This window comes from Quercus robur, chromosome 7 (assembly GCF_932294415.1).
Source record: "Quercus robur chromosome 7, dhQueRobu3.1, whole genome shotgun sequence".
Classification (NCBI taxonomy): Eukaryota; Viridiplantae; Streptophyta; class Magnoliopsida; order Fagales; family Fagaceae; genus Quercus; species Quercus robur.
Genome location: NC_065540.1, coordinates 29,938,137 through 30,082,315, shown reverse-complemented (window position 1 = coordinate 30,082,315; position 144,179 = coordinate 29,938,137). Strand labels below are relative to the sequence as shown.

The following is a 144,179-nucleotide window of genomic DNA, read 5'->3' as shown; positions in this document are numbered from 1 at the left end:
CACTAGCAAAAGTAAACTGAGAAGATCCAAGGAAATGTCTTCACTTTCATCTATGACCAGATTCATAATTGTTTCTATGGCTGAAAGTACAGTAGGTGGATGGTTGGACCTAATTATCTTCAAGAAACTTTGAAACATCTCAACAACCAATGCATCACACTTAAGATCCAGCTTCACCAAGCATAACTTGACCTTTGCAATGGTATCAAGAATTGAAACCACCTTCTTATAAGAGCGAGTAGACACATGAGACATTTTCAAATGCTGCCAAAATCAATTGAAATATTTCTTTCCTTTGCTCATCCTTATATGGGGCATCTGGTGCTGTTATCCTTGTAATCTCAATAATGCAAGATAAAATTGAAACCTTCACATCCATTTCAGCATGTCGCAAAAGTTTATTAGTGATTAGTGCATTCATTGAGGGTAAAAGTGCATCTCGCATTGATTTGGATGGTTCTTGCTCCACATGCTAACAAATTTTCAACTTTATCAAAAAGAGTGAGGAGATCATCAATGAAGGAAGGAGGGTTAAGGAGTGTATTCCTAGCCTCCTTAATCTCCTTCTCAAATTCTCTATCAAAGGCAGTCATTTTCAGCTCAGACTTGGAGTCACAAAACACCGATATGGAAAATTTCTGCGAAGTTGAACACTTGATGTGCATGAGTTGGGCTTTTGGGTTTAATGGGTTAATATGACTACTTATATGTTTTTTAAATTGAGCTAGGGAGGGTTTTGCAGTTGATGGGTACAGGATTGGGCTATTTGGTTAATTGGTTTTGATTTTTTTTTTTTTTTTTTTTTTGAGGGGGGTGGGGGGGGGAGGGGGCTAGTGGCGGGCACTCACTTAAAGGCTTGGGTTTAAAAATGACTTGGGTTGGTTGGTTTTAATTGGACTAGGTCAGGGAATACTAAAAAAAAAAAAGGCTTCCTAATTGGATGTGTTGAAAGCAAGAGAGGAGAACTTGATTAACAAATGGGTTGGATTAGGAAATGGTCTGGGTTATAAAAGTGGGTTGGGCCAGCTTGATGGTTTAAAAAAAAAAAAATAAATAAAAAGAGAATGGGTTTAGACAAGGCTAGTGGGTTGCCTCTTGAGATTGGATCGATGGAGGCTGATGAGATTGCAGCAGCGTGACATTGGGAAATCATGGCGGCGTGGAACAGAGGAGATGGTGAGGACCAGTTGAAGCAGCGGCTCACGGAGGTGGTGATGGTGGCATGCGTAGCAACTATCGTGAAAGGATTCGACCAAATCTGAACGTGGTTGCTTGTTGGTGGTAGTGTGGCACGATTGCAGCACTCTTATTTCTCTTCTCTTTGTCTTTGTGGTCGCAAGGGATTTGGAGACTTGATTGTGGGTTTTTGGATTGGAGTCTTTGGTTGGCTTGAATATCTGGTCTTCTGATGGATAGCACAACTATAGGACAACTTTTTGGTACTAAGTAGGGAAATGACAAAAGATAACTTTCTAGTGGAAGAAGACACGGCAGTGATGGTTATTTTTTTTTTGGGGTGATTTTTCTAGTTCTGGATTGACCGCGGGATGCTTCAGACAAATCAATGTTTGCTCTGATACCAAATATGACGCAGGACAACCAGAACAAAACTGAAACAACAATAAAATAAAGGGATATGACCTAGGAGTCAGCACCTAGGCTAGGCTTGGAGTCAGCACCAAGCAGGAAAACCACTAGGAGTCAGCACCTAGAGTAGACTTGGAGTCAGCATCAGACCAAAAGAGACCAAATGACCACTTTTTTTATTCATCAAAATATCAATTATCTCCTCAAGGAGTACAATAGGTTGCTTATAAAGGATTGCTAAACCCTAGTTCTAATTGCCTAAGAAACCCTAATTGCCATATTACAAAAATAAGCTTGCTTCCAAATTAAAATACTAATAGCCTAACAAACTACTAGGACCTAAAACATAAAAATACAATTGACTTGCAAACATAAATAATACTAAATAATAATCTTTTTGCGTCTCCCACATCAAGTGTACTAAGGGGAAATAAAAAATCAATGAAAATGAATGGACACTTAAGGCAGCCATCCAATCACACATGGTGCGTAAAACATGAAATTTAAGCTCCCCGTCCAATCATGAAGGTATTTTCTTCATTTTTCTCTTAAACTCCCTCTGCCTCTCTCTCTCTCTCTCTCTCACACACACACACACACACACACACACACAAACACGCACACACACATGTACTAAGGGGAAATAAAAAAATCAATGAAAATGAATGGCTACTTAAGGCAGCCATCCAGTCACACATGACATGGTACATAAAACATGAAATTTGAGCTCCCTGTCCAATCACAAAGGTATTTTCTTCATTTCTCTCTTAAACTCTCTCTCTCTCTCTAACACACACACAATTTTTCAACACTCTCATATCCTAATCCCATTCTCTAAGACATCCCACAGAAATACTTGGCACACTCATCCATTCCCAACCCTAGGCTAGTTTCGTCATCAACCCTATTTCTCTAACACTCAAAAACTTAACCCTGAACACCACCTTGATCCTTTCAGTATCCACACATAGATTCTATGTGAGATTGCCAAGGTCTACTTTTGGGCCTTTGGTGTGGGCTTTAGCTTTTTCATTGAGTGGGGGGACCAAACTAAGGTATCAAAAGATGATCAATATAAATTTGGAAAAGATGAAGATGACTATCATCAACGTTCAAGAGGGTAAAAATAAAAAAGAAACTTCTGCATGCAACTTCTGTACCTCATTAAAGACCTAGGCAAAGATAGGTCTCTCATTATCTCAAAAAAGAAGTTCCAATTGTGGTTTAAGGACAGGCTTCCTTATGAGATTTCAGTATATAAACCTGAGAAATTATGCCAATGAGAACTAACTCAAATGGCACCAACTTCCCTTGTAAGAACAAGATCGAGGGTAGGGTCATAGGTTTAAACCATACCCGTGTATGTGTAACTTACCAATAAATAAAATAAATAAATGAACCCAAGAAATTATCCACATTAATGACATCTTACCATTTTTTTGGTCATACAGAAACCAACAATAACTAGGTATTATACCCTACAAAGATGAGTATTACTTTTTTAACAATGTGCATTAAATAAATATCCACTGAGTGGCTTTATACTCGTAAATTTTATGAGGTGCTTACTAAAAGAGGTCCATGGTTAAAATAATAATTACACATTATGCAATTACCTTCTAAAGACACTCTTCCATTTTATAAATCAACAACCAAGTGTGAATCTACCTGGTGCTATAGAAGAATTACATGTCCTAAGATTTAAGTTTATAAGAGGAACTACTCCATGTCAATTTGATATCTATGTGTCTCTGATGTTCATATAGGATGCAACATCTATGTTTAAACAGAAGCATTAGAAGGAAAAAGGTTTACTTAAGGTTAACACCAATCCTGAAACTAATAGTGTTGAAAGAAAAATACACTTACGCTCTTTCAGAGTAGTGTAAGCAATCTTTGCTGCATTCATCTCCGCCTTCTTTTTGGTCCTTTCTTCATGTCCTTTAAAAACCTCCCCTTCTATCTCCACAGTCGAAACAAAAATTGGTACATGAACTTCACCAAATCTATTTGTATTATAAACTGGTAGAGAAAACCCTTCTTTTTGAACCAACTCTTGTAGAAGGTTTTTGTAGAGACCAGAATTATCCTGAAAAATTGAAAAACCAAGATTAAAAAATGTGGAAAGAATAACACAGACACAACCCACAGAGAGAGCAAATAGAGATGCACTAGAATAATTAATTCCTAAGAATACAAGAAGTTATATAAATGGCCACAGGAAACAAAAGACTAGCCTCTTTAGCTCCATCTGGCACCAATGATGTCAAAGCGATTTTTGCAGCTGCATGTTCAGCATCCTTTGATGTGGTAAAGAATTCTGGGCTCTCATAGGTCTGTCCATCAACTGTGACCTTACACCTAAAGTGACTAGCATGAGGAGGGCCTTCACATTTACAAGAGTACACAGGAAGAAGGAGATTTCTCTTTTGAGCAAAGTTTTGCAGCTGGTTCTTGTAAAAATGCTGCATATCTATGACTCATGAAAAAAATTGAAAATTGTAAGTCCTGACAATAACATGCCGTGAAACCAAGAATAACATGTCCAAAACATAAGATCAATGTAAGAAAAAATCAATTTAAAAAAAGACTGAGGGTGTGTTTGAATATCACTTATTTTACTGAAAACTGAAAATTGAAAACTGAAAACACTGTAACAAAATAATTTTTAAATGTGTGAATAATGCTGTGGGACCTATTTTTAATGAAAGTTTTGCTGAAAAAAGAGGTATGTGAGTCCCGTGAACAGTGCATAGGACCCACTGGAAAAGCATAAAAGCCATAAAAATGCGCTTCTCAAAAAAAAAAAAAAAAAAAAACGCAAACGCAGATGCAGGCATTGGCCTTTTCATCAGTATCCAAACAGGTACTGACGGGGTTCCAGCCAAGTACACAAGTGTCAAGGAGTAGACAACAGAGGAACAACTTAGAAAAAGAAGAAATATAATGCCATTGAGCTACACCTCAACTGACACTTCCTGCTCCAAAAATAATGGGATGGAGAACATTTAAGACCCATTGGGTGTGTGCATAATTTACCAATAAAAAAAAAAAAAAACACAGGGAATCAGTAGAGAAGTGGAGGAACTAGCAATCTAGGCAAACAAAGGGCACAAAAAAGTTGCATTGATGTCACACAAGGATCACTCCACCCCTTCAAATATTCCATTCCATTATAAGTTCCAACATACAGGTAAAGAATCCTATAAAGCATGTGAATCCATCAGGTATTACGCAATCTGCCACTTAACTGCACGCATTGAAACTTAGTATCTAGAAAAACCCAAGCCAGCCCAAATAATGAGAGAACAAGATTGAGCAACACAAAAATAAATAATATAGTGGCTCCGTATAAGCTCTGCACATGATACACAAGGAACTGGTTTCTGTAACCATGGTATCTCTGGTTGGATCTGAAGCACTGAAATATTTCGCCTTACCTCTAAAATCATTGTTCACATGTAAGGTGGTTCCAATGACCTGAGGAGTTTGATATATTTCTTGCGTCTTTGGTTGCATTGCCTGCCTGGTGGCAGATACAATATCCAAATCAGTACTTCCATTAGTAGAACCTGCAGCAATAATGAGAACCTGATATGAAAGCAACGTGAATTATTCAAGTATGTGCATTGTAAGTTTGGATCTTGGAGGTAGACATAGCATAACAAATTATTTCCATTAAATAAATAGATAAACGAGGTCTAACACAGGTAAGAATGAAATTCTAGTCCAATGACTTTTAGATCAATTAAAGAGTTGGATGCAAAGAAATTGTATGAAAACGGTCAAATAAGCAGATGCATATTGGTATACATAATTTGTTATCAGAACTCTAGGACTTGGAAAAAAATGAAATCAACGTATTCCAGATGATACTATGAAGAACTTGCACAAAAAAGATAAATGGGTAATAAATTAAAGATGCTATTAACGGAAAAACTAACTTTGATCTTTCCGTAAGAATGTCCCACCTAACCAAGGTCTTAAATATAGCCAAATTTACAATATCTTAGTCAATAATGAATATTAGAAGACTCCAATAGTCCAACGAACCGTGTCACTAGTTTCTTATTTTCAAAAACTATCAGTAAAAAATATTGGAATGTAATCAACATCATAATTCTTTTGTCTCATTGAAGTATTAGTACAAAAAATTTCAACATTTACTCAGGAAACTTCCAGCATTCTAATACAGTAATATTTATACCTAAGAAATATTTAATTGTCATTTTTTTTTGGATATTTTTGCTCTCTCATATTAGCCTCAATATGGGATGTGACGGTTCACATTAGGTGATGAAGTTCTCATTCATGTGAGCCAGTAATGTTTCTACAAATTTCAAAACTAAGCTAACTCACTAACAGATAATCATAAGATCGAAAGTAGAAGGAAAAAAAAATTGAGCCACTATTACTTATATATAGCCTTTATCAACAAATTTAGAGTCATTAACAATAAGGGTTTGCAGTCCTCCATGGATAACTCTCTCCCTCGAGCATAGAGATTGCCTTCCAAATTTCAGTACCATGACCACTGTTCTCGGCATTGACCATCGAACCCATAAACAAACAAACAAACAAACAAACCAGGTTTGCAGGCAATAGCACAATATAAGTTGTATCAACATCAACATGACATGAATGGTTACATTAATTGATGTTTTGTACTTAAACTAAACTAACAGGATTAATTTTGAGCAAAATACTGAGCTTATGAACATTCATAAAAGTATTAAATAAATGTCATGGCAAGCTTCATATGTTATACCCATATGCTTAGGAATTGATGAGATATATAATATTGATATGTTCATCAATATATATTTGAGAGTAGAAATCTCCAAATTTGTCCAGAATAAAGCACTAGTTCTCTATATGGGTTTTTTTTTTTAATTATAAATTTTTAATGGGTGGGTTCTTAAAAGCAGTAAATTTAAATGGGGTTTTGTGATTTTTGCTTAAAAATGAAAGATTTAAGTTTTATTTCAAAGAAGTTAATGTTGAAATTAATGTTTAATAATAAATATAGTTACCTGAGAATGAGGAAGAGGAGGGAAGTGAAGGCTGTGGAAAAGAAGCAAAAGAAGAATTGGAGCGAATAGTAATGGAAGGAGGTGGTGGTGGTGGAGGTTGAGTAAAGTGGAGGAAAGCGACTCTAGCGGCGTCGTTTTGGGCCGCTTTGGAAGACTTACAAGGGTTAGAAGAATGAAAGGTTTGAGGAGGAGAATTAGAATTAATAATGACAGTGGCAGTGGCGGTGAAGCGGGGGTTGTGGTCTGGGCCGTCCTTTGTACTCACGTACTCCGGTAAACTCCATGATTTCTGCTGGCACAGCTCTTGCAGCTTCGACTTGTACATTTCTCTCTCTCTCTCTCCTATGCTTTTGCTTTTGCAATTACAGCCAGGGTAATTCAATTCAAAATCAAAATCAAAATCAATGAATGAATTTTATGTATGTTCACGGGTGGATGGGCTTAACTCTATCACATTATTTTTTTATTGGGCTTTAATTTCCTGAGGCCCTACCACGCCACACCACCCCATCCTATCATAATTATTCTTCCTCTTAATGAACTTGTGAGAATTTGTTGCTATTTTTTAGACACATCATTTTTCAATATATATTTATATTTTTTTAATAACTAAATCACTTTTCAAGTTATTTATTTCGTAAAATATGACAGTTATGAAATTTTGTTCACTTTGTTTAAAATGTTGTGTTTTTGTGAATATATAATATAATATGTGTAGGGTGAGTTATCTTACTTTAATTAAAAGTAAAAGACAACGAAATAATAAAAATCATTGTGCAATGTGAGTGCAATTCGAGAAATCAAAGAACGAGTAGGTTATGGCTAAAGTGCAAGCAAAATTTAGATAAAATAATCAATTTGAGTACTTTTTAAAGTTCTTTAACACTCACCTGTAGAATTTCTTACGTTGGAGGAGGTTGCAATTGTCATAGAATAAAAGGCAAAAGTCAAAAGAGTATAAAAGAGTTTTTTTTTTTGACATCTTTAAAGCTTCTATATTCTCTTATAGAAGTCCAAGAGGAGATAAAGAGTAGGTTTAGAACTTAAGTCATAAAAACACGAAAAGTACCTTGGCTTACCTTCTCTTGTGGGGAGAAATAAATGGAATACTTTCAATGGTATCAAGGAGAAGTTTGGAAAGAAGTTAGTGGGTAGGAAAGAGAAGATGCTATCTAAAGCAGGGAAGGAAGTGTTAATTAAAGTAGTTGCACAAGTTATACCTACCTACATTATGAATTGTTTTAAGATACCAAACTCTCTTTGTGAAGATTTAACAAGTATGATTTGGAATTTTTGGTGGGGTCAGAAGAAAGATGAGAAGAAAATAGCTTAGCTTAGCTGGGAGAAGCTATATGAATCGAAGTTTTGTGGAGGCATGGGGTTTAAGCAACTAAAACAATTCAACTTGGCTCTTCTTGCAAAACAAGGATGGAGGCTTCAAACATACCACAATTCTCTTGTTTACCAAGTTCTTAAGGCTAAGTATTTCCGAATGTGTGATTTCGTTCAAGCTACTATCGGCAACAACCCTTCTTATACTTGGTGAAGTATTATGGCTGCTCAACCTGTGATTAGAGATGGAATGCGATGGAGGGTGGGTAATGGTACCAATATTTGGATCTGGGGCGACAAATGGTTATCCACTGCCTCCACAAATAAAGTGATCTCTCCTCAACACTTCATGCACTTCGATACAGGGGTAAGCGAACTGATTAACCTTGAAACTACAAGTTGGAAGTCAATAGTCCTTGACATTTTGTTCCTTCCGCATGAAGCAGAGGCGATTAAGAGCATTCTGCTAAGCTCTCGACTCCCCAATGATAAGCTAATTTGGGCTGCATCACTAAATGGTCTCTTTAGTTTGCGTAGTGCCTATATGTTAGTAGTGAACAGTGGCAGAGCCAAGAATCTTGAGTTGGGGGGGGCCGAACTATATATTCTGTCAAGATAAACTCAAATAAAAAATAGATACTTCCCTAAAAAATTCACATAATATATGTGTGTGTAAATATAAAATATATAAATTGTTTACAAAACTTCATCCATGTTTGACAAATCAATATCATAATGTTATAATTGAAGTATCATATGAGTTTTTTTATTTCTTGATAAAATCTTGAGAATAGGAAATTTCAACCAAATTGCATATATTATAAATGTTGATTGATTTGAGCGTATTAATTGGAATTGAAATTGAGCTAAATTAGGGGTTCTACACTTCCACTATTTACTTACAAAACTTACTACCTAACTATTTTATTCTATTACAATTGTATATAATCTCTAAACTCTCTTTTTTTAGGAAAAATTACTAAATTATTTGATCAATGCTTTCTTTTGGGGGCCAACTCCTTATATATATATATAACCTTTGTATATTTATAAAATATACTTAAATTGTAAAAAAAAATTAAAAATTTTGGAGGGGCCAAGGCCCCCCCAAGGATACATGTGGCTCCGCCACTGGCAGTGAAGCTTTCTTATCCTACTAATTATGGAGCTAGCTCGGATAACAGTTAGGTACGACACTTCTGGAGAAAGGTTTGGAGCCTTCCTATACCACACAAGATTAGGCACTTTGTGTGGAGAATCTGTAGAGATATCATACCCACAAAAGTCAACCTAATGAGACAGAATGTGCTTTAGGATTGCATTTGTGATGAGTGCTAGGTGGAGGCTGAGATGTCAAGACACATCTTTTGGAATTGTCCTAAAGCTAGGAAGGCCCAGTCGTGTTCAAAAGTTGTGGCATCCATTAGCTTGTTTAGTTGCCAGTCACCCCAAGATTTATTATGGAATATGCTAATGCTTGACAGAGTTAAGGAAGAAAAGGTAGCTAAGGCAGTCACTATTGCACGGGCATATGGTATAATTGTAATGAGGTGAGTGTTGGGAAAACTGGTTTTGCATCTCATACAAAACCCACAGCGGAAGCAATACAAGGATCTATTTCATTCATGAGAGATAACATGTAACCTTGAATTCTAGAATAAAGAAGAGAAAGCGTACCTTGGTGCGGTAAATTTAAAAAACAAGACTTGAGAATACCTTCAACTTTCATCCCAATTTCACATGGTGCCCAAGATGAGTTGTCTCTCAATCAATTCTTAACTACATTAATTTTCCTTTGGAAAAGTGAATTCCAAAAACCTGTAGAGAAAAAATGTTTTCTCTTCTTTTAATCATACATACGTTGTAACTGCCTTAAAAGCAGTTACTTTATTTAATAACTCTTATTAAATAAAAACTGATTATCTAATTGGGTTAGCTTTTTGGGCTAGCCCAATTGGGCTTAAATGTGTGGCTTGGGATGGGACCAAAGGGACTAATAAGACTAGCTCCAATGGGCTTCAGACTTATCTTTCAACTCTTGACAAGCCCAAAGTTACCATTAATTATATAACAAGTACCACTATGGAAATGTAATTGCACTCTAGGCCTTATTAATGAATTATATCCCAAGACTCTAATATAATATCATTCGACCCCTCTATGAAATATCTATAGTGAATAGAGTCATAATAAACTGTTACTTTGTAAACAACTATTTTATTCCTTGAGTACCCAATTTAATCTTTTAGTTATTCATATTTATGAAATCTAATTTCAATAAATATAAACTTTAGTAACTCTTACTAAAGTGGCCGGCCCTCAATAACTAGTTCCCATTAAACTTATCTCAAGGGGATATTTCGCGTCTTTATAGAAAGAGATTATGGTTTCCATCTTAAGAATATGCGTTCCTTCAACACTACGTGTGGTTACCCAACATACTGAGATTTTGACCGTTAAACTAAATCTCACTCTTGATATATCAAAGTAACCTACATTTTATGATCAAGTTCATTATCCTCTCAGGATTAAGAGTCTATGACATTAGAAGTCGTGAGATTAATTATTCAGGTGACAGTTGTTAATTGAATAATTAATCTTACAGCGGTCCAGTTCAATATGTCTTATACACTTAAGACATATCAATACATCAACTAGAAGTCTCCACTTCCATGATCAAGACAAACCATCTTAGTTGATGTGTTATAGTGAAACGCCTAATTTCATCACCGACTCCGAACTATATTTTGAGTTTACAAGAAACTTATGATTTATATCTTCTGTAACTAAATCATATACAATGCATCTCAAGGACTATGATAATGTCCCATTAGTTCATTTATAAATAGTCTCATATAATTAAACAGTTTAATTATTTATAAAATGCCAATAAATTGGATTTTAGGGCACAAACCCTAATGGTGAGAAATGGAGAAATAAGGAAATCGAGGATAGTGTTGGTTCACTGGGCAACTCAATACTTGGATGAATACAATGCAGCTATTGAGGCAACATGTAGGCCAGCCCCTGTTGAACTTAGGAGCACCTGGCCATCCCCACCATCAAATTTGTTCAAACTTCAAAGTAAATGTTGATGGAGCCATCTTTTCAGCATAGAATGCAGTGGGTCTAGGCATTATTATTCGAGATGATGAAGGAAGAATGGAGGAATCTTTAAGTAAAAAGATTTATGCCCTGTTGGGAGCAATGGAGGCAGAAGCAAAAGCTTTTGAAGTGGGTCTGCTCTTTGCAAAGCACATAGGAATTCAAGAGTTCATTCTAGAGGGAGACTCCCTCATAGTCCATTGTGCTCTTTATGAAACATCCCTTCCTCCATCCTCTGCGGAGCCAGGTATCATGGGAATGCATGCTCTCAATAAGGACTTTTGCTGCGTTGACTACTCTCATATTCGTAGGCAGGGTAATAGACCAGCCCATTTGTTAGCTAAATATGTTTTAGGCATTGTTGATTTCACCATGTGGATTGAAGAGAATCCTTACTTCCTTGAGCAAGCTCTTATCCATGGTGTAATGTCTTCTTCGCATTCTTAATAAAATTTTAGTCTTCCTATAAAAAAAAAAAAAACAAAACAAAAAAAAAACCTCTCTTATAGGCCTCGAGCACTTTGTTTGAGAATTTGTAAGATGAGTCATTATTATACTTTCAGTAATATATTATAGACTTTTTTCTATTATTATAATTAACTTCCTTATTTGAATTATTTCTATAATTGATTTTTTAGAGTAAAATATAAAAGCACTTGAATTTTGGGAAAAATCAAATTGATTCTCTATTTCCATGATTATTGAGAAATATTGTAGTTGATTCTTCCATCTAATTTCTCAATCTTCTTGCATTTCATTTTTAATTAAAATTTTGGTTTTTAAGGTATTTAAATTAAAATTAATTAAATATTTTTTATACTTCTTCTCAAATGAGGAAGTTGAAATTTTAATAAAATAATAAATTTTAGTATTTTCAAAGTTCATGCTCTTTGCAGCACTTATATTTATAGTGGATACTTCCTGGGTTAAAATCTCCCTCTCCCAACTTTTGAATTATCAACAACAAAAGGGTAAATTTGTTTTTGACTCAAAGTTTGGCTGATGTTTTTGCATTTTACCCTTAAAAAATAAGTGGACAAAAAGATAGATGTACTTAGAAAAAGTAAATTTTCTAAAAGTTGTGCATAAGCTGAATATTAAGTCATTTTCCAAATAGTTAAGATTTGCATTATATTGTTATTAAAAAAAAAGAGAAAAGTTAATGGATGCTTTAGGAAACATTTTTAAAAACTTTTTATAGAAAAAGAAAAAAGTAACTGATTTTTTAAAAAGCTTTTTATATTTCTCATGAAAGTTGTATTAAAAATTTCTTAAAATGGTCCATTAACAAATACCCTAAGAGCACCCATTAACAAAAATCTTAAAAAAATATTTGCATGAGATTAACATCTCTAAACCTTAATCATTATGTCAAGAGTCTTATAAAATAGTGGCATTATTTAGTCTTGTTTATGAGGAGAACTACAATTCGAACCTTCCTCCATCGCTTGTTGTAATTATTGAATAAAAAAAATTAAATTAGGCTAACTAAAGTTAATGATATATTGATAATTTGATATCCTTAATTGGGCATGATGAAGATACCCCCAATCATGATTCATCATGCCTTGTTTTGCCTCGTGTGAGTTTTTTCGACTTTGAAAATTTGATGAGGTGAAGATAGATTTTACTTGTTCCACCCTATCTCAAATATGCATACAGCATGATAACTTTCATAATTCTTAATTCACTTTATCTCAACTTCATTGATGTTAATTCACTTTATTAAGTTGACACCATTCCTCCAACCTATGCTGACCTCAACCTATATGACTTCCACCTAATAGTGGCAATTTTTATCCATATCAATGGGAAGTCCTAACCCAACCCATTTTAATTTTTGGGTTAAATGGGTAAAGACTTATTAGGTTATTTAATTATATGGGTCTTAATGGATAAACCCACTAATACCTACTAAAACCCATCTAAAATTTAAATAAGGGGAAATTATAGTAAACTCACTTGTGGTTTGGCCTGTTTTCACTTTGCCTACTTGTGGTTTAAAACTTAACACTTTGCTCACTTGAGCTTCAATCCGTTTGCAGGTTACTCACCTCACCCTCAGACGTTAGAAAAACACCTTTTTAATACAAGTCACAGCATAACATGGATCAAAACACGAACCCTTTGAAATCTTTCCTCACGAGCTCTAGAATCACAAAAAATCCTTGTATTGAGCTTGGGTTTTGATTTTACTAACTGTATTGCATGAAACTTTCATGTTCCAGACATTCGGATTGTTTGCTGACCGTGTTGAATGTCTTGAGGCATTTTGGGTTTTCACTTTTGATGCTAGCTTTGATTCATAGGAAATTTGGCAAAAGTTGATAAGCTATGTCTTCTTCGAGTGGAAATTACTTAGGTTCAAGTGGGCATATGTGTACATATGAGACTTGTGTTTTGAGAACAATTCTAACAGTGGATAATTTTGAGAGAAGGTTTTTGGGTTGTAGTCGATATGAGGTAAGTATAGTTTTTAGTTAATCTAGTTGACTCAAGTGAGCTTGGAATGTGATATGTTCAATTCAATTTATAAACAAGTTGGTCCCAAGTGTCTTTTATTTCATTGGATTGATAATCCCACTTGTATGCATGGGAACAAAGTTGCCTATTTGGTGTAACAAAAGCTGGATTTACTGCGGAGTAAGCTGTAACTTGTAAGTGAAAGGGAAAGAACAGCTACCCAGGCAGCAACAAAAGCTACCCAAATGGCAAAAATTGCTCAAGAAAGTGTAGTAAAAGTTACTAAGAGGGAGAGAAAGTTTCGAGCTTCCTCTATTAAAGCCAAGGAGATGGTAGTGAGAGCCTTAGAGCAAGAGAGAAAGTGTAGAATTGCACTAATTTTGTCGTGGTCTTTTTTTGTTTTGGTTATGTTGTTTTCCTATTTTGGTTTAAGTGAGAACGTTGGAATGATGAGATTAAGTCTGCCCGGTGGGTTGTAATGTATAAGTAGGTCCTTAATTGGCCAATGTTGGCTTGAAGCTACTTTGTATTGTAATAGAACTATGTTAGATGTTGTTGGCTTGAAGCCACTTCATAATATAAACTTTTTTTAAGATAAAGTGTTATTTATGTTAGATGCTGTTGGTGTTTTTGTTTAAAGTAAATTGGCAACTTATGTCTTGTGGTTATGTTGGATGCTGTGAACTATGTTGAATGTTGTGACTTGTTTAAAGTGTAGAATTGTATCAATTGCTTGTGCAAAAAGTGCATTATGTAAAGATAATTGTGTTGAAAGTGAATTGTTTAAAATGCATTGTTTAAAGTGTTTGTGTTGAAAGTGCATGACAACCATCTGTTAACTTGCAAGAAAAGACAACAAATGCATACATAAACCTGCTATATTCAACACATACACTTGCTGTATCCAATAAACTTGCTATATTCAATATATACACACATAAACCTGCTATGTTCAACTGCAATAACCAACCACATGACAACAACTAGTCAAAATAATAATTTTGAACACCTGTAATTAAGTTGAGAAATTGTATTCACATTTAAAGTGGCATTGAATATTGTCTTTCATCAACCACCAGTCAATATAAGGCATTTGGTACAACAACCACAAAACAGTTGCACCTGCCCTTGTTTACAAAAGTTACAAAAATAACAGAAACCCCAACAGATGTTTTGACAGCATATATAACCAACAATTTTCTGTCCTGCCATTGTTTACAAAATATATTTAACCCTAACACCTAATCATATTACCCTAACACTAAATATACATAGCAAAAATCTTATTCACATAAGCATTATTTACTGCCCCTGCCTTTCCTCCCATAGCTGCTCTTTCCACCTTTTGTGTTACATTTTTGTGTCTTTGCTGCATTACTCATTCCTTTGAAAGCAGCTCTTTTGGTAGCAGGTGGTCTTGTAGGCTACAAAGTACAAGAATTCAGATGTTAGCTACCAGTATCATAGATTTATGAATAAAACATCAAATATAAAACTACAGTACGTGTGATGATGGTGCCCTAGTGTCCCATGTTTCTACATGGGTGTGTGGTGCTGGCTGGCTTGAAGAGAACCAATGAGCTCCTCTAACTGTGTACCTAAAGTTTGCAAAGTACCATTGAATTGGTTATTGTGACCATGAAGTTTGACCTGGTGGCTGTGACCCTGCTATCTGATTGGATGAGGCCATAGTATAAAGCTAATGAGTTGGTGGGGGCTGAGATGATGCTAAGGGCTAAGATGAGGATGGGGCTTGAGTTGAAGATTGGGCCTAGGATCCTTGTTTGCATAGGGCTTGGGATGAAGATTTGCCTTTTTGCATTCTCTTCTTTCTCTCCCATGGTGTTTCACCAGTGACATTGGCCATGCATCCCCTTATATTGTGCTCTTCCTTTTGACACCTCCCACACTTGACTAGCTTGTTTGCTTTAGACACCCTGTAAGGGTTCCTTGGCTCATCAGCAGCCCTCTTCCTTTTTATGGGTGGCCTGCCTAGTAGCTTATAGATAGTAGGTGCAATAGGAGCAGGTTGGCCACTTGAGATCCACTCAGACTGGCCAGGCATAGGAGATATGGGTGTCTTGTATGTCTTCATATAAGTATCTTTGTAGTAGCATGGATGGGTGTATTCCTCTGGTTTCTCACGATTCACAAAAATTGTTGCAACTCCATATATGTAGGGGATTCCTGTCAAGTCTCATACTGTACAATTGCATGTCTTCCTTACCAAGTCCACCACATGCCTCTCCCTCCCCCTCTCCCTCTCATTGTCAACTTCATACACAAACCTCCCAGATGGCATTGCATAGAAGCCCTTAGACTCTACTTTCATCTTCTCCAACTTATCTTGTATGCTTGGACACAACTTGCCACCATACTTTTCTATGCCAGTCCTCTTTATGTACAGTCTGCTCATAAGCCTAACCTTAATCCATTCCAACATAGATAATATTGGCTTGTCTCTAGCCTCACAATCATAGACTTAAAACTCTCACTCAAATTATTTATCAGAAATCTGTCAAAGCCCTAGGAGAAAAGTGGGACCTGGTCCACTATGCAAGATCTATATTTGCAAGATACTTCCAAGCTTCTTCATCCAAACTCTTAAGATATTGCATCACCCTCTCAAATTTCCTAACTAATGTTGTGCCAGCACACCTCCATAGTACACTCTTCAACTTCATGCCTTTATGGTTAACCTTGAAGTTGTTGTATATGTGCTTCACACGATATTTGTGCTCTACAGTTGGGAATAAAGTCTCCATTGCAGGAATAAGGCCTTGAGTATTGTAAGAAAGTAAGCAAGTAAGCAAGTTAGCAAGTAAGTAAGTAAGCATTCAATATGAAATCACAGGCAAGTAATAAACATGAGCAATATGATAATACCTTCTGCCTGTCATTGATAAATACCAGATTAAGATCATCTGGCCTGCCAATGTTATTTGCAAATTGCTCCAATAACCAGATCCATCTGTCCTTGATTTCTTGCTTAACCACAACCATTGCCACTGAGAATATATTGTCATTTCTATCCTTGGCAGTGGTAGACAGTAATTGCACACCAAACCTACCCTTCAAGTGGCATCCATCCAGCCCAACAAATGGTCTACAACCACCTAGAAACCCAAGTTTCTGAGCATTGTATCTAATGTACATCCTTTTTGTTGGGCTTTGTGGAGCCTAGTTGTGTTTGATCGGGAATTTCGGGTTAATTCCCTACACTTTTAAACTTGGGTTGTGCATTCCCATCTTCCATCTCTATTTGTAGTATCACCTTGCTTCCAACATCTGTCCTCCTTATCATTTCTGCATAATCTCTCAGTAGGCTATACTGAGACTCTTCATTCCCAGTGATCAAACCCCTAGTTGTCTTTCTTGATCTATACACTTGACTAAGACTTAAATCAACTGAAATCTGTCGCATAACTTGGTGCTTAACACCTGAGACCTCCTAATTAGAATTTTTACTAAAATCTTCCAAATACCTGTTTGCCATATATGCTGATGTAACTTGCTCATTTTGAAATGATAGGGGGTAGGTACACTCAGGATTAAGTGTCTTGATCTTAAATGTGCAAGTCACCATTGAGGCATAACACCTCCATCCATAGTTATTCTTACAATGTATAGAAATCTTCTTCTTCTCATTCAACTTCCACTTAATATCAATGTGATGCTGAATCAAATACTCCCTCAAAGCCTTCTTAAAAACCTTGGAGTTAGGAAATTTCATCCTTTTTACCAACTGAACATTTGTCATATTAGTCCTCTCATTGAATTCTGGGTTGCCAGGTCTCTACTCATCATCAGAACCATTCATACTTGCAATATCATCCTCTAGAGTTGGTTTGGCCCACTCTTCATCTAAATCTATGTTTGGAGGTGGAACAATGCTTGGCTGAGGTGTATCTGTATTTGGCTGAGGTGTATTAGTGGTTGGTTGACGTGAATTGTTGTTAGGCTCAAGTGGATCACTGGGAGGTGGAGAAGACTCACCAAAGTCTTCTCCTACCAGACCTTTATTCAACCAATCAAACTCCACTTCTACCTTCACACTAGCATCACTCCTCTAGCAACCCCTCCATCTATCCCTCCACCAAACCCTTCAGGAACTTCAACTGCAAGTGGAGCATGACCACTTTCCACATACAATATGATGGTGTCTTTTAGCCCTCCTTCATAAAGCTTACACATAGGCACCACATCTGTATCATCATGTATGAGCCTCAAGTCTTACTCAAAGTTGCCCCTAGGAGCTAAATAATGAAACCTAGACTGTTTAGCAATCTCCAATTCCTCACATATACCTTCTATTTCAAAATAACTAAGCCTAGTAGGATCCTTATACAATATTTCAACTTTCCCACCAAAGTATTCTAAACTTGGGTTTCACAGAAAAGTACCCCCATAATGAACCTCAAATTTCACTTCCTCATTAGCCATCTACAATAACATATTACCATTTTACATGTAGACAATTAAAGAATTGTAAACAACAAACACATAAAGAATAAACACTTGTATGTTTCTGTTCTGCTTTTGGGAGGCAACACACACATCAAAGGGACCGCATTTTCTGTTTTGCTTTTGTTTTTGTTTTACTAATAAGCACATGCAAACACTAAAATTAAAACCCAATAGATTCATAGGGTCCACAATGAGATACAATGACCACGATAGACAAAATGCCCATAAACAAACACAAATCCAAACCACAGGTGGTCACATTTTTCATAAATATCAACAAACACAACCAATATTCTCAGTACATTACATGTAACATTGACTGATTACTCAAAAAATTATAAAACCCAAACAAACCCAAATAAAAATAGTTCGAAAGCCCAAACAGTGATTGATTTATTACTTGGATTTGAGTCCCTTGAACAACTCGTTGCTTGTCTCGATTTATTCTTGCAGCACGATTTCAATATTAGATGCAGATGGGGATTTTCGTGATTCTAGGGCTTGTGAGGAAAGATTTCAAAGGGTTCGTGGTTTTGACTGTGTTATGTTGTGATTTTGTATTAAAAATGTGTTTTTCTAATGTCTGAGGGTGAGGTGGGCAACGAAGAGCAAACAGATTGAAGCTCAGGTGGGCAAAGTGTTAAGTTTTAAACCACAGGTAGAAAAAGTGAAAACGGGCCAAACCGCAGGTGGGTATACTATAATTTCCCCTTTAAAAAAACAACATAGAATCTAAATTTCTAAACATATGATGGAGTGGCCCTCCAAAAATTATCCTTGACTTTAATTAAAACCTCAAAAGGAAAAATGACCTCTAAGGGTCCATCGCGGGGCAAAACCACACTTCTAAATGGGTTTGTGTTCTTCAGCTTGTTCTTTTGTGTTTTTGAGCTTGTGCTTTTGTGTTCCTTGAATGCATTTAGTGTTAGATTTGGGTTGGTTTTGTTGAATGAGAGGAGATTCAAGGGTTTGTGTTCTTATATTTTGGAGCACGTTGTGTTTGTATTGTCAATATGTTGTGCTTGGTTTTGAATTTTCTGGGTGTGTTTGTATTATGAGTATGTTGTGTTTGATTTTGAATTTTTTGGTTTTGTGTTTGATTTTGAATTTTTTGGGATTATGTTTAATTTTGAATTTTTTGGGGGAAAAAAAAACCCAGAATTAAAAAAAAAAAAAAAAAACCTATAGTTGCATTTCAAAAACGCAGCTGTAGAAGGCTTTAGCCGCGTTTTAAATGCAACCCAAAGTGAGTCTATAGCTGCGTTTTTTACAAAACGCAGTTACAAGTCTCAACCTATAGGGGGTGAAAAAACGCAGCTATATGGGTACCTGTAGCCGCGTTTATAAAAACGCAACCATAGGTCCCCGCAGGGGGCTATTGTCACGCAGGATAGGCTTCGTTTGAAAACGCAGCTATAGAAACGCGGCTCATAGCCTATGGCTACATTTTTAGGGTCTATAGCTGCGTTTGGAAAACGCAGCTATAGCCTTCGTTTTTTGTAGTGAGCATTTGCGGCAACTTATTTTATTTGTAGTGACTTGGTTGCTGGCTGTGATGCAATTTGTTTATTTATGAGTATTTAGTTTATTGGAACTCTTGGTTGGAGCTTTAAACAACATGAATGTCATTATACTTCTTTGCTATTTATTATTTCATTTAAATTAATTTTATATATGTTTTCAAAGTATTTCTATTTTTATTGCTTAATTTAAAAATCTAAAATAAACATACATTATGTCAAAAAATATTTGAAATATACTTAAAAATAATATTAATTAATTAATTAATTGTAGTACCCCACACGTGTCGTATTCTAGTTTTTCAAGAAATGATGTACCTCTTGCCTATACTCATGTCTGTGTCTGTGCAACATAGTTTTCAAAAGACTATGAACACCTTGGAAAAAAAATTCTAAAGCCAACACTACACCAAATTTACTAATTCTAAAGTCATTGGAAAGATCTCGGAATCTAGTTTCTAAAGCTTCCGATCTTATGGCATTTGGATTTCGGAAGAGAGGGTTACGTGCGTTGGAAGTTGGCTAGTCCAAAATTTTCTGCACTTGAACATGATTTTTTTTTTTTTTTTTTTTTTTTTTTTTCGATTATGCATGATTGATTCCTGTCAATCAGGAGATGCTTTGGAGACATTGTTTGTTTCAAGTTCTAGAGAAACTTGTCTACTTCAAGAAAGTATCTTTTTGGCTCCATTTTTCACAGTGTGTCGCCTATTTACGCACAAAATCGGTACCATATGTTGATTTTGTGCAAAAATTTGGATTTTGCCATTTTTCTCTACCAACTTCCCGAGCTTGGATTTTGGCGCTTGGACCTTGGAATGGGCTCAGTATCATTAGAAAGGTCTCAAAACACACTTCAAGAAAGTATTGGCTTTTTTCGCTCATCAATGCTTTTAGTAATGTTTTACCAAGTGTTGGGTGTTTTGGTGATTTGGGTATATATCACTCGTTTTAACTCTAATTTTGGTCTACGAGTAGTCTTTTTAAAGAGAATTTCATTTTCTTCAATACAAGCTTAAATTTCTTCTGATCACGTGGTCGGATCTTAGTCAATTTTAGGTCGAGCTAGGGTTGACCATTGTCAAACTTGATCAAATTTTGGGAAAATATCTTAAAACATTGATTTTGATTAAAATTAGGGTTTGAGGGTATTTTTGAACTTGCTTGAGCGCAAACGGCTTGATTGAGGTTTCAGTTCCTAGAGGCATTTTGATCATTTGCCTCTTGGACTAGAAATTGGGTGGATCGACACTTGAACAATACAAATTAAATTATTTTTGATATTCCCATGATTCAAAATATGACTTTTTGAAAGTTTTGGAATTTTGCATGTAAATCAAGGGCAAACAAAATATGGTGTCGACACCCTATATTAAGCACTATTACCATAGTTTACTTTATGTAAAACTTTGCTATCTAATTTAAAATAAATTTATAATTCTACTTAAACTATAATTCTATTACCAAAAGTTTCAAGAAGTTTTAAATAAATATTTGTTTGGGTGAAACACAGTAAAGTAATTACCTTTGATGTTTGGACTAATGTCAACTAGGTTCAAGACATTTTAAAATTAATCAACTTGGTCCATAAACACAAAAAAATAGTTAAAAAATTTGTCTATATCAACTGTAATAGTTTGATTGACCTTTATATAAGTTAGCTATAATGCCATTTATTAGTTAAATAGTCAAAACAGGGAGTTAGAGTGATAAATTGCATTACATGCCATTTGTGTTTAGGGACCAAATTAATTATTTTTGAAATGTCTTGGACTTAATTGGTACTAGTGAATTGTAGTAGTACTATTGGGTTATTAAACATATAAGACATTAGTTTGACTAGGACATTTGGAAGTACTAAAATGGTTTTTCCTTGCAATTTTCATGATATTAGTTACGCCAAGTTTCTCATTACATTGCTATTACATACATAATTTTGAAAATCACTTTTGGATGCTACATATGCAATATGAATTCACAATCACCGTCCGTGAAATTCTAATAAATATAACAAAATAAAGGAATAAATTGGTCCAATAGTCTCTCTTAAATTGAATGGGGATAGGTGCATGAGACCGTTCAGCTTAATTACAATTTATAATGTTCAATATTTTTGCATAAAAAATATTTAAATAGAAACAGTATAAAAAATATGGTCATTAGTTTAGAGAAAAAATAACAGAAAAAATCTAAATAATTTAATTTGTATGGAAAGTTAATAAAAGGAAAATCCAATTTTGATTCTAATTGAATTTTCTCTATGCTTTGATTATATATATATATATATATATATATTACCTAGTTAGTAATGGACTGTACATAGTCATGGTATATTATTAGGTTTTTATGGTTTATTTATATTGGACGTTTTGTTTTCTACACTGAATTAACTCACTTAGCATAAAAATTAAAAAAAAAATTAGAATAAATGGGATATGTGGTACAAAATTAAACTCTAATTGTAATTCATTTTTTATATTGAATTAACTCACTTGGCACAAAATTTTAAAAACTTAGATTAGATGAGACATGTGATGCAAAATTAGACTCTAATTAAATTCTAATTTAAAATCTAATTAGATTTTCTCTTAACTTTTACTCTCTCTCTCTCTCTCTCTCTCTCTCTCTCTCTCTCTCTCTCTCTCTCTCTCTCTCTCTCTCTCTCTCTCTCTCTCTCTCTCTCTCTATATATATATATATATATATATATTATCCGAAACCTCAGTAGTAGTTAGTGCATTTTACCCTATTTGTATTCATTATTTTTATCATATATTATAAATTTATGTTTTAAATAATAGAATCTTATAAGTCGTTGTGCTAAGTGGTTATATTTTCCATGTAACAAGTGTCTATAGTTTTATTAATTATATAGATAGTTTACCTAATTATATATTTTTTTGATAGTTTATCTACATGTTTTCAAAACAAATTTATTAAAATTTTATTAAAAAAAGGAAAATTATGATACTAGAAAAAAAAAAAAAAAAAGCCTCTTTATCATATTGATAGTTAATGATGCAAAAAATCAATAGTTGAGCTCCTCGTCGTAGCAGATGGACGATGCTGTGAATGGGGTCATCTTTGTTGATGGAAAACCTGCAAAATGAACTAGGTGGAAGAGTAACACGCTGGTGTGGTGTCAGCCAAACTGCCTCCAATGCTTAAGTCAGTAAAGGAGGAAGATTCTTGAGAGAGAAAGAGTGAAGAGTGATTTCGTAGAATATTTTTTGTGTACCTTTAAATTCTGTTACCTTCTCTTTTATAGTTGTGTGACTCATTAATGTACAATGAATTACTATATTTATGCTCAATGGCTAGTGCGATATAGAATCTTTGTCTGAAGTTCACAGCTCATCTTGTGACCATTGCTCTGTCCGTTACGTTTCGTCATCAATGATTGTAATAAATGCACAACATCTTCTCTAGGTAAATGACGATCTTCGTGTAGTGACTACCATAAATTTCTGACTCATTAACTTCCCCCTTGTTCGAATTGTTGTCTGTTAGACGAGATAAGAACAAATTCGTCTAATGCTTCGTATTTCGTGTACTATGCATTTATGACGACTTTGATGTTCGAGCAGTTGGGTGCCATGTGTACGATCATGATGCGTCTGACGTGCAGACGTTTCTTGGTTTTCCTGCACATGTTTTGGCCACTTATTTCACATTTTTCCCTCATGTTTCCTTTCTTCTGTGTTTTTTCCTTGTTCAATTTTCATTTTAGGGTTTGTCTCTCCTTCAAGCTCCCTTTCTATGTCCTGCGTTCCCTGGTAAGTTCTTCGTGCTCTTGCTTCTTTTCATGTTCTTCCATGGTAGATTATTCTTCTGTTAGGTTAGATTGTCCTTTAATAGCTTTTCTTTTTGCTCATTTAGGTTGTTTACTTGAGTTTATGGAGGAAGGGTGTCTCGATTCGGTTAATCTCTTTATGAGGGAGGACTATCCATATAAGCCCGCTCTTTCTTCGTTATTCCCTTTAGTTTCCCACTCCGCTAAGGTAGCTAGGTCCTTAAAAATGTCTGAGGTTAGGTCTAGTGACCTGGAGAAGGGGTTATCCTCGTCTGATGATCGCGTTATTTCGAGGGCTACTTCTCCTTCAGCCGCTTATAAAGCTTGGAACATCTCGTGTTCCCTTATGGGAAAGGATGAGCGGCGGATCAAGGATAGGTTTTAGTTCCCTAATTTGGTTAAGATTAGGATCTTGAGTGATGAGGAGAGAGCCTGTCACTCCTATCCTGATGAAGTTTTTTTTTTACGAGGCTGATTTTACCAGTGGTCTTCGTTTCCTTGTTCATCCTTTTGTTAGGGAACTTTTTTCTTATTTGCATCTTGCTCTGGCACAATTAGTGCCCAACTCTTGGCGAATCATCGTCTCTTGCATGGTGGTATAGATGTCTACCAATGATGGCGATGTCATCAGGAGGGACGAATTCCTCCATTTTTATTGTCTAAGGAAATCAAAGGACCCCGACTATTATGAGTTTAAGCTGTGGGATAGGGCTTTTAGGTTAATACTCGATTACCCATCGTCTCTCTGAAATTGGAAGCCAAACTTCTTTTTTGTTTTGGGAAGTGGTTGGGAGTTTATCCTTGGTGAGGAGTTAGGCGAAGCCCCCAAGTTTTTTCGTAGTTGGGGAGTTCCCGTGTCTAGTGTGTCTTTCTCATCTTTCTGTTTTTTTCTTTTATTTTCTTTTATGAGTGACGATGGTATGTGACATACTTGTGTTTTTGTTTGCAGTTTCCCAACGTCCTTATTTGAAAAAGAGCTATCAACATCGTGCTAAAAAAGTAAAGGAATATTTGGAGTCCGTCAAGGATTTTGATTAGCTTTTGTCTCTCCCCAATCTTTATTTCTTCATTTTTTGGGTCCGAATCCATCTACTAAGGTTCGAAAGAATTTGGAAGTTGTGAAAAAGAGTAAGTGCTCTTCTCCTTTTCTTGAAATCTCGAGCTTCTGTTTTCTTCTCTTTTTCATTTTTTTTTTCTTTTTTTTAATATGTTGTCTTCTTCTTTCTAGGAATGACGACTAGGTTTAGTAACCAGAAATTAGTTAAGGCCCAAGAGAAGAAGGCCAAGGGCGGCATCGTCAGTGGTCTTCTGTTTGAGAAAAAGATGGGTGACATTTCTAAGAAAGAGCTTGTGGTAACTCCTCCTCCTGCCCATTCGCCTGCCAAGCACCCTACCTCTCCCATTTTGTCACTAGAGTTGATTGCCTCTGCTGGAGAAGAGATTAGGAAGAAGAAGAAGGCTGGTGGTAAATCTTTTCTTCCTACCTTTTGGGATGATGTTGATGCAGCAGTTTTGAAGGCTCATGAGGCGCTTTCTATGGATGACCTAAGTCCTTTGATGGCAAAGTCATCCAGTGAGGTGATGTTGTCTCACATTCAAAAGCTTGTGCAGGTATGCGCCGTAGGTTGTTTTTACTTCTTTTCCTTCATTTACTTCTGCTAAAGAAATTTTTCTGTAGGTTTTGGGGGAGTCTTTGTTCATCTCTGGAATACTTTTGGACTTGGAGAAGAAGGTGGCCACATTTGAGCCTGTGATCAAGTCTCTGTCTGCTGAGAATAAGACATTTAAGATTAAGGATGCCATTCTCACTGTTGAAGCTAAAAATGACAAGGAGTGTATGGCAGTCTTGGAGAAGAGCCTACACGTGGAGAAGGACTTTTGCAAGCTAAAGGACAAGTAGATTGGTGATCTAGAGTTGAAGTTGCAGAAGGTTGAGGCCACGGTGGTGAAGGAGTTTAAGGACTCTGACGAGTACTCTAATGAGTTGTGTGGGTACTACGTGGGGCTTTGACCTTCTTAGGAAGTGGATGGCAGAGCATCACCTTGACTTGGACCTTTCTGGACTGGTTATGGGTGAGGTTGAGAAGGAGCTCTTGGCTGATTGTCCCTTCGAGGCTACAGCAGAGAACATGATGGAGGAAGCCACAGACGTTGCTGAGATAATGGAAGAGGCCGCAATTACAACCCCTACAAACCCTGTCCCTGATAAGCTGTAATTTTTATGTTTTTTTTTTTGGTGCAAGGTAAGCAAAATATTTCTCTTTGGGTCCGTTGTTTTGGGCAATTGAACAGTTTCTTTGGGCCTGTTGTTTTGGGCAATTAAACAATCTCTTTGACAATGATAGATAGGAGTAGGGACCTTGCACTTTTAGTTGCAGTAAACAACTCTTTTTATGCTTGGTTGTGTTTAGACAACCTTTTATAACAATGTGTTTATACTTAGCTTGTGTTTGAAAAGCTCTTGATCTCTAGTTGTGTTGGAGTAATCATGTTGAATTACAATTCTGATTTGTGTTTGAACAACTTAGTATTTTAGCTGTGTTTGAATAGCTTTCTATTGAGTCATGTTTGGATGACGACCTTAGTTATGTTTGAATAACTGAATATCTTTTAGCTGTATTTAAACAATTTTCTATTGAGTTATGTTAGAATGACGACCTTAGTTGTGTTTGAACAACTTAGTATTTTTTAGCTGTGTTTGAATAGCTTTTTATTGAGTCATGTTTGAATGACGATTTTAGTTGTGTTTGAATGACCTAGTATTTTTTTAGCTATGTTTGAACAGCTTTTTATCGAGTCATGTTTGAATGACAATCTTGCGCTGTACTCGTGACTTAGAGCTGTGGTATTGGAGCGTCTTTAAGTTAACCATTTTTTGTCTATTCGTGCTCGAATGACGATTGTATTGGTTGTGTTTAAACAACTCTGATTTAGTCGACTTTGATGGCTGTGTGTGAACAACTTTTTATTTAGAATTTTAATGACAGAGGTCCTTGAAACATTTCCTAAAGATGGCTCCTAAGTATTGTACATATTTTCGTTGACAAATAACTCATGAATAATCATTGATAAATACGCATGGATCATGCTTTCATGTATTATTGATCTATGAATGATGAAAGTAATAACTGTCATACAAGCTGATATGACGATTAGGCAACTTGAAATGTAAAACATTCCTTACTGGTATTATTTCTTCAAGTGTTCTATGTTCCATGGTCGAGGCAATTCTTGGCCGTCTAGAGACTTCAGGTAGTAGGAGCCTTCTCTGGAATGACAGATTACTTCGTAGGAGCCTTCCCAGGCTGGTCCTAGTTTTCCTTGGGATGGGTCCTTTGTTGCCTGTGATACCTTTCTAAGGATGAGGTCTCCTGTAAGGTTGAATTTATTCAACCATCTTGTTGGCTTTATTCCATGCCAAATTTGCTTGTAATTTAGCAATTAGTAACCCTGTACTTAGGTGGGAATCATGTAAAGGTAGTGTGTGAGAGAGTGTGAAGAAATGCTCATGACTATGCAGTGAAGTAGGGACTTGCAGCTGGATCTCGTAGGTGGCTCGTGGCTTGCAAGCCACCAGGAGATGTACACGAGTGAAGCAGGCAGAGAAGCTAAACCGTCATGCCAGCTGTAGCACTACATGACAAAAAGTCCAGACTGGCCATTCAGTTACCTTGCGGCTTGGACTCGCGACTCAATCAAGTCGCGAGACCAAGTTGCCAATCCACTCTGTTATGGAAAAATTGACTCTTTGCATTCCTTTCTCACTCCAGTATAAATACCCTTTATATCCACAAAATATGAAGAGCTGCCAGAAAGAATTTTGAGAGAGAAACCCTAGAGAAAAACAAGATTGACTCATCCACAATCTTCACATAGTGACTCTTCAAATTCCTCAACTCTCACCCTTTCCATTGTTACATCCTTGAGAGGTTCTTTAACCAAATCCTTTTTCTCACCATACCCATATCTGTGAGAAGGCTATTTGGTGCTTTGGGAAGTAGTTCGGAAGGAACCAATTCATATTGGTTGATGCTATGGGTTATAGTGGAATCCGGTAAGTTAAAGAAGAAATAGGTTCGATGTAACCTCGTTGGAGTAGGAATAGAGGGCTTAGGTACATTGGGTAGATTAGGCTTGGAGGCTCTTCTGTTGTTCATGTATCCCAACTACATTCTTTAGTAGATTATTTACCACTTGGAGAGCGGTGGAGAGGTTTTACGCCGAGGGCTTCGGTTTCTTCCTCGTTAACACATCGTTGTATTGTCCTTGTGTTTGCATCTCTTTTTCCTTAATTTTTGCCATTTAATTTCTGCTGTGGATGTGATTTTATTTGGTTTAGATTGTTTATCAATTCTGTTATATGCTTATATTTATATTTCGCACATTAATTGTTTGATAATAAGTTTGAATTGATAATTTGAAAATTGGGGGTCTAAACGTTCATATTGATTTATACACATATTGAACATTCAATTAGTATCAGAGCGGGTACACTTATATTGGTTTTATTACCTTAGTATGATCCTTGACCCCATATTGAGATGGACCAGTCTCAATTTCTAAATGCTCCACCATATTTTGATGGTAGCAACTATGCCTTTTGAAAGGTGCGGATAAGAGCATTTTTGTGCTCTATAGATGAGGTTGTTTGGGATGCAGTTGAAATAGGTTGGACAAGGCCAGAGGCAGCCAAATCCACATGGGATAAGGCAGCCCTCGCGGCATCAAATGTTAATAGCAAAGCACTTAACGCTATTTTTTGTGGTGTGTCACCAGATGAGTTCCATCGGATTTCTCACATTACCATTGCTAAGGAGGCTTGGCAGATATTGGAGACCACTTATGAGGGAACGAAGAAAGTAAAAGACACGAAGCTACAGATGTTGATCACCCGATTTGAGGAGCTTAGAATGAGTGAGGATGAGTCCTTTGACTCTTTCTATAGTAAGCTAAATGAAGTGGTCATCGACAAGTTTAATTTGGGAGAGAAAACGGAGGATTCCAAGGTAGTAAGGAAAATTCTTCATTCATTGCCGGAGAGCTTCCGTGCAAAGGTGACTGCAATTGAAGAGAGTAAGGACCGTGATGAAATCAAAGGCCAAGAGCTGATTGGTTCTCTCCAAACATATGAGCTTTCATTGCCAAACCAAAGAAAGAGCAAATCACTGCTCTTAAGACCATAAATGAAAGGGTAGAAGCACACGACTCATCGGATGAGGTTGTAGTCGAAAAGGATGTTGCCTACGTTGTAAAAAGAATAGTGGGAAATTTGGTGATAAAGGAAAATTCATGAGTTTCGGAAAGGAGAAGAAGGACTTCAAAAGGAGAGAAGGGAAGGAGTCCCAATCTACTCAAGAAGTCACTTGTTTTGAGTGCAATGGGCATGGCCATTTCAAAAAGGAATGCCCCAACTATTTGAGATCGAAGGGCAAGGCGTATGCCACCACTTTCAGTGACTCAAATTCCTCCACCTCTGATTTAAAGGATAGCTGTGATGAAGAAGGAAATTTCTCAGCATTTATAACTATTGCTCATGTTGAGTCTTCAGAGGACTTGAATTTGTTTGTGCAAGAACTTGGGGAGCAAAGTGATGAGGAATCCATGGGAATTGTAGAAGAATCGAATGCTGAAGAAGATGAAGATACAACCGGTCTTCAAGAAAATTACAACTCACTCCTTGAGAAGTCGGGAGAGTATGCAAGGGTGGCCAAGGCAGCTATGAAGAAGATGAAGAAAGCAGAGGAGGACTATTGAAGTCTCCTAGTGAGATACAAGGAGGCCAAGTGTGAGATTGAGACGCTAAATGGTGAGCTAATTGAAGCTTAAACCAAGGTGAAATTCCTTGAGCTTGAGGTGGTTCAAGCAAATGCCAAGGTACAACGAGTATCCACAAAAAGGCTTGATGATGTCCTCTCTCATTAAAAACCCTTCTCCGACAAAACCGGATTAGGATACATTGGAGAAAGTAGTTCAGTTGTGAATATCTCCAAAGAAGTGAAGTTTTTGAAGGCCAAAGAGCCAGTTGTAGTTGCCCCTATTGTGGAGAAGGCAAAGGTTGAGAAGAAAAAGATTGTGCCTGACTAAAGGGTGTAGAATAAACCCCGTAACCAATTAGTGGTCAAGTCTGAAGCCAGAGCAAAATCACTTCCATGATCAAAAAGAGGTCCTAGAACGAACCATGTGTGTCATCACTATGGACTTCAATGACACACCTGACCTAATTGTCATAAGCTTAGAGCATTGAAGAATGCAAGTGATCAAAAGTCAAGAGGACCAAGAAATGACAAGTGGACTTGGGTTGTTGAGTCATCGAGAGGTCGAAATGATGATCTTGGTGTGATGGACGTGATGAAGATGATTGGTGCATTCACCACTTGTTTGGAAAGCTTCACAAGAAGGTTTGAAAGCCCTAACTCTTGTACCCAATCCTATAGGGATATCACCCCAAATGCACGTGACGTGTAGGTGAAGAAGGGTACTCATGCATAAGCATTACAACATGTCCATGCATTAATACTTCCTATGTTGTGTGACTATGCTTGGATGTGTGCTTTTTGCAAGTTTGAGTTGAAAAATTGTTTGTTTGTCTGCATTTGTTTTAATTGCTTTTACATTATTGTTTTTGATCAATTTTTTCTTGTTTTTGGGTCAAAAATCCAAAAACACATAAAAGTAGAAAATCAAAAAGTTTGATCAACTTTGTTGAGTTTTGTCTCATAGCATGTTTTGCCTTGTACCTTTGTACTAATGACCTTGTGCATTTACGAGCGTAGCTTGTTCCCTATGCACTTATATTATTGTGGGAAAACTCTTGACATTTATGTGACTGTTGTAAATAGATCTTCAAACTTGTCATGAATGATTAGTGAATGGTTTTGTTGATCTTTAGACATGCATATATTTATGCCTATATATCTTCCCACTCATTTACTTTATTGTTTTTGCTTAAAGAGCTCATCAAATGTAAATCTCCAAATGAAAAGAGATATTGAGCTGCAAAAACCTGTCGCACATACTAGTATTTGACTAGGAAAAAGGGAAAGCGACGTAAAATAAAATGTATGATGCCCAAAGAGCCAAAGGCTAACTCATCAAATTGAAATATAAAAATTCCAGGCATTAATCTCACAATGAGATGTATTGATTCAAAAAGATCAAATGATATGATGTATATGGAGCCAAATGAAAAGATTCACAAGTTATGTAATCAAGTTATGTGGGAGGTCATATATGCATATTTCTATAATTGAGATGGGTCACATTATCTAGTGCTAATTTTGTATGTCTTGATTGAATTGATCATTGAAGCTTCACATTGGACTAAGGACTATCTCATTTTTGATACCCACACACTTCACACAAGTCTATGTTCAATGAATGTCATATTCATTTGTGTGATTGCACTTGATTAAATGTGTTTTCACATGCTCAATCTTTGTTAATCGAACACAAAAAGATTTTTGAGTGTTTTAGCTATTTTTGGAAAGTATTTTGTTTTTGCAAAAATTTTCAAAATCTTCAAAAACAGTGTTACCCTGTTTTGGCAACTTTGTCGCGGGTTGGTCCAATTGCATGCCCCAGTTGCGAGCCCACACAGAGATTTTTCTCAACTCACTGGCGGGTTAATGTCCTAGTCGTGAAAAATATTTAGAATATTTTTCAAAATTTGGGTTTTTAATGTATCTCACGGCTCAGTTTGGCGACTTGTTCGTGGGTGGAAGGTCTAGTCACAAGGGGTACACAGAAATTTTTGCGGCTTACCTTGCGACTCTCTCACGGGTAGAACTTCCAGTCGCGAAAAACACTTAGAAAAATTTTCAAAAATTTTGGTTTCAAAGAGCCTCTCGACTTACCCTGGCGACTTGCTTGCGACTTAACACAGTCGAGAAAATCGCATGTTTGGCACTTTAAGTACAGTTTTTTTTTAAAAAAAACTTTTCAGTTTTTCCCTTGAACATTTCTAACTGTTCATTGTCTTCTTTGTTTGTCTCTCTCACACTCTCATCGTGTTTCACTCACAAATCCACCATTTTCTTCATCATTCTACTTCAATCTTCAAGAAAAAGGTATGGATTTTCTTATTCTCACTTAACATTTCATGATTATGGTTTTGTTTTCTTGTTTTGTGAGTTGTTATTGAGATTTGAGAAATATAGTACTCGAACATGGGTTTGGTTTATTTTGTTGAGTGAGTTTGATTGAGTGTTGTTGATATTGATAGTTAGATGCTTATCTCACAGGTTTTCCTGTTGGTGTTTGTGTTCTGAGTTGTGTTTCATGACTGTGTTGCTCTGTGCATATCATGTTCATGGTAGAGTGTCACAATGACAGTTATTTGTGACTGTGTGATGTTCATTGATTACTTTGTACTGAGTTGTAATTGAATAATCATCATTTTTGATCACCTATTACGTTCTTAAATATACAATGCATTAGTGTTGCTTATGCCTTCTTGGTGCTGACTTGGTTCATGTTCTGTGATTGAGTGAGATCTCTCTCTGAATTTCATTATCTTTTTAATTAACCTAAATCTAATCAAGTTGATGTTTGTGTCGTGTGGTGTTGCACTTGGTTCTTTGTTGTGTGTCTGTTCTTTTACAGATGTCTCGCCGATCCTCTAAAGGAAAAGAGATTGTAACTGATGTTCCATCATCCCCTGTTGCTAAACGGACTCGACTCTCGTCTCAGTCATCTAAAGACTCTAACAATGAGAGATTTAGGGCTCCTCTTGATTCATAGACTTACTCAAGCATTTTTGTAGATGCTCCTACTATTGTGGAACGTGTAGTACAATTTGATACCTTAGGAACAACATTTATCCCTAGGATTTTTGAAGCAAGAGATTGGGCTTATCTGTTCGGGAATTTCAAAGACTCGGTTGATGAATTAATTAAGGAATTCTACTCTAATGCCAGATACACCAAAGTAGAGTTGAAATGTTAGGTAAGAGGAACAGAATTCTCCATCAATACAGAATACATTGCAAAGGTTCTTTGCATCACTAGACCAACAAATGTGGACCTCACTCCATATGATGACAGATTACTTCAGGTACAAGACATTCTTCAAGTTCTTGGGCCTGATCATGAGATTAGAAGTAAAGGCACATCTATAGGCACTGCATAGTTTACGCCTGAACTGACGACTCTAAAATTGATCATCTTCTCTAACCTCTACCCACTATCTAACACGGCTTTCATCAATCTTGGAAGAGCACAATTTCTATGTGATCTCATTACCGAAGTTCCGATTGACATTTGTGCCCACATCTTTCAGACCATTGGGAAAACAGCGGCTCGATCAGCAGCACGGACATGTATTCCTTTTTGTAGTCTCATCATGAAGATCATGCTTCTTGAAGGTATCCGTCCACCAACAGATGGAAAAATTGTGCCACGTCCTTGACTAATATCCATGATAACTCTCCAAGCAAGCAAGAGTCACTCCTCTAAAGCACCTAAGAGTGAGCCATTTACCCATGCCACTCCATTTGGTCATGATTCAGCTACACCTATACATACCGAGACTGTTTCTCCCATTCCTTCTAAGATGCAAACAACTAGCACTCCATCTGCACCTCCTAGCTCTCAAGCTGACAGGTTTAGCACTATGATTGAGAGTGTATCTCAGCGGATTTCCGGATTAGAACGGCTTATATACTTCACCAACAATCACGTTCAAATGCGTCTAACAACCATTGAGACACAGTTAGATGCTATTCAACAAAAGCTAAAGGACAGCCTTTAGCTATTCATGCCAAAAAGGGGGGAAGCACAGTGAAAGGGGGAGTATAATGATAGGGGGAGTACTGATGCTGAAAAGGAGCTGATGTTGAGCAGGAGCTGCCTATGTTTAATGCTTTGTTTATTTGTTATCACATGACTTAGTTTATATTCAGTCATATGTACTTTGGGTTTTGTACCCTTGCTTTGTAGCGTACTACTTGTTGTTTAATGTTTTGCATTTTCTTTAAGTATATCACTCTTGTGCCCTAGTAGGATCTTGTTCCTAGATGCATATATGTTTTGTGCATTGGTTGAGTGTTGGACATGCAAATGATACTTTGCATTTAAGCTTATTAGCTTGCATGTCCGGATGTTCATTCCTTATGTGAATGAGCATTGTGGTCACTATTCTATAGTGATTGCTTGTATAGTCAAGCCATGCTTTATTCCATTTTTCTTGATCGCATTGTGCTTGCTTCATATGCATTACAAGTTTTCAGCATACAATGATCAAATTGTGTTGTTGTGTTTCAGGGGATACTTGTTCTTATGATTCAAAAGCTTCACAGATTCTAAAGTTAAGTATGAGTGAGTTTTGTTCAACTGTTCCTAACTCACATGTTAAGTCTAGAGTTTGTTTTGGGGTTTTGTCACGGAATAGCCAAAGGGGGAGATTGTAAGGTTGAATTTATTCAACCATCTTGTTGGCTTTATTCCATGCCAAATTTGCTTGTAATTTAGCAATTAATAACCTTGTACTTAGGTGGGAATCATGTAAGGGTAGTGTGTGAGAGAATGTGAAGAAATACTCAAGACTGTGCAGTGAAGTAGGGACTTACGGCTGGATCTCGTGGGTGGCTTGCGGCTTGCAAGCCGCCAAAAGATGCATACGAGTGAAGCATGTAAAGAAGCTGAACTGTCATACTAGCTGTAGCACTACAAGACAAAAAGTCCAGATTGACCATTCAGTTAGCTCGGCTTGGACTCGCGACTCAGTCAAGTTGCGAGGCCAAGTTGCCAGTCCACTCTGTTATCGAAAAACTAACTCTTCGCATTCCTTTCTCACTCCAGTATAAATACCCCTTATACCCACGAAATATGGAGAGCTTCTAGAGAGAATTTTGAGAGAGAAACCCTAGAGAAAAACAAGATTGACTCATTCACAATCTTCACATAGTGACTCTTCAAATTCCTCAATTCTCACCCTCTCCATTGTTACATCCTTGGGAGGTTCTTTAACCAAATCCTTTTTCTCACCATACCTATATCTGTGAGAAGACTATTTGGTGCTTTGGGAAACAGTTCAGAAGGAACCAATTCATATTGGTTAATGTTATGGGTTATAGCGGAATCCGGTAAGCTAAAGAAGAAATAGGTTCGGCGAAATCTCGTTGGAGTAGGAGCTTGAAGGGCTTAGGTACACTGAGTAGATTAGGCTTGGAGGGTCTTCTATTGTTCATGTATCCCAACTACATTCTTTAGTGGATTATTTACCGCTTGGAGGGTGGCAGAGAGGTTTTACGCCGATGGCTTTGGTTTCCTCTTCGATAACACATCGTTGTGCTGTCCTTGTGTTTACATCTCTCTTCTCTTAATCTTTGCCATTTAATTTCTGTTGTGGATGTGATTTTATTTGGATGCTTATGTTCATATCCGCACATTAATTGTTTGATAATAAACTTGAATTGATAATTTGGAAATTGGGGGTCTAAATGTTCATAGTGTTTTATACACATATTGAACATTCATCTCCCATGTTGAACCTTCTTACCTTAACCTTTCTGTTATAGTATTTGGCCATTGCTTCCTTGTGTTTGGCCATTCACTTCTTAACTTCTTCTCTGACTTCATCAATTAGGTCCAAATTGTTGTTAAGCTCCTGCTGGTTCTTCTGGTCTTCATAAGTTTTGACTTGGAAGCTTGTCAGTCCTACTTCTACTAGTATGATGGCCTCAGTGCCAAATGTCAGCTTGAATGGTATTTCTCCTGTTGAAACCCTTGTGGTCGTCCTATACACCCAAATGACATTTTGTAGTTCTTCAGGCCATGCCCCTTTTGCCCTCCCAAGCCTAGTTTTGATAATTTTGAGCAAGCTTCTGTTTGTCACTTTTGTCTGGCTGTTGGCCTGAAGGTGCCTTGGAGAAGAGTAGTGATTCTTGACTTCTAAGTCTTGGCAAAAATTTTGAAACTTCGGATTGTCGAACTGTTTTCCATTGTCTGATATTATGACATGTGGCACTCCAAACTTGCAGATGATGTTTTTCCACACAAAACTTGTGACTTTAGCCTCTATTATCGTCGTCACTGGTTCTGATTCTACCTATTTTGTGAAATAATCAATTGCAACGATCAGAAATCTGAGTTGCTTTTTCCCTAGAGGGAATGGATCCATAATGTCAATTCCCTATTGGGCAAAGGGCCATGGTGAGGATATTGGTGTCATCGTCTCTCCTGGTCTCGTTTGGACATTTGCGAAGCGTTGACACTTATCTCATGCTCTAACGATGTCATATGCGTCTTTCTATAGGGTTGGCCAGTAATATCCTGCTTTGAGCGCCTTTCCAGCTAAGGACCTTGCTCTAGTGTGATTTCCACAGATTCCCTTGTGTATCTCGCAGAGCACATAATCTGCTTCTTCTAAACTAGCACATCTTACATATGGGAGTGAATATCCTCGTCTGTATAGCACATGATCAATAAGGATGAAGCGAGCTGCTCTGATTTGTATCTTCCTTGCTTCCATCTTATCTTTAGAGAGCCATCCTTCTTTGAAATAATGGACGATTAGAGTCATCCACTTGTCTTGCTCTTTTATCTTCAGAACTTGCTCACCTTTTGTGCTTGGCTGCCCCCTTATCTCTATACATAGTTCGGAGGTTGCATTGTAGTTGTTTGATGAGGCCAATCTTGCTAGGAAGTCAGCTTTTGCATTTTTGGCTCTTGGGATTTGCACGAAGTCTAGGCTATTGAAGTGCTGTGAGAGTCATTGGACGATCTTTTAGTATTTCTGCATCCTTTCTTCTTTGGCTTTATAATCTCCCTTCACTTGTCCTATTATTAGCTGAGAATTAGCTTAGATGATAAGACTCTTTGCTCCTAGAGCTTTTGCGAGACTTAGCCCTGTTAGCAATGCTTCATAATGCGAAAGCTATCTTTTCCATCCTTGGATAACTTGCCCCTGCTCCTTGGAATGCCTGGCTGGTATAATAAACTGGCTTTTGGATGTTTCCTTCTTCTCTGATCAGTGTCGAACTTATTACAGTATTGGATATTGCTAAGTAGAGGAACAACTTCTCTCCCATCATCGAGGAGCTTAATAGAGGTGGCTTCGTCAAGTACTCCTTTAACTTGGCAAGGGCTTCCTCGCATTCGTCATTCCACTAAAAGACTTTTTTTAATACCTTGAAGAATGGCATGCACTTGTCTGTTGCCCTAGAGACGAATCTGTTTATGGTTGCAATTTTTCCTGTCAAGCTCTACACCTCTTTCACTGTTTTTGGTGATTTGACCTCGATTATTGCTTTTACTTTGTCTAGATTTGCCTCTATTCCTTGTTGGGACACCATGAATCCCAAGAATTTTCCTGAAGCAATAGCAAAAACACACTTTGCAGGGTTTAACTTCATAATGTACTTACGTAGTGTGCTGAAGGTTTCTTTGAGATCATCCAAGTGGTTGGCTTCATCCTTGCTTTTCACCAGCATATCGTCTATGTACACCTCCACATTCCTTCCAATTTGGTGAGAGAACATGCAATTCACCAATCTTTGATAGGTGGCTCTTGCGTTCTTCAGTCCAAATGACATAACTTTGTAGTAGTATAACCCTTGGCTGGTAATAAATGAGATCTTCTCTTGATCGTCTTCATCCATAAGAATATGGTTGTATCCAGAAAATGTGTTCATGAAACTTAAGATCTTGTGTCCAATAGTTGAGTCTACCAGCTGATCAATCTTCGGCAAGGAGAAGCTATCTTTTGGGTAGGTTTTGTTCAAGTCTGTGAAATCGATGCATATTCTCCACTTGCCATTACTCTTCTTTATCATGATCACGTTTGCTAAACAATTTGGATAGAATGAAATCGGCTTCTAATAGCTTTTCTACTTCTTCAGTTACAGTTTTGTTGGGCTCTGGTGCAAATATTCTTCGCTTTTTTGCATTCTTCCTATCAATCCTGGGCATATCCTCGTGTTTCCAGGTGAAAACATCTTGGTTTGCCCTTAAGAAAGAGATCATCTTCTCTTTCACTGAAGTTGGGAGTGCTATTCTGATCTTCAATACCTTTGTCAAATCTCCTAGGACGATCTCAACTTCTTGTGGTGTTTTTGACGGTTTGGGAATGGGTTCTAGTTCATTGATCACCCATGTGTGGTTCTCTCCAGATGCTAGGGTAGCTTGATAGCACTGTCTTGCCAGAACTTGGTCTCCTTTGATTTCTCCTACTCCATGCGCTGTTGGAAACTTTACCTTCAAGTAATATGTTGATGTTGTTGCTGCGACTTAAATAATGCTCCCAAGTGCAGGATTTTCACAAAGTAATAACTCGGTAAGCCCGAGGTCGAATCCACAACAAACCACAAGACAATAAAACTAAAATAATAGAGTTTAATTGAAGAGATTTTTGATAGTTTAGTAAATGTAATTTAAATTGAGAGAAAATAACAATATATTAAAGTGTTAAGATTTAGGGATCCACACATAACACATCTATTGGTAGTCTTAACAATATTTATTTTATAACTCAACTAAAATTCATACGAAGGATGATCTTAGTCGGATGATTTAACAATAAAAACTCAAGAATTAATTGTCTAAGGTAGTTTCATGCAATTGATTGATTTTAGGCAAAACAAACTAGTGAATTAGTTCGCAGGGAATACTAAGCATTTAACGTGCCCGGAGTCTATGATAAATCAAAGGATTATATAGAACTAAACACTTTTCTAGAAGAGTAAAACAATCAAAAACATAAAACCATAAGTATTAAAACCAATAAATAATTGTTAAGAACATACCAATAAATGGTTGGGTTTCACCCCTTGCCTTAACAAGACTTCTAGCAAGTCATAACACAAATAAAACTCTAAAAACTGTAAAGAAACTTTAAGAAAATCTAAATTATGTTCTACAGCAACTCTCTTCTGAATTTTGCCCTAAAGAGCCCTTAAATAGGTCAAGGAATCCTATTACAAGTTGAATTCCCGTTTAGAGAAAATCCCAGAGTTTTAGGCTTCACTTAACTGATGTTTTTGGCCCATTTAACTTCAGAATTCGGACTTTTGGTAAACTAAAAAGTTGTAGCCCTTTAAGTTAGCTTTCTAGCTCAACTTGAATCATCTCGATTGGACATCTGCGCTGAAAGTTATGCTCCAAATACTAACTGGTGTGCAAGCTGGAATCCTAATCCGAATTGGACTTAGATTAGGTGCAAATTTCCTTTGATTCCTTGCTCCAATTGGACTTGAATTTAATTGGGTTGGCCTTATTTGACTTCATCATGGCCCTTGTAAAATTAAAGTCCATTAGCTTTCTTCTTTGCACAAATCCACTTATTTAATTTCATTATCCTACAAAAGACGAATTCAAGCATTAAAATTCAATTAAGCACAAAATTAATTATTCAGCATTATTTCAAAATCAACTATAAAATGCATAAATTAACTCAAAATAAGTATGATAATGCTTTCTAATAATGATATAAATATGCAAAAGTAAGCTGTTATCAGTTGCTGCTCTTAATCTGTTGAGTGCAGGTCTTTCCAAGATGATGTTGTATGTTGACGGGCAATAAACTATGAGGAAATCAACTTCCTTGGTGACCTGTGCTAGGTAAGTTCCTGCAATCACAGTTAGAGTGACAATGCCTCTAGGGACGATTCTATCCCCTGTGAAGTTTACTAGAGGCGAGGTGAAAGGCCTGATCCTTTTCTTATCTAGCTTCATCTGCTAAAATGCAGGCAAGTAGATGATATCTGCTGAGCTTCCGTTGTCAATGAGCACCCGGTGGATATTGAGTTCTTCTACTCTGAGTATGATTACCAGCAGATTGTCATGGGGTTGCCTGATATTGTGACTGTCTCTTTCAGAGAAGTCAATATTAGACTCGTCATTCTTTAGCATCTTCACTGGAGGGAGCCGCGAATGGATGTTGTTTATTTATTGTCCCTGTACTTTTTTCAAGGACTTTAGAGTTCTGCCTGCTGTTAGTCCTCTCGAGATCATCTTTATTTCTCCTATAGAGGGTTTGCTATCCCCTGCCCCCGGAGTTCTGTCCTAGTCGTCCTTCCGTTGGTATCTATGGGGCTCCATCTTTCTGACGTACTTCAGTAACTTCCATTGTTGGATTAAAGTCTCCACTTGGTCTTTCAAATGCCTACACTCATCGGTGCGATGCCCGTGATCCTTGTGGAACCTACAGTACTTGTTCTTGTCTCTTCTTTCTATTGGAGTGCTAATTGGCTTCGACCATTGTAAGGAGGGATTGTCTCTTATCTGCATAAGGACCTGCTTAATTGGCATTATTAGAGGAGTGAAGTTAGTAAATTTGGGTTTCCTGTCTGGAAGTTCCTTCTTTTTCCCTGTAGTTTGCCCAACACTTCATGTCTCATTCTTCTTATCGCGATTGCTGCTTGTTCCTTCGTCTCTCTTCCTTTTTCCTTTCATTTCTTTTACGAGCACCACATCTTCTGCATTCACGTACTTTTGAGCTTTGCAAAGCAACTCCGTGACTATTTTTGGTGGGCTTTTAGTGATTAAGAAGAAGAAATCTCCTGGCAACAACCCTGCTTAGAAGGTTGTTAAGATAACTTTTTCTTCAGCTTCATCTACCTGCAGTAGCTCTTTATTGAATCGAGTGACGTACTGTCTTAGTGATTCTTCTTCTGCTTGTTGAATGTTGAGAAGATGGCCAGTTGGCTTTTTGTGTCTTTGCCCCCCAATGAAATTATGAACAAAACCCTTGTTGAGTTGTTCAAAATCTGCAATAGTTCCTAGGAGTGATTGCTGAACCATATCCTGGCTGCTCTTTTCAGTGTTGTTGGGAATGCCTCACACATCACCTCGTCTGGGGTCATTTGCAACAACATCAACGTCTTGAATGATTCGATGTGATCCAAGAGATTCTTGGAACCGTCATACGACTCCAATTGTGGGAGATGGAATTTTGGTGGGAGGGGACAGGTTAGTACTTCATTAGTGAATGGTGAGTCCGTCCTTCGAATCATCCCATCTAGATTCTCTCCGCCTTTGTCCTCTATAGCACTTTTTAGTTTGTCCATCTCCTTCCTCATGTTGCGAAGCTTATTCTCCACCCTGGTGGAATCTTCTCCTGAGGTCTTGTCCCGCCTGTTGGCTTGAGAGTTTGATTCTTCTTCATTTTGGTTTTCATTTGTTCACTGACGTTTTGTGTTCTAGGATTCCATTATCTTTCGCAGTTCTTCATTCTTGCGAGTTAGCTTTTTCACATTAGCCAAGAAAGCTTGGATTTGTTGTTGTTGCACAGCGTCTGGCTGAGGTGCGGTCTCTGCTTCCATCTCATACTTTGAGGAACTCTTTTGTTACTGGGAAAGATGGCTTGAATGATTAGCTTTTCCCACAAACAGTGCGAAACTGATTATGCAAAAAATCAACAGTTGAGCTCCTCGTCGTAGCAGATGGATGATGTTGTGAATGGGGTTGTCTTTGTTGATGGAAAACCTACAAAATGAATTGGGTGGAAGAGTAATATGTTGGTGTGGCGTCAGCCAAACTGCTTCCGATGTTTAAGTCAGTAAAGGAGGAAGATTCTTGAGAGAGAGAGTGGAGAGTGATTTTGTAGAATATTTTTTTGTGTACCTTTAACTTCTGTTACCTTCTCTTTTATAGTTGTGTGACTCATTAATGTACAATGAATTATTGTATTTATACTCAACAACTAGTACATTACAGAATCTTTGTCTGAAATTCACAGCTTATCTTGTGACTGTTGCTCCGTCCGTTACATTCAGTCATCAATGATCATAATAAATGTGCAATGTTTTCTCTAGGTAAATGATGATCTTCGCGTAGTGACGACCATAAATTTCTGACTCATCAATAGTTATGAAAATTTTTATTTTTCTAAATTATTGTAATAATGATATTATGGGTATAAAAATAAAATCTAACAACCTAAATAACAAGCAATTGACATGTGAATCTCATATAATAACAAAAAAAGAAAAAAAAAAAATAAAGCATTTATGTGAAGGTGGGAAATGGGTAAAAGCACAATGAGCAATAGGCAAGTGGATGAGTGGGACCTTTAACTAACTGCAAGGAAAGGATAGCGACAATGAAAGAGCTGTGCCGAGCCACACACTTGTCTCCAATGGAGGTCCCAACTCCCAATCCCAAAATTGGGCATTGTTGCCTCTATTACAACAATATATCAAACAAAGCAACCATGTTAAACTTGTATAAATCCCTTATCAAAAAAAAAAAAGAAAAAAAAAAAAAACTTGTATAAATCCGTCGCTCCAAACTCAGCCATAACAATTAGTGATTCCGTATGGCTGAAATAGGAGATTGGGATACTTTTTGGCCACATTAAAAATTTGATAGGTGCCTTAATATAATAATAAAAGATTATTATTATAAATAAATGTCATAAGTTAAAATTTACTTTAAAAAACAGTTTAAAATTTATTGTCCTAACGAATTTATTTACACAAAAAATTAATTAATTAATATTTTGGCACGAATAATAAAGATGAATCATATATCAAACTATTCATAAATTGAAATTCTAATTTTTTTTTAGAAGAAAAAAAAGAAAAAGAAAAAGAAAACAAAAAGCATTTCATATGTTGACCGCCTCGCCCTTGATTTATCAGTCGTCATTTATTTATTTGATTATAATAATAAGTCATAACGTTTGGTGTTTAGCAACAAAAAAAGAGAAGCGATAACTTTTAGTTTAGTTGGGGTTGAGAGCAAACGGGAGATGAGAGAAATCATAAGCATACATATAGGACAAGCAGGGGTTCAGGTGGGAAATTCATGTTGGGAGCTTTACTGTCTCGAGCATGGAATTCATCCTGACGGAACGATGCCCAGGTCCCTCTCTCTCTCTCTCTCTCTCTCTCTCTCTCTCTCTCTCTTTCGGTTCAATCTCTGCCTCCTGCGACTTGGGTGTTATTTACATGAAACCAAACAAACCTGAATCTTCTACTTTCATAATTGTTGTATTTGTATTATGTTTTAACCAACTTCTTTTCCTTTCTTCACTTTCCTACAATTCTAATATCTCTTAATATCACTTGTATTTTCCTCCTCCTTTAACTCTACTCTGTATTTGGGGATAGATTTAAATTATAACCAATAATAACTAATCACCGGTTATTTGTGTAAAAATCACTTCTCTATTTTAACACCGCTACTCCCAAAGTTTAGCTCTTTTTCTAGTCCCTAAAATTTTTTAAAAAAAAATGAGCACCGTTGTCAGTTCACTTCTGTGAGTTCTTTTTCTGTCTATGTTTTTTTTTTTTTTTTAAGAATATTTTCTCTATGTATCTATCAGAGCATTTAGATGGTTTTGTTTTGTTTTTTTTTTTTTTTTTTAATGATGTGGTAACTTAATTTATAATTAGAAAAAAAAAATGATGTATTGGCAGGCAATCTGAAATTTGGTTTCCTTTAGCGAGTAATAATTGCGTGCTAGCTGTTATTTATTCTTAAAGGAAATGGTCCAGTGCAGCAGCGCACAGCCGTTGAACCGTTTTTCATAATGACTGTCACTTAATTAATTTCCTAATCTACATTCTACACTACGTACGGCACTCATTATTTACCTTTAACAATATGTACTTTCTCACTGTCACTGTCACTGTCACATGCATAGAGAAGTCCATGGCATTGAATTAAGGAACAATGGAAATGTGTACATGTGTTTTAAATTGTTCTATCCCTTCGGCTACACCGTGTTTTAATTTAGCTTTTCCAGTGGTGTATATCCCTTAATTTGTCAATCATAATAATTAAATTATTATTAGTAAAGCATGGAGGATTTATTATTCTCATTATTGTCACTATTTTTTATTTTTGAAGGATGCTCAATTTCTACCGATCTTATTAGTACTTATTGCTTCTCTGATGGTTCAGGCAATACACTATATATAGTTGATTCAACCAATGTAGCCTGTCTTGTTTAAAACGATAGAATTAATGAACTTGGACCTTTCTCAATGAATCACATCGTACCTAATTGTAATCAACATGGTGAACAGCATGTGTAAATTAATCCATAAATTATAGTATAAATCTAGAGTCATCAGTACTACATACATTGTTATTTGTCCTCCTAAGTCCTAACTACATGACTTCCTATATATCTTGAGTCTGCAGTGCACCATTATAATGTGCAAAAATTGCAATGACCCGCCAATAAACAGACTTTGATGGTTTGTGTGGGCATTAATTGCTTTGTTAGTTTGGTGTCATTTGGACACTGACACTGCAAAATTGCTATAACACATCACTCATTTTCCAAATAACAAAAATTCTGTATGGGGGATTTTTGATATGCACTCTTCTTCCTTGACCTAATGAGCTTTATCAACATTTTGCAGTGACACCTCAGTAGGTGTTGCACACGATGCTTTTAACACCTTCTTTAGTGAGACTGGTTCGGGCAAGCATGTGCCTAGAGCTATATTTGTTGATCTGGAACCGACTGTCATTGATGAAGTTAGGACTGGAACTTACAGACAACTTTTTCATCCTGACCAACTTATTTCTGGCAAGGAAGATGCTGCTAACAATTTTGCTAGGGGACATTATACTGGTATTTATAAATTTCTATTGTAATGTCAACTACGCTGCCTATTTCATTGGCTTATAGACCATTTATTTTATGTTGTTATGCTGCAGTTGGGAGGGAAATCGTTGACCTGTGCCTTGATCGAGTGAGAAAATTGGCTGATAATTGCACTGGTTTGCAAGGGTTTCTGGTATTTAATGCTGTTGGTGGTGGCACTGGCTCTGGTTTGGGTTCGTTGCTTCTGGAACGCTTGTCTGTAGACTACGGGAAAAAGTCAAAACTTGGCTTCACCATCTTTCCTTCTCCTCAGGTGCATTCTCAAATTATTTTATTTTATTTTTTTCTTGATGAGTTCAAATGCATTTTGGATAAACATAGCAAACGTCTTTAAATAATATTCTCTCTCCATAAATTTTTATGCAGCACCTGTCTTTTTGTATGCATGAAAGAACAGTTGTGGCTACCTTCCTATTCAAAATCTAAAGGAAACATATAGTATTAAATCTTGAGAAATGGCCACCTCTACAAATCTTTGTTTAAACAGAAAATTTCAGGTTTTCAGATAGGTGCTTTCTGAATTTTTACTAGTGTTAAAACACTAAAATGACGTTGGACCAAAAACAGGACATGGGCAGGAATTTTGGGAAGAGAGCTGTTTTTAAGACTAACAAATTAGAGAGTCTTCCCCTTTAATAGATCCTATTTAAATTAAATTTCTCTTTTTGCTCTATGGTTCTCAAATCATGCATACAAAACTCTGATACAGCAATTTAATTGTGCAGGTATCTACAGCAGTAGTGGAACCTTACAACAGTGTGCTCTCTACTCATTCTCTACTTGAACACACAGATGTGGCCGTGCTTTTGGACAATGAAGCTATATATGATATCTGCAGGAGATCCTTAGACATTGAAAGGCCAGCTTACACCAACTTAAATCGATTAATATCCCAAGTCATCTCCTCTTTGACCACTTCCTTGAGGTTTGATGGTGCCATTAATGTGGACATTACAGAGTTTCAAACAAACCTGGTACCATATCCTCGTATTCATTTTATGCTTTCATCTTATGCCCCGGTTATCTCGGCTGCAAAGGCTTACCATGAGCAGCTATCTGTTCCTGAGATCACAAGTTCAGTATTTGAGCCCTCAAGTATGATGGCTAAGTGTGATCCAAGGCATGGGAAGTACATGGCATGCTGCTTGATGTATCGTGGGGATGTTGTACCCAAGGATGTGAATGCTGCTGTTGCAACTATTAAGACAAAGCGGACAGTTCAATTTGTTGACTGGTTAGTTCTTTCATCCTTTTTGTTTTCTGATTATTAAGGAAAGTTTATTCAACCAAAAAAAAAGGTAAAAAATCTCCAAACAGTTCAAACCCAATTACAAAGCTACAAGTGGCTTACAGAGAAGAAATACCTCACACATCTAAACTTACAAATTACAATTTTATGTTATCACAAACGAAGAAATAAAATTGAAATAACCTGAAGGAATAGAACAAAACTTGCCCTCAGGTTTGCAGAGATTTTTGTTAAGTATCTTCGAACTTTTCAAAATTATTCAGATTTCAGCTTACAGTCCGCATACGAGAACATTGTTATCTTTATGTGTTTCTTGTGAATTCTCATTTGTTTCCCATCAAATATAGTTGATGTGAACATCCAAGGATTGCTCGAGTAAAACCACCTAGAAGTTGCTTCATTTTAGGTAATTTTTAGCCTAGTTGAATCCAGTAAGGCATCTATACGCCAAATTCCAGATCAATTTCCAAACATGCTATGCAAAATCACGTTTAAAATATAAATGATCCCTGCACTGAGGGTAATAATGTAAAGTTCTGAACACGAGATATCCCTTTTTGGGGCATAGACAGTTACTGTATATTATTTGTCTTGGTCCATGCACTATATGTTGCAATGTATTGGTAGTAACATTATGACATAAAGCCACTCTACTAGAAACTGCACACTTTTGTCTATAATCTGTTTGGTGAAGAAGAAACTAGGTCACTATTCTAGGAGTGTGGTTTCCTGTCATTGATGATATATATATATATATATATATATAAGTAGAGGTATCATAAATATTAAGAGGTGATAATAACGTATTTTGACTCTAGGGGAAAACATTTGATTTATCTGTCATTTCTGTTTCTTGTGATCTGAGTCACTGTCATACATGTACTTGCAGGTGCCCAACTGGTTTCAAATGTGGTATCAACTACCAGCCCCCAACAGTCGTACCTGGGGGTGATCTTGCTAAGGTTCAGCGTGCGGTTTGTATGATAAGCAACAGTACAGCTGTGGCAGAGGTTTTTTCTCGGATTGACCACAAATTTGACCTCATGTATGCCAAGAGGGCTTTTGTCCACTGGTACGTTGGTGAAGGCATGGAGGAAGGTGAGTTCTCAGAAGCCCGTGAGGATCTTGCTGCTCTGGAGAAAGACTATGAGGAAGTTGGGGCAGAAGGAGCTGATGATGAGGATGAAGGAGAAGATTACTGAAAGTCGGCTGTTGTAGCATAAAAATTCTATCCTTCTGCATCCCTATTGTGTTATTCTCCAGCTGTGGATTGTCATAATTTTATCTACGTTCTCTTGTGTGGCCAATGTTCTCAACATGTGTGCTGGTTCAGTTCTTCTGGTGGTTTTCAAATTATTTTCATCGTGTTTGATATGAGTTATCTATAAAAAGGTTAAACCCAATGTATAAAGCTCCCACGTAAGTAAGGTTTGGGAGAGGTGATTCATTGAGAATTTTAATCCTAATTGATCCTAGAGAGGCTGATTTTTTTGGGGTAAAATACGGGGATAATTATATTAATTATTAGCAATTGTGGCCCGAATAAAATGGGTACATATTTTGGCATTAGAGTCAGAGGATAAGATCTCTATAATATCAAAAGGAGGAGTTACATAATAGACAAAAGGTGCAGATTGGCAGCGGCCAAGTTTTGCAAGAGCATCAGCAATTTTGTTGGTTTCGCTGTAGCAGTGCTGCAGGTGGAACTCTTGAACTCTTGGAAAGCTCGGAAAATGTTCCTGCAATCATCCACAATAGGCTGGGTTAGCCAATTAGAAGCATTTAGGTTAGAGAAAAGGTTAATAACTTCAGATGCATCCACATTGATAAATCCTTCAAATGCATCCACATTGATAATAAATTTATCAATGTTTAAGGATCTTGCCATAGAAAGACCATCTCGTAGGGCCCACAAGCCTTTTTTAATGTTTTACACTCCCAAATTTATAGTCCCTCTTGGTGTCACTGGAAGAATTAAAACTTATTGTTTCATTAGAGTAGAAAAAGAAAATAAGTTTTGCACTATCATATTGGGTAATTATAAAATTTCTAGTTGGTGCATTTTTGTTTGTTAGAGGGTAAGAAAAAATTTCATTTTCCATTCATGGATTTAATGGTGTAATGATGTTTCCAAGGGTCAAACACCATACTCATTCATTTGGTTCTCTCAAACACGTGACAAGGGCATTCGGTGCTAGATTTGTAACATGCAATAGAGTTCCCAAGCCCTTAGACTTTCTTTTGTCCATGGCAATGAGGGAAGGTGAGACTCTCAAGACCTATTGGGACAGATATTGGAAAATGTACAATGAGATAGATGGAGATTTTGAGGACTTGGCAGTAAGAACATTTAAGGTGGGGCTCTTGATGGAGCATGAATTAAGGAAGTCACTAACAATGAAGCATGCCCTCAGCATGCACCAGCTTATGGACTGCATTGATAAGTACGAACGAGTGGAGGAAGATCAGACCTAGGGAAAGGGCAAGGTGAAGGTTTTTTCTGAAAGGAGGGATCCTCAAGGAGGAGGATACCCTAATAACCGACCTAGGAGAGATTTCCCCAACCAGATATTTTCGATGGGTGCTCAAGTGGTTAACTCATTGTTTAAAGAGCCTATTTACCAGATACTGGAAAAGATAAAAAATGAGTTGTATTTCAAATGGCCCAATAAAATGGGTAGGGACCCATCCAAGAGAAACCTGAGCCTTTATTGCCATTATCATCAGGACAAAGGACACACCACTGAAGATTGTAGGACCCTACGTGATCATTTGGGTTAACTGGTGAAGGCAGGGAGGTTAAGACAGTTCCTGCACCAATTTGCTAGTCGGTTTGGGCAACCCGAAGCTAGGTACCAGAGGGACTGAGCTCTTCGGCTAGCCCTGGGCACAATTAATATCATTTTTGCTAAACCCAGGGGTGACACTGGAATCTGCTCAAGGGTTATGTCTGTGGTCTCAGGTCTCAACTTGGAAGACGAGTTAGGCTCACAAAAAGGGCAAAGTGATGGTCATGCCCATTTTAGGTTTTTCAAAAGAAGATAAGGAGGGGATGTTCTAGCCGCATGATGATACCTTGGTGGTAACTATTCGAATCGGGGGATATGATGTAAAACGGGTCCTGGTAGACCAAGGAAGTGGAGCAGAGATTATGTACCTTGATCTATTTAAGGGGTTAAAACTTAAGCCTGAGGATTTGGAAAGGTATGACTCACCACTGGTAGGCTTTGATGGGAGATTGGTAATCCCCTACGGAATGATAAGGTTACCTGTGTAGGCTGGGCACGAGGAGGTGCAAGTTAACTTTATCGTGGTAGAGGCCTACTTCCCTTACATGGATATTCTGGCTAGACCGTGGTTACATGATTTGGGGGTAGTGTCATCAACTTTGCATCTCAAGGTCAAGTATCCCACCCAGGGAAGAGTAGGGGAGTTAGTGGGAAGTCTGGCCATGGCCAGGCAATGTCTAGTGGCGGCCATTACTCGGACTCCTGTGGATTAAGCTGTGGTGGCAGAGGAGTGAATCCCATAACAGTTAAAGGGTCCTAAAGTTGGATTGGAGATTGAGTCGTAGGAGGTATTGTCTGAAAAATTAGAAAGGATTTTGATCAGTTAGGACGAGGAGAAGTATTTTTAAGTGGGGTCACAGTTGCTATCCTTGGAGAAAGTAATGTTGGTGAAGTTTTTGGAAGATAATATTGACGTCTTTGCTTGGAGTACTAATGATGTTCCTGGAATTAATCTTGAGTTTATTTGTCACCAGTTGAATGTGAATTCCAATATGGTACCACAGAGACAACCGCCTCAGTGATCGTCTAAAGAGCACGTAAAGGCAGTAAAGGTGGAGATAAACAAGCTCAAACAAGCTGGAGCAATTAAAGAAATCTTTTACCCTAAGTGGTTGGTCAATATGATGGTAGTAAAGTAGAAGAACGGAAAATGACGGGTGTGTGTGGACTTCACAGATCTGAATAAAGTCTGTCCAAAGGATCCTTTCCTTATTCCTAGGATAGATCAGTTGGTGGATGCAACAGTTGGACATCCTCGGATGAGTTTCTTGGATGCTTTCCAGGGGTACCATCAAATCCCCTTAGCATTACCCGACCAGGAGAAGACCACTTTCCAAGATCCCATTAGCAATTTTCACTATCGGGTGATGCCTTTTGGCCTTAAGAATGCAGGATCCACTTATCAGAGAATGGTGACACGCATGTTTGAGTTACAAATTGGGAGAAATGTGGAGGCATATATTAATGACATGGTGGTAAAAAACAAGCAGGTTGAGGAACACTTGGCAAACCTAAAGGAGGTGTTTTTAGTGTTACAAGAACATAGTTTGCACTTGAATGCATCTAAGTGTTCCTTCAGGGTTGGCTTAGGAAAGTTCCTAGGCTATATGATCACGCATCAAGGAATTGAAGTTAACCCCGATAAAATTAAGGCCATTAATAATTTACAACCTCTTCGGAATCCTAAGGAGGTACAAAAGTTGACGGGAATGGCAGCAGCCTTGAATAGGTTTATCTCTCCATCAGTAGATAGGTGTTGTCATTTTTTCCAGCTTCTTCATAAGTGGAAGGACTTTCAATGAACCGAGGAGTGTGTGTTGGCCTTTGAGGAGCTCAAGCGATATTTGTCACACCCCCTTATCCTCTCTAGGCCGGAGAAGGAAGAGGTGTTATATGTATACATAGCAGTTACAAGTCATGTAGTTAGTCTGGTTCTGGTTAGGAATGAGAACGGAGTACAAAGGCCCCGGCTACTATGTTAGTAAATCCCTACAAGAAACTGAGACACGCTATCTACCCTTGGAAAAGGCGATGTTGGCCATTGTACATGCCATGAGGAAGCTCCCACATTATTTTCAAGCACATACTATGATGGTGCTTACCTAGCTCCCCCTGCAAGCACTTTTACGAAAATCAGATTACACGGGCAGGATAGCTAATTGGGGAACCATGCTGGTTGCCTATGACATTAGGTATATGCCTTATACTGCCATAAAAGGACAAGTCGTGGCAGATTTTGTGGCAAAATTTACAGAGAATATGATCGAGGATGGGAATGAGAAAATAGAGGTTAAGATGGTCCCGGCCTTTAGTGTTGCCACTTGGGAGGTGTACAAGGACAGAGCAGCTAACTGAAAAGGATCAGGAGTAGGAATTGTGTTGGTAACCCCCGAGAAGCTGGTAATGGAAAAATCACTACGATTTGGTTTTCTAGCTAAAAATAACAAAGTTGAGGATGAGGTTTTGTTGGCTGGAATGGCAATGGTTAATTAGTTGAGGGGAGAAGTCGTAGAGCTATATTCAGAATCGCGGCTAGTACTGGGCCAAGTCAATGGGGAGTTTGAAGCTCAGGATGAACGAATGCAAGGATATCTTGCTAAAGTTAGACAAGTTCAGGTCCATTTCAAGAACTTTACTCTAAAGTAGATCCCAAGGGGACAAAACTCTCATGCAGATTCTTTGGCTATGCTGGCAACTTCTCTGGGGTCAAATCTGTCTCGGGTCGTTATTGTTGAAGAGTTGGCTAGTTCTAGTCTTATGAAGCAGCCCTTGGTTTGTGTACATAAAATCCAAGTTGGGCCGAGTTGGATGGACCCCTTGGTTACTTTCTTGAAACAAGAACTGTTACCTGAGGATACGGGCGAGGTAGAGAAGATACGAAGGAAGGCTCCCCATTATTGTTATCTAAAGAATAGAAGTTGTACAAGCATTCTCATACAAGGCCATGTTTATTGTGTGTACACCCTAAGGTAGTGGATCCCTTGTTAGAGGAGTTGCATGAAGGAATATGTGAAAGTCATACAGGAGAGCGGTCTTTGGCCCATAAAGCCCTCACCCAAGGATATTGGTGGCCGAGCATGCAGAAAACTTCTTAGGATTAGGTGAGGAAGTGTGATTAGTGTCAAAGATATGCTCCAAATATTCATCAACCTGGAGGGGTTCTAAATCCACTTTCCAACCTTTGGCCATTTGCTTAATGGGGTTTGGACATAGTGGGGCCATTCCCTCGAGCCATAGGAAATTAAAGATGGCTCTTCGTCGGGATAGACTACTTTACTAAGTGGGTAGAAGCTGAACCTCTAGCCAATATCAGGGACATGGATGCTAAGAGGTTTATATGAAGGAATATCATCACTAGGTTTGGAGTCCCATACACATTAATCTCGGACAATGGTCTTCAGTTTGATAGTAAAGCCTTCCAAAGATACTGTGGGGAGTTAGGGATTAGGAACAGGTATTCTACTCCTGCTTATCCACAAGGGAATGGTTAGGCCGAGGCTACAAATAAGGCTATAGTGTTTGGGTTGAAGAAAAGGTTGGATGATGTCAAGGGAAGATGAGTGGATGAATTGCCCCATGTACTGTGGACTTATCACACCACACCCCGAAGATTAACTAGAGAGACTCCTTTTTCAATGACTTATAGGGCAGAAGCAGTAATCCTTATTGAGTCAGGGTTTCCAACCTTAAGAACTGACCAGTTCAACATCAAGGAGAATAATCACTTGCTTTCGGCTAGCTTGAATTTGGTGGAGGAAAGAAGAGAAGTGGTTGCAGTGAAGATGGCACACTATCAACAGAGGTTTAAGAATGGATATGACAAAGGAGTGAAGCTAAGGTTGTTGGGAAATTTAGACCCCGATTGATATAATTAACAAGTTTTAAACCCAAGTTATTAATTAGATTTATTATGAAAAAATCTTATTAAAACAAACAAGCATCGATATCATGTCAATATCATGCACAGCGGAAAAGTAAATAAGACAAAATATGATGACTCAGGAAAACCAATGAAACAAACTAATTTCACAATAAAAACCTGAGGGGAACCCTTCCCAAAAAACAATCCATTATAGTAAAGAGAAGTTTCAAATCTAGTACAAAGCCTTTGTCCTTAGACTCTACAATCCCCGTAGATGAATTTACAGCAGAAGCCTTCTACTGCTTCAAAACCTTTGAACTCTTCAATATATGAACGTCACCTTTTTGCACGGATCCTAGTACGTGACTAACCAATGATGCATGACTCCCAGTACGTGACTAACACACCAACTTGAAGAAGATTGTTAGCTGCAAAGTTCTTCACTTCATCAACAATGAAGATTAAGAAGCACTTGGTTACAAAACCCTACAGCGCAAAAGACGCAGTAGCTTCTTTCAGAGAGAATAAGGCATTCGGTCACCTTTTGCATGTGTTCTCCTTATATTCTCATATGTGATGGCCTTTAAAATAAGCCTTATATATGTCTAGGGTTATGAGAAAAGAAACCCTACACATACATGTCAGCATAGGCCGAAAATCAGATCTGAAAATTCTGATTTCGTAATTCTCGATAGATAGTATCTGTCAAGCAGCTGTTGAGATCTCAATAGATAGTATCTATCGAGCAGCTGTTGAGACCTCGATATATAGCTATCTGTTAGGAATCTGTCCAGCTTTAATAAACAGACCTTCTTCACTTGTTTCTTGGACAGATTTCCGTGGCTTCAATATTAGACTTGAACTCTTGTTCTTTGAATAAAACACATCCTAGATCTACCCAATTACAAGTAAAGTGCATTTTGTCAAAGGATTAGCCAATTCTAAATTGACATATATTCCTAACATCAAATCACATGTGTCCTAACAAAGGCCACTAGCCCTAGGAGATTTAGTTTTGAAAAAGGTGGTGGGGACAGCAAAGAACCCAGCCTGGGAAAAGTTAGGTCCCAACTGGGAAGGCCCGTATAGAATAACATCAGTGTCTGGTATTGGGGCTTATTATTTGGAAGACTTGGATGAAAATGTGATTCTATGTCCTTGGAATGTAAATAATTTGCAATGTTATTACTACTAATGGTATGAACTTCTTTTTTATTCATGTCTGGCTCATTTGTGCTTTACTATGTTTGCAATTGGTATCGTAATCACTTTATGCGACAAGTTTCTAAGTGTTAAACAGAACCTCGGCCTTGTTCGACTCCTCGAGTCATAAACCTTGGGTAAATTAGCATTTATGTGAAAAGTTTCTAAGTGTTAAATAGAACTTCGGTCTTGTTGTACTCCTCAGGTCACAAACCTTGGGTAAATTAACCTTTATGTGAAAATTTTTTAAGTGTTAAACAGAACCTCGGTCTTGTTCGACTCCTTGGGTCACAAACCTTGGGTAATTTAACCTATGTGTAAGAAGTTTCCAAGTGCTTTCCGAAATCTTGGTTTGGTTTGGCAACTCGGGTCACAAACCTTGGACAAGTTAACACTTATGTGGAATTTTCTAAGTATTGAATAAAGTTATAAATCTTGCTTGCTTCCTCGGGCTACAGGTATAAGGCAGATTGGTCTTTTAGCATTCTAAATCCAAAGTAAGGTAAGTGTTGCTTGAAATTTTTACTAAGTTCCAAAATATAGTTACCAATTACCCTAAGTGCCAGTCCAATAACTTTCTTAAAGTTCATGTCAGAATGAATAGGATAGTGAGGGTAATTAATTAAGTTCGTTAAAGGTTAGTATGTTATAGATAATATGAAAAAAGGGAAATAGAAAGAGATACAGATAAACAAGTTAAACTTAAACAGCTAAAAAATTATAAAATAAAGGTTGACTGTTTTCATTGAAGTTTAGGAGTTGGATTACAATAGAAGGAAATAGAGGCATCAATTAAACTTAAGCCCAATTAAAAAATTGACTAATTGTCTTTTAACCTAGGACTAAGTTATGCTGTTGTTTTTTTCTCCTTCCCTTCCTCTTTTTCTTTCTCCTTCTCCTTTTTCTTTCTCTTCAGCTAACCCACTTCAGTTGCTTCATCTGTCTCTACGTCCATAACAGCTATTAGAGGTGGTTGCTCTTGCCCTTTCTCTGTAGCAGGTGTAGTAGCTGGAGTAATGGCAAGCTAGACCAAGCCAGAAGCAAGGGCAAAGCCAGGATCAACTGAAGGCTAAGAGCGACTGGGGGCCAAGCGCAAGGCTGGAGGGTAATATACTTTATCAGGAGCCCTAAGCTCTGATTCAGTACTGACCCCAGTTGCAGTGAAGGCCTAACCCCATACCTCAAGGCAAAAGGCCCGAGCGACGTCCCTGAGTTGGGAAATCAGACTTTGGGCAATTTTAGTCATGCCCGCGTCATAGGCTACCTGCTTGGACTTAGCCTTCTCGGCATCCTTTGCCTCCTGCTGTTTTTACTGTTGTTTAACCTTCACCATGATCAAGGCCAGCTAGTTTTTAGCCTTCTTTTGTGCCTCCTAGGACTCTACAACTTGTTTTTCGTGGCCGACCAAGGTAGCTTCAGCGTTCTTTCGAAACTTCCTACCTCGGTCAGTTGGGAGAGGGTTTCTTTGAGCTTCTTATTAGCCTCTGCATGAGCCCTCTCAACTATTTCTAGCTTGCCTTCAGCCTTACGAGCCTGACCTAAAGCGTGGTCCACCCATTCCTTAGCCACAAAGGCTGCTTGCACAGACTGCAAAATTATTATAAGTCAGGATTTGTACATGTTTCATATTAATTTATTAAAAGAAGAAGGTGATTGTATACCTTGGCAAGGTCTCTCTTTAGTGACAGGAAGACCTTGTGCTTCCGGAAGGACTAGAGCTCCTACATGTCCTCACGTAAAAGGAAAGCCTTTTCTAGACATTCAGCTAAGACGCCTGACCTACCCTTTTGGGTATCCTTAAGGTTGGCATCATCCATGATAGGGCTCCTTGAACTTAGCATAAAAGAAGGCCTCCAGGCAGAGGCCTTTGGCTGCTGTTCCCCTTCAGTTCCTTTAGAGGCCTTAGAGGGAGCACTCTTCTTTTGCTGAGCCCTAGTAGTTCGGGCTTCCTTGGCAAGGGGCTATTGGGAAGAGCGTGTAACCTCTCTCTCTTCAGCATCCTCAGATCCTTTACCCCTTGTACTCTTTTCCTCTTTTTATCTGTGGCGTCTCCGAAGGATGCCCGCATAGGGGTAGGAGTTGGTGGTCTGGGGACCACAGGAACTGCTGGGGAGGCACCCCTAGCATGGGTAGTGAGCAAAGCTAGTAGGTCAAGGGTCTTCTCTTCTAGCACCATTCCTTTAGGGGTGTTGGTTGCTTCTTGGTTGGTGTTAGTCTGGGCAGGTAGTGGACGGTGAAGGAAAGGGCCGAGAAGATCTTTGAAATCCTCTTGTTGGTAACAGACCTTGAAGTATTTATCTGTGACTTCCTGGGTGGGCTCTAAGGTATGCTCCCTGATTTCGTCATCTGAAGGAATAGGCTGCTCTTGGGAGTAAAGGAGTTTGGTTATGAGTGAGGTTGGGAGTTGAGCGTCTTAAGTTCTGGGTGGAGGAGGCTTTGTTGTTAGGAAACCAAGAATTGCTATGTGAACTGAAGCTAGCCTTGGGTCCTTAGCTTTGATTACGTATTTGGGGCTTTGGAAATGCTTGAAGATAGGCTTGAATCCAAGGATCACATGCACCACTCGAAGCTAGCTGTCCTTGTGAAGAAAAATTTCTGACCTGAGGATTCGGTTTAGCTCAGGAAAATTTACGAGGCTCTTGTTCGAGACGGTGTGATATTCGTTTGCGAGTAAACATGCAACACACACAATATATTAGGAAGAATCTTGTGAAAGTTTTTCCTTTATATAAATAAGAAAATCCTAGGTGCATCTAATGTCTGTGGGAACCATAGTTGGTTCCCCATCATGCCAGTCTCCCGAGACGATGAGGAAATCCTCGTCCATACCCTTATTTGATTTCGACATACACGAAATTAACCTAACAGCTGGGACTTTACATTTGATGTAGTAGTTGGTCTCTTTCCCTTTTTTTCCCTTTTTAACAGTTACATACCCAATTCACGCCATGCCATGTGAGATTGGTCCCCATCTTACGGTTTATCATGTCTACGCTACCAAGGACTCTAAAGACGTTGGGGGTACATTAGGTGGGAGTCAACCTATAGTTCATAAGGAAGTCCCTGGTAAACCTACCCATGGGAATTTCCATCCCGACTTTTATGAAGGCGATCATCGGAATTACTACCGAGCCAGAAGGCCTGTTCATGACCAACCATTCGCCTAATTCACAGTGTTGGAGTTCAACACCTTTAGGAATCCTATATTAAGCCTTAAAGGCATCCATGCCTTTGAGAGTATCTACTAACTTAGCAAATCTACCCATGGAGGCTTATGGTGAGCCCTAAAGGCAGCCATGCCTTCGGTAACAAAGAATCTACGTATAAAAATAAAGGAATTTGGACGCACCTACAGACAATAGAAGAATCTCTCCTCGGACTGCTGCTTCAACGAAAAATTGCGAAATGAATAAATGTGGCAAAGTTATCTCCAGCCCCTCCTTATATAGAGGTGAAAAGTGAGCGATAAATTTCTTGCTCATAAATTAGGGTAAATAAGGACTATAGGATCACCATCTCACTGTGGAATGTGGGTAGACAAGTAGCTGCCTGACATAATAAATGACGCATTGTGGATACAAAAGCGTCAGGATCGTGCTAAGAACAGGTGAAAAGACATTACCACATGGGAAAGCGTTTGGCACGTATTAGTTGGGGTAGTATTACTAAAACCTTACATGTTGCCTTAGAGGCAATAGCAAGATTTTAGGGGGCTATTGTGGGGACTTAAGGATCGAGGAAGGGTTGCACAATTGTAGCCTTCATTCGTTCCTCATGTAAGAGCATTTATAGCCCAAGGAGTGGGCTTGCCTGAGGAGAAGTTGGGAAGAGACAGAACATCTTTTGGAAATATAAGGGTGAGAGGGGTGCCTCAAGGGAGAAACAGGATATTTTTTGGAGATCTCTTGTAAAGTCGCACCTACTCCTTTGCATTAAATGGCTAGCAATAGTTTTATCAGCTACACTAATGAGGAAGTGACCTGAACAATAGATCCACAACTAAGTGCATCCTTCTACCACCTTCACTAAACGTCTAATGGGACAAGTGTCCTAATAAGGGTTGGGAGGATTGTAGATGGAGGGCTAGGATGCAAGAAGCCTAAGAATATATAAAGGAAAGGAACTTCCAGATAAAAAAGGAGAAAAGGTGAAGGGAAAAAGATTAGAGCTAGAACAGTGACTGAGAAAAAGAGAACAGTGTAGTTGCACAAGAACACTGTCCTCGGGCAAATTTGTAAAGAATTATCAATATACTTAGCCATTAACTTTCACTTACTTCTTCTTTATCTGTGTCCTTGGGTGAAGCCCAACTTGTTTCATCCCACTCTCTTTACAAATATCTATTGGTTTGGGCCAAGTCAGGTAGTACCAATTTCACCAATCTAGGCAGGTTTAGGCCACCAGAACCTGTGCTCTTACAATAATAATAATAATAATAATAATAATAATAATAATAATAATAATAATAATATCTTATTATGTTAATATTGCATCAGTATACTCGATCTTTTAGCTAGTTAGATTTAGATCCTCTAGATTTTCTAAGGTACTTTACTAAATAAATTTACTTAAATCAACCATTTTTAATGATTTAATGGCCTAGATTTTGCCATGTCAGCATTCCACTAACAATAATCTTAATTGTTTTTTTTTGTAATATTATTATATTATTTTAAGAGTATTGTTAGTAGAATGCTGACATGACAGAATTTAGACTCTTTAGTCATAAAAGAATGGTTAAAATTTAAGGAAATCTATTGGTAGAATGCTCTAGAAAATTTAGAGGATCTGAATCTAAACTTTAGAGGTGTAATTTGCAATTTATCTTTATTATTATTATTATTATTATCACTCAAAGGAAGAGCAACTGCATACCTTAAATATTTTACATTGAAAGGACCGCAACTAGACATGGCAAAACGGGCGGGTCGGGTCGGGTTTGGGTTGGGTCAATTGGGTTGCAGGTCAAACACGGGTCACTTTAAACGGGTTAAAAACGGGTTCGGGTTCGGGTCAATCAGGTTGCGGGTCGGGTCGGGTTGACCCTTATTTTTCACATGATTTTTTTTTTTAAAAGAAAACGACATGTATTTGTCTTTTAGAAAATCATGCAACAAATTACTTGATGTAAAATGCACTACTTTGAATTCACCACTTATATTAAGAATGAATTATACTTATTAATACTTATTCAATAATTTTAAAATTATACAAATCCTAACATTGCTATGTAAAACAAAATAACACAAAGATAAGTAAAACAAATACACAAGTTTTATTTCTACACAATATCAACATCCCAAAATATAAAACAAAATTACAAATGACTTATTGGATAATTCATTTGACAAATAATAAAAACATATAAGAAATTTACAATCTTGAAAATTAATTTTATAATCTATTTTCAATTGTGGTTGGCACTCTATTTTAATTTGAGATATATATTAAAGTTTAATTGTTTACTTATTTATACATAGTCTCTTTTATGAATATCATATCATTGTTAAGCAACACACACACTCTAGGAAATATCATAATTTATTTTGAAAAGCTGTTTATTTTGGACATAAATTGTTAAAAAAAGGTCTAAGCATTCATAATTTATGTTAATTTGATACTTTGGCTTCACTATTTTCACACTTATGAATATTTTTCACACATGTCTACAATTTTAAATCTATGTTTTTAACTGTACTGTAATCAGATTATCTTGGCATGTACTTTACTATTTGATATCTAAAAATCTTTACTCATTACAGAATGCTCAATCATTTATCTTTCAATTAATTTGCATACTGTTATGTAAATGTCTCAATTGTTTCCTTAAATCTCAGAACAAACAATTAAACCAATATTGTCTTAATTTTATTATTTTTTTTACCAAAAAAAAAAATTAAAAATGATTCGGGTTTGGGTCGAGTCGCGGGTCAGGTTGACCTGCAAAAAACACAAGTCGGGTCACGGGTCAACCCATTTTACTTTGGGTCAAAAAAATCAGATTTGGGTCAAGTATTTCTCAAGTCGGGTCAGGTCAGAAAATTCTAACCTGTTTTGCCATATCTAACCGCAACTTTGCAGTTGCTGGCTAGAGAGTGTAGGGCCCTCGAAAATTGAAAATTCCTTATTTGAGCTGTAAGAGGATGCAATTTGTTTTTAATAATGGGTACAAGAAATTGATGACATCTGTGTGCACTTCCCTGAGAATTCCTTATTTATTTTTTTTTAGGAGAGAGGAATTTAAAATCTTTGATGTCACTTTTAATAATATTAGAATGTGCTACCTAGTTGATCTTTTGGCGTATAGAGAGATTTCAAACATTAGGAAGTAAGAGAACATTTAAATTTAATCAACATGATGGTGACTTTGAATATTCACCCCCAAAAAAAAAAAAAAAAAAAATACTAATAAATGAATATGATTAGTTAGACTTTATAGTTTATATAGAGAGTGAAGATCGAGAAGGCCTGTCCAAATCATTAGACTTTATAGGTCTAACATCTCTATGCGTTTTTTCTGTCGGTATTTTCAAAACAAAAAATTACAAGTCTGACAAACATAAATTTCATCTTTTATAAGTTATAACTAAATTTCTTTTTATGTAATCTTGCATCCCATCCCCAACCATACCCCATTTCATGGGATTAAATTAAAGGAAACACAAAAAAAGAAAAAGAAGGCTAGTAATAAGCAAGAACAATATCTTTTAAAGGCCATTAAAACGATCAAATTTAGCTGAACAATGAACATGATGGTGGAAGATCCCATAACTCTTCAGCAGAATCATGAACAGCTTCCATATACTCATGCACCCCATTCATTGCATATAGCGAAGCTGATATCTGTCTTTCAACTTTCATCCTTTCAAATTCCGAAATCTCCAACTCGGCTGTGTCTGTGTCAGGCAAAGTTAAATTCTTTGGCAAATCCAACGCTTCTTGAGTAAACAAAAATCGATCAAACCCAAGTCCGAAACCGCATGAAGGATCAGATTGAGAAGAACCCAACTCAAATTCCTCTCTGCAGTTGCTTAAATCTGGTTTGTATGCATCATCAAACAACCGGAAATCTTGATTGGAAAGAGAGTTAACACAGTTGCTTGTGGAAGTAGTGGAACTACTACAAGTACTAGTAGAAGTACTAATAGTGGGAGTAACAGTGGGAGTACTACTAGTACTAGAGGCATCAACATTAACCTGTTGTTCTATGGCTCCCTTTTTGTTTTTGAGGAGATTTCGAATCCTACAGGCGAGAGGAGAATCCAAAGACACATGGGTAATGAAGTTGGTGCGAGTATTTGATCCGCGAAGAAGGCAAGCGGCTTCATCATAAGCTCGGGCAGCCTCTTCAGCGGTCTCAAATGTGCCAAGCCACATCCTTATCTTCTGTGTGGTGTCTTTAATCTCAGCTACCCATCTCCCAGAAGGCCTTTGCCTCACTCCAACAAACTTGTTTGTGTTACTAGTGCTTCTGTTCCTTACCTTGAACTTGCTATCTTTGCTGATGGGAATGCCTGCTTTTTTATGCTGTGTAGTCCTTTGTTGTTGGAACTGGATCTCCATTGCAAATTGTCCACAATAGAATAATTAAGGAGGGTTGAGATATAGGGGTGGTGATTTAAAGAAGGGAGACAAAAAAAGAAAAAGAAAGAAGGATCTGTTTTAGCTCTATAAGGTAGTGGAGAGCTCGTCTACATGTTCTTATTGTTTGAATGTTAATTTATGGATTGGAGGTCGGAGTTTTCTATAAGCAATTTGGTCTTTAAGAGTATCACAGGCTCATTCGCAGGTGTTTGTTTCTACTTGTCATCTAATGATATTATTATACACATTGTGGACAAATCATCACTTAATTAATTCAGTAATCTTCCTAAAAGAAAAAAAATCAGTTAATTGATTCTTTTTTCTCTTTCTAATATACCCTTGCTTTGACTTTTATCAAATGACCAATCTACCCTCATATTTTGTTTGTATCAAAAGAACTGATAAAAGTAAAACAAAGTCATGAACCCCAATTCCTTCAAACTAAGACATATAATTATAGAACATATATCCTGCATTAGTCATTTTCACCTAGTAAATAGAGTAGTACTCCAACAGAAAAGAAAACTCTTTTTTTTTTTTTTAATTAATAATAATAATAGAATTTGAAAATTATAAGCTTGGTACGTCATAGTTTTATTTGTATTATCAAGTGGAAACACCAATAAGTTTATATTTAGTATAGACGGAATTCAAATTTAAATATTAAGGGATAATTACACATAACCCACCTGTGATTTGGGTGAAAATCACTTTGCCTACCCGTGGTTTGAAAAGTATCACTTAACCCACTTGAGGTGTGTTTCCATCACTCTCCGTAACCCACCTTGGTCTCTGCCGTTACAAAAATACCTTTTAACCCCAAAACAGAACATAATGCGAATCAAAACACCCAAAACTCAAACACTTTTCGAGAGAGAGACCCAAGGTGCGATCAGCTTGTTCTTCGTGGTTTGGAGCGTCTGGAGAGAGAGAAAACACTTTTTTTGCATCATCGAAGTTAGGCAAGGTATGTGTGACTGCTGTTCATCTGCATTTGGGTTCTTGATGTCGTTTTTTTATCGTGACCCACCCATGTAGTTAGGTTTTGCTGTTCATTTGCACATTAAATCTTTTTTTTGTATGTTAAATGTGCATTTTGCAATTTATATGTAGAATCGCTTAGGATGTAGCTAATGTACTGCTATGGTTGTTTATATAATGCATATACCTGAAAGAATCAAGTTTATTTGTCAATGATTGCACTTGTTTGTGAACTGTGGGTAGTGTTGGTCCCTATGAATTTGTTGGGAATCTAGTTTTGCATATGCTTTATGTGGTCCTTTGTCCGTGTGTTGTTGTCTCTTTTGGCTTATTGTCATTTTCTGCATGTCAGTGTGTAAACAAACTACTTATTTTAATTGCAGATGGTTGACTTCACATTTGACATTGAAATTCATGTTGGGAGATGTTTTGTGGAGGAGTCAACCATACAATATGTGGGTAGGTCTGTACGTTTACTGACAGAGATTGACCCTGACAAGTTGAGTTACCTTGAAATTTGGGATTTATGCCATCTAGTTGGTGCCCCTAAAGAACACAGTAGATATAAGTATTTACTTCCTGAAGGTGATCTACAGCATGATTTAAGAGACATAGAAACAGATGCAAATGTCCTAAACATGACTACCCTTCATAGGACATGGCCTGCTAAAAAAATCATAATCTATACTGACATAGATGTGGAGCCACTGGCAGTTGAGTATCTTGATGGAGGGGGAGTGGCAGATGGTGTAGGTGGTGATGCAGCAAAGGTTGAAATAGATTTGGATAGTGATTATGATGAAGATGATGAGAATGATGATGAAGAAGATGTTGAGGATGTTGAGATTGATGCAAGAGATGAAGAACAGAATGTTGAAGGAGATGATGATGATTGGCTAAATGAAGGCCTAGAGGGGGATGACTTTGGCGATGATATATTTACTGCTCAAAACTCAGCTCCACAAGGTTCTGCTCCCAATATAGCCCCAGAATCAAGCAATGCACCCCACACAGCCCCAGAATCAAGCAATGCATTCCATGCAGACCCTGAGTGGGCTAAGCCAGCCCTTGAGGATGACCTGGTAAGCATGGATGGGTCTGATGATGAGCAGGTACCTGAGCAAGTAGAGTGACATGAGAAATGTTGTACTGAAGAAGGAGATGAAGTTCCCTAATGCAAAGGTGTTCAGAGCTGCTTTGAGGGAATATACAATCAAAAAACCTATTGACATCAAATTCAAGTTTAATGAGAGGACCAAGATATCAGTTCACTGCAAGAATGGGTATGGGTGGAGATGTTATGCATCTCAAATAAGTGGAGAGCTAACATTTCAAATTAAGACATTGATTGATGACTGTACTTGCCCCAAGTCTTTTAAAAACAGCCAAGCAACATCAGCTTATGTTGCTAAGAGGTTCATTGAGGATTTTAGCAAAAATCCAAATTGGGAGGTGAGTGGTGTACACAACCATGTGATGCAAAATTTATCTGTTGACCTAAGTATAAACCAAGTGTATAGGTTAAAGAGAAAGGCAAAGAATTTGATAAATGGAGATGAGCAACTGCAATATGGTGTCCTTAGGGACTATGCACAAATGATAACCACTGTAGACAAGGGGAGTAGGGTTATACTGCAGATAGAAATGGCTGATGAGACTTCCCAGCCAAAATTTAAGAAGATGTATGTTAGGTTCAATGCTCAGAAGGTAGGATTTTTAGGTGGATGCAAGCCATTTATAGGTTTAGATGGTTGTCATATAAAGCACAGATTTGGTGGGCAAATCTTATCTGCCACTGCCAATGATGCAAATGACAACATTTTTCCAATAGCCATGGTTGTTGTGGAACAAAAAACTAGAGAGTCTTGGATATGGTTTTTGGAAATTTTTGCTGATGATATAGGGAGGCCAGAAGAGTTTCAGTTGGTCTTCATTTCTGATAGGCAAAAGGTATGCAAGTTTTGTTTTGTTTAGTTACACTTGAATAGTTTACTTTGTTTGCTGAACTAACTTGTTTTTTTTGTTTGTTTGCTTATTTGCAGGGGCTTATACTTACAATAGAGACACTGTTCCCTACTGTGGAGCATAGATACTGTGTGAAACACATCTACAATAATTTCAAAATTGATCACAAGAGATTGGAGCTGAAGGATGCATTGTGGAGGTGTGCTGCTGCCACAACAGTAAGGGAGTTTGAGAGATGCATGCAGTACATAAGGGATTTTGATGAAAAGGCATATGAGTATCTTGCAAACATTGCACCTGCACAGTGGACAAGGTCACACTTTACTCCCAGGGCCTTAACAGATTGTTTGGTAAATAATTTGAGTGGGTCTTTTAATGCAATGATATTGAAGTCTAGGGACAAGCCTATCTTTGCAATGTTGGAGTGGATTAGGGTTAGACTTATGACTAGGTTTTACACAAAAAGGAAAGGGATACAGAAGTATGCTGGAAAGTTGTATCCAAGCATACAAGATAGGTTGGAGAAATTGAAGGTTGAAAGTCAGTCATTTAGTGCTACCCCAGCTGGCAGTTTCCTTTATGAGGTAGGCAGTCAGTATGAGAGGCATGTAGTTGATTTGGTGAAGAAAACATGTAGCTGTAGGTCTTGAGATTTAAATGGCATTCCTTGCAAACATGCCATAACAGCCATTTATACAAACATTGAGACACCAGAAGACTATACCCACCCATGCTACTTCAAAGAAACTTACATGGAGATATACAAGGAGGTACTTCCTTCCATGCGTGGCCAGTCAGAATGGGCTGAGACTGGACAACCTACTCCCCTGGCACCTCACATATACAAACCACCAGGCAGACCACCCAAGTAAAGAAAGAGGACTTCTGATGAGCCTAGGAACCCTCACAAAGCAAGTAGGCTGAACAAACCCGTAAGATGTGGGAAATGCAAAAAGGAAGGGCATAACTCAAGAGGGTGCAAGGCTGGCATCACTGGGGAGACACCATGGCAGAGGAGACAGAGACTTCAAAGAGAAAAAGCTGTAAGTAATTAGGATTTAAATGGCAAAAAAAAAAAAAAAAAAAACTTGTTTTTAAACTTACAATAAACACTGTATTGAAACTGGGTTTTGTTGCAGGCAAGGGGAGGGGTGCCTGCACCTAGATCTGCACCTCAGCCTGCACCCCAGCCATCATACCAGCAACCTACCCAGACCTACAACATAATGTCTGCCACTCAGCCTTCATCCTCACAGCAAGGAAATCAACCTAGGCCATCTCACAGGAGAGCAGGATGGTTCTCTTCCTCACAACTAGAGTTTCACACACCTAGGGAGACTTGGGATACCTTACCAAGTTCTTCACAGGTAACTTAGTTGAGTAGCCTCTTTCTCTTTCCTGGATGGTTGTGTAGACTGGGATATTTTTTAACAAGTGGATCTATTTTTTATTTTGTAGCCTTCACATGCAAATAGGAGTACTGGTGGTGAGAGGACTAGAGGACAGCTTGCTGCACAAAGGCCACCAAAAATGAATTCAGTGGGTGGAAAGAGGAAAGAGTAATGGCAAGAAATGAATGAAGCTAGTGGGTACACATGCCAGCATTGGGAGTAAAGCTAGTGGGAACATGTGGGCCTTTTTGTTTTTTTGTGAAGACCAATGTTGGCTTTTTGTAATTATCAATTAGTGTAAAAAACAATCACCTTGTTTTGAGCAATTATATGTATGTGTATAGATGTGTATATATATATATATATATATATATGTAGCTGGCCTTGGAATGTGATTTTTTGTAATTAAGGTACAATACACTCCAGGTTGTTATATAGAAGTTGTGGTATTACAGTTTGTATGGAACAATATTTGTCCAAACTAGATTATATGAAAGTTTATTTATTGCTACTACAGATTGTGTCCAAGTATATTTTTCCAATATAGTGTATGAAAGTTTTTATTGTGGAATGGTTGTTATGGTATGTACAGCCAAATTATATGGAAGTTTATTTATTACTACTACAGATTGTGTCCAAGTATATTTTTCCAATATAGTGTATGGAAGTTTTTATTGTGGAATGGTTGTTATGGTATGCACAAGTCATTGATAATTGACCAATACTTCTTTCATTATATGCCCACAGACTAGTGGCATGACCAATATTTCTTCCATTGAATGGTTTTTATGATATGCACAAAATACTCAATAATTGACCAATTCTTCATTCATTGACACATCAAAACATTACATCAGTAGGCTAGTGCTATTACAATGCAAATTCATTAACACCATTGCCATAACTATCTCTACTAACCAATTAACTACTTCAGGACAACAATCTAGGTCTCTTCACTCCAAAGAACTCAATTGAGCCAAAACACAACAACATAACAATAACAAAAAAGATCCATGACAAAATGCATGCAGACTTACACATTCTTTGCTTCTCTTCAGCAAACATGGCTTTTTCCTTAGCTTGTGCACAGACAGCTCGAGCCTTTCTCTCCCTCTCCTTCGCTTTGGCTTCCTCTTCAAGAGCCTTTTCTGCCATTTGCCTAGCTTCTTTTGCCGTTTCCAGAGCTGTCCTTTCCCTCTCATTGGCAAGTTGGAGAGCACTCTGAAGCCTAGACATCTTCTCTAGAGCCAAAGGTGCAATTTCATTCCCACGAGGACAGATTGGGTTATCAATCCAAACAAAGAAAGGACACTTAGGACCAACCTTATAACGGCTACAACCCAAGAACCTCCTCCCAAAATTGTACAAACTCAAACTTGTTCTCAAAACACAAGTCTGGTCATTGCACACATGTCCGCATGAACCCGAGAAATTACCACTTGATGAAGACATATCAACATAACACGATTCTTGGGAAGTACAAATTTAGACATTCACACAGTAAGTTCACACTTGAACAAAATCTGAAACCCTAAATCAAGAACAGACCCAAATGCAGATGAACAGCAGTCACACATACCTTGCCTAGCTTCGATGATGCAAAACAAGTGTTTCTCCCTCTCCAGACGCTCCAAACCACGAAGAACAAGCTGATCGCACCTTGGGTCTTTCTCTCGAAAAGTGTTTGAGTTTTGAGTGTTTTGATTCGCGTTATGTTCTGTTTTGGGGTTAAAAGGTGTTTTTGTAATGGCAGAGACCGAGGTGGGTTACAAAGAGTGACGGAAACACACCTCAGGTGGGTTAAGTGATACTTTTCAAACCACGGATAGGCAAAGTGATTTTTGCCCAAACCACAGGTGGGTTATGTGTAATTATCCCAAATATTAAATTACTTTAATAGTTGAAATAACTTGAACCCATGTAGAAAACTTAGTTTCGAACATAAAAAATAGGTTTAACAAGGGATGAATTGCCAAGATCCAACATTAATAGAAAAGGAAACGAGTTTAATATTATTGAAAAGAATATGGGTGGTAACACAAATTTTACAATATAATGTTTACAAAATACATTAATTTTTAAGCCCAACATAAAAATATAATTAAGAAATTTATTCATTATGGTATTGGTGTAATATTAATCAAATTTATTCTCATGTAAATTTATTTTAGTAAAAATTGATATAACATGTTTCCTGTTGAATACTTAACACTGTAAGGACATTAAAGGTAATTTGGGTACTCTATCCAAGGCCCACCCAGCGTGGTTAAGGGATGCTCACGACTGTCTTGTCTCTCCAAGTCAAACGTTTGAAGAAGAAACTCGTGAAGGCACGAAGGGTTGCACTTGGAGGCACCAAAATAATCCTTAGAATGAACACAAATACTAAAGTGTTTCAAAGTTCAAACTTGGGCTTGAATTAAGGTAGACCCTGTTAATATTACTCACTAATTATTATAATATATACTAAACTCATTACACGCGCTCTGTACATGTAATGAGACTCTTTTTTTAATTTAAATTTATCTATTATTAGTGAGGTTATAAAAAAGAATTTTTAAGAAACTAAAATTTAGGATTTGAAATAGAGTAAACTACTGAGTTTAGTGTGTGTGCTAATTTTTTAGGAAAAAATGTATTAAATGTGTCCGAGATATATTTAAATAAAAAGTGTGCTAATTTTTAGGAAAAAATTTTCTTTGACTATTTTTTTTTTTTGAATTTTGTTGAATTACAATTTTAATCCTATTTTTTATTTTTTAAGAATAAAGATTATCTAATTAGATTAGAGGTATTTTTGACATTTTTAAAAGTCATATAACGAACTTTTTGAATCCTCTTCCTTCTCAAAAAAAAACTTTATGAATTCTCTTAATATATAGAGATAAAGATAATTATACATACGACAAAAGAATATCTAATTATCTTGCACAGTACGTTTGTTCTAACTCCCGTTGTACACATCATCACCAAACAAAACAATTTTTTTTTTTTGCTAAACACCGAACAAAACTTGTTTGCTTTAATTTGCCTTATCTTATTCGTAGATTTATTAGTTTTATCTTCGTAATGTATACATTTATAATCAGGTTGCTAACGATATTTTTTAATTCTGTTTTAATTACTTAAAAAAATACAATGATCTGATAGAGTAGAGGACAGTTTAACAACTCTTCAACTTAAAATGGGTGTAAATTAATGATAGAAAAAATTGAAAAGGCCAGTACTTACTAGTATACTGGCCTTTTCTCTGACCCTATGACTAACTTCTTACTATAAAAATATAATTTGTATACTGACTAACTTCTTTCTCAACCAAAAAAAATGGAGGTGCTTACATTTGTGGGAGATTTGTAAGGTTTGAAATAATTTTTCTGTTCTTAATAAGACTAAGACTGAGATTAGGTTATAACAAATGTTGTCAAAATCAGGATCTTACGTAAGATCTTGGGAGGTAGATAGAATCGTGGATCGTAGAATCGGATCGTGGATCATAATATTTTATATTATTTGAGAAAAAAATAAAAAAATACACATTGGTATGTTAAATAATCACATAAATTATACATTCATTCATAAAAAACTATAAAAATTTACATCAATTTGATGTAATTATCATACATTACTACATCTGTTTGTAAGCATCATTTAAAGAAGCCAAAAACCTCAAAACGTGACACTCTCTTGGGATATTATTTTTTATTTGGGTCCAATTGACACTCTATCTCTCTATATTAGAATAGCAAAACTTAGTCTATTGGGATGTTATTTTTTATTTGGGTTTAACTGAGCCTTTTGTCAAGTTAAAGAAGATTATAAGAAATCAGGATTGTTTGAAGTTGTCAAAATCGTACAATCCTACTGATCCTGAACGATCACAAAAATTCTTGAAAGATTTGGATCGTTTTGGGTAAGTGGGATCGTAAAATCGTAGGATCGTAAGATCCAGATCGGGATTTTGACAACCATGTATGACTTTACCCATAACAGAATGTTCTGTTCTTAGGGGATATCTAATTTTTCTCCAATGGTTACATATGCTAACTACAAAAATAGATAAATACATGGATTTGATATTGTTTAGTAAAAACAAAAAACAATATAAACATTCCCATCAAAAAAACCAAAAAAAAAAAAAAAAAACAATGTTTGTTATACTATACTACAACCAATTTTGATACTCATTGAACCAAAAAAACATTGAGAAGTGCTACGTCCACAATATTTTTATAACAAATTATAGGTGATAAGTTTTTATTGGTTCTAATTTAAATCTACAACTTAAACAATTTTTTTTGCTCACCCATAACAACCACTAACAACCCACCATTTAGAATTTGTTGTGAAAATGTTGTGAATATAAAATTTCTCAAAAACATTTAATTAATTTATGTAAAAGATTTTGTTATTTGAAATTGAGTAGAGTTCCAAGTCCTACATGTTTTACTACATTGAGATTTCAAATTAATGTATCACTAATCATAAAAAGGTAATTCAAATATTTAGTTATGAGATGGTTGAACCCCACCATTCACATTTATTGTTACATTAGTTTGTAGGTTTTTCATTTTCAAAAAAGTTTGTAGGTTTTATGCAGTAAAACTTGTAGTATCTCTAGTAATTTCCCATAAAATTTACAACAAGGACAAAGTTTGCCTATAAACTTGGTTGTAGCCTAAGGCTACAACTTCCATTAAAAAAAATTAACAAGACTATATATTTTGAAAATTCAACTGCTAAATTTCATGTTATTTATGTTCTTAACACACATGTCAAATTTTGTGTTAGTCAGATGTTATTTACTATTCGATCTATAAACTTATTTTTTATGTATAATTTTAGCCTAAAGAACTTAAGATTTAAACATTTAATTGATAATATAGTTGTTGAATTTTGAAAATTTTGCAAGCAAGAATGATACAAGAAGAAAACGTAATCCAATTGTTGATTTGTAAAAATTCACATTAAAAAAAAAGATGTTGAATACTGATGTAGCCATTGGCTATAAGAGCATTCACACTAGATGTGGTAAATGTGCCAAATGCCAAATATTTGGCAAATTTGGCACATCAAATACCAAAAAAACCCATTTATCAGATGTTCCAAATGTCATAAATTATGCAACACTGAACAGTACCCTCACAATTTTGCCACGGTACGAACGAAATGTGGCGTATGATTTATTATTTTTTTATTCTGCTTTTCTCTCTCCTCTCACTTCTTTAATTGATTTTTTCTCTCTCCTCACAATCTGTCTCTCTCTCCCAACCGGTGTTCTTTCCTCAAATCAAACCCAAAAATCTTCTTTCTTCTCTCTTTGCACCTCAAATCAAACTCCAATTCTCAGTTCAAAACAAAACCCAGAAATGGAATCATCACAAACCCAGAAAGAACAAAGGAATCGGCGATGGAGGCGAGGTAGAGCTTGGTGCCAGGGACGGTGAAGCCATGAAGATCGATGTGCGAGCAGTAAGTGAGGTTCGTGAGGGTGAGGTCCGCCGCCGGAGTGTTCGTCACGATCATGGGATCGGAATCGACGTGGGCATCGACGTTGAGGTGAGATCGGAATCGTGGGTTGCCGGTGCTAGTGGGTTTTCGTTGCCGGTGCAAGTGGATTCGTGGTTTTGGGTTGGCGGTGCTAGTAGTTTCGTGGGTTTGGGGTTGCCGGTGCTAGTGGGTTTTGGTTGTGTTTTCTGGGTTTGAGTTGCTGTGTTTTCTAGGTTTGGTTAAGTGTGTTTTAATGGGTTTTGTGGTGGGTTGTTGATGACGGTGGTTGTGGTGGTGGTTTTGTTTTCAGTTTTTTGTTTTGCAATGGATTGTAGCTGCCACGGTGGTGGTGGTGGCGGCGGCGGCAGCAGTGTTGTGGTTGTTATTTATTGTGTTAGATATATTATTTTATTGTGTTATTTATATTATTTTAATGTGTAGTAAATATTATTTTAATGTATAGAATTGAATGATAAAACATCTGATAAATGGGATGTTGTAAAATGATGTGGTAAATAAATAAAGTAGGTCTTTGGTGTGGCAAAATGGCATAAATTATGTCACAGCTGCTGTGGATGCTCTAACCAAATTTGAGCAAAATTTTGTCCTTATAATAATATATCACTAAATAAATCTGTAGATTTGTAATATTTAATTTGAACCATAAAACTGAATCCATCCGATTGCTGAAGGTCCTAATATTTTGTGGATAAGTCTTTTACTTCATCTTGATGATTTGGGTGATAATCTTAAAGTTTTAATTGGTAGCCCAAAATCATTGAGACTAAGGGTCCTTTTGGTTGGGTGTTTAGGGAGATTAAAAAAGTGTATTTAAAACCCAAAACTTTGTCTTGCAATTATAACTCCTCGTAATTTTCTAACCGCTTATACAAACGTATCCTAGTTTTAAAAAGAAGTTATTAGATAGTAAAATTACTGTTTAATCTTTCGACTAGTAAACTGATAGTGTAGTAATATAAGATATTATGAGCAATGCATTACCATGGTAAAAATCTTCGACCTGATATTTGCATGGTAAATCTAATAAAGAACTAATTGTGGCAAATAGAGTAGTAAATGGAGAAATCACAAAATGTGAATAGTTTGCTGGACTCTGATGAGTTGATCTGTAGTCTGTAAAAGGTGAACAAACGATATTCTATTTTTTCTTGTTCAAGATATAATAGTCTATTCAGCGAAAAAAAAAAAAAAAGAAAGAAGAAGATATAATAGGCTATGCCTCATTTGGTAAAAGCTTAGGGAGCAGCTCTGAATGATTCTTAATGTTGACCTTGAAATGATATGTCACGCAAGGCCTACTCCTTCACAGAAATCTAAATGTTTCTTTCCAACCTTAGCTCCTTTCTACTTGTCTGTTTATGTGTTAAATTTGTATTAAATACTCATATACCAAGTCTTATCAGCAGCAGGGGCAGCTTGAGGCCATGGCATAAGGCCCCTCAATAAGAATGCCCCCATATTTTTATTTGTAGATTTTTTTTTTTTTTTTTTGAATGTTTATTAGAAAGTATCAATTTGGATATTAAAAAAAATAATATACAAATGAATTGAATCTTAAATATTTATTGTGATGCCCTAATTTGATTGATTGTATGATATGTATGGGTGTGTGATGAGTTCCACATCGGGTATTTACTAGGTAGATCTAAGCTTTATTAACAACTACAAGGAGTCTCAATTTTGACTAGTTCTTTTGAGGTATACCTCAAATGTGGCTAGTACTTTTCCTTGGGTCATTACAATATGGTATCAGAGCCGGCCCGGTAACCCCGTGTGGGATTGGAGACACTACCCCACAAAGTGGACATAAATATGTTATTAGAAATATCAAAAAATATAATAGAAAATTTAGATTAAAATCTCACAAAATAAATAATAAAAAAACTCATAAAAAAGAATTAGAATATAATGAATTAATACAAAAGAAAGTTAACAATGAAAGTAATTGTAATGATATAAAATATATAAAATAATAATTTTTTTTTTTGAAAAAAGAAAACTAGATGTTTTTCAAACATATATATTGCTCATATAATTTTATAGGGTTGGGTTCAAGTTACACCTGATGTAACTTCGAGTAATATTAAACTATTCAATATAATTGGATGCAAATTTTGACAAATCCACTGTTGGATTATATTATCTTCATATATTATTCTAGCTTGCAAAATTTTAAGGTGATAAAAGATTAATAGCTATGTCATCAATCAATTGTTTAAATTTAAATTTTTGTATTTTAAAATAATACATAAAAAATGAATTTATAGATCAAATAGTAAATAACATCTGATTGACATGAAAATTTGTATGCATATTAAGAACATATAGAACATGTAATCCAATGGTAAGATTTTCAAAATATGAATTTAATAACATGTTATTGAGTGGTAAGATTGCCTAAAGTTACACCAGGTGTAACTTAAACCCAACTCATATAATTTGATCAAATAAAAATTTTAAAAATTTTATTCTGTGAAATTGAAAACTACACCTTAAAGTTTGGGTGTATTTGAATTTTACATGCTAAAGTATTATAATTTGGATTTTACTCCCTAAGGGCTTGATTGGTAGGAGGATTTTTGTTTTTGTTTTCAAAATAGTATAAAACAATTTTCAAAAAATTGAACTTGAAACTAGTTTTCAAATAATAATTTTTATATTTTACGTGTTTGGCTCCTACTTTTAAGAACAATTTTCAAAATACTAAAAACAAAAATAATTGTTCGGGAGACTATTTCTATTTTGAGGTTTTAAATATATATATATATATATATATATTTACAAAAAGTAACGTGTAGAATTTGTAGATTACTTTTTTTGTGAATAATGATAAGGGAATAGAGCTCATCATATATATATATATATATATATATTTATATATTTAATAATAAGTTTCAAATTTGAAGTGTGAGAATTCTTTTTGTGATAAAGATAAATTCCTTAATTTAAAAGATAAAAGGGTTTGGAAAAATATGTGGGGTCCACTGTTTTCAATTTATTTACAACTATGACATTAAAAACATTTTTTGTATCCTGAAAACACCCCTTAGCCGTTTTCAAAATCCTATTTTGAATTAGGAAAATATGATACTGTTTTTTGAAAACTATATTTAGAAAATATTAGCCAAACAATAAATTCAAGTGTGGGACCCACCATTTTATGAATTGCAAAACAAAAAACTATATTTAAATACTCTTACCAAACAGCCCCTAAAGTTCTATTTCATTTGTATCAACAACCATTTTATCTATATTTTTTATTAAGTACTACATAAACTTGCCATGTGTGTTTTGTTTGTCCAATAAAATAATGTCACATTATTTTTGTAGCCTTAAAAAATTAAAAAAACGTAGCATAATAAAAATAATGTGGCATTATTTTATTAAATAAACTAAACACGCATGGTAAACTTACGTAGCACTTACAAAAAAATATGGACAGAGGTCTATTTTATGGAACAGAAGGAATGCTCTGGTAGTTTGTGCCGTAAATAGACCTGCTCCAATGTCAGGTGTGTAGTGCAAATGTGCAATGCAGAGTAGCTTCAATGATAGATGTGGCATTGTTGTCCGATTTAAATTTGCCTCACCATGGGGCCCTGCCATTTGCCATGAAACAACTTTGGACTCTTTGCACCGCCAGTGAACAATGAACTTTACTCATAATCATGGTTTTGAAAACCGAGTTGAACTGACTGGTTGAACCGGTTAATTAGGAATCGACCACTAGTCCAATTTTTAAAACCAACAAAACTAAAGATTTCAATTTTTTTGTGAACCTCTTGAACAATGTCAAACTGCTTGGTTTGTAAAACTGGACACAGGCTTGACGGTCTTCCAAAAAAATCAGAAAAACATTGGCCAAGAATCCAAGATCTCTCACATCAAATCTTCTACAAAAAAAATGTAAAACTATATTATTAGTCTTTAAAGTTTATCTTATGAGCGCAATTAGTTTCTCAAGTTACAAGTGAGTGTTATTGGTCCATTGAGTTTTAAAAATGAACCATATTTTTGTTAACTATGGTTAGTGATATTGCTTATGTGGCTAATGGAATAATGATTTGTCATTTTTGTTAGGTTATAGACCTTTAGAAAACATAGTTTGTTTAACATAATTTATTAGCCAAGTTCTTACGTAGGCTAGATCTAGGTTAAACATTCATCACAAATAACATGCACAACGAAAAACTAAATAACACAAGATGTGATGACTTAGAAAAACTAATGAAACAACTCGTTTCAAGGTAAAAAACTTGGGGGGGAAACAATCCCAAGAGAACTATCCATTATATCAAGTTGAGATTTACAATTAAGAATATCAATTCGTAGTAAATTTATACAGTTACCAAATTGGGCTCTGAACTCCACAGACTTCCTTGATCTGGATCTGTTCTTACATATATGAACCACCTGTTTATGCTTTAGATCTCCCACATAGACCTCCAGTCTATGACTCTAAGACCACCTTTGAAGGTTTAGATCTCTAGCACATTTGATGACTAGAAAGCAGCAACTTTAGATCTATCGATTCTAATGGTATGTAGATTGATTTCCGATAGTGACTTTGAAAGGAGAAGGCACAAAACCTTTTAAATCTCAAAAAAGAAGCAATAAAGTCATAACAAAACTTAGCTTATGGTTTCCTTTAAATACTATGTAAATTAAATCTGAAATCCTAATCACTTAATGGGCTTAATGAGTAGATGGACTTAATTAAAATTTTGCAGATTCGTATCTTGATCGATCAAGCATTCTTCTCGATCAGTCGAGCTTGGCAAGTTTTGTTTTCTTGAACCCGTAACTTCCTTGTTCTTGATTTCTAACTTGCAATACCTTGAGTGACGAGTAGCATACAAATAATCGTCCATCATTCACAAACCATCACTAACAGTGATGAGTAAGGGTACGGATGGGCAGTAATTAATGATCGAGTAATGAATAGCACAAAACCATTACCTTCATCCAATAATGCAGAATTAAGGATCAGTTATGAAGCAGAAAATATTAAAGTTAAATTGCCATCATTAAGCATTGATTATCCAGCTGCAACATAACAGTCTACTGAATATTAACTCAACCTAAGGCTGTATAAAGTCAGGAAAAACAGGTAAAAGGACATGAACACACACAGCTATACAAATTACAGTTTTTTCAGAAAGAGAATAAGCTAACTTAAGCAACGAATGGTCCTTCACACCAGTGCCCTTATCCACTGACGAGGAATATACTAACGAGGAAAATTCCTATTTCATCAGTTTGGCACCGTTTGTGAGAAACAATTGAGTTGCAATTCTCTTAGGCAAGTCATCATCATATCTCTACCAGCAAAGTTCCTCAAGACACACGGACACTTCCACTTCATCACCTCCTATGGATCCAATCGTGATGGCCTAACAAATCCAAGCACTCACTGCTAACATGAAAGAGTTAATAAAACAGAATGAAGAATTGAAATGGAGAGCGCGCCCTGAAACTCCGACAAGGTCGTAGTCTCGACGTAACTGTAATGACAACGATGACGAGGATCATAGTCCAAAGAATAACAAATCAGAGCATACCGCGCAGTCAACTCATGGTAGTGATCAAATGATGAAAATGAGGAAGGAGTTGGACGATGTCAAGAACGCCATGAAAGGGAAAACAACAATAAATCTAGATGGCATGATCAAGAGGACTGACTCACCCTTCACAATTAGCATTCTGGAGTGCCCCCTGCCTCCCAAGTTCCGTCTTCCTCAATTGGAAGTCTATGATGGTACTAAAGACCCTCTGGACCATATAGGAGCATTCAAAAAGCTTCTGAACCTCCAGCAGACCCCAGATGAAGTTATTTACAAGACATTCCCAGCAACCCTTAGGGGAGCAGCACAAGTATGGTTCTATAAACTGCTCGCAGCGTCCATTGCAAACTTTGACCAGCTAAGTGAATCCTTCGCCCATCACTTCATTGGAGGACAACGCCATAAGAGGCCTACTTCCTACCTACTAATTGTGAAACAGTAGGAAGGAGAGACCTTGAGGGAATATGTGAAGCGATTTAACAAAGTAGTACTAGAAATTGATGAGGCTGACAAGCAGGTGATAATGACGACCTTCCAAGCTAGGCTGAACAACCCTGACCTTGTTTTCTCCCTAGGGAAAACTCCCCTAAACTCGATGATGGATTTGTTGTTTAAAGCGCAAAAATACATGAATTGGGAAGACGCGTTGACGGCAAAGGGACTGACGGGCAAAAGAAATAAGGACAAAGGCACAGAGTCCCAAAGCAAGAAAAAGGAGCGCAAAGGTAGTCATGCAGAAGCTAAGACTGGTAAAAGTGGCCTGGAGGCGTCATCAAAGAAGAAGTTAAACTTCTTCACCCCTTTGATAATGCCTGCAGACAAGATTCTCATGTAGATAAAGGACGACCCTGCCTTGAAATGGCCTAAGCCATTGAGCTCATCCTTGAAGCGAAGAGACCCGAAGAAGTACTACCAGGATTTGAAGGAGCAGATAGAGGAGTTGATCTAGTGGGGAAAACTCCAGAAGTTTATTAAGAAAGACTATCAAGTTCGTCAGCGGATAGAGGAGAAACCCACTGACGACCAAACAGAGGAAGATCACGACAACCTCAAACCCATCATGGGAGAGACAAGGACGATCACTGGGGGGCCAATTGTTGAAGGATCATACAAGTCCCTAAGAAGGGTAGTTCAGAGCCAGGCGAATAGTGTCCACGTCAATCACCCAATGGCAAAACACCACCACATTGGGAATGATGACATTGTCTTCTCCAAGCAAGATGTGAAGGGGATCAAGCAACCCCATGATGATCCCCTAGTCATTATGCTAACCATTAAAGGGTGCAATACCCGAAGGGTGTTGGCAGATGTAATGTGCATGACGGCTTTCCAACAGATGAAGTTGGATCCAAAGTGCCTCAAGCCTTTTGGATCTTTGTTAGTCAGCTTTAGCAAAGATCGCGTTTATCTGAAAGGCATAATTTCACTATAGATTACAGCAGGAACCTACCCTACTCAAGTGATGAGGATGATAGATTTCTTGATCGTCAATTGCCCTTCATCTTACAATGTGATTCTTGGGCAACCAACCCTTAATCGCCTAAAAGCAGTAACTTCCACATATTGCCTGAAAGTGAAATTCCCAACCCCCCACGGGACTGGAGAAATCGTTGGGGACCAACTTTTGGCTCGAGAATGTTACCAGGTAGTCCTGGCATCAAGGGAAAATCACACTTGGATGGTAGAAGAAGAACCACCCAAACCTATGGAAGAGGCAGAAAATGTAGTGCTAGTAGAAGGAGACCCGTCCAAAACCACCAAGGTAGGGCTTCAACAGACTTTGAAGGATGAATTGGTGAAGTTCTTGAAAAATAACTTAGATGTCTTTGCATAGAGCCATGAGGACATGCCAAGAATCGACAGACAAGTGATAGAGCATACTCTCAACGTCGATCTAACAAAGAAGCCCGTTCAATAGAAGAGACGAGTGTTTGCCCCAGAGCAGAACAAAGCAATCACAGAAGAGGTGAAAAAACTCTTAACTGCTGGATTCTTTTTTTTTTTTTTTTTTTTTTTTTTTTTTTTGAGAAGCACTATGCCCATCTTGAGGGGTTGTAAATGGAGGTATTTGAGTAGGTTTGACAATTATTAACAAGTTGGGTAATTAACTACCCATTTTCCTACTTATTAAATCCATTTAACTAAATAATCAATATCTATATAAAATATTACTCCATTTATCCCATTTTGTTTGGATTGTTTAGAAAATTCAATTTTTTAAGTGATCATCATTTAATGCATTGTTTTTTTAAATAAATTTTTTTTTTAAATGTACAACTTTTCAAAGCTACCCTCCTTAACTTAAACTTTAACCAAAAAGGACTTTTAAAATAAAGTGTAGGGTATGTTGAGAAATTTATTTATCTTGAGACTCAAATAGGAAAAAGGACATCATCTTACGACATCCTGAAATGAAATAAATGCCAAACAATTCAAAACACAAGGAGTATAAAACATACAATGAAAGCATTTGGTTTTTTTAAAGTTATTATTCCAAGCACCAAGGCAATGAATCAAAAGACTCGACTAATACCAACACCTAAACAACCCGAATCTGATTACTGGTACAATGACAGATCTTGATTGATAATAACTCACATTGTTGGAAACCCAGCTTAATCAGATCACTCTACCCTTACCCCTTGAGCTCTGAAATTCTGAGGACTCCCTATCTCTAAGACAGGAACAACCTCTGATAAATTGCTATGGAAACATTCCTACTCTGATGACTTTCAAGTTAAGAATGCTTACAATCTTCTCCATAGAAATTAGAGCTCATCCCATCCTAATCCTAACAGACATCTGCACATCCCTTCAGAAGTTTGGTGCCTCATTTGGAAGGTGAAAGTTCCCTTGAAAATCTGTTAACTTTGTGTGGAGACTTCTTCATCACAGCCTTCCAACAAATCTTACCTTAAAAGAAAGAGGGATCCCAATAACTAGCACATGCCCTCTTTGTAATGCAGGTGATGAATCCACCTCACTTATTCCTTTTTTGCCCATTTGCTAAAGCCAATTGGCACGGATCTCCTTTGGCAGTTCACACTTCTGATCTAAATAATACCTCTGTACAACATTGGATTGGGACTATTTTGCTCAAATATAAAGGAATGGATCAGGACATGCACTATCATCAAGCCATTTTCATAACCCTTTGGACCATATGGACTCGGAAGCCTGGTGGTCCATGCTTTCAACAATTGCTTGATTCTTCTCATCAGAATGCAGACCAGAATTGAGCTCACCAAAGAATTGGAGGTGTCCTTGGCAGTTGATCATCAAAATTGCTGGAGCTAGGAGGAGTGGCTTTGCCTATGAAGTCAAAAACATGCAAGGAGTTATCATTTTCTACGGTAGTTTAAGCTGTGCAGTAGGGTCAGCACTCATCGCCATTCAGGAAGCAATGGTGGAAGCAGCTATAAAAGCTAGGAATCTTGGATATATTCAAATTCTGTTTCTCAGTGATAGCAAGAGAACAGTCCAAGTTGCCAACAAGGAAAGAAACTCCCAATTGGCAGAAAAGGATTCTGATGACAGATCTGCTACACTTACATTAGAATGGTCTAGCTTATCATTCTTGTTTTGTTTCCAAGGTTACTCTGCAATGTTTGCAACCTAGCTAATTTGGCAACTAGAATGCCAATTCACTACTGTTGGGTCAACCCAACCTTTTTGAAAGACTCTTGTTTCCTTTGAATGGTATCAAAAAATAATAAAAAAGACTAGACCAATGATGTTGCCATGTCAACTACAACCCATCATCTGACGCCAAAGTGCTTCAACAGGTAATCTTGATAGTTGGGTCAATCATCTTGAGTACATGTTTCTGGTCGATGATTGCTCTTTCATACACAGCATGATCTTTGACAATTGACAGTTGACATTGAGCTGAGAGATACCATTTGAACTAGAGCTATTGGCTTAATTTGGAATATATTCCAACCCCATGCTTAATTACTTAACTCAATCTATGGACTGAAGTACCCTGCAAGTGCAAGCTCCGAATATGTGGACCATAATGAAGAGGTTCAGCAGTAGTCCATGTCTAGCAAGATAATAGAGCATAATGTTTCATTCAAAAAGTGGTAGGAAACAGCACCCCAGAAACATTCACACCAGAAATTATCAAGGAATATATGTTGAGAGGACAAAATAAAGGTATTACACTGGACTGTTTTCACATTCAGCAAAAATTCAAAGCACCAAAACTGCTAGAAGTTTGCTTCCATGACACACCTCAACCTCACATCCATCCACTAAAAAGCTCCACACTGGTATGTTTTTAACAATTTGCTGTTATTTCATTTGGTTCCTTTTTGACGAGGACAGACTATCAACAACTCTAGTATACACATTCTATACCAAAAATTCTCTACTCCTCACCTTTACTCTCTACTAACCAAAAACATTGCCTCAGTAGCAAACCACACAACAAATTATGTAATACAATTTGTAAAAGAATGGGTGATCGAAGCACACCAACTGGACACAACTGCTTCTCCAGAAACAAAACATGCCCACCAATGCCATATGGAATAAAAATTGATGCAGCAGCTTCCCATATCAGGAACAATGACACTGTGACAACCCAAGGAAGGCATCACAAACACGCTCACCAATATAGAAGAAAAATTACGATGACCAGATGAGGCGACTTCCCAAAGAGGTACAATAAAAAAATCCACCAATTCAAAAAGCAACTAAGATGAAAGGATGGATTGTAGCGCAAGCTGCTGTTGAGGCTGCAAGGATGACCACGTTGATGCAAGGGTAGAAGGTGGTAAAGTTTGTTGAAGCTGCCTCAACAGATTAATCATTCGACTGGCAGTTTGGTCCGTTGCAAGATCTTTACCTGCACATAAAACCTACACCAACCAATTTTACCAAAAAGTAAGTGTAAATGAACAAAAATAAATAAACCTAAAATATAATTTTAAACGATTGAAGTAAAGAGGCATCAGAATACAGAAGATAATACCTCAGCAAAGACTGCAACTATTTTAGGAAGATATTGATTGTTTGGCCCTAAAAGTTCTCTATCTGACCTGCAAAGATGCAACACAATTTTTTTTTTTTCAATACATCCATGCACTAAAAATGAATCACCCCCCTCCCCCCCAACAAACAAAAACAAAAAAAAAAATATATATATATATATATATTTATATTATCATGTTCCAACAATTCATATTTCTACCTTTCTGCCATTGAACAAAGCTGGTCATGCACAATCTTGGCTTCAATCAAATCACCTTTTATAGGCAAGAAGCTTAACCAGGCAGGGACTACCTGAAAAACCATTGAAGACATGAGAAACATAGTAGAACCAATGCATCCACCGTCCGGAACTTGCGGTAAGTCATTGTGGAAGCAGAATTATGATTAAGTAGGGCTCATAAACTACTAACGGAAGCAGATATGGAACCCAAAACTCCATAAGACAAACAATCCTACCTCTGCATCAGCAAAGTTCCTATTGCTTAAAGCCTTACAGGTAATGAACCAATTAAGATTCTACAAGTCCATGTAGAAGAAGTAAAAAAGGACACCTCAATTAAGAAAGTAATAGACTAGGACTTCAGATATAATAGAATGGCAGATAAGAATAGAGCAAGGCACAATGAGAAGCAACTATCAGTTACCAGCATTTCTTATACTAGAACTAGGGTTCAATCTTGTAAAGCACTTCATCAAATTACTTTTAATCATGCTGAAACTCTAAGATAATTAGATAAGGAAGCTTGCTTCAGCCCAACCAGATGCACAACCATCTACAATCAGTCAACTAAAATTCCTTCAAGAGAAATAACGTAATGAGCCTTTTCGGCTAACTTGTTTAGAATAGTGATCCAGCCAAAGAAGTAACAAGAGGAAACTTAATAAAAAAATCAGTCTACTAGAGATGGCAAGAGAGAGTGGGGTCCAAAACATCTCCAATATCATTATGAAACCTCCTATGGAAACAGAACTTTCTAAATTTAACTAAATTTTAGGTGATTAGTCCAGGTGTTTGTAAAACTTGGTTCATTCTAGCCCTCAAATAGTGAGGATTCTTGTATGTGTTAGTGAAGGGGAAAAAATGCTATTTTAATGAGGACTCAGATCCCTTGTTAGAAATGAAAAAAGAAAAATGCTTCCTAGGGTGTAAAAACTTTTTGTGGTGGGGGGCCTTGGGCCGACCCTGCCACCAAGCATCAACATCCCATTGTAAATCTTCTTCTACTGGCAACAATAGACGTTAGTTGGCTTTTTTATTCTCTCTTCTCAGCACTCTTCTCATTCTCTTAGAACTTTTTTTTTCTATTCAAGTGACTAATACATCTAGTCGAGAACTTTGTATTGTACTGACTAAAGTGATAAAAAAACTTGCTTACAACTGTATGGCTCATGATTTCTACTAATATTTATTTTATTTTAAAAAAAATTATTATAGATTTAGTTTGGCTAAGATTGTTAGATATCAATAAAGTTTATGGTAGTTAGACTTAGGTTAGTATGTGAGATCATTTGTTTGTTTATTTGTTTTTATTAACACCATCTTATGTTTATCATTGTACTTCTTTGCTATATATTATTCCTTTTCAATTAATTGTTTTTTTGACAATCCTTTTGAATTAATTTTAGATATATTTTCAAATAGTTTGATGGTTTTTATTTATTTTTAAAGCCTATAATAAACAAATTATATTGAAAAATATATATTTATTAATTATTTAATTGTCGTTGTATCCTTGACATGTTGTACCCTAATTTTTCAAGATATGTAGTATCGATGTACCCTGTACCGTGATGGTACTTGTGCTTCATAGCAGGTCACTAAGCTTGTTCTGCACTTTTGTTGTATATCTTTAATTTTTTGGAAGAAAATTCTTAAACTTATCCAAAAACAAATGTAAGACCAAAACAAGAGCAGAGGCCTCCACTTTCTCCAAATGAAGGGACAAATGCCAGAAACAAAGTCTACTGAGAAAGGAAAAAATGACACTTGAGAAGGCCAGAAGACAGCTACAAAAATACTACGTACCTGTGCTGCATCTATACTATCACGATGAAACTGGCATATTTTCCCAAGAGCTGAAACGGCATTGTCATATGCCATTACATTATCCGAGTGCAGTGCATTAGGGTGCCTTATTACAACATCCAACCTCGAAAGAGCCTCTGCAAAAATTCAGATGAACAATTTGTCTACCTATAATATATAAAGGCAACAACTCCAAGGAGAAAGGCAGATACAAGTGCAAAGCAGCCTACCACCGACAAGAGGTTTGAACACAGATCCACCAAACTCTGCACAAACACCAATCCCATAAACAGCTGCCTGAAAAGGGATTGAGGTTATTTTAAATGAGACCCATGATTAACTTGACAACACAATGACAAAGTTCTAATCAACGTGGCAAACCTGACGAACATCTGAACTCTCATCATTGCAGGCTTCCAATAGGAAAGGAAGGTACGTATCATAGTATCTGTTCAAACAAATTGAATAAATACATGGAACCAACTGCCCATAACAATTTCAATAAAACAGAAATATGCAAATGCTTACTTGAGGGCCGCTTCACGGCAGTGCTCCACAACATCATCAAATATACATATGGCAATCCTCCTCTCTTCTGCCGTTTTATCCTTGCCCTGCTTGATCAACAAGTTTGGTCAGACTTCATTTGAAAAATAAAAAATAAAAACAATGGCAATGCTATAAACACAATTTAGCTTTGTCATTTCCTTCCTTCTGCTTCCTTCAGTTTCAATAGAAAAAATTAAAACTAATAAAAAAAAACCTCAATGAACTACATCTAGTGGCATGAAAATAAATGTAGTTTCTTATTTCCACTTTTGATTAGGTGGCTGCTAACCTCCTGCTGGTCAAGTGGTAACATATTAAGCCCTTTGAGGGGCCAAGGTGGCATTAGTTCCGTAATAAAATTGCAAGCACATCCCCATAACCCAGTACTAAATAACGCCCTTGCCCCAAAAAACATCAATGAATAAATAAATAAAATCAAAGAGATAAAAAAAAGGCAGGAAAGCTCACCAACATAGGAGTAACATAGGATGAAAGCTCATCAAAGAAAGGCAGGAAAGACGCCTTGAAAGTTTTTAGCAAAGTTCCCAAGCAATCACCAACCTTGATCAAGAAAAGATAAACAAGGTCAACAGAGAAGACAACTTAATGGTCATTTTTACATCAATATATAATGCAGAAACTGATAAACCAGATACCATGACATATAGGTTCATATAACATACTTGATTAAATACTTCTTCTTCTTGTTCATTTTCTTCCTTAAGCAGCTCCCCTTCTTCTGCATCAAAGTCCTCTGCTTTGGTCCTCTCCGATCTTTGATGTTTTCGAGAAGAACTGGCTGTGATCACCTGTTTAATCTCATCCACAATGCACCTTACTTGGCTAACATCTAGAAGTGGTCCAGAAACCTAACCCAAAAAAATCAAAATTAACATATATCCAGTAATCCTGATAATTTTTTTTATTCGAGACACATGTACTAAGTGGGTCTTGAACTCATGACCTCACCCTCCGCCCCATTCTTTATGGAGGAAGGGCCATTTGAGCTAGAGCTCATTGACAAAACATCCTGAAATTATTAGGGACATTACCACCAAATCACCCACCTCCAACCAAAAACAAACAAATAAAGGAAGCGAGTTTCAAACCATTAGAGATAGAGATATGCATAACCTGTACACACAGCCGATGTCACAAAAGCCAAGAAGCATGAAGAAAAGTAGCTACAACAGAGTTCTTGAAAAATAAATTTACTAGTCACTTGTCAGTCAAACATGTCCGTCAAATAAATGGGGGCAAATTAAAAATTTTCTTTAAGTTAGGTGAAAAATACAAGTATTCATTCACATTAGTAAAATTTAGATTGAGCATCCTAGTTGGAGTCGGTTTTAGGAATGGTTCTGGTCTTAAAATTAGAGTTAATGCCACAAATGGTTTGGTGTTGGCAGTAGGGTTCCCAATTTTGCAGGTACAAAATCGTGATGATGACAATCATTATAATGTTTTGATCCGTGCTGAGAAGCTAGTGAATTCAGTGTCAGAGATGGGAAAGTACACAATGAAGGCGAAAGCAATAATAATGTAATTGCTCACATAACAACACTGCCAGGGAGATAATACAATGGCAGTCTCTGTATTTTGCTTAGCCTTAAGAAAGAGCAGTGCAATTTACCTAGCAAGTATGGTTGTCAAAACATGAATCGTATTGTGATTTTGTTTTCTATTTTTATACAAAAACTCTTTATAAATTTATTTTTTTATTAAAATATATATATATATATATATATACACACACATATAAAAGGGTATATTTATTATAAATTTGAAACACATTCAACTAATAACGAATAATTGTTATAATGGAGAGGGGGGATTTAAACCCCGGACATCTCTATTGGAAACCCCAAGATATGCCAGTTGAACTACGAGGTTCTTGGCCTAATGATGAATTTAATCATCACTTATGTACTAATATTTAATAAATCTAAATAAATTAATTAAATTAATATAAAAATATAATATTCACATCGAAATTGGTCAAACTCAAATGTAGACATGATATATAAAACAGCATAATAATTTCTTTCTCTATCATGTTCATTATCTAGCCAAATCAACTTCATATCCATATTCCAAGTCAATGTTATCATCCTCTTCATCATCTTGCAAAATCATTTCCTCATTGACATCTTCTTCATCATCTCCAATATGTGCAATACCTTTTCAATAACTTTTTCTTCAAATTTCTTCGTGGCATTCTAGTTTCATGGACTTTTAACAATAACAACAAACATAAAAAATTATGGACAGAACTTAGATATAATACTTTAAGTTTTGTTCCTTAGGCTCTCCTCTTAAGATTCAACCATGTGGCTACTTAAATAAAAAATACACTTCTATCCATGAGAAAAAATGCACATGGCAGAATCTTAAGAAGAGAGCCTAAGGAACAACACCTAAGTATTGTACCTAAGTCTTGCTCAAAAATTATTTTATTGTCATCGAGCCAAGTCTAGAGCCTCTAAGGTGCCGATCAACCAAATCGGCAAGAGAAATGAGAAATTCCAGTGTTCCAAGGTGAGAAAGAGAGAGATTGATCAAAATTTTACAGCCCTAAAGCCTGATGCTTCGGATTGTGCTAAGTTCTAAAAAATCTTGCTTTTTCCCCTTTTCTTTAACTTTTTTTACTGCCGTGTTGAGACCATGTCCCAGCAGAGTCTGATATTATATATATATATATATATATATATTCTGTGTCCGACATGTGTCTAACACAGACACATTGGGCATTTTGTTGTATCTGTGCTTCCTAGGTGCTCACCATGCTTTATAAAAATTTAAAGTATAGAACAAAAACATACCAGGATTCAATTGTGAGGAGATTTTGGGTGTAAAAAATAAATAAATAAAAAAAGAGTAAATACCAAACAAGAAGAAAGTAACATAAGCTGCACTCCAATTTCAAGGGATGAAGAAGCAGCTGAAACAGAGAATGACAGGATGCAAGAATTCTGGACAGCAGCAAAATTAGGTATTTTAGGGTGGTCGTGGGCGCTCCTTGATTCTTAACCTACTAGGACTAAGTCTCCCAATTTGACAAGTAAAGAAAAGACATGGTTAAACCCAATAACAGACTTCTATTACATATTCTAAAATACTCCAGATCAAGCAATCAAGAAGTAACCCTAAAGTAAAATTTTATGTAGGAATTTAATTCCAAATCTGCCCTTACACTAAAACATCCACAACTCATAAACTACAAACTCAATTCAATTTAACCCTAAGATACTCATCATATTAGCTTCAAAACCATATAGGTCTAGCTTCAATCAGACATTGCATGCTGGCCCCATGCATGTAAAGATTTTAAGCTATGAAAATTGAAGATGTCTACAGAAAGCAGGAAGCATCTACTAGACTGTATAGACAAATTCCACAGAAGGAGAACATCTGAAGAAACACTATTAGCAACAGCATTCAAGAAACTGCATGAACAACCAGAATGGGGAAAACGGGCACCAAATAATTTTTTTCTTGATAAGTTCACACCAAATGGATCTCGAATTCACAACCTCACCTCCACCCTACTGTTACAGGGGGAGAAGATGCGAGCTAGAGCTAAATGGCGTAAAGTTAGTAGGCATGACCGCCTTGCTGCAATACAGCACCACTTGTGGTAATTAAAGGAAGCAGCCAAAGTGGCATGTGAGTCATGTGACCTTTTACTAGGAAGAGAAAAAAAAATATATTATATTTAAACTCTAGACATAGAACAGCTGAACAATGGGCACAGGACTATTATTGCTGAAAAGGAACATTTACCAAAAGAAAGAATCATAGGATGCTACAAAGTAACATAAGGTTCGCTGTAAGTTCAGAGATATTTCAGTCCATTATAAAAAGAATCAATAGCCTGTTGAGGATCCATATCCAACCCCAAAGTTTTGAGACTAAGGCTAAGTTGTTGTTATAGTATCAAAAGAATAATACCAAATAAAACCTCTTTAGGTGTAATGTTCCAAGTCAAAAAGAGACAATCTCATTAGGACCCATCTTGGTTAAAATAGGCTTTGCTAGGAGGCACAACACAACGGATATACCAAGGATAAAAAGAAATATTAAAAAAAAAATGCATTTTTGTACTAATAATACATACTCCAGCCTCATAAATGGATGTACAAACCTGTACGCATTCATTCAATGCATCCAACATGCTTGCACAAATTTCTACCTCTGGCTCCTGAAAGTCAGCCACAGTTCAAATAAATCAGCAACAAACCTAAATGGTATTTAATGACCTTAAACAAACTGATACAAATAAAATACAAACGACTCAAACAGAAGTGCAACCTTGTGTAAAGCCTCCACCAATGCTGGTATTATGTAATCGGACAATTGCTTTATGTAAGACTCATTACAACCATTAGACTGCCCCTTCTCTACTGCTAATTTAGCAGAACGCAACAATTCTGGCATGGCTATGGACAAAGTGGATAGACAACATCAAGAATTTCAGTCAGTTCTGCAACAACTCACATTAGGAAAAAGAAAGACCAAAGTTCATGACCATACCCGAAACAGCTGCTTTCCTGACTTCTTCATGGAAATAAAATTTAAGAAGGGGAACCAATGTCGGAGCAACCTATACATATTCGTAGTCAGTATCATATTTTTTGAGATCCTTCAAAGTAAGCAACCGAAGGATCTAAGAAGATTTTTAAAATGAAATAAAAACACAACAAAAAAAACAATAAAAAAAAAAGCCCCTAAAATGTAAATCAAGCCAAACCTGCTCAATCCATGGGAAAAATCCTTCCTTCAACTCATCAGCATAGCAACAAAGCATGTTACAAGCTGTAGCTTTTTCCTCCAGGACACTAGTCTTGATTCCTATTCTTTTATCCCCAAGAGTAATAGTTTCAATACTGCAATAAGAAACATAGAGAATACCATAAAAAAAATTGGTATCTAAACATAATCATTATTTTTCTTTGAGGACCTCTTCTTTTTCATTTAAGAGCAAGTGCTCTTTTTTTGCAAGAACAAGACAACAACATAATCATTATTTTTCTTTGAGGAACTCTTCTTTTTCATTTAAGAGCAAGTGCTCTTTTTTTGCAAGAACAAGACAACAACAGAAGGCAATATATGACAAGTTCCAAAAACAAATATTTTTAAAAATAATAATAATAAATCCATGAGCTGTTAAGAAACATGGTAAACACCCAAGGCCAGTCATTCAACTTAATGGTTTTTACAACAAAAGAAAAAGTCTAGGATCAAGTTCTGGGGCCAGGAAATGATAGATGACTACAGATAGATGTTTGTATGTACATGTATGTTAGTATGACCTAAATGTTTTAATGAAATGACTAAGTGCACCTCTATCTTGCCTAATACCACCATAGATAACAAAACTGATTTAAGAAGCAGTTCAAAATCTGGATGATGAGTTTATCTCCACCCTAAATGAATAAAATGTAAACAAGTAAAAAGCAAAAAGGCAGTTTTTAAAATATTTTTAAAAATAAAATAAAATAAGACAAACCACGCTTAGTGATAAAGGAGAGGAAATTCTATAGAAATAATCTCAAATAATTAAAAAAATAAATAAATAAAACCCAATACTATAATTTAAAGCTAGGGAAAAAGGAAACCTTTCATCATCTTCATCAATATCATCATCTGAATCCGCAGATGTAATAGTTACATCAGGCTTAAGTTGAGCAGATTGAAGCAATGGGGGCATGACAACATTCATGTAAGGAAGAAAATCCTGCCCAAGACACTTGCAAAGTCTGGCCCATGCCTGAAAAATAATCAAGCCGTTAGCTTTTTTACCATCAATATTGAAACAAATAATATATTAAACATTTATCAGTCAGAAGATAAAAGAACATGATATCTATGTAGATCTCCAAGTTATTTCTTCAAATGGTGAGAACAAACCTGTAACATGTAGCTTGTAGTCGGGTCATCTGACTCCATTTGTGACCCTTGCAATGACATTAAGACATCCATAACCTTCCAAGAAAGAAAAAAAACTAGTAAGGACACACTCCAATATTCTAGGTGAGAGAGAGAGAGAGAGGGAAAAAAAAAAGTCATCATCTGTAATAAATCAAGTGATTATGGGTAGTGTGACAATCTAAGAATCAAAAGACTAGAAAATGTTATAAATTATCACCTGCTTAGCATCATCCCTAAACTTGTCCTTCCCAACAGCCATTCCAACCAAACTAATGCACTCCATAGATTTGGCACGAAGCATGCGATTAGACTTATCATTTGCATTCACCAAAATAGCTTTCAAGTATGGCATTACAGCATCATAATACTTTTGGAATTGCTCCTGTTCAACAATACCATGTTATATTGATGCATTCTAAAATAAAAATGAAAACACTTGTATCATGGGTAACTAAAGTACCTGTGATGAATCAGCAACTGATGCTAAAGCTGTCAAAGCACCCTCTTGCACCATTTGCTTCCCATTCTGGAATGTGTATAAATAACACAAAGGACATAAGCTCAAAGAAATGAGGGTGGGGGGAGGAGGTGTAATGACTGACCAAAGAAAATAATAACTCCCATGAAAAAAAGCTAAAAAGCATGGTCCAGGATATATCACCACAACAAGATATAGAAGAAGCTTTTCAATTTTAATCTTCAGAAAGCAATTTACACTGCGTTTGGTTCAGGGTGATTATTGGGTGGATGGAAAATGGGAGAAAGAAAAGTAGCGAGAAAATGATTTTTTGGTTGTTTGGTTGATAGGAGAAAACGGAGTGGATTTTGGAGGGGCCTGGGTGTTTTCTCCCCAGGCCCACCAAAAATCAAAAATCAATACCCGATTTGGGAGGAAAACACAGGAGAAAACACGGGCATAAACACATTTACATATTTTCCCTCTTCTGCCCTTCTCTATAACATCTCAAATTCACTACCCTACCTTCAGCAAACTAACCCAGAAAATTAAACCCATAATTTCAACATCAGAATTAACATTAGAGTATAAACCAAAGAAAACCCAGTTTTGCCATGAATTTCGCAGAGAGAGAGAGAGAGAGAGCATTGCTGTCCATGAGAGCATACGAAGCATTAGTGTGAGATCAGGAGGAGGTTGAAAAATGAAATTCTTTTTTGTGAGACTTGACCATGAACGCACAATTTTGTATCTGTATTCTGAAATTCCCATTCCTATAAACAAGTAACAAAGGGATAGGGACATAGGGTGCACACATTTATAGCACTTGGCAGCAAAAAGAAAGGGTCATTATTGTATAATTTTTTTTTCTATTTTTTTTATGGAACTACCAAATGTGTTTTGTATTTTCATACAAGCATCAGTTGTTATTCCTATAATTTGTGTGTTTTTTATGAGAAATTACTTGTGTAATTAAAAAAAAAAGGGTAAATTGATATGATATGCTTGTAAATGTAGTTAATATGTTTGTGGAATATAATATAAAATAAAATAATTATAACATTTATATAAATAGGGGCATGAGAGTAAATTCATACAAATTATATTTTCTATCCCCTCATTTTTTTTTTCTCAACCAAAGGAGGTTTCCACCTCTCTACTTTTCCAACCTCCCAACCAAACACACTAGGCCTAGGGGAAAAACTAAAATCTCTTCTATCCCTCCACTTTTCCATCCCCTCCTCATTTTCTATCCCCCTACTTCTCCATCCCCTGAACCAAGAAGTTTTAAGCACAGAACATAGGGATTGTAAGCTTATCAATTTTAACAAATCCAACACACCAACACATAATGCTATATTAAATCATCTATAGGTAATGTGGGACAGCATCTGCATTCCAAGAAAAAAAAAAACAAGCGTACTTTCATACCAGAGCTAAAAAAGAGCCTCTCATTCACACTTGTAAGTCTTACTCTTTACAATTTCTCTGTCCCACAGTTCTATCATTTTCTCCATCACCCTCCAACTTCCTAAATTAACACCTCAACTATAAAACTTAAAAAGCCTTTAATTTCCAAAAACTACAGCTTGAATCCTACTAGAAAAGGAAACCATAAATGATTAATAGAATGTAGTTTCCATGATTTTATCCATAATCAGGCATCATTCCCTATTCTCTTCCATGACTTTCTTCCTTATTTCCTTTGCAACTAAGTAAATACAATCTATCGATGTCACTCCCCAACCAGCCCCTTTGTTGAGTCATCATTTCAGTTTTATGTAGTTAAGAAAGCAGACATTCATGGAAATTAGTCATTTTTAACTATTCTCTCATGGGCACAAAATAAGTTTGAAAGCATGTATTTTCACAGCAATAATGTTGAAGAATAACAACTGGAAAAATGAAAATTAGAGCTGTTTGGCAGGTTGGCCATCTATGCCAATTTGCATATTTAATGTGTGTTTGTATGTTTATCACATAGAAACCTAAAAATTCAAAAGTAATGAAAATAGAGCTCAAAAGAATATTAGTGTTCTTACATAATGAAAAAATCAATATATTTATCTAAATCTAGGAATCTGTAATTCTCCTTTGATATAGGAAACATATAGGGTTTTTTTTTTTTTTTTTAATGTAAATTTCTGATATGGAAAAGGGCAACAGCAAGAACAACACCCTATTAACGGTGATTGCTGGGTGCAAGCCCTCAAAGTAGCTATTCAAACTGAGGGTGAGAAGATAACTAGCGGCCCATGACATTTGGGACATGCTCATCAAGCTAGTTTGAACCATGTTAGAAATAGGGATAAAAAATAGCAGATATATAGCCCCTGCACAACCTATTGGTAAGCACGTTTTGTTTCATACTATTCATAAGGATCACAAATTTTCATGATTGGACACTTGACCTAAAGGATTCTTTGACTTATGGATATTCCTAAGGAGAGAGGTTAATTCACTTTGTATAAGCTTATTCGGTATGCCTTAGATTGGTGGGAGTGAACACAATTTCATAGAATCCAAGACAAAATTTGTTCATGGCCAAGGATGAAAAGATGCTTGGAATCGAATTTTTTCCCAAGAATTACGAGGTAATATTGTGCTTTACAAAACAAGATTATATGGCGAAAAAATCTTACTCCATGAATTATATTGATGTACTCTACATTCAACCTTCAAGAGAAGATATAACATGATTGGGAATCAACAATATAGAACCAAGTTTCAATGAAAATCTTGAAGTGATTAATAAAGTTGAAAATTCGTGCAAAAAGTTGACGAATTGAAGCTTGAAGATAATACTTTTCAAGAGATTGATGAAGAGGTCACAGAAAAGAAGATGGAGTTGATTGAGGAGAATGATTGAATCATCAAATGGAATATTGTGGAAGATCCAATTGAATTCAAATATGATGATTAGCCCATAACCCATAATTCCCTAGATCCAGTTGATTTCTAGAAGACCACTATAACACAATCTATTCATATTCTGAGTAGAAAATTTTGATTTTGTCTTCAATCCTTTGTTAATTGATGTTGCAAATCAATTTCAATCCAATGAGAAAAAATTTATGTTACAAGGATGCAAGTTTCTAAACCAAATCAAATTATTAAAGTATTAAAAATATTTTTTTATTTGGAGCAGAATACTTTTTCTAATGAAAACTCGAGGCCAAGTTTTATTCAGGTGGAGGGGTCTATTGTTGGACAAGATACGGAGTTTTGTTTTTATCAATTTTTTTTTTTTTTAATGTAATTTTAGGACTTAGAGCATCAACATCAGCTGTTTCAAAAATATGTTATTTTCACACATCAAAAAGCTACTTTATTATTTTAATATAGCATTTGAAAATATACCCTACATCCCATCTCTTACTTTAACACATCACCCATTAAAATAACCTAAGATAACTTCTACCTTTATTAAAAAAGAAATACCTCTCACGACCAGCCAGCCACCACCCACCACTACCCCCACTGCTAACCCATTGAAATATTGAAAAAAAGCTTTGATTTTCACACTACTACCCCCACTGCTAACCCATTGAAATATTGAAGAAAAGCTTTGGTTTTCACACAATCAAGTGTGTATAATCAATGACAACAACCAAGTTCACACCCACTGCCAACAACCAAATCCACATAAATCGAAATCAAAATCAACCAAAACACCCACACCCACACCCACTGCCAAACACTCATACCCACAGCCAAACACCCACAGCCACTGGCAAACAACCCATAAACACCCACACCCAAAACCACAAAACACCCATAAACACCAATCACACCACAAAACACCCATAAACACCAATTGCACCACAAAAAATCAACCAACCAACACCCACAAACAGACGAGACCACACTGTACCATAACACCAGCCATCACCAAAAAAAGGAGTCAAGCGAGGGTGGGAGAGCTACTCTAAGCATCTGTCTTTTATAGTGGGTGAAGGCACTTGTATCCGCTTTTGGCATGATAGATGGATTGGTGATAATACTCTTAAAGATCTCTATCATGAGCTCTGTGTGTTCAGCGGTCAAGGATGCTTGTATCTATGAGGTTTTGTGGATTCCAGAAGGGGTACTGTTAGAGTATGGGATTTAAGGTTTTATAGAGCTTTTGAAGATTGGGATCTAGCTGCATCTTTTTCTCTATTCCAGCTTATCCAAACTCGTATTCCTCGGGTTGATAGGAGTGATACTCTTTGTTGGTGGCTAAAAGGTGATGGTAAGTTTGACACCCGGTCTTATTACCATGCGATTTGGGGTGCTTTGAATTCTTTGTTTCCTTGGAAGGGTGTTTGGAATCCAAAGATTCCTAGACGAGTGGCATTCTTTTTGTGGACAGCTGCACATGGTCGGATCGTCACGTTGGATAATCTAATGCTTAGGGGTTGCCCGTTGGCTACTTGGTGTTGTATGTGTTGTTGTGATGGGGAGTCGGTAGACCACCTTCTTCTTCATTGTCCTGTTACTCATTCCCTATGGACTTTTATGCTTCAGGCTTTTGGTATTCATTGGGTTATGCCAGGATCAATGGCTGGTTTGTTATCTTGTTGGCATCAGTGGCTTGGGAAACATAATTTGGACATTTGGAATTTGGTTCCAAGGTGCTTAATGTGGATTGTGTGGTTGGAACGAAATCGTCGTTCCTTTGAGGATAATGAGAAAACGTTGGATGAGTTAAAGGTTTTATGCCAACGTAGTCTTTTGGAGTGGTCCCGTTGTTGGGGTTTAACTGATTGTTCTTCTCTCTCTGAGTTTATGTCTTCCCTTAGCTTAGTTTCCTGATTACTCTTTTTGTTGTGCTGTTTGTTCTATTATTTCTTCTTGTTCATCATCATGAACAACTTGTACTTTTCCTTATTTACTCATTTATAATAGTTTACCTATCAAAAAAAAAAAAAAAAAGCGAGGGAATGAGGTTTAGATCTGAGAAATTTGGGGCAGAGCAAAGAGGCTATGGCCATGGACATTCAACTGAGAAAGAGAACGGTGTGAAAGGGGAAGAAAGAGAACAGTTTGAGAGAAGATTTGAGAGGGGAAGAAAGAGAGCAGTTTGAGAGGGGAAGAAAGTGAGGACAGAGAGGAGAGAATAAAAAAAGAATAAATTTTTTACAACATGCTACAGTGCCCTTCTACTAGTACAAGGGGTACTGTAGCATGTTGTAAAAAAAATTGAGATTTGGCACATCTCATGAAGCATGATTTTTGGTGTTTGGTGTGCTCTTAGGATTTTATTTCCTTGATTTAAGTGTATATATATATATGTTTTTTTTTTTTTTACTTATATAAAAAATACACTAAACCTGATGCTAGTGCTCTTAGGATTTTACTTCCTTGATTTAAGAGTCTTTTTTAAAAGTAAAATTATAAATATAAAAACATATATATACACACTTAAATCAAGGAAACATGGTAAGGCTAGATATCTTTCTAGCTAGAAGCAAACCCTTAATCCATAAGGGAACCTTGAATTCACAAGGAAGAACTCTGAAATAAATAAATAAATTTTTTTTTTTTTTTAGAAGAAGAAGAAGAAGAAAGCAGATTGTTCACTTTTGTTTATAAATTACTAGCCTATTTAAAGGCTCCAAAAAAAACTTATTTTCCAAGTAAGGCTAATCCTAAACTGATTCTAATAGTTACAAAATCATAATAGGACTCTAAGTTTACTAGGACATCCTTAAAAACAACTAAAATAAAAGAAATAAAATCATAAATCATAAAATTCTGAAAATTACCTAAAAAAAAAAAAAAAAAAAACAAATAATAAAAACAAAACCCCATGTCTTGTAGTCTATGGTGTTGGGTTTATTTGGATTTTTTGGGTAATGCCGAAGACTATTGTTGAGTTGTTAGCTTCATCGGAATGGTCACTTATGTATGGCTGCTCCGCATTGCTTAATGTGGCATTTTTGGAGGAAGAGGAATGATCAGAGTTTTGAGGATACAAAGAGAACTATGCCTGACCTCAAATTAATTTTCTTTAGAGCTTTGTTGGATTGGATGTTTGTTTTGCATAGATGTTCTGTTATTTATTGTTATAAAAAAAATAACAAATGATAAAAACGAATCCCATATCTTGTCCGGCATCACCCTTGTTGAGAAAATAATAACAAGAACAAAAATTACATGCTTCAACAAAAATAACAAGAGCTCAATCATTCAGCGGTCTGATCATCCTCATGACTCAACAAATCCAATAACCGAATGCTTAGCCACAAAATTAAAAAGAAAAAGTCCCATGACCGTACTCTTTTTTAGTTTAGCTCAATTTTTTAGCTATTTTTACATTTTCATTTGTTTTACCAACATTTCCCTTTTTCCCTCTTCTTTTTAAGTAATTTTTCCCTGTACCTCCCTTCGTGTACATCCTGTTAGGGTTGCACCCTCTTCTCCTGCAGTTTTTTTCTTTTCTTTTCTTTTCTTTTTTTACTTCTAAGAGGGAAAAGAATCTAAGAATTCCATCTACTCTTGATTCTATCATCAAACAGTAAAATATGGAAAAGTGCACACAAGCTCAAGGTAAGGTTGAGGACAAGGAGGATTACCTGGAGGAGGACAAGAAGTTTAGTTACAATAACATCCAAATATGGTGTTAAAATATCAGGGGTGCAATTCTCACTGAAATTGAGCACAGCTGAAGCCGCATGGGCCTGTAATAAACAAACAATAAACATTTATTTACAGGGAAAAAATAAAATAGAAGAAAAAAAGGAGCCAAAAAGAAACAATAACAAGTAGGATATAGTACTCCTAATATCACGAACCTGAACTCGGGGATTGTGAAAATCATCCATAGCCCCAGCTAATGCAGGTAGAACTTGACTATGATAATGAACTTGCAACTCTGGGCCCAAGTCCGTGGACAATTGCCCAATTGCATTTATTGCTGCCCATCGCACCCGGGCGTGGGGATCTTGGAATGATTTCAAAACCATTGACACTACCTGCTCCAGATTTTTTATCATTACCTGTATCAAGAAAGACAAAAGGTAAGAACACCATACTTGAGAGCAAATTAAGTCTTCCGGTCAACATAGTTAAAAACCAAAAGTAGACCATAGCAGAAACAAGAACCAGAGACACTAAAATAACAAATGTTTGTGAAAAACAAGTTAAAACAAAAGTACAAATATTAAAGAGTCCCAATCAAACATTGTAGCTCAGTGGGTTCGAATCCCCCCTTTCCCATTGTTGTAAATATAGAATTATCAAAAAGTAAAGAGTGGCATTAACAACTATTTGGCAATATCATAAAACATGGATAAGAAATAATGAAATTTAAGAAAAGCAGCCTATCTAATTAGTAATTTCCAAGTGAATGATGAAAAACATTGGCAATCAGTCCAAATGTGAATGCAAAACATCAAAGTCAGCAAGGGGCAATGCTTATGCTTTAATTTTGTTTTTGTTTTTGTTTTTGTTTTCTAATACCTTGGAGCAACCCTCAGCGATTTGAGCAAGGGCGATGAGCGAGGCGTGATGCTTTTCCCATTCAGGAGCAGCCAAGAAAGCCGGGAAAAGCTCGGAAGCAACAGGCACAATGGTATTCCCTCCCAACGAAATGGACAGCCTGTCCAAACACTCCTGACCGAAGGCATAATTACTACTCTCGCCGGCATCCTCATCCTCGGTCTCGGCATTGTGCCACGCAGGATCATCCTCGACATCTAAGAGCATATTCATCAGCACTGCAAAAAGCCTCTGGATGAACTGTGGCAACTTCCTCATCATACCAGGCGCCCTCTCTCTGGCCTCTGCCAACGTAATCACAAACTCAATGGCCAAATGTCTAGTGTTCTCATCCAAACTCTCCGCCTCGGAAATCTGCAACATGGACCCAACCACATCCACCAACTGCCTTCGTAAAAACCTGGGCTCCGTCCCGGCCAACTCGATCAGCAACTCCAGCGCCTCCTGCGCCGTGACCTCCTGACCGCAATTCAATGCCTCAGTCAAAGTCTGCATCATCAACGGCAACAAGTCCTGGAAGCGGTCCCGATCAGAGGCACTGGACAAGCACTGAACAAAATTGATAGCGGCGCCAAGGGAAGCGATCCTGACATCGGAATTACTCCGAGGGGAGGCGAGGCAATTGAGGAAAACGTCGTGGAGAGTGGTGAGGTGAGGGACGAGGGTTTCGCCGATATAATGAGCCAATTGAGCGAAAATGATGAGAGAAAGTTCCTGGAGAATGAGATTATCGGAAGTGACGCAGTGGAAGATAAAAGGGAGGAGTTCAGGCCAGGAATTGTCGGGTAAAAGAAGGGAGGCGAGTTCAGAAACGGTGTCGCAGAGTTTTTTAGAGATGGATTTGATTTGCTCGGTCTGGAGGGAGGTGAGGAGGAGGGATTTGAGAGCGGAGCGAGTGGAGTCGGCGAGTCGGGGCCAGATATCGGTGAGCTGGCGGCGGAGGAGGATGGCGGACATGGTTCGGGACTCCGGGCGAGGAGAGGATTGGAGGAGATTAGATAGTTGAAGTGCTAAAGCGTCTGGGTGAGACTGCTTGCACAGATTGAAAAGGGACTCGGCGTGTGAACGCTGCTCGTTGGTTGAGGACATCAGGTGGGAGATTAGGGTTTCGAAGTGGGATGGGTCTTGACCCAAGAGGAGACCCACTTGCTGCTGCTGCTGCTGCTGATTCGGATCGGCGGCCATCGCTTTTTTTAGGGTTTTAAGCTTCTTTCTTTTTTTTAATTAGGCAGTGTTGTGTTGGGTTTGGCTGGCGGGCAGGGAGGGAGGGAGGGAGGGAAGAGAGGAAAAAAAAAAAAAGAAAAAAAAAACACGCAGGTCTTTGAGTTGGAGTCTCTGACGGCTTTTTATTTGAGTTTTGTTCTGCTCTGATGTTGGGGAAAGGTTTTTAAATGGTTGGGACCGGATGGAGGCCGGAGGGTTAAACTTCAGAGTACAGTTATACAACTTACTTGCTATCAACTTCAACCAATTACAAACAGCCCACGTGGAACCAGTCACCCCATTTTTCTATGACTTTGCCTATTTTACTCCAATCGTTGTTTGGTGGATATGGATAATTTTGATTCACATTTCCAAGTTCAACCTACAGCTACAAACACCCCAAGATTTGAATTTTAAGGAGAAAAGGGGCTTTGGGCACCAATTGCACAAGCCCACTATGGGCTGCTGCAACTAAATCCAACAGGACTATTTTGGTAAAGGCCTGTTTGATAGGCAAGCTCAAATACACATTTTCACATTTTAAATAATATTACATACATTTTTATATATTTTTTCACTCACATGTATTTCAAAAAATTACAAATAACATTACTCAAACTACTTTACCAAACACCCCCATGATTTTTTTTTTTTTTATTTAGTTAAAATTTGATAAGATATAGCTAAGCAATTAGATTACAAATAAGGAGAGTTCAAACAACAAATTTCGGTATTTAAGGGGGTGTTTGGTATATGTGTTTGAAAACATTTGTTTAATATTAAAAACTGTGAGCCCAAAAAAACACACGTTTGGTAAGGAATTTCTTTTAAGAGTGTTGGAGTTACATTTCTCATTTTAGGGTGTTTGAACATAGAATTTAGAAAACTCCTCCAACCAATTTTCGGTTTTCAAATAACATTGTTTAATGACATTTTTGTAAACTGTAAGTCCCACCTAATTAGACCACTTGAGGGAACTTTCTCTCTCTTCAAATAAAATAATAATACTTTTATTGTACTTGTCAACTTTTAAAAAAAATACACATATACCAAACACACAATTATATTTTTTCACAATTTAAAATATGTTATTTGAAATATGGTACCAAACACATTTTTTACATTATGAATACTTTAAATATGTGTTTTCACAGCACTTTTTAAATCACAATTTTGACATAATTTTGAACAACAAAACTTGAAATCTACTACCAAACAGGCCCTTAGGCTCCCATTTTGATAGGATTTTTTTCCCCTAATATTTTGAATGTTACCAAGTATGAATTTTTGCTGAAAATGGATCCACTCGCTGATTTTGTGAAACAACTTTCTTCAATTGATGAAGGCATTCATTTATACAACAACGAGGAGGCAAATGTAGTTACGGACTCAAATTAGGGTATTTTAGACAAGAATATAGTGATCTGTGAAATCATGAACGACATTGAGCCCTTTCTCATACTAGATGGACAACTTTCAAGAGTCTTACCTTTATTCACGGCCCATGACATGAGCAACCCCCTAACAAAAGCCCTCTACGTGATTTGCCAAATTTTGGGCCTACTCTTGTCACAAATAAATTCTCCTAGTGAGGTAAATGGTCCCAACTACCTAGGCCCACTTTAGAGAAAGATGACTTGATGGATGACCAAACTCTGGGTAAAAGTAGCTCTAATCCCCCCCTCCCCAAGATGATATCCTTTTTTTTTCCAAGCATAGAGCTCTTAGCACCCTCGACAAGCTTTAAAATACTCCTCCAATGTATGGACACAACAGGGAGTCGCCACCTAATTTTTGCAATGGCTTAGAAACTATGAATATTGCGTCCTCTTGAGGAAAGACCTTTTTGATCTTACTACCAGAGTATGGATTCGGAGTTTAGGTACGGTTTTGGAAAGGTGTTAGGCACTTAAAACCGCCCAACCCTAGGGTTGGCTTCCTCTCATAGTCTCATTGTGTCTTATGTCTTAACCCTATTAAAGGCATATTCAATATTGTATCTATACTCACGCACACACTAGCATACATCTAAGCATACAATATGGCATCAATCATCCCAAAAACCTAATCATTCATCTATCATGGCATCTCATATCAACTTAGCATCCATCTAACATCATGTCATCATATTATATCCAAGGCATAAGCATATAAACACTTAATCGAGGCAAAAACACAAGCACAAAAAGATCCAAGTAAACATGTGATTGCATCTATTAAGGAAAACTCATCCAAACAAGCATATTCATATCTATCTTTAAACATACATCATGCGTATTCGTGTGAATGCATGATTTACCTTACTTACCTTACTGCATCTCAACACCTATGGCATTAATGCATGAACATGTCATGGCATCAAAACATAGAAACAAAAGATAAACCCTAATTTAACATGTGAAAAGCAAATAAACAATAAAGAAAAGATTTATGTCTATGAAAAAAGGGAAAATAGAGGCATAACATGTGAAATAAACAAAGAAAACAAAGTAGAAATCCAAATTAAGGTTTCTAAGCAGCGGTATGCATGCACATGCAAAGGCTTATGTGTGTGGGCCAAGTGCATACATGCGCATACTTTGACTTGCGCACGCATGCAGGATGCATGAGTGCGTAGGCTTGCTTAGAAACCCTAGCCCAGAAACGCAGCAAGCACAAAAAGCAGAGTAATACTTAAAACAATAAATCTAACAAACTAACATGCTTGGAAATACAAAGGCTACCTAAAACTAAGCTATGCAAACATATTAAAACATAAAACAAGCAAAGAAACAGGATTAACAACAAGAGTAAAAAACATAAAAGAGAGAAAAAAGTTTAGAACTCGATACCTCAAAACAAAAGCTCTTCAAGCTTGATTTTTTTTCGTTTCCCTCAATCAAATATATTCACAATCAATAAAAAGTGATTAGTAATCTTAAACTCAAAGATTAAGGCCAGAAAATGCCCCAATCAAAAGAAACTTAACTTGAGGATGTTTTGTGAAAAACTCCCTCTTTGATTCACTATTTCTAGTAATTTTAGTGTTTTCCCTTATGATTTCTGTATTTTTTGAAAATGTACCATGTATGGCTATTTATATTGTGAAAATGGGGGTTTGGAACGACTTCTAGACGATGTGGGATTCATTCCAAATCTCAGTTTTTAATGCAAAAAACTTGTTTTTCATAATTCCTGGAACCCTACATGTGCGTGCAAGCTTAGGCCTACGTGTGCATGCATCATGGCCGCAAGCGCAAGTTGATTCCTACGCGCGTAGGCTGAGAATTTCCTTGGCTTTACTTTTCCAAAAATATATTTATTTTCTCATTAAAAGTTATATTTTTCATTTTAACATTTCTCAAGTCAATTTAACATCTGATTGGATCCTAAACCAACATTGAGTCTTAGAATTTCAGCATCATTGAAGAACGGGAGCCCAAGTCGTAAAGGGTACAAAATTTGGTGTCTACACAATAGTAGCAACTGTTCACCAGCATCGCCAAGAACAATGAGTTGGTTTTGTTAGAACGCACATAGGATTAAAAGCCAGCGTATAGTTCAAGAACTCATTAATATAATGCTGTCACAAGATCTCTCTACCTTGTCTTTAGCCAAAATGTGGGCCGATGAAGCTAGGCTAGACAAATTGTATGATGATTTACTTTTTGATAAGAAATGGATAGTTCAATAATCAACAAGGTTGGGGGTTTGACTTTGTTCTGGAAAAACTCTTTGGACATTGATTTACTCTTCCTCGAACCATATTAATGTTATTATCAACAAAGGAAAAGAGAATCAATGGAGGTTCACGGGTATATATGACATCGTTAATATGGGCAAGAAATAAGAAACTTGGGCTCTACTCTGTCAGCTACATTATATCCAAGGCATAAGCATATAAACACTTAATCGAGGCAAAAACACAAGCACAAAAAGATCCAAGTAAACATGTGATTGCATCTATTAAGGAAAACTCATCCAAACAAGCATATTCATATCTATTTTTAAACATACATCATGCGTATTCATGTGAATGCATGATTTACCTTACTTACCTTACTGCATCTCAGCACCTATGACATTAATGCATGAACATGTGAATGGCATCAAAACAAAGAAACAAAAGATAAACCCTAATTTAACATGTGAAAAGCAAATAAACAATAAAGCAAAGATATGTATCTATGAAAAAAGGGGAAAATAGAGGCATAACATGTGAAATAAACAAAGAAAACAAAGTAGAAATCCAAATTAAGGTTTCTGAGCAGCGGTATGCACGCACATGCAAAGGCTTGCATGCGCGGGCCAGCTGCATGCATGCGCATACTTTGACCTACGCGCGCATGCAGGATGCATGCATGTGTAGACTTGCTTAGAAACTCTAGCCCAGAAACGCAGCAAGCACAAAAAGTAGAGTAATACTTAAAACAATAAATCTAACAACCTAAGATGCTTGGAACTACAAAGGCTACCTAAAACTAAGCTATGCAAACATATTAAAACATAAAACAAGCAAAGAAACAAGATTAACAACAAGATTAAAAAACATAAAAGAGAGAAAAGAGTTTAGAACTCGATACCTCAAAACAAAAGCTCTTTAAGCTTGATTTTTTATCATTTCCCTCAGTCAAATCTATTGACAATCAATAAAAAGTGATTAGTAATCTTAAACTCAAAGATTAAGGCCAAAAAATGCCCCTATCAAAATAAAATTAACTTGAGGATGTTTTGTGAAAAATCTCTCTTTGATTCACTATTTCTAGTAATTTTAGCATTTTCCCTTATGATTTCTGTATGTTTTGAAAATGTACCATATATGGCTATTTATATTGTGAAAATGGGAGTTTGGAACAACTCCTAGACGATGTGGGATTTGTTCCAAACCTCAGTTTTTAATGCAAAAAACTTGTTTTTCATAATTTTTGGAACCCTACATATGCGTGCAGGCTCAAGCCTGTGTGTGCATGCATCATAGCCATAAGTGCAAGTTAATTCCTGCGTGCGCAGGCAGAGAATTTCCTTGGCTTTACTTTTTCAAAAATAGATTTATTTTCTCAATAAAAGTTATATTTTTCATTTTAACATTTCTCAAGTCAATTTAACATCTGATTGGACCTTAAACCAGCCTTGAGTCTTAGAATTTCAACATCATTGGAGAACAGGGGCCTAAGTCGTAAGGGGTATAAAATTCGGTGTCTACACAATAGTAGCGACTGTTCACCAGCACCGCCAAGAACAATGAGTTGGTTCTGTTGGAACGCACATAGGCTTAGGAGCCAGCATACAGTTTAAGAGCTCATTAATATAATGCTGTCACAAGATCTCTCTGCCTTGTTTTTAGCCGAAATGTGGGCCGATGAAGCTAGGCTAGACAAATTGTGTGATGATTTACATTTTGATAAGAAATGGATAGTTCAATAATCAACAAGGTTAGGGGTTTGGCTTTGTTCTGGAAAAACTCTTTGGACATTGATGTACTCTTCCTCGAACCATATTAATGTTATTATCAACAAAGGAAAAGAGAATCAATGGAGGTTCACGGGTATATATGACATCGTTAATATGGGCAAGAAATAAGAAACTTGGGCTCTACTCTGTCAGCTACATCATCAACACTCTCTTCCCTAGATTTGTGTTGGTGCTTTTAGTGAAATCCTTTTGTCTCATTAGAAGGTTGCTTTAGCCCGTTTACCATAATCTTTGATGCAAGCCTTTCAAGATGTCCTGGATGAATGTGGTTTCATAGATCTAGGGGGATTAGTTTACATGGAGAGGAAAGCAACTTGGAGGTTTGGTCTTGGAAAGATTTAATTGTGCGGCAGCAAACAACCCGTCAAATGGCTCCCCCCCCCCCCCTCTTCCTCTCCCCAAAAGATTGGGTCAAGGTCAACATTGATGGAGCAGTGTTTTAAGAAGAGAAGTCTGCAGGTTTAGGAGCTATAGTCTGGAATGATAATGGACTATTTATGGCTATTTTTTCACAACTAATTCCACTACCTAGTTCGGTAAAGATGATGGAAATCTTAGCAGCTCATAGAGCTATTTGGTTTGCAAAAGAGTTAGGCTTTAAGATGGTGATATGTGAAGGAGACTTGGAAATCATTGTTAAGGCTATTAACAGTGATGGCTTACCCTTCTCCAGCTTTGGTCACCTCATCAATGATATCAAGACAATCTCTTCCTGTTTTCTGCATTCTCATTTCTGCCATGTTCATAGATAAGGTAATAATGTTGCCCATGGACTTGCAAGAAGAGTTAGAGGTTCAACTTTATATCTTGTCAGGATGGAATCTATTCCACCAGATGTTTTTGATGTTTACAATTCAAACTTACATTTTAAATAAAAAAGTTGCCCTTTATGGGTGGTTTCTTAAAAAAAAAAAAAGGTTAAGCAAATAAATAAAAACACAAGGCTGCTAGCAAATAGGGATGGTAATTTTTCTCCACCTTGCCTTGGATAATATTATTCAGTCTTTACTAAAAATTAGTTTGATTTGATGTAATAAATTGAATTACAATTTCAAGTATATTTATAGTAATGAAACAGGTTTTATAAATAATAATAAAAAAAATTTAATAGGTGTGGAGGCATAGTGTGACAGATTAACACAAAGTAAAGTTGTGGGGCGAGGCGGGGCCTACGAAGTCCCAAAAGGCTGGGATGAGGTAAGACAATTTTCCCAGACATGTCCCCAAGTGGGACGGGGTAAGATAAAACCATGCAGGGCGGAGGTGAAGACCCTATCCTTCAACGCCGCCCTACCCCATTGCCATCAATCGTGACAAACATTCAACGTTCATTTGGATAGCTTTTTAACTTTTTCAACTTACATATCTTCTCAATAAGTCAAGAACTTTGTAGCTTTATTAGCACATCCCCATGCACAAAATGCTTAAGGGTCTAGGGGGAAGGGTTTGAGCTGCGGGGCTAGTAGCTAATAGGGGTATTTTTGGTTAAGAAAATTTCTTAACTCTTTGACATGTCAGGATAAAGTACTTCACCTAAGACCTACCGGGGAAGATGGCTTACTCAATCTCCATGGGACCCAAAAACCCATCAGGACAGGTATCTCATGTGATCTCCTTAAAACCCGACGGTGCAAGCACCTCACTCTCCTTGAGACTCGTCAGCTTCCCTTAGACCCGTCGGGTAGCATGCATTTGAGCCCGATGGCGGCTCCTTTTGAACCCAACAGATGATTTGCATACCGACGGTTGAATACATTAGGTCCCACAAACTTTTACATGTTTTCCACTCATGCATCCCTAAATGGAAAAAGAACTTGCACACCACGTCCAAAAACCTTACTACACGTTTGTATCTTCCCGGTATAGGAAGAAAAGCCCTTATATCTCAGGTCCTTAACTCCAAATCTTCTCTACAAGGAAAGATCCAACACTCAAGGGATCTTGGTCAGCTCTATGCCACTATATAAGCACTAAGCCACCTCTCCCTTAAAGTATGTAAAATTTCCTAGCTCTCATACTATTGAGTTCTTGGAGATTCTTCTATCACTAACTTAACCTTTGGAGGGTCTTTGGCCAACACCCCACTAGTGCTTTATGTTTGTTCTTTGTTCTTTTTTTTTTCAAATACCCTAATTGGTGTGCGTGTGGACGATCAACTCACTGACAATTTTGTGCATCATCAGTTGGTGCCATCTGTAGGAGACTAACTATATCAGCACTTTTAAGACAAAGAGTTGCATGGTCCAAACATGATCAATGGCTACCATAAACCAAGAGACCGGAAACCCCTCAAGCACCTTGGAAAGACAAGTGCAAACTCTTGTTGTGGCAATCGAGCGACTCACCTAACAAAATCATGAGTTGGAGCTACAATTGAATTAGAGGAATGAATGATGTCTTGATGATTAGCATGACAAATGGGACAATGACGAGTGCAACGACAATCACCTCCCGATGGGAGATCGGCAAGAAAGGGAAGATCAAGAAGAAATCAACACCGCCAATGGGTAGGATTGACAGAAGGACGCTAATCGTCCATCTGAATTGGAAAGCGGCACAATATGCATGGTGTAGGACATGTAGGCGATGAAGGAAAAGATGAATATGATGATGAATGCCATGAGAGGGTGAGTATATACCAACCTAGACGAACTAGTCCATCGAACCAACTCACCTTTCACAGTGCAAGTCACCTTTCACCCCCTTCCAACCAAGTTCTGAATGCCACAAGTGGAGACATACAATGAGTCGAGGGATCCACTCGACCATCTTGAGTCATTCAAGACCCTCATGCACTTGCAAGGATTCCCAGACGAAATCATGTGCAGGGCACTCCCCACCACACTCAAAGGGCCAGCTAGAGTATGGTTTAGCAAGGTAGCTCCAAACTCCATCTCAACCTTCGAGGAATTAAGCGGACATTTCGTCACACACTTCATTGGCGGACAAAGATATAAGAGGTCCTCAGTAAGCCTACTAAATATAATTTTGAAAAAAAGGGACTGACAAGAGCTTGAAGTCGTATGTAACTTAATTCAACAAAGAAGCTCTTTTAATCAATGAAGCCAACGACAAGGTCTTGGTCACAACTTTCACCAATGGGCTCCAATGTAGGGAATTCCTTTGCTCTATCTATAAGAACGACTAGAAGATAATGGCTAACATGCTGTACAGAGCTATAAAGTACATGAACGCTAAGGATGCCATGATAGCACAAGAAGGCAGACCGAAGAAAAGGGAGAAGTGGGATGACCCCCGTCTAGACAGAGGAAGAAAGTCAACCCAGACGAATAACAAAAGGGATGACAAAAGGTCGAGACCTCCTCCTGGCAGGATTGCCAACTTCACCCCATTAAACACTTGCTCGACCAAGTCCTCATGCAGATAAGAGACAACCCAGAACTAACATGGCCTAACAAGCTAAAGAGTTATCCAAACAAAAGGCCAAGGAACAGGTATTGTCGTTTCCATTGGGACCATGGACACGACACTTTTGAGTGCTATGACTTGAAAGAGTAGATAGAAGCCCTCGTCATGTAAGGAAAGCTACCACGGTTTGTCGTAAGAGAAAGAGCCAAAGAGAACCCGCCTAAGGATTCGAAACCCAATCAATAAGCAGAGGAATGCCTAAGAGCCCCACTCGAAGAGATAAGGGTAATTGTAGGAGGAAGCACGATGGTTGGTTCCTTTTAGAACACAAGAAATTCCTACCTGCAAATGGTGTAAAGCATTCAAATCACTAGTCGTCTGCCCAAGCTAACAATGGTTGACAACCCACAAATTAGTTTCATTGAAGAAGACATTCAACGACTTCACCATCCCCATGATGATGCCCCGGTCATTACGCTATTAATAGCCGACTTTAATACTCGATGGGTCTCGATGGACAATGGGGAGCTCAGCAGACATCCTTTACTATCTTATCTTCCAACAGATGAGGATCGATAAGGAATGACTTCTACCATTAAACACGCCACTTGTAGGGTTCGACGATACCAAAGTGTTCCCTGTTGGGTCCATTACCCTATTAGTCATTATTGGCACTTATCCTCAGTAGCTCACCAAAGAGGTCACCTTTTTGGTCGTTGACTGTTCCTCAACCTAAAATGCCATCATTGGGTGACATACCCTTAACACATAGAGAGCAGCCACCTCAACTTACCATTTGCTGGTAAAATTCCCGATGGAGTACAAGATAGGAGAGGCACTTGGGGATTAGATGGCGGCTCATGAGTGCTACATAGCCATTCTAGAAATGGATGATCATTTATAGGCCCTAAACATTAAAGAGTGACAATTGACAATGGAATCAACGGAAGCCTTGGAAGACATCTTTAGACGACGATCATCTGGACTAGAATACCCATATTGGCACCTAGGCCAACCCTTTGATCCATAAGGAGCTCGCCCTCTTCATGAAAAATAATTTGGACGTTTTCGCTTACAGTCATGAAGACATACTGGGAATTGATCCAAGTGTTATGGTTCATTAGCTCAACGTCTCTTCATCCTTCCCTCCCATCCAACAGAAGAAGGGAGTCTTCACTCATGAAAGGGACAAAGTTATAGTAGAAGAGGTTCATAAGCTACTATAGACAAGGTTTATCAGGGAAGTGTACTATCTCAACTGGTTGGCCAATGTGGTGATGGTCAAAAAAGTAAATGGCAAATGGAGAATGTGTGTGGACTTCATCGATGAAAGCTCGAATTCGTGTGAAAACACAAAAGCTGTTTAAACCCCCAAATTAATAATTACGGCTCAGTTGATTTTACTCTAACTTAAACTAAATGCGCAATAGAGTAAATGCGAGCAAACAAACAATATAACTACTCTAAGCTATATTTATCAAATGTCAACAATAAAATGAAAGCTAAAAGAGTAAGGAAGAAGAATGCAAACACAAGATAACACCCTGATGTGTTATCGAAGAGAAAACCGAAGAACTCAGTGAAAAACCTCTCCACCACCCTCCAAGCGGTAAATCGATCCATTAGAATCTCTAACTCTCAAGGGTTATGGCTAGGGTTTTTTTCTCTTTGAAAGCATTCATCTCAATATATGGGTAATGTGAATATATATAGTGTGGGTAAAAATATAGTGTATCAGATATGACAAAATAGCAAAACAAATGTTTTGCGGTATCTCGCGGGAAGGCCTTACCTGCGCAAAAACCAACTGTCACCATCTGTCATGACACTACACATTCCAGTAATGTGCTGAGTACATGGTTTCACTTCGCAGGAAGTCTTCTCGCAAATTACCCACGAAAAATCCCTAACTCTAGCAAAGAGTTTAGGTTGCCATTAAAGAAAAGAAAATACAAGATAAACTACCAAATTCGTTCTACACAGCCTCCCTTCAAAACCCTCACATCCAAGTGTCCAAAAGAAATAATACTTTTACTATTTTAATTTTCGTCTAGATTTATAGTAGTAACTTGTGAGTTAATTTCGACTTTCAAAAATTATAAATTTCGAAAAACTCAAAATTGGAAAGTTGTATGTTAAATATGAAACAATTGTTGTAATCCCTTTAGATAGGTAGTTAGTTAGTTAGGTAGTTGAGATTAAGATGGGTTAGTTAGGATTTGAGCACTGTGAAAGACCGCGCCCCCGACCCCGTTTTATAGGATGTTAGGCCAAACCCACGTAAATGGGTGGAGTCGTGTTATTGCCTCTTAAAATGGAGGTCCGACTAGTTATATTTTCCCCTTTAGATTAAGGGTTTTACAATGGAGTCGCCACTTATTTAATTATTGGAATAAATAAGAAAACCAAAATTGAAAAATTTCTCATTTTATTAATTTGTAATTGAATTTACATTGATCATAGGAAAATTACATGGTTTTGGTTCTAGATACAATCTAAGATAAAGTACATGACTTTATTTCCTAATAACAATCTAAAAATAAAAAATTACATGGATAAACATTTGATCTACTAACCCTTGATCTAGGTTCGAAAGCTATGTTATAAAGTGGGAAGGTGTTAGGCACCCACCTTACCCGGTGAAACTGGTTTTCTAGACTATGTGGCCAACATTTATATCACATCATTTAATATGTTATCAATCAATTTGCATGTTGAATTTAATGTGTGTGCATGTGATAAACCCTAATTCAATTTATTAAGCATGACATTTGGATTGAAAAATAAACTCTAGTGAATGTGTGTGGATGGTGATATCCTAGATTCAAGAATTTAAAAGAATTATTAAACAAACATCTTTTTCATGTTTTTTTATGTGGATTTAAGATCGAAGCTATTCTTATGCATGAACATGGGATGAACAACCAAGAACATATGAAGAACACATAAGAACATTTAAGAACATTCAAACATATTCAAGAGAATTTAAATAGTTACTATCATGCTTTAATCCTAAATTCTCATCATGGCAACACAAAAAAAAAAAAAGTTAGGGAAATTGATTATACCTTCATGCAAGATCCATATGGTGGAGGAGGAGACTCTTGATAGAGGTCCTAAGGGTGGAGGAAAAGAAGAGTTAGGAGAGGAAGAGTAAGTCTCACTCAATACCTTGAGTCTCAGAAAGACCAAGATATGACAAGACTAATTAACTTCATTATAACTCAAGAGAGGGAAGAGATGGGGTTTTTTGTGTATTTTGGAATGAAGGAGAGGGGGAGTTTATATAGTAGTAGTAAAGGAAATATGAATGGAAGGCCATTTAATGAGGGTTGACAAAGAATCATGAACCTAGACCTTATTTTAGCCTTTGAGGAAATCTGGTGCATTAATGGTGGAGATTGATGAGAGTGAGGAGCAAGCAAAGTTTGGTTTTCCTGTAGTTGCTATAACAACCTGTAGAGTCAACTTCGAAAAATCATATTTGCCTCAATTCTAATCGGAATTGTCTCATTCTTGTACTCAAATTGAAGCCCTAGATGTCTAGTTTCTGGTAAAATTAACCTCATTCACAGATTCAAAATATTCTGAGAGATATCGATGAAATGGTGAGCAAAGGTCATTTGTTTGAAAATGGTTTCAGCACAATTAACATTAATAGGTACCAAATTAGCTCCCAATTAACATTAAATGACTCCAATCACTCCCATTTCAGACTTAATTGGTTCCAAATTTACTCTAATTAAAATATAATTGCACAAATTACTCATTGAATAATTAATGTTTAATTATCTAGTTAATTAGGTGTGTGCAATCTCACCATAAAATGTAGTCCTAACCAATCAAATTATGACACATCATCGATTTCAAATTGATTATACTTATAATCAATTGAAATCAATTGTTCATAATCACATATAGTCTGACTCAATTTGTGATAGTACATCTCAGCCATTAAAACTTGATTTGATGATAACTTTCAATCTGATGGTCCGATTAGGGCTCATGACCAGTCGATTTGATCGTTACAACATCAAGATCATTTTGGTAAAATGAGATTAAGGATCTAATGACCAGAATCAAGATGCATATTTCTAAGGTAAAATTACCCTTTTACCCTCCATGTGAGGTTAAATGCGGGTTGTAAAATAGGGTGTCAACAAGCACATGTAGCTCTTTTAATACATAGCTTAATTCATAGAGCACATGTTGAATTAATTAGCCAATTATCTTGAGTCATATGGGCCAATGACATTACAGCTAGTCTCCTATAAATACATGATTGTAATTCAACATTAGATATCAATTAAAGAATAAACCAATTTGTTAATGCATTAGTGTATCTCTCTCTCTCTCTCGTAATCTCTTTCTTCTTCATGGAGGGTGACTACCTCGAATCAAGTCCATTTTCCTACCATTTTCATACACTCTCCTACAATTCTTATCCATTCCCATTAAGAACCACTAGGTTCCTAACAAGTGGTATCAGAGCCGTTAATCCTGAGATGAGCAATTGTGATCAAAGAAAACTTTTGAAAGAAATACAGCAAATGTTGAACAAAGCCTTAGAAGAAGTCAAGGATACTTCAAAGATGATGAAGGACTTGGTTGAATCTAACATGGCCATGTGGGAAGAACTTTCAAGAGTGCAAGAGGATCTTAAGAATATGTCCGAAGAAGAGTTACAGCTTCTTGAAAGAACAAGTGGCAAGTTTTAGGTTGTTGAATCAACAAAAACTGTCCTTGACAATGAAGATGTGTCACTTGGTTCACAGTTTATTGTTCTTGAAGTTGAGCACATGGATGAACATTTCTTAATGCAAATGGGTTCCATCGGAGAAGTAGTTTTGTAGGATCATCCTGGTCACATTCATGTTCTTGGTGGCAACAGTGGGAAGTGCCAAGGTTCCAATGCTAGCATTGCTTTTCCATATAATGAGATGTATCTTGCTAATGATGGAAGTCTTGGTTTCCTTAGGCTGGAGCACGTGGAAGGGCATCAAGAATTGTCTTTAGAAACAACATCATTCACAATATTATCAACACAAGGAAAGCAAAGGTGGCAACGCAATGCAACTTCTATAGGGTCAACGTGGCAATATTATTATTGTGAATCTACATGTGCTTTGCAATTGGAATGCAAAGAAGTTAACGCTACTTTTCACATTGGCTATTGCTACAACTCATTGTTTGATGCGAAGGACAACATTGAAGCACGATGTGGATTTTCAATGAGTGCTGGTATTAAGTCTACTGGTTTTTCAGATTATGCTACTCTATTTTGGGTTGTGGTCAAATGCTTGGAAATATTTGACATTTTCAATGGTCAAGATGCTTTGGCGTGATGGATTAAAGGCCGGTTCCCCCTAATGAAGGTGTCACTTAATAACAACACCTTGTGGGTAAGGTGTTTTCAAGGGGAGAGAAATGTTAGGAATATGAAATAACTGTTGTAAGCCCTTTAGTTAGGTAGTTAGTTAGTTAGGTAGTTGAGATTAGGATGAGTGAGTTAGGATTTAAGTACATGTAGCTCATTTAACACATGGCTTAATTCATAGAGCACATGTTGAATTAACTAGCCAATTATCTTAAGCCATGTGGGCCAATGAGATTAAAGCTAGTCTCCTATAAATACGTGATTGTAATTCAACATTAGATATTAATTGAAGAATAAACCAATTTGTTAGTGCATTAGTGCATCTCTCTCTCTCTCTCTCGCGTAATCTCTTTCTTCTTTATGGAGGGTGAGTACCTCGAATCAAGTCCATTTTCCTACCATTTTCATACAATCCCCTACAATTCTTATCCATCCCCATTAGGAACCACTAGGTTCCTAACATTGTAGATATTTAAGTCATGGTTCCAACTTATCTGGCCTTGTGTTAATTGGATTTTTGAGGAGAGAGATACGCCCAAAATACCGATCAGTGCCCAAATCTGATTTTTCCTTTTTAGATTCTACCTCTTTGATTTATTTCCTTATTTGAAGCTTCCAAACATGGTAGATGACCTAAGCACTCCAGCTGCATCTCCTTAGACATTTAAGCATGGTCCTTTAGCTCCTCTTTAATTCTAGTTTGGCCTCCATTCTCTCACAAACTCCTGTAAACTCATCTTTTTCACATGATTTCCTAAAAGTAAGAAATTACATGCAATGAATGACATCTTATTCAAGAAATTATGTAAAGATAAATAATAGGGATTAATGCAAATCATGACTTAATTATACAAATTAAGTATAGTAATAAGGAGATAATGCCAACATAAATATATAACAAGTATACGTTTTAAGACATTATCAAGATACACCTCCATGGTATTAGTGTGCTTGATACATACCTTTCTCCACTCTGTATGATGTTTATATGCTTGTCTTGCTTGTTTGGTGCCACCCGTTTGGCTTTCTTTACTTCTTTTGTATCTTTGCACACTTGCCTACATGTTCATGCATGAGTCTATGTGTCATCCATACTCCAATCCAATGGAACTATGGACACTCGATCCAAATTGACATTTGTCCTCCTAGGACACACACCTTTATTGGATAACATGTTTGTTTGCCCTTTCATATGCTTAGCATGCTTTATTTGCCCCAGTTTGGCTCTCTTTGTTAGTATGTTCTTTGCATGCTCTCCCTATCTCTCTTTTTTTCTTTCTTTGCTTGTTTGCTGGAGTGTTTCTTTTGTCTTTGCATGTACATGCATGGAGCATGAACATTTGGAACAAGGGTACGACCTCCTAGGCGCAAGCAAAAAGAGCAAGGATGCAAGCAAGAGGATACAAGCCCACCAAGGGGCAATGTTCAATAGATTAAGGGGCGTAGCCCCTTTAGAGTGGTTTTCTCATTCTCTCTCTCTTAAGCCTCTTCTCTAGAGCATGTATTAGGGTTTCCCCTCTCTTTGTACCCTTTACTTTTTCTTGCTCTTTGCTTGGGCCGCGTTCCCTAGGCATTACAATGTCTATTTTACATTTCCTATACCTTGTTGGGCCATACCCTTGGAATGTTGGCAATGTCTGTTTTACTTTCCTGCTTAGTGTGATAGTATTGTGCATGATGTATGTATGTGTATATATATATATATATATATGCTTGCGTGTGTGTGGGTAATCATGCACTCTATATGTTGGACTCTTGTGGTTATGCAGGTGACCCTCGTTGATCATGAGTGCTCATGACCTTGTAGTGTGGGTATGCACTCAAGGCGATTGCTGTAGGTGCATATTCATGCTATATTGTGTGCACGATCATCACAGTGTGATTGTCTTGATCCAAGTCACCTGAGTGACATTGGTTTTCTCGTGTATGTAACACGCATCAAAATGCTTGATGCTTTGGAGGGCTTTGGCTCGTCACAGTATGAGCATGTCGATATGCACCATCTACACAAACACAAAACCCTACCCGTGCACCATAGCACACCAAACGCGAAACTCTGCCGGATTTTTTCCGTGAAAATGAGGCATCCCCATTGCCATATTCTCACATCAAACGCTTGGTGAGAGTAGCATTTTGTGCATTGTGATGCATTTGAGGTGAAGTATTGTCGGATTTCCATCGCGAAAATAAGGTGAAATGTTGCCGAATTTTTGCGTGGAAATTTGGCATCAATTCCAAATGCACTAGGAAAACATTGATCGAGACCACACCTATTTCGAAACCAAACCTCAAAGCTCAATACGTTTAAATCCTCAAAAGTTAATGCCAATAGCTCGTTTTCAACTGCCAATGTCCTTAAATTATGATTTTATCCAAACAAATGACTGTCTACATGTATTGTAGGGTGCCTAACACCTTCCCCACATGTAACCAGACTTCCGAACTCAAAAATCAAGATTTTTTACCCATCCACATAAGATTAGGAAAAATGATTTTTTTTTTAGCTTAAGATTGATAATAAAATCAAATAGAGTCAGGTGACCAATCATACCTTAGAAAAACCCAATGATTGGTGGCAACTTTACTTACCCTTAGTAATTTCCTTAAAATCGACTCAGATTCTAGTCACACAACCAAGGTATGACACACCTCCATACCATACTCTCGCACCAAGACAGACAGGAAGACGTGCGAGTGTAGTTATGATAAGTGGTCGAGCAGCCGCGAGGTGTCGACACACATGTTTAAATTTACCTTTAAGCAATGTGAAACATTAGGATCATAACACATAAGCTAGGAGGACATTTAGTGTACAGGGAATAAATCTTAGGCCAAAGCCTATTCTAACTTCTAGCATGAATCCCGAGTTAGTTTCTATCATGCTTATTTTTCTTTTCATTTTCTAAATGTTATGTATGTTGCTGTCAGCCTCGTTTTTTTTGGTTGGTTATTTTAGATGTCAAAAATGAAGGTAGTACTTGATAAAATTTGGGTCTAGCACACTTAGGACCTACAAACCCAAAGATCACAACATTCAATAAACCTAACTATTGCCTCCTTTAAAATTGAAGAAATAAGAAGTTGACACACATATATATATATATACACACGTTTCATTTAAAAGGGGACAAGAAGAAAATGAATAAAGTCATAGCCAGGGAAAAAAAAGAACCAATACTCACTTTAAAACTCTAATGGTGTGTTTGGATGGCATGATTTGGTTATTTAGATTTGGATTTGGATTTGGGTGACTAATATCCAAATATCTTGTTTGGGAAGCTTAAAAAATGTTATGGATTTGAATTTGACAAATCCACAAAGAATTTTAAACCTTTAAAATGTTTGGATTTGAAATAACTCCTAAACTCAATGGATTTGGAATCAAGGCATTTCAAATCTATTAATTTAAAATCCAAATCCAAATCCAAATTTAAATCCAAGTTTCTACATGCAACCTAAACAAGATGCAGGAAGCAAAGCTTTTGTTCTAGCCCTCTTGGAAAAATAAGGTAAATTATTATTATTTAACCACACTTAAATCCTAAATTTTTAGTAGAAAATGGAGTGATAAGGAAAAAGTAAGAATTTGAATTTTTTTTTTTTTTTTTTGGGTTTTGCATTCTATGTCCTAACAGAGTTCATTTGAAAATTTTCTTTAATGGTTGAGAAAATAACAGAAATCAAATTAATTTTTTTGTTTTATATGATTCATGTTTTTTTTTCCCTTGAACAAAATTGAATTGTTTATAAAATCTTTGATTACATATTTATTTTTTTCTTTATATATATATATATATATATTTATTAATTTGATACGGCAAATAAATGAGGGTGCTTTTCTAGACCTTTTACCATAAAAGAAAAGTCAAGATTGATAGACAATTATTTTTTAAAACTCTTTACTTGGTTAGATATAGTTCTCACTCTTAAGGACAACCGATCAATTCCCATGTAAATAATTTTTTTTCTCTATTAACTCTACTTCTAATTTTTTAAATAACTTTTTCTTTAACCAAAATTGCCATATATTCATTATATGATTAGTTATGTCTTTCTTAAAATAATCATTTTTATTCTCATATAATCATCATCTTAGTGTATTAAATTTTTTCTTAGTTGTGTGTAATCTTACTATCAAAGATTTAAAATCTCCTTTATAAGTTCAACATTTTAATTTTAATTTTTTTAGATAAGTAATTTAATTATATTATTGAAATAAATTGTTTAATTTATATATATTTTTCTATTACGCCGTGCATCACACGGGGAATAACACTAGTGAAATTTTAATAATAGAAAAAAAAAAGATTTTTATGTCAGTGTGAGGGACTTGTTCTTTAAAAATTCTTGAGATGCACGTATCTTTGACAAACATGTACTTACTACGCTTATCCCTTGTTTTAACTAGGGAGGCATATTTTTTAGCAATCACATGATTTAAAATCACACTTACTAATAAAACTAGCATGTTACCCATGCAAATGCATGGATACATTTATAATTAAACACAATTTTTATTATAAAAATATAAATAATTATTCAAATTATTAAAAAATAGCAAGTAACACGTGCATACGTATAAATACATTTAAAATTAAACACAATTTTTATCATAAAAATATAAATAAGTAGTGAAATTATTTTGAAAAAAAAGTAAACTTAATTAGTTACATATTAAAATTCTTACTTGAATTTGATACTACTTATGATTATTTTTTTTTCTAATTTTCAATAAAATAAAACGTGTGATGATCTTTGTTGTGTGGCGATTTTTATTGAGTATATGTGATTGGTTTTTTTTTTTTTTTTTTTTTAATTTTAATTTTATGATTCATTAATATTATATTCTTAGTATTTTGTACTTATTAATTCACTTGACACAAAGATTAAAAAACTTAAGTGGACATATGGCATAAACTTAAGTGGATAATTATGGTGTGGTCTTCACATAAATTTAGACACATGGCGCAAAGTTGGATTCTAATTTCAAATTCTAATTAAACTTTTTCTAAGATTTGCCATATATATATAGATGATAATTAAGTTGAATTGACGTGCAACTATGTATATACCTCTATATTCACTAGTATGTAACCTATGTAAACTCATGGATGGATTTAAAATTAAACACAATTTTTATTATAAAATATTAATAATTAGTCAAATTATTAAAAAAAATAGCATGTAACACATGCATACGTATAAATACATTTAAAATTAAACACAATTTTTATCATAAAAATATAAATAATTAGTCAAATTTTTTTTTTTAAAAAGTAAACGTAATTAGTCACATATTAAAATTCTTATCTAAATTTAATACTACTTATGATCATTTTTTTTTCTTCTAATTTTTAATAAGATAAAATGTATGGTAATCTTTGTTGTGTGGTGATTTTTATTGAGTAGATATGATTGTTTTTTTTTTTTTTAAATTTTTATAATTCATTAATATTAGATTTTTAGTATTTTGCATTCATTAACTCACACATGGCACAAATTTAAGTGGATAATTATGGTGTAGTCTCCATATAAATTTAGACATATGGCGCAAAGTTGGATACTAATTTCAAATTCTAATTAAACTTTCTCTAAGCTTTGCCATATATATATATATATATATATATATATAGATGATTATTAAGTTGAATTGACGTGCAACTATGTATGAACCTCTATATTCACTAGTATGTAACCCATGCAAACTAATGGTTGTATTTAAAATTAAACACAATTTTTATTATTAAATATTAATAATTAGTCAAATTATTTTTTTTAAAAAAAAGCATGTAACACATGTATACGTATAAATACATTTAAAATTAAACACAATTTTTATCATAAAACTATAAATAATTAGTCAAATTATTTTTTTTAAAAAAGTAAATATAATTAGTCACATGTTAAATTCTTACCTAAATTTATTACTCCCTCCATCCCACTTTGTTTGTCCTGTTTGAAAAGTCAAGTTTTTTAAAGGAACATAATTTATTATCTTGTAAAACTACCCTTAAATAAATTTATCAAAAAATTGAATTAGTAAATTAATAGGGTATAATAGGAACATTAGTAAATTAATGACTTTTATTTTTAGAAACAGGACAATATTTTGAGACATCTCAAAATGGAATAGATGACAAACAAAGTGGGACGGAGGGAGTACTACTTATGATCATTTTTTTTCTTCTAATTTTTAATAAGATAAAATATGTGGTGATCTTTATTGTGTGATGATTTTTATTGAGTAAATGTGATTGGTTTTTTTTTTAATATTTTATAATTAATTAATATTAGATTTTTAGTATTTTGCACTCATTAACTCACATATGACACAATTTTAAGTGGATAATTATGGTGCGGTCTCTACATAAATTTAGACACATGGCGCAAAGTTGGATTCTAATTTCAAATTTTAATTGAACTTTCTCTTAGCTTTGCCATGTATATATAGATGATAATTAAGTTGAATTGATGTGCAACTATGTATGTACCTCTATATTCACTAGCATGTAACCCATGCAAACTCATGGATGCATTTAAAATTAAACACAATTTTTATTATAAAATATTAATAATTAGTCAAATTATTAAAAAAAAAGCATGTAACATATGCATACGTATAAATACATTTAAAATTAAACACAATTTTTATCATAAAAATATAAATAATTAGTTAATTTTTTTTTTTAAAAATAAACGTAATTAGTCACGTATTAAAATTCTTACCTAAATTTAATACTACTTATGATAATTTTTTTTTCTAATTTTTAATAAGATAAAACGTGTGGTGATTTTTGTTTTGTGGTAATTTTTATTAAGTATATGTGATTGGTTGTTTTTTTTTTTTTTTTAAATTTTATAATTCGTTAATATTGATAGGCCAAGAATGTATTGACCCCTTGTGATAAATTAACCAATTGATTAAGCCAAGTTAATTAATTAATTCAATTAATATGCAAAATGTGTGGTAGCACAAACAAATCACCAATTAACTAAATTGTAGCGGAAATTAAATTGACACTGTAATTTGTTTACGAATGGGAAAAATCTACACGTTAAAAACCCCACCGGGTGATTTTAAAGTCACCATTCCCGAAAATCCACTATTATCAAAACAAGCAGTTACAAGTAAAAGAATCTCCGTACCTTATACCAACCTACAGTTGAACCCTTACCCTAATACCCCCGGCCAATTGGACTTGTTCTGTAGTGACAATCTCTCATTTTCAATGCACGGCTCCCAGTACGTAACTAACCAATAGATGCACGGATCTCAGTACGCGACTTAATCACCAACTTGAGAAAGATATTGGCTGCAAAGTTTTTCAGTTCATCACACGATGAAAATCATGAAGTTCCTTGGTCACAAAACCCTAAGGTGTACAAACACAACAGCTTCTTTAATAGAAAGATGAATTAGGACAAATTTTGTCTCCGGTCAGAATTTGCATAAACACAACTTTGCTTCACACTTGCGTAGCCTTTTACGGCCCTTAAAATAATCTTTATATATATTTAGGGTTGTGAGAAAAGAAAACTCAAACATATACACACGAATTGGATGCAAAACAGAACTGAAAATTTGTTTTTCATAAATTTCGACAGATAGGGTATCTATCGAGCTAGCTATCGAGTTTTGGGTTTCAACATCTTTTTAAACCTCGATAGATGCTAGCTATCGAGCTTTAAAATCCAGCACTTGTTCACTTGTTTCTTGGACAGACTTGCATGACTTTAACACTTGAACTTGAAACCTTATTTCTTGAAGTATTAAACACATCTTAGATCTACCCAATTACAAGTAAAGTGCATTTTGTCAAAGAATTAACCAATTCTAAATTGACATATGTTCCTAACATCAAATCACATATGTCCTAACAAATATTAGATTTTTATATAGTATTTTGCACTCATTAACTCACATATGATACAAACGTAAGTGGATAATTATGGTATGGTTTCCACATAAATTTAAATACATAGCACAAAGTTGGATTATAATTGAATTTTCTCTAAGCTTTGCCATATATATATAGATGATAATTAAGTTGAATTGACATGCAACTATGTATATATTTACTAGTATGTAACCCATGCAAACTCATAGATGCATTTAAAATTAAACACAATTTTTATTATAAAATATTAATAATTAGTCAAATTATTAAAAAAAATAGCATGTAACACATGCATACGTATAAATACATTTAAAATTAAACACAATTTTTATCATAAAAATATAAAAAATTTGTCAAATTATTTTTTTTAAAAAGTAAACGTAATTAGTCATATATTAAAATTCTTACATACATTTAATACTACTTATGATCATTTTTTTTTCTAATTTTTAATAAGATAAAACGTGTGATGATTTTTGTTGTGTAGTGATTTTTATTGAGGATATGTGATTTTTTTTTTTAATTTTATAATTCTTAATATTAGATTCTTAGTATTTTGCACTCATTAACTCACTTGACACAAAAATTAAAAAACTTAAATAAACTCATGGCACAAACTTGAGTGGATGATTATGGTGTGGTTCTCACATGAATTTAGACACATGACGCAAAATTGAATTCTAATTTCAAATTTTAATTGAACATTTTTAAAATTTTACCAATTAATATATATATATATATGTAGATTATAAAATTTTTTTTAAAAAATCTTCAACATATAATGGATCATCGATCCATTTTAAAAACAAATGAGAGGATAATCTTATTTGCAAAAACAACGATAAATAATAAATAGGAATACTAGAAAATGTTAAAAATGGTGGTTGATATTCTGAATGAGAATTTAATGCTGATATCTAGTCTAGAGGCCTTATTGGCAGAGTGGAGCTCATAAGACTCAATGGAGCTTAATATGCAAGGATGAATAGTAGGTTTGCCCCAGCTTGCAGTTCAATAAAGGTGTATTGGAACTTCAATGTACCATGTTAGAGTTTTAAGTTTTAACTGAGAAAGTATATAAGTTGTAACTTGTATAGCTTATTCTTTTCTGATAGTGAAAAAATTGCACCACTCCTATTGAACATAAGCAGTTCCACTGTAATAATGTAGGACTGGCTCATATGATAAGGTTAGAACAAAAACCGAGCATGTACAATACGTTATTCATGCATGAGGTTTATTTCCTTTCTCAAAGCATAAGAAAGATATATATAAGTAATTTGTGATCATGATCGTTCGAAACAAGGGAAAAATATATATAAATAAATGAAAAGAAGTAAGCAAGCAACCCTAGCCGCCCGCTTGGCACAAAGATGTGCACCAAAATTGTTCTCCAACACTGTAGAGAGATAGAGACCACTACTGGTCAAACTGGGTTAACGTTGAAGTCTTGTACGTTCCTCCCAGTGAAGGTGGCGGATTTGCCAAAATATTCCAATGCCACCCGTTTTCATTTATTTCTTATCGGTTGGTTTACTAACACAATTATTGTCACATCTAATTTTATAATTTATTGACTTGTATATCTAAAATGATAACTAGGTTATATTAGACATAAAATATCAACTACTTACAATTGCACGAATCAAATAAATTATAAAATTAGACACAGTAATCTCTAGAATTATTCATTCTTTATTTCTTTTTAACTTCAAATTTTCCAAAAAAATAATAATATACTAATAATAATGATACGTTGAATACATACGGATAAGGTATAAGAAAGGCCTCTGATATAGGAATAGGATAGCTGACTAAATGTTAAAAAAGAAAGGATAGCTGACTAAAAGAGAATGAGGAAGTAGGAATGGGCCGCCCATGCAATCAAAGGAGGAAACTGGAAAGCAGCTTATATCCAGGTGTTGCAATTTGATTGGGTGTTTAACTTTTTTTGCTTTTATTTTGTTTGTTTCTTTGCTCTCTTTCCATTTTGAGTCTGCTTTCTTCATCGATACGTGTGCCTATAAAACACCATATTTGAATCAAACCCTAAACTAAAATTCTCATTATCCATTACCCAGCAAAGAAAGATCTACTCTAGGTAGCTACAGTAGTAACCAATCCAATAAGCTAGCTGAGAGAGAGAGAGAGAGAGAGAGAGAGAGATATTAACATCATGAGGAACCCATCATCGGGAGGAGGGTCGACGAGCAAGACACCATGTTGTAGCAAAGTGGGGATAAAAAGAGGGCCATGGACTCCTGAGGAAGATGAGATTTTATCAAATTACATCAAAAGAGAAGGTGAAGGACGGTGGCGCACTCTACCAAAACGTGCCGGATTGCTCCGCTGTGGCAAGAGCTGTCGGCTTCGGTGGATGAATTATCTCCGTCCTTCTGTTAAGAGAGGACGTATTGCTCCTGATGAGGAAGATCTCATTCTTCGCCTTCACCGCTTACTTGGTAACAGGTAATTAATACCACTAATTAATCATACATCATATTTACTCCTTCAATCATTTAACTTTCAGGGTTTTCTTCTCCAACCAAATCACCTAGTACTTTTTACTTATTATCACTTTATCCATTTGGGTTTTTGAGTTTTGAGCTTGAGCTTGAGGTTTTTGTGCCAATTTGTCATTCTTTCTCTCTCTCTCTCAGGTGGTCTTTGATAGCTGGAAGAATTCCAGGACGAACTGACAATGAGATAAAAAACTATTGGAACACCCATCTTAGCAAGAAGCTAATCAGCCAAGGAATAGATCCAAGAAACCACAAGCCACTAGTACTCAACCCTAACCCTAATAATTCCCCAGAAGTAATAATAGCTCATGATCATGCTGCATCAATTTCAAACCCAAAGCCTAAATCTAATTTGTCTCCCGGGTTATTACAAGAAACTGGTGGAAGCTCTCTAGTCAGTGGTATTCAAATAAGTGATGCAAATGACCAACTGGGTCAATATCAAAATCTGGTGGTGAATGATATTAGTAACACTCAGAATTGGCATAATTCTGATGGTGCAATGACCATGGGATTGCGAGGTGGCTATGTACAAGGAAATGAAGAAGATTATATTGAAAACTGCAATGAGGATACCTTCTCTTCATTTCTGGATTCTTTGATTGATGACAATATGTTTGTGAATCAACAACAACAACAGCCTACTTTTAATCCTCTCATTTCTTCTTCTTCTTCCGCGCCGACCTTCAACCATGCTGCCATCTGGGAAGCTGACCCGCGTGTTTTGTAGTGTGATCAGATCTGCAAGACATACTTCGTGTGATGAACAAAGTGAGTTAAACATAATCACCTAGCATGATCATGAGGGGCACCAAAACTATATCAATTTGATTATCATTTTATGTGTGTGATGTTCTTGTGATATCTTTTTTTTTTTTTATAATTTTTTTCTTGTGTTTTTCATAATTGTGTTTTAAGAAAAACTTAGACTACATGATTGTTAGAAATTATAGATCTTTAGTGTCAATGTATTATGTATTAGTTTGCAAATGATTATAAAAAGAACAAAAAAAAGTATTGGTTTGCAAATGAAATGTTCATTCTTGTTTGTTTTTGTCCTCTTTTCCCCCTTAACAAACGGTTAAACGAATCAATTTGCTGTGGATGTCCACTCTTTTGTTAATAAATGATAGTTTTCTATTAGAAGCATGCATTGTTATAATTATAACTTTAAGATACACGCTTACCAAAAAAAAAAAAAAAAAACTTTAAGATACACAACAAATTTCATAACTGTTGAGAGATGGTAAATTGTGATTAGTTTATAGTATAAGTGATGTCACTAATTGGTCTCATGTGAAAGTGATGTAGCACGAACAATGCTAGGGCTTCAAAAAATTATACAACTTTTACCATAACTTGCCACGTGGTGAGAGTTGTGGTAAAAATTGTGTAATTTTTTGTAATTTTAGTATTTTTCAATGTAGTACTAATCACAATATGACATTTAAATGAGTTATGAACTTTTTTTGTATGTAGCATTATTGCATTTGTAAACACAAATGTACACTCGCTATAGTTTTTCAGCTGCATGCAATTAGATGTATCTAAATGAATTTACTTCATCAATATAAATTAAAGATCAAGAATAGATTTCTAGCGTATGAGCTCATATATAAATTCTATCTTGGTCTCCAATAGGAATTATTTCTTCTCTTACCTGTAAAGTTTCATTAACTACCTCAATACAAATACTCACCAAATATAGTTTTTTTGTTGCATGCTGAATGAAAAGTCGATGCCCCCTCCCCCCTTCCAAAAAAAAAAAAAAAAGCAAAACAAAAGGCTTGGAAGAAGACATGAAGCAGTCAATAATTTAATTTATATTCTTTAATTGTGATAAATACGATGACATGATATATACACACATATATATCACCTGGAAACTATAGAGTTTGCACACACATAAACGAATTCATCATATGTGGGCGTCATTGATGCTCCAAGCCATAGGATAAATATAATTTGGCGCAGCTTTCTTTACTGAATATGTTACATAATCCTAGTTAAGACTAATAGAATTCATGAGCTTTAGCTTATCTAATATGCAATGTAGTAACAAGTTCATAGAAGAATAGTGAGAAAATTAAACAGCTGAGCAAGAATTGTACTACTAATTATGCCAGAAACATAGTAATGCAATTACTTTAATCCGATTACTAATGCAAGAGAATATATTTGTTACGGTCCACTTCAAATTTGACAATGTCCACAGGCCATTCAAATTTTATTGGTTGCAGCCATGCATGCATGTAAGAAATAGTCTTCGTTTCCTGTATAATGCATGAAATGGGCGCAAAACTGTTGAGTAATCCCAAGAACAGTTTTAACATGGTATATCACAGCCATGTCTCAGTTTTTCTAACATAGTATCCACATCCTTTGTGTTTCTTTTCGAGCCATCAACCACATAAATCAAATAAAGATCTCACGCAACTTTTCATAATTCCATCAAAAGCTCCAGAAAACCCCTCATGCACCCTCACGCATCATCAGAAGAGTATGCCAACCATCCGCACTCACACATGCCATGCATCAAGACTTAGGCCCACATACCATATATATTTGCACTAGCGTCATACTTCACCATGTGCTATAACCATACTCAAGAATATTACCCATGCAAGTTTCATCAAAGGTTGCTAACTCATGCATCTCTAAGACCTAAGGGTTAGATTTAGATGTGCCCCGTTGAACCAATTTTCAATTACTTGCTACCAACACAACGCTGTTCACAATTGATACCATCATTCTTGTTGTTGTCGTCGCTACACTCACAACGGTTACATTTATCAATGTCATCATTGTTGGCAGTTGTCCTGAATCCATCATCCAAGGCCAACTGTTGTTTTCTGCTACCACTGATCACACCCATTTTGTAAATTCCATTCCATTCCATATCAAGCTCAATCTTCTGTACATCCAATTCGATCCAACTTTGCAATGGTTTTCCATTCCAAACTCAGGCTTACCCCTTCAGTTTAAGAATATTAGAAATATTAAGATCTAAGAGACCCAAGCACGTTGTAAGCTCGTACTCGTAGAACAAACAAAGTAAGTTATCGTATTTGTAATGTAAGTACTAAAACCTTAAGGCTAATCTAAGGTTAGCTACTATATATAATCTACATTGGAGTTCATTGTTACACTAAGAACTTAAAAGATGTAGCCTCTCATGCAGCTTTTTATTGTGGATGTAGTCATAGCAATCAGGCCAAACCATGTTCATTTTTCTTCCACTTTCTATTTCTTTTCGCTTCTCTCTCTTTCTCATGCATAATCCGAACATCAATTCTAACATGCAAGACTTAGTGGCTTTTAAGTTTAGGGTCACTCAAACAACAGCTAACCCATCTTGGGCGCTCACTCAAAAACCTGAAATTGGTGAGCATTATATGACTACTATAACACAGGTGTATGTGAGAACTATGATAGAGGGTGCAGACCTAGACGACATTCCATTTGAAATATCTTTCACATCATATAATGTTTGGGGGACTTTTCTTGATATACCTTACCAACTTAAGAAGAAGTGAGCTGTACTGGATATATAGTCGAAGCATTCTCTTATCTTATTAAGATTATGCCTTTGTGGATTGAAGTACATAATTTTCCCATTGAGATGCGGACTAAGGAAGGTTAAGCCATGTGGTAGCATATATATTAATATATAGAGTAAGGCTAACCTGAAAATAAGCAGGGCTGGTAGATTATCCATTGAAGTAGAAGTTGATGATAGGATATTCCCAAATTCTTGAAGCTCAACCTCGGAATTGGAAACAGCTTGAAATTGATGGAGAGGTGCCCACCAGTGTGAGAAGTATAGAAGCCGCCGAAACCAATCAACTTTGGCTGTTACTGATCAGTTCAAACTCGATCATCAGAGCCGACGTTGACAATTCAATTACTTGATCGTGGGCTTGGTCGATAACCAAACTTGTCAATAATGTGTGTGTCTATATATATGATTAAAAAAAGAAAGAAAAATCAATTATTGTTAAACAACAACGTTTTAATATGTATGTGCATTAAAATGCCGCCTTTTTGTTTAGAAGAATTGAAAAAACAAAGGCCTAATTGAAACAGCATACATGTCTAACAAAAACCCACCTCTCTCACCATTCTATCAATCTCCTTACGTACTGTTGTTCCGCGGGTGTACCCTCTCAATCACTTGGTTTTGGCATTAAATCTCTCGCATAGAAAACTCAAATAAATACCACTCTATCTATAATGGCTCATATAGGCTCGTATGTTAAATAGCAAAAAGTATCCCATATATGATACAGTTTTATGAGACCACTCTCATAATGTATAAGACAAACATTACAAACATTATTTATGTACAGTTTTATGAAACCTCTCTCATAATGTATAAGACAAACATTATTTATGTTGTGAGAGGCTCGTGAGATAAAACATCCTTTCTTTGTAGGGTCATATGTCATGTTTACTATATATGGGCAATGGTATTAGTGCAACTATATATAGATAAGATGCCTATATAGGAAGAGGATTTCTCATTCTACCATTACTTTTCTCTCTTTGTCCTAATTAAACAAAAGTCTTACGTAAAAAAAAAACCCTCTTGGTCATACATGGGAGTTCACGAGATCAAATCTCAAAGGGACCAACAACTATGGCCTCTTAATTGCAAGAGGAATTTAAGTCGCTCACTTAAGTTGACTCGTGAGAGAGAGCTGTCAACTATCTCTTGAGTCTTGACGATTCCTTGGAAGACAGTCAAGAAATCAAGCTCACATGAAAAAGGGAAAGGGACCAACAATTATGGTCTTGCAGGGCCCTTTCTTACTCAATGGCAGCTAAGTAGGCCTTTAATTTGTTTAACATGTATGTGCTTTTTTTTTCTTTTTTATTTATATTTTTTATTTTTAGAGTTTGAGACAGCCTATATATGCTCTGCCCTCAGGTTGTGGAGCTTAATTTGTTTTACGTGTACTGTTTTTTTTGAAAAGCTTTCTCAATTGTTTTTGTCGTGGTTGTTTTCATGGTATATTTTTGGGTCCCAATTCCCAAAGTAGTTGGCTTCAGGTTGCAGCCCTTGCAGCTCCATTTGAGAGCTCAAAGTATCTCTGTCGACTACTAGATTCCTGTTTTAATTTTTAAGCCTAAAAGCTTTGCACTATATTTGTTTGTCTGTCGCCTCAGTCAAGAAAATAAATAACATTGGAAAAAGTCACGTCTTCTTTTTCTTTGACAAACCATTTTTTAGAGCATTTCGTAAAGGTGCTAAAAATATTTAGGCCCGTTTAGTAGAGTAGATAAATAATACATTTTCAATTTTTAAATAATATTATACATTTTTTCACTCATACATATTTTAAAAAAATACAAACAACATTATTCAAATTTCTTTACCAAACGTGCCCTTAGTTTTTATCGACTCAAAAAATTACTTTATTTATTTTAAATTTTTAACACACTATTTTACAATATAATACATCCAATATCAAATACTTTATTCTTTTACAACTTCATTTAAGTTTTTTTTTTTTTTTTGAAAAAAAAAAAAAGCTTTACCACTCAAGAGTCTCTCTTTAACTTTCATTTCGGTAATGCTTTTTGTATTTACCAGCTAGCTACAGTAATATAGTCAAGATAGGGGTTTAAATTTTTTACTTTTAGCACCTTAGTAAGTTTTTTAATGTTTTGAGTGCTAAAAAAGCATTTTAGTTATTTTAGCACCTTTGATGTGAATATTCTTTGGACATAGTTAGTATGGAGTTTAATAGTTTAATTTAAATTAGATAAGTAATGCCGAAAGCTCAATTAGTGTGAAAATACTAATGCTTGTTCAGACCCTAATTTTAAAATTACGGCTAGATTGGTTTTACTCTAACTTATCAAAGTGTGAAATAAGAGTAAATAAGCACGATAAACCGGTAACACTACTCTAAACCATACTCAACCACAATGAACAATAAAAGAAAAGCTTAAAGAGTAGAGAAGAGAGATGCAAACACAAAATAACACCAAGACGTGTTATCGAAGAGGAAACTGTAGAATTCAGCGAAAAACCTCTCTGTGACTCTTCAAATCGAAATCAATCTATTAGTGAATAAGTTGGAGTACACGAATAACAAAAGACCCTCCAAGCCTAGTCTATCTTATGTACTTGAACCCTCCAAACTCTTGCTACCAACGGACTTTTCGGAGTCTTGTTTTCGCTAGCTTTCCGGATCCTGCAATTCAGCCCGATTGCATCCGCCACTTAATGACTCCTTCTAATGCTTCCCAAAGGCACCAAAACTTGACTCAACACTCAAATTGGGTAAGTTAAGTGTTTGAGCTAAGAACTTCTACAGGAATGTAGAGATGGAGAGGTAGGAGTTGAAGAAAACCAAGAGAAAATGTGTAGATAATTGTGGGTATGACAATCTCTAACTCTCAAGTGTTTTTGCTAGGATTTTCTCTCTGAAAAGCACTCCTTAAATTTCGTGGGTAATGAAGGTATATATAATGTGAGTAAAGAATTTGGTAAAACACTTTTTTTTTTTGCCAAACAAAGAGTTTTGTGAGTACCTCGCGAGATGGTCTTTCTTGCGAAGTACTCGCAAATTTAACAGCCTGGCATAACTCTTCGGCTTCTAGTTATGTGCTTCACACGTGACTTTTTGCGGTTACTCTTCTCACGAGCTTCTTGTGAGCTAGTCGCGAACTGCATTGATTCTTCTTTGACTTTTGATTCTTTACCAATTTCTTATGCTCATCCCTTAAAAAATAAACCCACATAAATACAAGAAAATAATTGAAGAAAATATAATTAATTTTGGCACAGAATTAAAGCCAACAAAGACTAGTTGGAAATCACAACTTTATAAATGCTAACTACACCAAAAATTTAACAACTGAGTTTACAAGTTTTTATTGACTTTTATATGGGTTCACTATTGAAATCATTTATTTATCAATTACCAATAACAACTTACAGCCTTGAGAATTGTGTACCTCTCAATTATTGATCTAGCTAGTAGAGATCTTAATTTAATCTATGTGTCGTCTAGTTTATTTTTCCTATTTAAATCTTTCAACACACTATAAAGTTTACCTGTAAGCTTGAGGAACTCATATAAACCACACAAAACCAAATAAATATCAAATATTTGAGTTAAAAATTAATTAATTAAAGGAAATGGAAAGACAATTAATATTGCATGTCTGTGTATCCACGGAATTTGATGACTTCATTTGTTTATTGATTTAAGCATTGACTACTGTAAAAGCTGAATGGTAATCATCCTATTGTTGCCCCCATTTACAAGAATATAGGGTCATGCAAATGCAAGCTTCAGTATTGAGCAAGTAAAATATATTAGTAAGATACTGGAATGTCTCTCCCCGGCCGCTATATCATGTTGGGATCGTAGATACAGGTTTACTTCAATTTTATTCTTTTTGGTCCACCTTTATGGACACAAATTAAGGCAAAATTTAGTGAGCTTCAACTTCAAAAATGATCAACATGCATATATGGTGGATATATACTCGTCACCCATCACCCATGAGAAGAAGGGGAAGGGGGGTATTAATTGGAAATTTGAAATGGAGGAGCTAGCCATACTTGTTCTAGAAATTAGCTACTTTTTTTTTGAAAATAAATTAAATAGAGTAGTAGCTAGGATGCATGTAGGTTTATTTCAAGCCAAGGGGTGTCAAATATTGGAGGCAATTGGTTGCTAAAAGTATATATTTATTTTAGTAAAGGGAGGAGAAACGAGAAGATATAAATAAGAAAGTCATATTTTTTTTTTAAGCATCTTTTATTGTCTTTGTCTTTGTCTTTTCTCATCTTTAGGGGGAAAAAGAAAAGGAAAATATTCTCTTTTTTAAAAAATTTATATATATATATATATATATATACCTGCATGCAAATTCATTCAGTTCTACTACTCAAAAAAATTCATAGTAAAAATGAAGTAAAATTAATTAGTATCGGCAGTATCCAAATAAATATCTCTTTATTGCTCTTACTTACATCTTGAATGCAAAATTAGACTGTACGTCTCCACAAAGCTTGTTTTAATGAAGCCAGTTCCATAAATAGCAAAACAATTCCACAGAAACAATTGTAAAGAACGACGACTATGTTTGGAAATTAACCCAGCTGGCTATATAAACATATATATAGACCATGACTTTTTTTGAAAATCAATTAAAGTATTGTCAACCATATATATTATATACACACACAGCTTCTAATTCTAATGCCTAGACATAAGATTGAAGGAATGAGGTAGAATAAGAATACCTTCTCAAAAAAACAAGGTAGAATAAGAACGAATAAGGTTTAAAAGCAGCAGCTAACCTGGGCTGAAAAATTGAAGCTCAAAATTGGCAACGTCCATACTTGAAAATTGAAATGATCAATCATTGAATCATCACTACATAAATTGAAGGGTGTAGAAAATATAAGATGGAAGGGTAGCTCAAGCATATATCTATATGTATGTAAAAAAGAGTTAGTTTCTTGCACGTGCTTATAATTGCTTAGCCAAGTGATCGGCCAAATGGACCAAACATTCTACAAGAGAAACACCGAACATTTAATGAACCTAACCTTCCTTTCCAACTTTCTAGCTAGCTAGCTAGTGGCTGGAAGTGCATGTTTCTCAACTGCCTATATATCTATTACTTCTACTCCACCTAAACAACTCCACTGACACAATTCTCATTAGTAATTCATCGGTTCAATTTATCTAAAGAAAAAGTTAATACGTACCCTAACTTCATTGGTTTAAAAAATATTTTTTTAAAAAAAAGAATTTTTTTTGGACAATCTTTTATATTTCTCATAAAAATGATATTAAAATTTTCATAAAATGACTCACTAACAAATGTCTTTAGGACAATCATTAACCGTACCTTTTAATGTGTCCTCTTTCCTTTTTTTGTTTTCTTTTCAACAATATTATAGACACGATGATTCTCACGCTCAATTTCACAATTTATTACTTTTTACGATTATGAGTGATTGACAAAAAGTTATGAGCATATTGTTTATATAGGCAAAAAATAATACTCAAAATCTCACAAATCAATAAGTCATAAAATTGAAGTTGATAATGTAAAAGAAAAATGCTAGTACCAACAAATTGTCACAGTTCGTGTCCAACAAATTTTCGTACCAGCCAGGGCATAGCGTTGATTTTCTTTTTGTGGGGATGTTGGGCTTTTTCTACTGAATGAAAATGTTTGTTGGACAGAAAATTAGTTGGGCCTCAGATGTGAAAATCAGTTGCAAGGATTCCGTAAACTTGAACTGCCACAAAAAAGGGTTGGCCTTTATTTTGCAAGGCTCTTTGTTGGGCCATCAGAAATATTGAAAACTTCACCAATTTTTGGCACGATAACCTAAATAGGCTTCTGCTTTTTCACTTTATTCTCAACCCTCCTCCCCCTCCCTACAGCTTCAAATCAGCCTATTCACTTCCCACTAATCACTGTTAAGTTAGACTTAGGAGCGGCACCATGAGTATATATACTAATATACATACATATATATATATATATATATATATAAAAGATAGATTAGATTTAAGTTACATCTGGTGTAACTTCATAAGACTTACACATTTTTTAGACTATTGATCACTATTAGATCTAAGGGTCAAAAAACACTCATGGTAGTGTCAAATGTCAATACTGCTCTCTAGAAATTAGCCAATTAAGCATTTACTCTTCTTAGTAAAGGAAAAAAAAAAAAAAAAACACAACATTAATTTTCACTCATCTCCTTGTCATCATCTTCTTCTTGTCTTCCTCTTTCACATTACCTTCTTGTTCTCATGCAAAAAAATCATAAGGGAGAAAGATAGATGTTGGTTGTATATTTAGCTACTTAGATTTGCTGTGACTTTCGTTGTAGAGGTTAGCAATTAAATTGTTATTTTGGGGTGTGTTGAGCATTGGAGAAGACTGTGGGGCCATATCAAGGAGGACATTAAGGGTCTGTTTGGATTGAGCTTATTTTTGCTGAAACTGAAAACACTGTAGCAAAATATTTTTTAAATGTATAAATAGTGCCGTGGGACCCATTTTTAATGAAAAAATTGCTGAAAAGTGAAATTTGTGGGTTCGTGAACAATGCATAGATGCACTGTTCACCATGGAAAAGTCAACATTTGCGGCTACTATTCATGAACAGTAACTGCATTACTCCTGAAACGCTTGAAAAAAAAAAAAAAAAAAAAAGGGACGTGTTTACTGCATTTACTGTAGCGTGGGTCCATGCCCAAAACGCAAACGCTAAAACGCAATAAAACGTCCAAACCAAACGGGTACTAACCATGGTAGTCATCGGAATGTTGTTGTTAAGTGTTGATTATCCAAAGACAAGTAATGCCACAAAAGTACTAGCTTATTTTGCCATAAACCATGATGCTTTGCATATATTGATGGAAGAAAGCCCATATTTTTAAGATCTTTCAAAAGACCATGGTGGGAGATGATGACATGGCTGAAACATAATGTTGTTAGAGCACTAATTTTTTTAATTGACTTTGTCTGTATTTTTAATCCTTAGAAATACTTAGAGCAATTACATCAGTTGATGCAAATTTGCCTTCTATTTTGCACAAAAAAGCTACTTTTTTCTATTTTACACACTCATTTTTACAAAACACCCACATCAGTTTATCTATTTTACACATTTATTCAATAAAATATTCATTCTTTTACCATTTTTTATTATTCTCTCTCTCACCGCTTTTCTCTCACAGACCCAATCAGAAAGCACCGAAACCCAAACCCATCTCCCTCAGAACAACTCTCTCTCTCTCACAGACCCAAACCACCACCACACAAACCTTAAGATTCTCCCTCAGAACAACTCTCTCTCTCTCTCACAGACCCAAACCACCACCGCACAAACCTTAAGATTTTAGCTCTGACGAAGCACTCGTTCATCACGTCATTCATCGCCTCGTCGCTTCAGTGGGTTCCGAAGGTTGATCCTCCTCTGTTGCGGCTGCGAAGGTTGATCAGCGAAGCACTCATTCATCACATCGTCATGTCGCTTCAGTGGGTTCTGACCAAAATCTCAGAATCCCGACGCCGACAAAGAAAATTGGCGAAAAGGTGATGAAGCTCAGAATCGGCGGCAGTGAAGGCATGGTTTGACCGGTGGCAATGAAGGCATGGTTTGACTGACTTCTTAGAGAAAATTGCCCAAAGCCTGATAGAGATACCTTTGGATTGATTCACTCTCCTCACGGTGCTGCAAAAACTCCAAACCGATCACATAATTTCCGGTGATGATGACAATGAGCAAGAGCTGAAAAGAACCAGAGGAAGAGAGAAAATGAGAGGATTAACTCAGGAATGAAACAAGGAGGAACAAGCTGGTCGGCGTGGGTGCTGCTCAGTGAGAGGAGAGAGAAAAAGTGTGAAAAAGATGGTTTTTATACTATGCCAATATAACATTAAAATAATACTTATAAAAAAAAACATTAAAATAATAAATAGGAGCGCTACAGTACTCGTGCATATTTGCACAGGTACTGTAGCAACTTGCATTTATACACAAGTTTGCCCAAACTGATGTGGGTCTTTTTTTTTGCTCATATTGTGTAAAATGATCACCTTTTTCCATTTTGCACAATTTTACACAATTTTCCACCAGCTGATGTAATTGCTCTTAGCCTCAACAATCATTCTCTAAAACAATAGTGACTTTGGCCATGTATGTCTAAAATTTTCTAGTACCTCAAGACAGTACCGTAAAGAAATCAATGATAGAGGCTAGAAAATACATACTGCAAAAAAGAAAGATGTGAGAGAGGAAGAAGATGATGACGAGGAGAAGAGTGAACGTTAATGCTGTGTTTTTTTTATCCTTTATTAAGAGGAATTAATGCTTAATTGGCTAATTTCTAGAGAGCAATAATGTCATTACCATGAGTGTTTTTTTACCTTTAGATCTAATAGTAATCAATGGTCCAAAAAATGTGTAACTCTTGTGAAGTTAGACACTAATCGGTTTTTGGTGTAGGCAGAAATTGAACCCCAGATCAATCAAGACGCCAATTGGTTTTTGGTGTAAGCGGAAATTGAATTTCAAATCTTTTATTCGATTATCAAAGATTTTATTAGTTGAACTAACTGGAACCTATGAAACATATACTCCATTTAAAACTAAATTAATAAATGAAAAATAAAATTAGTATTCATATAGTATTAGAACAAAAAAAAATTACAAAAAAACTATTTGACTTTGATATATCTAAATAGAAGTCTAAATTCTACTATTTCATTAAATTCATCTATTATTAATTATGTACTAAATTTTGCTATAATTTCCCTTTTGATATGCAAGATAAAGAGTTTATTAGAATATTATCTTTCATTTTCTATTTTTTATTTTTGTGAAATATCAAGCTTCATTTTGTTGCAAAATATGGTTGTTATAATATTCATAATTGAAAATACTTGTTTCATGGTTGCAATGAAAGTTAGAAGAATAAGTAGAAGTAAAACCACTCTATAAACAAATTGGTAGGCTATTAATCTTCTAGTCCTTACTAGCCATTGGCCCAATTCAAAAATATTTAACAATTTTGTATCTAGATGTTGAACTACATTATGTTAATAATGATGAAGTTCCTTTTTCAACAAGAGTTTTTCATGATTTGTAAATTCTTACCAGATAAATTTATTTATGAACAAACAAATACCATTGTTTTTAAAAAAAGATTTATTTATCTCTCAAAGATCCAAAGCTGAGTTAAAAATAATCTACTCCATTATAAGTTAACTAAACCGAATAAGTGACTCAATTATATGTTCACTAAAACGTTGATTTGATTTCTTGTAATTGAAAATCTATTATAGTATAAAAATATCTAATCAATAATGATGCTCAATTGTAAAATTATCTTACTTATGGTAAGGGGAAAAAATCCAAATAATCCTTTTGGTGGGGCTAGATAACATGGTAGCAACCAAATTCTAAAGTCTTAACTTTTAAGGGCTAGCTTCAAATAAGCCAACCACCAAAATTGAATTGCCACTTATTTTATTTAAAAGAAAAAAAAATCATGAAATACTTCTTTATTGAAAAACTTTGAAATTATATATAACACAAAAAAGAAAAATACATGACTTTGATCCTAGTTGCACTCTAGAAAAAAAAAAAGTATATCGCTTTGATCCTAGATAAAATCTAAGAATTGAAAAGCACATTACTTTGGTTTCTAGTTACAAACTAAAATTAAAAAAAAAAAAAGTACATTAGTTTGATTTGTAGTTACAATCTAGAGACAATGTAAAATTATATTAATAAGGAATTAGTCTACAAAGCCAAAGTCTAAGTTCGGAGGTCAGGTTATGAAATGAGAATGTGTTAGCCACCCACTCCATCTGACCTAAAGATCAATCTTTGTGAAATTAAAGGTCATATCATGATATGCACTAGTCCAATCAAGTTATCATACTATACATTGCAAAGGATTAAATGTGCTCATCTTGTGATTTTTTCAAAAAATTAAAATCTATTTTAATGTTGACACTCCTAATATAATATGCATGGACATTCTAATCAACCCATTTCAAAAAATATCGTGATTTCATGTAATTGACTATAATAAAAATTAAATTGGGTTTAAAGACATACTTTTATCCACTGCCTCTTTCAAGTGATTTAATGGTGGATTTTCATCACCATAGCATTTCACAAGGGCAAAATTGAATTTTTTTTTTGTCTGATCTTTAAATACATTTCATGAAATAAATCTTGAGGTCATAACGATTAAAACAACAGTTCATGGGTCTCAATTGGACAACTGGATTAAAAGATATCTTGAAAATAAGTTTTAACGGTAATGTGCACTTGCATGGACTAAGTCTTGACGACATGTAATTATGAACTTTTAATTCTAATTGGACTAATTTTAGTCCAATTTAAATTAAATGATATGTCATAACACTATTGGTTGAGGATAGGGTTTATGGTAAGGTTGCATGCACCAAATTTAATCCAATTTAAATTAAATGATATGTCATAACACTATTGGTTGAGGATAGGGTTTATGGTAAGGTTGCATGCACCAAATTTAATCCAAAGACAATACATTAGTTGAATCCTTGAAAAATTGGCAAAAATCAATCAATTAAATAATTAATTGATTAATTTGACATATTTGAAATTGATTTGCTGAGCTTGAGGACCAAAGAAGTCTAAAAAATAAGTTAAAATTTGAAAGGAATCGAATGTCAATTGAATTGGGAAAGAATTAGACCAAAAAAGAAAGAGATTTGGAGATCTTTAAAGCAAGTGCCGATCGATTTTCCTTCAGAAAATATGAATTTCCCTTAGTCCCACATCGACTGAAACTCGTTTTAAACCCTCCTGCATCTAGCATAAATACCCCCATCCATCAACTACTCAAGGACCCCAAAATCTTAGAGCTTAGGGAAAATTGAGATTTCTCTCCCTCATGAGATGTTGCCTAGCTTGGAGTGTTTGGAGTGCTTGGAGTGTTGCACATGAAGGTAAGGTTTCTAAACCTTCTCTTTATTTTTATGCCCTAGGTTTTTAGATTCAAACATTTTTAGTTTCTAGGTTTTTCACATGTCCTTGTTTGTTAGCATGTTTGATCTAGGATGTTCATAACCTTGCATGAATTAGAGTTTTTCAATTTCAATAACATGTTCACATACTTTTAGAATTAGGGTTTTGTCAATTGCAATAACATGTTCACGTACTCTTAGAATTACGGTTTGACATTCTAAATAACATGTTCATATGCTCTTAGATTAGGGTTTATTATACATTATAGGCGCAACGGGGGGATTACGCCTCGGCCGAGTGGACCGGAACAGAGAAAGAAATGGAGCCACCACCTAGATTAGGTCTAGGAATGATAAATATAGCATCCTTTGTGGAAGGACTAATCTATTACCAGAGCACGTGTCTGGAGTTTAGGTATGGGGAAGGGAAGGTGTTAGACACCCAACCCCACTCGACCTATGGGTCAGCTTCCACTCATTATGTCTTACGTCTTAATCTCATTAAAGGCACATTCAACATTTGCACTCTAGACTCACACACACTAGAATACATCTAGCAAACAACATGGCATCATATCATCCCAAACCCTAGCATACATCTATCATGCATCTCATCATATCTCAAACTCTAGCATACGTCTATCATACATGGCATTATATCATATCCAAGTTAGAAATGTAGACATGGTAGCAATCAAATAAGCATATTATCATATCCAAGGCATGGCATATAAATTTGCATATTCATGTTCATAAAAACTCACATCATATTCATCAAGACAAGGCAATATCACATCCACAAACAAATGCATGTTCATGTGAATGCATGCCTTACCTCACCACATCACAGCACCTATGCATCAATGCGTGATCATGTTATATGCATGTTCATGAAAAAACTAAAAGATTAAACCCTAAACTAGCATACAAAGAATAAACAAAGCAACAAACATGGAGGTAGAGACTATAAGCATAAAACAAGATAAGGTAATGGCATATTATATAAGTAAAATAAAGAAGCAGAAGAAAAAATGGTTGGATTAGGGTTTTTGGGCATGAGCATATGTGCGCATACATAGGGCCTGTGTACGCAACCTAGTTGTATGCATATGCTTACTTTGAGTATGCGTGCGCATGTAGAAAACATGTGTATGCATACACACCCTAGACCCTAACCCAGAAAACAAGAACACAGTGGAACGAAATCTTAAAACTAACAACTTATCATGCTTAAAAATAGAAAACAAAGAAAACCTAAACTAAGTAGGCATATGATAAAATAAACAAACAAGAAAAACAAGGAAATGAAGATCAAAACAAGGAAAAGGAAAAAGAAAAGGAACTAGAACATTATACTTTAAAACACAACGCTCCTTAGCTTGATTTTGACCGTTCCCCTCAGTCAATCTATTCACAGTCAAATAAAAAGTGATTAGTAATCTTGAAACTGGAAGATCAAGACTAGAAAAGGCCTCAATCAGAAAAGAATTGACTTGAGGGTGTTTAGTGAAAAACTCCCTCTTTGATTCACTATTTCTAGTGAATCGTGTGTTTTCCTGTAAAATTTTTTGTGTGTTTTGAAAAGGTATCATATATGGCTTTTTATAGTTAGAAAATAAGGGTTTGAAACGGCTCCTAGATGATATGGGATTCGTTCCAAAACCAAGTTTTAAACGCTAAAAACTTGCATTTCATAGTTTTTGGGACCTTAGCATGTGTACGCATGCTTGTGTATGCGTACGCATACATGAAGCATGCGCATGTGGAGCATAGCATTCGTGCACATATGCGTGGACGCGTACGCATACCCTAAGGTTTCTTTGGCATTTCTTTTCCAAAAAAATAGCTTATTTAGTTCACAAAAGAGTTATATTTTTCCAAAAATACTTTCCTTAAGTCAATTTCAATTTGATCGGGCCTCGAACCAACCTTGGGCTTTTAGAATTCCAACATCATTGGGGTATGGGGGCCTGAGTAATAAGAGGTACAAAATACGGTGTCTACACACATCATACACATATTAACCATGCTTATCAATGCTTGTTTCAATATCTACAATCACTAGTTCTTGGATGATATAAATTGTTTGAATGATGCAATATGATAATTTTCCACCATAGTCCAGAAGGCTGGTTTCATAAGGCAGATTTGGTGCCTAACACCTTCCTAATCTTGTAAACTAACTTTCAAACTTAGATCAAGGGTTAGTCGTGGACGCAAGAGCCTGCAACAGGTCATCCTCGTGTTTTGTGGGGGAGTATGCCTTGGCCTAGGGTGGACTATGGCGAAGGACATAAATGGAGTCACCACCTAGTTTAGGTCTAGGAACCATAAATATAGCGTCCTTTGTGGAATGACTGATCTTTAACAAAGCACATGTTTGGAGTTTAGGTATGGGGATGGGAAGGTGTTAGGCACCCAACCCGACCCTACTTGTGAGTTAGCTTCCACTCATTGTGTTCCAAGTCTTAATCCTATTAAAGGTAAATTTAATATTTTATTCTAACTCATACACACTCTAGCATGCAACTAAAGCAAACAAATATGACATAATCATCCCCAAACCAAACATTCGTCTATCATGGCATTTAAGTATATATCATTAAGGACATAAACATCATAAGACAGATTCAACAAACATGTCAAGATATCTAAACATAAAAAACATGAGATTCAAACCATGCATATCATGTTCATCAATTATCAAACTCATAAAATAAGAACAAATGCATGTTCATGTGATTATGCATGATTTACTTCATTGCATCACAGCATCTATGCATCAAAGCATGTTCATGGCATTTAAACAAATTAAAACCCTAATAAGCATAAAAGAGATAAAACAAAACAAAGCGAAACAAAATAGAGTAAAGATATATATGTAGACATGAAGGCTAGGTTAAATAGAGGCTAAGCATGTGAATAAAACAAAGGAAAGGCAAACAAAAATGAATTTAAGGTTCCTGGGCAAGAGTATGCGTGCGCATACATAGGGCATGCGTATGCATATTTTGAGTATGCGTATGCATGCAAGCTGCATACATACGCATACACACCTGAAACCCTAAACTTAGAAAACCGGAACAAAAAGTAAAGAAAACACAAAAGAAACAAGAAAACTAACAACCTAGCATGCTTCTAACATAAACGCGAGATAAACCCTAACTAAACAAACATATTAAAGCATTTAAAACACATATATAAACATAAAAACAAAAGGAAAGCAAAGAAAAGTGAAAAGCCAAAGTTCTAGAAAACTCTAGAGTTGATTTTGATCGTTCCCTTCTATCAATTTATTCACAACCAAATCAAAGATGAGTTAATAAATTTAGAACTCAAAGATCAAGACCAAAAAAGGTCCTAATTAAGCAAAATTTGACTTGAGGATGTTTTGTGAAAAACTCCCTCTTTGATTCACTATTTTCTAGTGAATCTTTTGTGTTTTACCACCGGAATCCATCCTCTTTGAAAAAGTACCTTTTATGGCTTTATATAGTCTAAAAATAGGGATTTGGGGCAGCTTCCAGACGATGTGGGATTCATTCTAAGTTAAGTTTAAATGCAGAAAACTTGTCTTTCATAGTTTATGGAATCCTAGCATGCGTACACATGCATGAAGCATGTGTACACAGAGCTTGAGCGTGCATACACATCTGCATGTATGCGTTCGCACCCCCTAGGGTTTTTGTGACCTTTCATTTCCAAAAATAGTTTATTTCTTCCAAAAATAAGTTATATTTTCCACAAACACATTCCTCAACTCAATTTTCATCTGATTGGGCTCTAAACTAATCTTAGACGTTAAAGTTCAAACATCATTGGGGAACGGGGGCCCCAAGTCATAAGAAGTACAAAATGTGGTGTCTACATTAGTAGATTAGACTTATCCTTGAAGTTTCCCTTTCTAGTTTTCTTATTTTTCCAATTAAATAAGTGGTGACTCATTGTAAAACTCTTGACCTAGGCAAGATGTTAACAACACTTCTCCATTGTCACTCAAGAGGTAATAACATGACTCTGCCCCATTTGTGTGGGATATGGCCAAAACCATAATTCTTTTAGGTTTGGGCTAGGGCGTAGTATCCCATTTTTGCATAGTTTGTTTATGTTGGAATTTTCAAAATTGGAGTTTGTCCCCAACCTTAGAAAAGTTGTTAAATATATAAATAAATAAATAAATAAATAAATATATATATATATATATATATTTATATATAACAGTATGATGGATGCTTATATTTGTAGAAGAGAATGAATTGGAAACTTGAATTTCCTCACATCTATCATCTAGGGATTTTTGAACTCATGTTTATTCTCTGTAAGTTTAAATTTAATTTTGATTTGAAAACGAGAGCTAAAATTCGAAATTCTAAAGTTACTAAGAAAAAGTACCAATGGACACTTACTATTCTATGACAAAGTGCCAATTAGGCACTTTGAACATTTGATTGCTTGTCTTCAACCTTGAATCTGGAGCGATTTTTACTTGATTTTTATATTATTTTGAGGATAATTGCGGGCTTTAACACAAATTTAGGACTTTATTTAAACTAATCATCTTTCATACAAGATAACTAATTAAAATTCAAAACTCATAGTTATCTCTAAGATCTATCCAATTCTTTTAATTACATTATTAACTTTAAATTTAAACCAAAGCAACTTTGACATGTAATTGATTTTTTAAGGTCCACTCAAAATCAATTAACCCAAATTGCATGGTTTAAGTTTTAAATCACAAGATTGTGATGATATAAACTCTATCCTAGCCAAATATTGGTGGGGACAATCGAGTAATGAGAAAAAAATTCACTGGATAAGGTGGAGCAAATTGTGTGAGCCAAAGGCAAAGGGTGGAGTGGGCTTCCGAGATATTACTGCCTTTAACATGGTGATGCTTGCAAAATAGGCATGGCACTGGATTCATCACCATCACTCTCTGATGTACAGGGTTTACAAAGCACGCTACTTCCCTACATGCTCTTTCTTAAAGGCAAACTTAGGGAATAACCCGTCTTATGTATGGAGAAGCTTGCTAGAGGCCAGAGATATCATACTAGAAGGGTTGGTGTGGAAGATTGGAGACGGTACCACAATGGAAATTGAGAATCATCGTTGGCTGCCAAGAACCCCATACTTTCGAAGGGTGGGAGCTAGACCACTTTTAGTGAAGGAGTTGGTGGATGAAGGTACAAAGCAATGGGATCATGATAAGATTGCCCACTGGTTTGAGCCACTCACATGCAGGGATATTTTATGTATCCCCTTAAACAACATGCATGAAAAGGACACCTTGACATGGAATGAAAACAGAGGTAGGTCTTTCTTTGTCAAAACGGTGTACAAGGTGGTGATAAGACTTCAACACTCATCGTCAGGTGACCACTCCCTAGCGAGGCAAGACAGAAGAGTGTAGAGATCTATTTGGGCTCTTAATACCCCACAGAAGGATCAGAATTTTCTATGGAAAGCTTGTGCAAATATTCACCCTACCGAAGCTAATCTGCAGAGACACAAGGTGAATGTGGATGCTCACTATGTTGTGTGCTGTCGCAGGCAACCAAAAATAAAACCTATATTTCTAAAAATACTTGTAGTGGTGTGATTAAGGATCGTTCCCACCGAGAGTGTCTAGTCTAGTTTTATGCTACATGAACAAGGGGGGGGGGGGTTTGAGTATAACGAAAACAATTTTAAGAAAAACAACTAAGTAACAATTCAAATTAAAGTATCGAAATAAATCAAAAGAACAAACATTGGTCTAAGTCAATATTCATTGTTGGAACTATTTTCCTATTTCTTCTTAGTAGCAGTTAATTAGAAAACAAATGATCTAATTAACCCTAACTACTAAACAACTCAAGACAAGCGCTAAAGGTTTAATTTAGTAGCAGCCTTAAGAACTGGAGAGATTGATGAAGCTAAACAACACAAACACAGGCGGTTGCATTTAATTTAGTCGAGTGTTCTTCCTAAGTTTTAATAATTTCTGACGCAGCAAATCATTAAATCTTGGTTGTTTCACAAATTAGAAAGATCAAACAATTATGGATTTAATATCTAACCTAGCAGTAGATTGCAACGAATAATAAACTAGTAGGCCTTCTAGTAATTAAACGAGACAATCATGAAAATAGGCACAGAAGAACATCTGACATTCAAAGCATAAATTGAACAATAAAAACAAATTAGATCTCACAGTTTTATTGATTCCGAGGCTTCAGTTTCCTTCGACCAAGTATAAAAGTTTAGACAAGCAAGGCCATGATAAAAACTCAAAGGAGAAGTTAGAGAAGAGGGGAGAGAAAGGCATGTGTGAAGTCTGATTTTTCCTCCCCCTTTTACACGTTAATTCCCCCTTTCCCAAGCCTATTAAATCTCCTAAAAATATTCTAAATAATAATATCCAAATCTGACTAATTAAGAAAAATA

The 144,179-nt window shown here is 36.0% G+C and overlaps 6 protein-coding genes and 2 long non-coding RNA genes across 12 annotated transcripts in view; 3 read left to right on the top strand and 5 right to left on the bottom strand.

The window, feature by feature from the left end:
- LOC126693081 (uncharacterized) overlaps nt 1-3,450 on the bottom strand; it is a 4,174-nt gene extending 724 nt beyond the window's left edge. The window contains exon 1 of the long non-coding RNA XR_007645198.1: nt 1,927-3,450. This is a non-coding gene — a long non-coding RNA (uncharacterized LOC126693081). The remainder of the gene's footprint in view (nt 1-1,926) is intronic.
- LOC126693080 (double-stranded RNA-binding protein 4-like) overlaps nt 1-7,005 on the bottom strand; it is a 12,108-nt gene extending 5,103 nt beyond the window's left edge. The window contains exons 1-4 of one of the 3 annotated variants that reach the window (XM_050388948.1): nt 6,621-7,005; nt 5,028-5,159; nt 3,825-4,060; nt 3,457-3,676 (exon numbers count right to left, since the gene is read on the bottom strand). In XM_050388948.1, coding sequence (XP_050244905.1) covers nt 3,457-3,676; nt 3,825-4,060; nt 5,028-5,159; nt 6,621-6,945 — 913 coding nt within the window. In that variant the 5' untranslated portion in view covers nt 6,946-7,005. The remainder of the gene's footprint in view (nt 1-3,456; nt 3,677-3,824; nt 4,061-5,027; nt 5,160-6,620) is intronic. The other 2 variants (XM_050388947.1, XM_050388946.1) reach the window with 2 other exon arrangements.
- A 34,904-nt stretch (nt 7,006-41,909) lies between these two features.
- Nucleotides 41,910-46,424, top strand: LOC126693079 (tubulin alpha-3 chain). Its single transcript, XM_050388945.1, has 5 exons — nt 41,910-42,100; nt 43,612-43,826; nt 43,913-44,112; nt 44,585-45,093; nt 45,998-46,424. The coding sequence occupies exons 1-5, from the start codon at nt 41,988-41,990 to the stop codon at nt 46,308-46,310; spliced, it is 1,350 nt and encodes a 449-aa protein (XP_050244902.1). The 5' UTR covers nt 41,910-41,987; the 3' UTR covers nt 46,311-46,424.
- A 13,007-nt stretch (nt 46,425-59,431) lies between these two features.
- On the bottom strand, nt 59,432-60,723 carry LOC126690890 (ethylene-responsive transcription factor ERN1-like). Its single transcript, XM_050386005.1, has one exon. It carries the CDS (start codon nt 60,523-60,525, stop codon nt 59,695-59,697), a length of 831 nt encoding a protein of 276 aa, XP_050241962.1. The 5' UTR covers nt 60,526-60,723; the 3' UTR covers nt 59,432-59,694.
- A 1,938-nt stretch (nt 60,724-62,661) lies between these two features.
- On the top strand, nt 62,662-65,055 carry LOC126691260 (uncharacterized). The gene is made up of 4 exons (XM_050386318.1): nt 62,662-63,477; nt 63,570-64,076; nt 64,632-64,859; nt 64,951-65,055. Exons 1-4 carry the CDS (start codon nt 62,662-62,664, stop codon nt 65,053-65,055), a joined length of 1,656 nt encoding a protein of 551 aa, XP_050242275.1.
- Nucleotides 65,056-80,064: 15,009 nt separating this feature from the next.
- LOC126693078 (uncharacterized) lies at nt 80,065-98,771 on the bottom strand. The gene is made up of 20 exons (XM_050388944.1): nt 97,363-98,771; nt 96,696-96,899; nt 96,477-96,581; nt 89,920-89,985; nt 89,677-89,841; nt 89,439-89,513; nt 89,147-89,298; nt 88,279-88,414; nt 88,062-88,131; nt 87,840-87,967; nt 87,673-87,729; nt 84,212-84,397; nt 83,997-84,089; nt 83,508-83,593; nt 83,361-83,427; nt 83,210-83,276; nt 82,980-83,116; nt 81,153-81,244; nt 80,934-81,000; nt 80,065-80,820 (listed from the first exon to the last, which is right to left on the bottom strand). The coding sequence occupies exons 1-20, from the start codon at nt 98,584-98,586 to the stop codon at nt 80,656-80,658; spliced, it is 3,342 nt and encodes a 1,113-aa protein (XP_050244901.1). The 5' UTR covers nt 98,587-98,771; the 3' UTR covers nt 80,065-80,655.
- Nucleotides 98,772-122,538: 23,767 nt separating this feature from the next.
- On the top strand, nt 122,539-124,269 carry LOC126693074 (transcription repressor MYB5-like). The gene is made up of 2 exons (XM_050388943.1): nt 122,539-123,168; nt 123,360-124,269. The coding sequence occupies exons 1-2, from the start codon at nt 122,876-122,878 to the stop codon at nt 123,949-123,951; spliced, it is 885 nt and encodes a 294-aa protein (XP_050244900.1). The 5' UTR covers nt 122,539-122,875; the 3' UTR covers nt 123,952-124,269.
- LOC126693077 (uncharacterized) lies at nt 123,752-131,763 on the bottom strand. 3 transcript variants are annotated; one of them, XR_007645196.1, is made up of 5 exons: nt 131,548-131,763; nt 127,332-129,954; nt 126,908-127,177; nt 124,921-124,973; nt 123,752-123,962 (listed from the first exon to the last, which is right to left on the bottom strand). It is a non-coding gene; the product is annotated as an uncharacterized LOC126693077 (long non-coding RNA). The 3 variants fall into 3 exon arrangements; XR_007645194.1 differs by lacking the exon at nt 124,921-124,973 and having other exon boundaries at nt 131,548-131,761; XR_007645195.1 differs by lacking the exon at nt 124,921-124,973 and having other exon boundaries at nt 129,261-129,954; nt 131,548-131,722.
- Nucleotides 131,764-144,179: the final 12,416 nt, after the last annotated feature.

Bases quoted from the DNA above. Each gene is read 5' to 3' on its own strand.
- LOC126693078 (XM_050388944.1), bottom strand. From the start codon at position 98,586: ATGGCCGCCGATCCGAATCAGCAGCAGCAGCAGCAGCAAGTGGGTCTC. The intron at 83,117-83,209 runs GTAGGCTGCTTT...GAATTTTTGCAG, and splicing joins GTTCAAACCTCTTGTCGGTG to AGGCTCTTTCGAGGTTGGAT. The intron at 81,001-81,152 runs GTAGAAATATGA...GCATCTTTGCAG, and splicing joins CTTTGTTCAATGGCAGAAAG to GTCAGATAGAGAACTTTTAG.
- LOC126693074 (XM_050388943.1), top strand. From the start codon at position 122,876: ATGAGGAACCCATCATCGGGAGGAGGGTCGACGAGCAAGACACCATGT. The intron at 123,169-123,359 runs GTAATTAATACC...TCTCTCTCTCAG, and splicing joins CACCGCTTACTTGGTAACAG to GTGGTCTTTGATAGCTGGAA.
- LOC126690890 (XM_050386005.1), bottom strand. From the start codon at position 60,525: ATGGAGATCCAGTTCCAACAACAAAGGACTACACAGCATAAAAAAGCA.
- LOC126691260 (XM_050386318.1), top strand. From the start codon at position 62,662: ATGAGAAATGTTGTACTGAAGAAGGAGATGAAGTTCCCTAATGCAAAG. The intron at 63,478-63,569 runs GTATGCAAGTTT...GCTTATTTGCAG, and splicing joins TCATTTCTGATAGGCAAAAG to GGGCTTATACTTACAATAGA. The intron at 64,860-64,950 runs GTAACTTAGTTG...TTTATTTTGTAG, and splicing joins CCTTACCAAGTTCTTCACAG to CCTTCACATGCAAATAGGAG.
- LOC126693079 (XM_050388945.1), top strand. From the start codon at position 41,988: ATGAGAGAAATCATAAGCATACATATAGGACAAGCAGGGGTTCAGGTG. The intron at 42,101-43,611 runs GTCCCTCTCTCT...AACATTTTGCAG, and splicing joins CCTGACGGAACGATGCCCAG to TGACACCTCAGTAGGTGTTG. The intron at 45,094-45,997 runs GTTAGTTCTTTC...ATGTACTTGCAG, and splicing joins ACAGTTCAATTTGTTGACTG to GTGCCCAACTGGTTTCAAAT.